The sequence below is a fragment of the Styela clava genome, chromosome 14 (assembly GCF_964204865.1).
Source record: "Styela clava chromosome 14, kaStyClav1.hap1.2, whole genome shotgun sequence".
Classification (NCBI taxonomy): Eukaryota; Metazoa; Chordata; class Ascidiacea; order Stolidobranchia; family Styelidae; genus Styela; species Styela clava.
Window position 1 is genome coordinate 9,959,295 of NC_135263.1, and position 132,925 is coordinate 10,092,219.

Consider the following 132,925-nt stretch of genomic DNA (forward strand, 5'->3'; position numbering starts at 1 on the left):
CATGGAATTTTTATTAATGAAATTCTTGTCGAAATGAAACCACAAAGTTATAACATCGTTGGCACAAGAAGAAATGATATTAGACTTAAGGTTTAATTAATTTGGACCCAAAAGTGTGAAAAGCTAAGTGAATTGAAGGTGAAAGGTTATCAGAGGGTTAATACACAAAGTAAATGATAGTTTTGAGGTTGAAAACTGGAGGAGATTTTTGATGCAAGCTGACTTAATTCCCTAACGTCAAATAGTCGGTTTAAATATATTGTAGTTGCATTTACGTAATGTCGTTTTTAATACAAGGAAGTTGTTTATGCTTGTACGACAAGCTATACTAAATTTAATTATATTTCAGGTGTATATTAGTGCAATTCCAGTCCCATAACGCGGGAATTTCATTTAGTGAGAGATTGCTATCGCGGTGTGCTCCACCGATATAACCACACCCCAGTGTTGTTACCGGTATATTTGATGAGGTTTTTCACACCATCAATCTGCTCAGTGGTACTTGAGTAGCTGGTTTTTAAAATGGATGAGGAAATTTTGAATTGGTCTGACTACTGTGATAAATCTAAGAACACGAATTTCGTACACGCTTTTGTAAAATGATTTCTTCAAGGTCATGTGCACTCACTCACTCATATTTGAGAAATGTTACAGACTCCTGAAAATTTACTCAGATTTTCTATGAAGAAATTCCCTATGGCTTCATCACGACAGAGAAGGTCGCATTCCTGGATGAGCTTATTCATAAACAAATCATTAATATCATCAATTGATTATAATGCTATTATTATTAAATAGAAAATTTCACCCGTCAGCTGTACGTCTGGAATATGTTGTTAATTCGCGTTTCAGCACTCTATCAATAGCACGCTTTGATCTTGACCACGGATTTTCCACGTCAATCTTCAGCCAACTAATATTGAAATTTTTCATCTGATCTTGTCTGTTTACGCTTGATGATTTAATAAATTTTCCAGAAGAAAGATATTTTGATTTCAATCAAGTTTGATTTTACGTGGTAATTCATAGTTTTGCATAGACCCTTTATAACATGATAGACTAACAAACTACCTCATTAATAATATTATGATTCTGTCTCCGCAAACTTTTCCCAAGAGAGAAACCTCTCACATGTCTGCAAAACAAATTAAATCTCTAAAAAACGGAAAACTCAAGTGACGTATCCACATGTTGTCAGTCAGAAAATTAAATCCTATTCAACAGTGACAATGTTTCAAATAAAACGTAATTTCAGATTGAGGTTTTTAAAAATGGCGTCGTACCCGATATTTTAAATTTGTTTTTGATTATTGAAAAGTGTAATGCCAAATTAAAAGTTAAAGTGGGAATACACACACGTTGAATTTCGTTTCTAGTATTAAATTGTAAAAAAAAAACTCAAAATTTACTGACCACCTCAAATTTTAACAAAATATCCCTTTTTAACTTCCTATAACTCATTTCTTTATTCTTTGTGGTTCTTACATTAGAATGCCTTCTTTTAATAATGTTTACACGTTACTAGGTTATTACAGTAAGACGAATATATAAGCCACTAGCATTCTAGAGTAAGACGAAAGATGGCCAATCCATTTTTAATGAATTCATAGTTACCGGCCAATGTAGCAACATCAGAACGTTTTTGCACTCCGAAATACAAACATTTTGGTCATAGCTGACGACAAAAAATTTATCTTGGCGGGTTTGGCGCTTCAATTTCCGAATCATCGATAAATTATTGGTTAAGGTATAATCTAATTGTATCGGCTCTTAATATAATAAAGTTAAATTTAAACGATATTTATATGGAATGTAATAATATTCAATAAATTCATAAATAAGTTTATCCATGATAAACAAAAAAGTAGAAACGACCGATTCGAAATCGAGTACAATAATAAGGTTTTATCTTGATTTTGGGAGTTTGTGCCACAGAAGCAAAGTTCGAAGAGTGTTGCTTATATGATGACATACGCGTCCTTCGTTAAAAACTTCTTATTCTGCCTCTTATTTATTGTTTGTATATACTTATAAAATTGTTACATAAATATGACTTAGCTTCAGTATTTCAAGCCTCGCCCTACTAAAACAATGTCAAACAAGACGATCTGACAATTGTAAGTGGCTTGAGACTACCCGAATTCAGTGTAACTATACGTTTTTTTGTAAATAAATATCTTTTTACATATATGTCTTGTATATTTTAGTTTATGTAAGGTTTCAAAATGTCACAAATATTCCAAAAATGAATATACATTGTGACATGACAATAATATGACGAATGTACACAACAATCCACTTAAATAATGAAATGAAGTTCATTTTGCATAATATGGTAAGCGCAAAATTCCCCTGTCATTTTTGAAACAAATATAACTACAAATGAAAACATTTTAGCAAAAGTGACTTGGCCTGATATATAAGTAGAAAATGTAGAATGAACGTATATTAAGGAGTTAGGAATCTGAAACAAACAAAATTATTGAAAGTAATATTAGAACTGCGGAGTTAAAAATTCAAAAACGAATAAACTCGTTTCAAAAATAATCACGGATCACAAATAATTCGTTAAACACAGAAATATTTTTTGATTACAGTTATCATAATTGTCAAGCGTGAGGAAAACATTTACAAAAAAGATGTTTTTTGTTTTGTGTGAAAATAACAACCCCGTTAAATAGAGTCTATTCTTACATCAAATACAAACTAAACAAGTGAAAATTATACCTATGTTTTCAGTATCACATGTCTGTTTTATTCTATTCTTGAGATTTATATAAAAAATTACCTCATTAAAAACAGCGTCCTGTGTTATTCAAACAATTAAAAACATTTTTGTATTTGGTTGATGAATTCAAAACAGTCTATTCGAAACATACAAAACCGAATCATAATGTTTTTAAACTCAAAACAGGTTGAATTCAATTTTAACGTGACTTGACTATTATTTTCATTTCAAGAGAGTCAAATATTTATTCTTCATCCATTCCAGAAAGACTAATTGGAATTTATTTATAACATACGAATATAGACAAAACATGGCAATGTCGAAATTTATTTACAATAATTAGAACCGATCGCTCAATTTCATGTCATATCATTAGAATTTTAATCGAATCATCATGTTTTTAAAGAAACGTGTGGCACGTGTGTACGAACGACGCTTCCAAAATTAATTAATATAGAGCAATATGTAAGGCACGCGACAAATAAAATTCAAAATGTAATGGAATACACTTTAATTGGTTTAAGATGAATAAAATCCAATTAATATTTCATTTTAATGTGAATCGACTTTAATTTGTGGTATCGAGGCGTGCGACTCTTGTCACTACAGCTGCACCAGCTTGTCGGCGATTCGAAGGAAAATTATAACGCACAAGGAAAATATAATAAGATGAGAAATTTTATCTTGCTTTTTCTAGTACGTCAGACAGCGGATTCGGAAAAATTTTATTTTTTTCAGGATTAAAGTTTGAACCATGGATAGCGTTATTTGTAGTTTAGACTTGGTACAGCAAAGAGATATCATATACCATTACTTACAATGGACATCTCATACCACTGAATTCGAGTGATATTTCATTTTTTTATCTGCAACTCTGAACCTTGGATTTGAATAGAAAATGTACAGGTAAATTTTCATCATGAAATAAACATTGGCCAACGATATAGGAATGATAAAATGTGGTCTCAATGTTTGAAATATTGAATTGTTTATTCAATGTTTATTTTAACAAGATCAAATTCGGAATGAAACTATATGTTTCGTACATCCAAACCGAATTCCATTCATCAGACTAAGTACAAACGTTTTATTAATGTATTCCTAGCTTATGCAACTATTTTTGCACAAATGTATGAGGCACACACAAACTATTTTATATAAGCATCCATGGTTTTTGTGTTCACAATCGTTATATTTGAAAATGCAATAGACCAAAATTTTAGGTTAAAAAATTTTATGTTATGTAAATGCATTTTTTTTAGTTTTATTAAGTTAAATTTCCGATACCGATAACACGAAAATGTCTTTTCTATACCAAAACATCTACTCAAGTAATGTTACTGGTTAGCAATATTTCAGTTTATCAATCAATAAACTATACAGCCTCAAATTATTGAAACTTTAATCAATTATGAATATGTTTTGTTAGGATTTCAAGTGTCTTTTACAAATAATGTTGGTATATTAAAAATTTTCAATGCTAATAACATTAGTAAGAGCAATTACTGTACATTTCAATTGTAATATCAAACAATCAGAATAAGTATATAAGACTTAGAGTAAGCTGACAAGCTTTTTTCTTTGTGATATAAGCTTTAGTAAAATGTTTAAAATGGGATTAAATTCGTGACAGTAGGAGAAAACGTATCAGATATCAGTTGGAAAGATTTATTCTGACACTAGCATTGCCATTTGCTTGATTTGATCGTTCAGAAGTTTATGACAATAATGATTTTTCGTGTTGACTTTGAAGGCAAAATGGGTCTAAATGGAAAACCCTTGTCTTGACATCGATTGCTTTTTTGACAGAATATATCCGACTCTGAAAATTGATATAGTCGACCAAGTATGCGTTTTTAGTAAACCACGCCCTGAAAGAACGAATTATTCTCTCATCATGCTTGATTGAACACAACCACGTGATCAGTCGTAGAATTCAAGTAAATCTGAATGATATTTATTGCCTTGAATTAATCCAACACAAAAGGTGACCGCACTTTTCAAATGATTAAAATGGAGTAAAAAACAACAGAACAAAATTGTTGGTAAAAGTAGAGAAACGCATCTAGCATGCTTATAATTTCTCTTTTAAAAATCGTAGAATCCACTTAATTAGAATAAAAGCCTCTCACGTGAGGTAAAATTGACGAAAAATCTTGCGGACAACTGACAGACGTAGAATAAAAGTGACAGACGAGTTAAACAATTTGATATTTTGTTTCCCACTTAAGTCGTCCGATCGAAATATCCAACCCGAAATAATACAAATAATTTTGTTTTGCTTTTAATTTCTACATGCTAGACGTAAAGTCATTTCGCATTTTTACTTCACTTTCCGTGGCAAATGAAATACGCATTAGTTATCGATGTCGTTCATTGAGAGAATCACAAATATTTAACGACATTCAAGACAGCAAGAAGAATTTGAAGTCGAGTTTTCAACAAAATTGCAACAATCAAAGCCCAGAAGATTTCAGGTAAGTGTTACAGATATACGAAAGTATATGATATTTTGTTTTCTATTATAAAAATGTCTATATATATATTAATAATATGTGTAATCCATGTTTCACATTGCATAGCCAGGTTTGCAGTATAGGCCTATTGAAAAGATTTTCGGATTTTTTTAAATTGCGCCATATTTTCGTAAAGTAAATGAGTGAAGAAATGAACAATACAAAAAAGAATTATTGTATATACAAGATCGGATGTGGAAGTATTTATTGTATAAAATGTTTGGTACTCCCGAAGTATGTGAACCAAGATGGCGGACACCGGAACGTAGTATGTATACCAGGTTGGGGTTAGGCCATAATGTTCGGGACTAGCCAAGTGACTCCCGTAGTATTTGTACCTGAAATTATGGCCTAACCTATCTGGTACACATACTACGTTCCGGTGTCCGCCATCTTGGTTCACATACTTCGGGAGCACCAAATGTTTTGCATATATGTTTAGAAAAATCACGAATCAATGAATATTAGGTTTAATATTTTATATATTAATGGTTGAGCGTAAAACCATCAGCGATCGGTAAAATGATTCAAGTTCAATATATATTTTATTATGACGTTTCTCTTCAGCGAGGCATGTGTTATAAGTCGCTACTATACCCAGTAGTTCACACGGCATAAATCTCATAAAAATTCCATAAAGTTTGAAATTATATTAAACATTTTAAAAAAAGTAAAAGTTTAGATAAACTGTCACGTAGGGAGATGATTCACAATCAAAATTTAATACTTATACAATAACATTCACGGTCGAAGCTAAAGATTTTTATTCTTGTTGAAAATTATGTCGCAGTCGCATGAACGACGTGGTTATAGATACTATTCTTCATCAGAAATATACGACAACATGTCATCTGTTATCCTCGACAAATTGCCTGTTTTCCTAATTAAGACGAATATTTATATATGCTAAGCGAGCACGAATACAAGTTATAACATTAAACAAAACAAGAAATGTATATTTTTCAAAAATTACATTGCATAGTGTTATGAACTACCATGCTCGAAAATTATGTGTGAATCAAGCATAAATTAGAGATATATTGTTTGTTTTTACTGTTTTTCATACCTAATCATTCGTGATCAAGAGTTTACAGAGTAATACATTGTTTTGGTGACCCCTGATTGGGTGCAAGTCACAACATTAGAAGGGGGTTCTATTAGGCAGATGCTTGCACTTGAATAACGATAACAATAAATATGATTATATTCATAACAACACACGGTGGAATGCAGATATCTGCAAATATTACTTTAGTTCAACAAAATATATTTAGTAAATAGGAGTTTGGCTGAAAATTTTTATTGCTTTATGTACTGAAATTTTAATATTTTACAATTTCTGCGATAAACGTGCGTAAGAATTCCGACGACTAGTAGAAAAAACGATATTTTTATATTTTTAGGAATTCAATATTCATCTCATATATATACCAAGCACGTGTAATTTACTAGTATATCAACTGTACCAAAAATCTTCCACACTTTCTCCATAAAAGCAGGATTTGCATTCCATAGTCCTTTCAGCGCAACAAAGCGACCCATTAGGGTGCTGGGGTCAGTGCCAACATAGTCGCGGGTGATTTACGTCGTGTCAATATTGCTATCGAGATTTGGCGAAAAGGGAAATAACAACAAGTCTAACACGCTTCGCCCTCTTTTCAATGTTTTGTTGAACTTTGAGGATTTGGGGGTCTAGGGGCGGCGTTGTTTGTTGTTTTTTGTCTTTTAGCGCGACAAATTGTCATGTTTTCATCGGTTTTGACGCGAATCGACCCTTGAAAATATGGGGAGTGTCAATTTTGTAGGCTGGACGAATTATCCGTTTTTGACCAGTAAGCGATGAGAGAATATTCGCTTATTTCACATAATGTTGATTATAGGTATTTGTAACAATTTTTACTGCACTAAAATTAAAATTCCTGAAACTTTGATTCATTTTTCAAATTTTCATTTTCTGACAGGAGTCATGATAAAATGGTCGCATTGATCGGGAGCATAATCGAATATTCATTTTGCAATAATCCACCTGCGTTATATTTTATCTTATATATTTTGATGTAGCGGTACCTATAAGTGACATAATGAAATTTACCTAGCGTATTGTTGTCTATACGTTAATACGATAACATGTTGGTTTATAGCTGTTTCTGATGGTTAAGGCTTTATAATTTGTATTCAATGATTCGATGTTGTACTGACATTGAAATGACTAGACCGGGCGCAATTTACTTCATACTTTTTCTACCGGAAAATTTTTTTTATGTTTTGATGCGGACGGTCGCTTACAATCTGTCAAAACTAACATAGGGCGTTGGGAGAGTGACATGGATACCGTTTATCACACAATGGTAAACATGCCAAATTTGGGAAATTGTTGCTTTTTGAATTGGTTATGAGCATTCGGCTCTAGAGAGGGGTGTGATATATCGTCGTCAAAATTCGAACATTTTTCAATGATTTTTCCGCCTATTATCAAATGTTTGATCAAATGGAAAAAAATTAACATTAAATCCAGCATTGTTTGAATAATATACTATAACTACGCTGCCTGAATTTTTTCCCTTTAATTAAAACTATATTTGCTGAATAGGTTATATCTTTAATCTTACGAAATTTTCTATTTTGTGGAAAAAGATTATGTTATTCCTATTGAAATTAATTCACTTCCGAAATGTTATGCCACATGCAAAAGCTTAGCACGTTGCCAAACTACCTTTGTTTGCTTTTTTGAGTGTTGACATGATATATAGAGATTTTTTTAAAAGTTATTTGCTTATTCAAAATCGTGCGACCTCGGTAAGAAACCGCTAAAAATATACTACCGAACCGTTTATAAATATAGCGGTTCAGAACATTCTTTCGGTATTCAAGCATTACAAGAAATTATATTATAGAGAATCTACCTGGTCGTAAATAACTATAAAATAAATATATAAATAAGATATGTAATAAAATAATAACAAAAACTGAGAAACTAAGGAGAAAGAGTTTTCTAATTTTTTCGTAAGTAAGTGTTATTTAATGATAAACGACTTTAGCTATAGACTAGAAAAAAATAAAGTTTTTGAACAAAAGTTTTATATACTGAACTATTCTATAAAATTTGTAAATCAAAGTAACAATGTAATTGTAAGTTTAGCTACCAGACATTATCAGCTGCATTGAAATATTTTTGGGGAAACTGCGTATTCTTTATCCTTTCATTTCCTCGAAATGTTGAAAATAAATAAATAAAATTTGAATAAACTAGAAAAATAGGCTTTTGAAGCTGGTTAGTATCTCAGTACAATGTTGGAGGAGGCATAAATTAAAAATATATGTTTTCTCTATTTTCTCATGATATTTGATGCGCTATGCAACAAAATAATAATTTTCTTTCGTGAAACTTCTCTAATGTGTATAATCGCGAAGCAATTTTTCAGGCATTAATTCTCGAAATGATTAGTAAATAATAGATCAAAAGAGGACAGGCAATAGAAATATCCACAATATTATATGTTACGATTTGCACAAAAATTTGAACAACAACATTAGCGCAACATGCACTCTTATGCCAGCTGTAAAAATTAATTTACGTGATCATAAGGCAAATAAATTCCGTACCTCACTTCCCAGAAATACAATGTTAATTCATCACTAATTTACGATATAATTCAATTTCAAATTTGAACTTGTGGAAGTCATTCGTGACTATTGGATAAACATACTAATATATCATGTTATGGGAAATTGTAAAATTTAACCACATAATAAGAATTTATAAATAAATCAAAATTTAAAAAACTATAGGTCAAGGAAAATGCAATCATTGATTTGATTTCCAATATTTAGGTTTTAAAATCCCCCAAAAAGAATCAATAAACCTTTTTATGTTGCAGAAATAGAAACATCAAGATTTGGGATTTTAGATAAAAAATGACAGTTCTTTCTTTATATTCAGTACGCTATGTTGTGTTCATTATTAAAAAACTCAAAACATATGATGGCGAATTACATTAGGATTATCGGTTCGGAGCCTCTGTATGTACCGCCATAATTATCATAAGGCATATTTCCTATTAGTCGCCAAAACATCCCACTGTCGTCTGTCAATACCAATTACCAATGTTAGTTTACGAAATTTGGCGAAATAATATTTTGTCAACCGTATGGAGAAGCATAAGGCGTAACCATACTGACAAGAGTCGCCCATTACCAGAAGAGATCACCATGTCCAAATATTATGTCTGCTTCCAATTAGTTTACTTATTATATATCAGATCAAACATGTTCAGTACAACAAAATGTGACGATTCGACTTTTCTCAACCTCGTGCCAAAGAACCCCCAAAGATAGAAGTGAGTATTTATGAGTTTCAAGCATGATTATATATTGGAATGTGACATTATGATTTGATTCCTCGTGTCAATCAACGTATTCTGAACGACCAAATTATAATGAAAGGCCGGAAAAGTTTTTTAACGGAATTCCGATATCTGTCGCAAAAATTTCGTTGATGAAATCCCAAAAGTTGAGTTCCATCAGCTGCCGAAAAGCGATGTTTTGTAAGCCCATTGGTATTTTGTATAACAAGCATTCTTAGTCCTATTGTGATTTTAGTACAATTTTCAGAATATTAACTCTCTACTTCACTACCTGTGTAAATACAAACAAAACTGTGACGGTTTTTTGGTACAAGTGTTAAAGTAAAGAGACAACATCAAAATAATGGGAAGCACTAAATAACGCAGTGAACTATTACTGATTTTCCTCCCAAAGACAAAGTCTGTTGGCCAAATACAAGGGCGATAGTTAAGGTCAAGAGATCTTCTTTCCAAACTGTTAAATCAATGACACCTATTTGTTATGGCTCATGTCTCCGAAACACTAGAGATGGCTCCGTCGTCTTGTTCCTGATTGCTGTCTAAACAATTTTTGGGCCACCGAGACAGAAATTTGTGAAAATACAACTTAATTATACAAAATAATTAAGATTTGCCAACTTCGGGAAAATATTTTTGCTGCAAATGGTTAAAAAAAATAAACGCTTCATTTGACAAAAATCTCGCAAATTTGTCAAACACTTAATTTGTGAATGATGCGGAATAGAACGTGGCAGACATATGTCGCCAAAAGTTTTATAACTCTGTTACGTGAAAATTAAAAATGATTTGAAAATTAGATTTGGAGTGGAAATTTATTTGAGCACATGTATGTCTAACAAAACATGCAGATTCTTCCGAGTATTTTCAGTTATTTCGCAGGCGGAACATATAGAACGCTGCCGAAGGAGAAAATTAAATTCCAAACCCAGCTTGAAAAATTATGTATCTGAGGTAAGCTGTAAAGCTGAAACAACAAAAATGCAAGAATTGCATTTGTGCTTGCTGGCAACGAAAGTGAAATTATTGCCTTAAAAAAAATTTTTGATTTGAAAATTCTCGGAGAGTCCTACATACTATTTTTTTTTATTTTACAGTAATACAATATTAGAGTTTCGCAATTTTTGGTCTATACTTATTATTATAAAAATTACGTACGTTGAAATTGATATTCAAATATTGGGGTACAAAGTTCTATAAAAAACTACAATGAAATATGGTGACATTTTGACCCGATACACGCGAATATTGCATGCTGCTCAACCACCTGGCGTAGTTCATAAATATCATATTAGATCATATCCAAATAAACATAGACCAAAGGTAAATGATGATCAAGTAGGTGTCCTTTTTATACGACCATAGCTGATCAACCTTGATATAAATCATGACATATTTTCATGTTTTTTATCCTTATTGTGATGTTCCAACATATCACACACGTTGTTTTCAAATCTTGATTGAATTTTCTTCAATTTGACGACACGACAAGCTGTTTACATGCTGTTTTCACTATCAACAAAGCCCATTTTAGTCAGAGAAAAGCGACGAAACCAACACCGATGCGTCCATTGTTTGTCCATGTTTTTCCCAAAGGTACATCAATCTTTCCAATACACTTAATTAAAATTACAAGCTACCGATAAAACACACAATGGCTACCTAAGTTAGGTACATGATGTCAACCAAAGAATTAAGTAACAGTATATGTTGGGTGAATTTTCAAACGAAAGAGACCGTTCATGTTAATCCCTTTGTTTGAATTTATTAAGGTTCTTTCGGCGTTTCATGGTGAAATAATATGAATTGCTTACCGTGCATTTTTGATACCAGTAAAAGAACAGAGGCATAAAAGAGAGTATAACAAAATAATGATATTTATTACAAGTTTGTTATGGTCAATGTTATCAAATTATCACGAGGCGCTACTTCTCGAACTTTTTGACAAAAAAAAACGAATTTCAGACAATATTGTTCTCGTTGCCAAAGATATCTTATAAATAACCATTTTCCGTGAAGAAACCTTTCATTTGATATTTTTGCTATGGGTAACCTGGAAATATGGTGGACATATTCATTTATAACATTCCTTCATAATTTTGTCAGACGCGATTCAAATTCTTACTGCATTATAAGATAAGTATGGTATTGGTGCCAAAATTAATAAAATGATGCCTTCTGAAAATTAGATTAAAAAATTTGCTCCAAAATCAGAATCAGCCGTTGAAAATTGATAAAAATTAGAAACGCGTTTTGGGGAATTGAGAGTTAATTTTTGTAAAATGTACAGGGGGATTTATATACGAGATCCGGTGGTAACCATAGAGAAGAAACACCGCAGCGTTATATTTGTATAACTCTTTTATTGCACTCACTCATCTATATAAAATAAATAAAAATTAAAAAAGTAGGCGGGATCTGCGGTAAAGTAGATACATGAGAATTCTTCACGCCGAGAAAAAAATTCTTCTTCATAGTGGCGACCGTTTAATTTCTGGAAACGCGACACGCTTGTCATTGTACAGCCGTTTGTAATCCTGGAACCGGTAAAGAACACACAGCTTTGGATATAGATAGATTTACCACCCTTTACAAGGCAAACAAGCATTTTTTAATTCTCGTCGACAAATCACCGCCATTGTGCGGGCTGTATCTCATCCTGGTAAGAAGTGAAACATTTACAATCTCGGGATCAGATTGCATCGCCTTTTAGCCTATCTTTTGTTAAGAAACCACACTTTGTCTCCCGAGTCTTGTAAGATGCTTGTCTCGGTGCGTACTTACAACGAAAATTCGACATTAAACACCAGGCGGGCATTGTTCTAAATCGTGTCATCTGCGGAACAAACAACGCATCAAGCAAGGATTTTCTCATTCAAAAATCGATTCATCGTCGAATTTTTAACCAAGCCAGGGCGAATGGTGGCGGTAATGAACACGCATACGACCAGGCAAGAATGGAACCTAAAATACACTACATAATTTAAGACGTATTAGATTCCAGTTATTGAAAACACCGAAGTAACATCTTCGTGTACCTATTATATTCATTCTTTTGTTTTCCACTCAAAACATTAATCGAAGCAATTCCGATTTCAATAAGGCGGGGTCCGATCCCACTCGCTACATATCCGTCATTACAAAGCGTTGTTTTGTGAAAAGTATCACACGATATATAAAGAATGAATCGAACATCTTTGCTTCGTTGATAATCAATAGATTTCTGCTATTGAGCAGTGAATGATTACTGTTATGGGAAAACATATCGGTTAAATGAGAAACTAAGAAAAAATACGAATGCTTGGTCACACAGAGGGCTCACAACACTACTTTTGTATAATAACGGTTTCATAATTATGATAAATACCTATCAATTACGACGCCTGGAATATTTGTAATAAAACCGCGTATTAAATCTTTCACTTTTCAAAAATACTCGAAATAAGCAGTACCATTACAACTGATATTCTCAGAAATATGATCAACACTTGACTCTATCATCGCTATCATTCAGTGCATACAGATCCACTAACACAAAAGCCATAGAATGGAGCGATATAGTTGCTTTTATTGAGCATCCTTCTTTTTAAATGAGAAATCAAACTTGTTAAAAATAGGACACAGATATAAACAACCTACTACAACAATTTATTGGGTGTTTATTGCGATTTACCTTTTACCCTTGCAATCAAGTTATTACGATCTACAGTAACAATACTTTAGAAAAGTGTCATTTTTATCTTCAAAGAATAAAATGAAACTAAATTTAAAACATCTGTTCCGTCGTGTGAAATTTTATATAAAATTAGACTTAGAAAACTTCATTATGAAACTTTGAATATATTAACCAATAAAGTACTGCAATTTTATAAAATGTAAACGTGTATAGGTAAACACAATTAAAAGAAACAAAATGTACACACGTAAAACATATAGAAATTGAACTAAACCGTTGGATCTTCGCGGTAAAACTTTCTTACGTTCAATGATAAACCTTGGTTTTTGGCAAAGATTGAAAATATACAATACGGTATATCTAAAGACCACCACGGAACAAAAATCCCATTTGTTACTGGTATATTTTTTCAACACATTTAGAGCTTAACGATTGAAAATTCGGTTTCTTGAGCAATTATTAATGCTGAATGAATGTGAATAAATAAGATATCAAATTGTCGTTGACGATTACAATCGATGACAGTCAGTTATCGTTACCATGACAACGATCACGCCAAGTGCAAAACAAAAGGAAACGAGAAATAAGTAGAAAAAAATCATATATGAAACGTCATAGATCTTAACCTTGGCTAAGTATGGTGACGCGACAATATATTTTTATTTGTATTAATCCTTGCTATTTCTGCGTCGTTGACATCGAAGCTTCGTTTTCATCGCTTTACACGAACCCAGGATAAGACTCATTTTATTTTCAACAGCACGCCGGTGGAACGTGATTATTTGAGATGTCAAACATAAAAATCGAATGTAGAATCCATTAAGAACGCGTGTCTCTGTTGGGCGCATTTCAGCCGTGTAGGCGAGAAGAAATATAATCTACCTGTTAGCGGAAATTTGACATGTTTTTCAACATATTTATATTTTATAGGATTTGGTGAAGATGATATATTTTTAAACATAGGATTCGAATATTTCCTGTTAGCTGGAAGAATTAATAGGGATAATACGCTTTTGGTGGTGAGCGTCTGAGCCAATAGCAGGCATAATCGATTCTCTTGGTACATAAACAGTGACATTATATGTACGCTTATACGACACGAATGAGGTATTTCGATATTAGAAAATGGGGGCCAATTTATAGTGTAAGATTTATCCATAACTTTTCTGAAATTTCCGACGCAAATTGAATTAAATTAAAATGTTTAATCACAAACTGGATAATCGTGGATTAAAAAATTTTCACACTCCAATATACGGACAACAAAATTGCGACTAAGAACATAGGATCCGCTTTCCGATGAAGTAATATCAGTGCAGTACATCTATGCTAAATTATGCACAATAATGCGGTTTTTCATATATCAGCGTACATATTCTCCATTCGCACCTGCTTCATGCGTGAAGTTTTCTGTTCCGTTCAATCCATCTGTCTGATATCGGACGTTTTAGCACAAACGAGAAGTGAGATTGAGCTCACGAAATTGGCCAACAAATAACACCGTTATAAAACGCGATGACGGAGACAATTACGCCCGATTCTTATGTGACAAGATTACACAAAGTGGGTGAGTTTATCCCCCTTTTGGTACGTTACGCATCATTTAGATACAAGTCGTCATTTTACCGAGCCGAAAAAGGTAACCCGGTCAAAATAGTTGAGCAATTAATCTTAGAAAAACCACAGATGTTTTATGGTCAAAAATATTTCGTCATAACTTTTTATGTATAAAAAGATTTGATAATATTTATATCATCAATACAGAAAGTCAGGTGTATTTCACAGTTTTACTTTCAATTTCGAAATGAAAGGAAATTCATGAAGAAAGTAAAACTTTTTGAAGGTGCATTCCGAAAATGAATAAATGGGGAAATCACGGACGGATATTACCGCTGAGTTTTCGTATTTGAGTTTAAAATCGAAATAAAATTATCAAATAATCAACCAAGAAGATTGTCATAATTTATTTGATTCAGTTGTTTCAACTTTTAAATGAAACAAAAACAATACTTTTAGGAGGTTTGATTGAAAAAAGTTTGTCAGATCATGCAAATACCGTTTAGTATTATACAAACATTCACCTGTATTTTAAATATAGTTTCATAGTCAAGTGACTACTATAGGATCCAGGGTGGTAATTTTTCAGAAATATATCATACACAAAGCAAATGAAACGTCATAGCACCAAAATGACGTAATATAATACTGACTTAACGATCGATAAGCTCGGGCATAGAAAACCAAAAGTTTAAATTCTGGCTTTCTCATGACAGCGTTTTTTTTTTCTGGTATAGCTGTAATGGACCATTCCCATCAAGTTTGTGATCGGTTTTCATTCCTGAGAAAAGTCATTTTTAAGTGTTTACTTTTGGGTTCAGTTTCTTGTCTACGTTCTTACCACAAACTTTATATCTGCGGGTAAATGTGGGAAGGTCGCAACGAGAGCGTGCGCGTGCAACCCGACCCTTTTATGCACGAGGCCACCGGTACAGCAAATCCTAGTAAACTGTCATTCGCGGCTTAATGGGGCATTACAAGTCAAATAAAGCTTAGAAGGCATAATACACCGGTTACGACAACAGCTCCTGTTTTCGCTGGTAGAGAGGCAAACAATAAATAAGATCATCACAGGACACCGCTAATGGTTCACACTTCATCAAAGTGAGAAATATCAGAATTTGGAATTTACTAAGCGTTTCCGCCTTCTCGAATCATAAATATTTGAGTTCTAATTACTGTCCTAAACTAAGGAAAAGAACACATTTTTTACATTTGACTGACCACACGAAAAGGTTATAAAGATTTTATATATCTCGCAGTGACATGCATGTAACTATCAAAAAGAAGCAAAAATCATGAATATTGTTTCAAAAATGTAGTAAAGTTGATACCGAACAAAATCTGTTAGTTCCTTTAAAAATTATATGATACAGGAGATACAGTTCCAATTTATTAGAAAACGAATGGACGATGTTGAATTGATGTTCAAAATTAAAATTGTTGTGGCATTCATGTCTGCTAGCTTGCAAATCACGTTTTGCGCACAAAATATATCGTTGAATTATAAGGTTAGTGCAAAATTAACTGAAAATATGTAATGATTTCAAACCTTTTTGAAAAATACATAAGCGTAGATTGTGAAAACATTTACAGAGTGACATATACCACCAATAGTATATTTTTTTACATCAGTATTACGTACATGATTTACTCTATAAGGTTGAGGCGCGCTCACTGACGATTCGAATTGCCAAAGGAATTTTTGACATTCTTTTAGAAATAATGTTACAAAAAGCACATATCACTACGGACATCTAGCGACGAAAAGTAGTGAGTGCATCATCAATTTAAGAAGTTGGCAGTTTTGTTGTCAGCAAGGGTGTATCTTTCGTAAACTAAAGCGAGGCAGATTCCCACGACAACACATTACTAATGCAGTTGAAATAGAATTTTCGCGCATCATACAACAGCGCGGTAAAAAGATCGTCGGTTATTTTATCACCTCAACTGAGACGACAGTATATATTCAACTGCATGCCTGTCATCCGTCATCACTGCATGCCACGTACACGGTCAATTTGCACGAAAATTTGATATTATTTATTATATTGAACGAATGTAACTGTCAAATTATCGCAAAATAATATCAGAGGAATAGTGTACATACGGAGGAGTCTATCATAACATTTAAGGTAGTCGCAAGCAATTTAGAGTTAGTAATGTTAATTGAATGAAACGGAAAAGATTGAAATCGAATCAATCACTGTTAATAAATCAAAAAACGAATAGAACATGGAATACTAAAGATATGAGAGATTACTTTAAAAATGAGCTGACAAGTATTATTGGCTCAACACTATGCGCATCATTGCTGGTTTCTCTCAGTCGTGGGGTGGTCACTCCTCGTCCACCATTAAATCCAGAATAACTGGTCAACTATTCCCACACAAGAACGGATAACCGGGTGAAACGTTATTGAATCAGACCGCCTAATTCTTTTCCTCTCCGCCGGGTTATTGTGAAATCATATCATATATGCTGATTGTATTTAACAATATATTTTCAATACAGTAATAGTAAAACAAAATGTAAAGTAAACAATCTTGCACGCGCGAAAACACTCTCAAAATTTTGCCGTTGTAAAGTATAGAAAGATTTTCGAGGGCCAAAGGTCGGGGAAACATCCATTCAACCGGTATTAATTCAGTGACTTCCTGAAACGCCATTTTATCGTCACTCATTGATTGAAACCTGGAAATAAATTCTAATTGACGTCCGTAGAATCGGATTAGCTTCAGGGTCTTGTACTTATACATTTCGTTTTTTAATACGAATATGAGGTCGTTTCTGTCCGACATCCAATCTTTTCGAAAAAATTATGGCTACCACGGCATGGGGAAAACCGCGATAGTTCATAACCGAAAGAGGTGTTTCCAAAGTATTTATAGATAGTGTTCGTTGCATAAGCTGGATTGTCTTCAATACAACCTGTTTCCCTTCAAAACGATACTTTCTAATATTAGCCTCGATATTACAAAGATACCAAACAAAGCGCGAAGACGATTATCCTGTTATATGACCGATTGAAGCTAAAATTACGAAGAAAGTCCCGTGCACATTCCCGAGAGGAAACTTAGCGTCGTATCACAGTGTTAAAAATGCATGCGTACTTCATATAGCAAGCAAAGATTCATATACGATTATAAATTTCCAGCAAACGATTCAAGCTTATAACGTAATGAGATATATCGGAAATTTAAGTCTCTTTTTGCAGCTTCAAAATGCAATTGAATAGAGGCTCAAATCATAAAAATTCCCTAGTAAGACCAGTACCCATGCGTCATATTTACATCAAGTTACACAAAGGGGTAAAAAGCGACATAAACTTTGCGAGATCCTTATATTTCGGGTACATGTACTTGGATCTAATAACAGCCGTAGTGATATAGAATTTACTTGAACTGGCTTAGGAGAACATAGAAATACACATTTTCTAATTTTCTGTTAAACATGTCGAAATTAGCGGAATTTACTATACATAATTGTGATTTTTAGAAATAAAAAATCACCAACCGACTCCTGAGACTGGTTAAAAAATTACACATTTTCTCGTTATTTTTAGTGAGCACCAACAAACTAACAAATATATTGGTAAATATAGAGACCTTTACCTGATTTTATTTATTTCTCCATGTGTAATTCCCAGTGCGTAATACCCGTGAACCACAATCGTTTTCAAGTCATTTTATATAACATATAAAATATAACATAACATAAAACATAGGGGAATGACGAGTGGCATTTCATCAAAACTACATGAATTAAAACGTTTTTCAACAATTTGCGTTTTTGGGCGCAATGTGTACCTATGGATAGTTCTGTATTTAAAGGACCTATTGATTAGTAATTTTCTGCAGTTGAGGATTGTATTTTTTTCTAGAATGCTATTACTTCTATTTATTATAAAAACTTCCTCTGTGATCTATTAGATTCGTTCTTTTTTGTGTGCGATGACGACATCAAAATTAAAAATTGCGCACCTTGTGGAGGTTCCGCTTTGCGATCTGAAGGTCAGGCGAAGTTGTGAAGACTGAGGTATGGATAGTCGATTGTGACAGGTTGCATACCCGTACTACTTTTCTTGGTCTTTGTGTCCATGTATTTGAGTATTGCTCTTTGTTGCAATTCCTATGATAAAGCTTTTCAAGAATTTGATAATCGAACTGAACAGACATGATGTCAATCACTCTAGGAAACGAGAAGGAAGCAAACTGAATCCGGCAAATCAACTGTCATAAAACACTTGCTTTCGTGTAATTAAATTGCATTCAAGGAAATGCCTATATTTCATTTCGCACGCTATACCAAATATGTACCGGAAGTCAAATTCAAAATAATTATGCACGTTCCATGTATAAGAGAAGGATAAAAAATACTGATCCGAAGTATCGGATACTGCTGCGGAAACAGATATTAGAAATTAGGAAATACGCTTGTCACAACCCTTGAAAACATTAACAAATACGCCATTTTAAAAACTCCGCAGTGAATGAGAGAGTTCAGTCAAATTTGGGTTGGGGCATTAAGATCGCTGTTTTCTGTGTATTGTTTTGCGATAAGTTTTAAAAATGGTCATAAAAATCAAATCAAAGGTATGTTTGCACATGTAGTATTAGTAAGAAAGATGCCTGTCTGAGGGAGTCAGAAATACATTTGTATTATTAGTGTGTAGCAAGACGGTGTATTGGTGTGTCGTCAAATTAGCACATTCGAGGCAGTATAATTTTCTATTTATTTACATGAGAAAATAGATAAATCTCAATCGAAAAACGCTAGAAGCACTGTACTATATCACAGTATCTTCCGATATGTTGTTGATTGCAAGATCCTTGTATTGTTGTAATTGCGCGGGACTGTGCTTTTTGAAATTTGATTAACGCGTGCCTGATATTTTCTGAGACTTACCATCAGGCATATGTTTCGAAATAATTGCACTTCCTGGAATTATTAGGATCATGATGAATGTCATAATCTCTGCGAAGATCAATTACAAAGACTTCGAATAGAGAGAGAGAGTATTGCGAGCCGTTTATCAGTTGACACCACAAAGGATGCACTAAAATCACATATTTTATTAAATTCCTCGATTTTCTATTTCGTAACAGCAAGCATAATTAGGTTTCAAGTTCAAATAGAGTAATACTTATCCCTTTGCGTGTGTTACATACGCTTGTGCCGGATACCAAAGCGACATAATCAATGTAGACCATACCATGGATGGCAGAACTTGTAACATGTAATATTGGACATAACCTCAAATATCAGTAGATCTGCCAGACATATTCTGACCAAGCATGTATATGTATAAAATATTACTATTATAGAACTATCATGCTTGGTATGAAACCATATCTAACATATCTGCCAATACAATGTTGTTGATATGTTTCATTACATACAATTGTTTTGAATAACGATCAATGTGGCTCGTTTTTTAGAGTTAGATATGTACGAAGAATTTTAGGTTATTTGTTGACATTGTAGTGACGTTTGCGCAGTATTTAAAAAAGTATAAAGCAAAGGTGATAGAAACGAGATCAAATTCCTCCATGCGCTAGATGCAAAAATATCATTTTGGTAATGTATGCATTGCACAAGATTACTAGTCGAGATCTCATCGTCGATAATTAATTGAACCTCTTGATATGAAAATTATTTTAGAAATTTTTATATTAATCTAATTTAGGTAATTAATCTAGTTTATTCACATTTATCAATTTAAAGTTTAATAGAGTGTATCGGGTTTGCTAGCGAGATATTCCACAGGCATAAAATGCGCCGCGATGACTGTTCCGATATTCTCAAACTTGACTCAGAATTTGAATTAGTAATGAATAGCAGCGGCAGTCAGGATAATAAACTTTCTGAGTAAAAGTTAGTCGTACTCCAACAGCATTAAGCACATCTCACTTTTCCTTCCGGTTTGCAAAAGCCGTCTGACATAGCTTGTTTACCTCATGTTTTACATGACTAATGTATGCACGTAAAGTTATACGATTGCATGATACGGAAAGAAAGGCCAGAATGCGGAATTCCAGGTAATAAGCAATCGATTAGGCGTTTATGGTGAGTTCTCGCCTGAAAAGAATGCGAAAATTTGGGGTGAGGGAAAAAGAGATTCTCTCTCGATTGCCTAAATTGTGAGAGTGAGAAAAGTGGCAAAATTAATCCAACGTCCAATGCACACGATCGCCATCAACGATTAGGCGACAGCTTGAAAGTTGTATGAATATAGAGCTCGAGTATTTAGGAAGTAAGTTGCGGTTTTTCCGCGTCGCCAACAGGAATATTTATGAAGTTTTGCGGTAAAACTCATTGTCGTGTGTTGTTAAATTAAATAATTTGCCAGGTATTGTATAGAAAGCCCTTCAACCCAAAATGCATACATGGGTTAGCAAATATGCAGAATGCAACTGGTTCTGTGTATGATGCATGAATTTTTTTTTTAATTCCTATAACGAACTAATAACCTAAAAAATATCTACAGGGTACGGGAGGAGAAATTTACTAAATTAACATTTGGACACCTGGCGAAGAAACAGCGTTAAATTCTCTCATAACGCTACATACACAGGTTAACAAGCTATGGAAGAAATATGCAGTGTCTAATGGATAGTTAAAAACCACCATCTTCTATTTACAGTTAGTTACTTGCTCTCCTATCTATCTTAAGGCGGTATTTTTTCCTTTTGTCGTCATATACGCCTCATTGTTCCCGATTATTATTAAGTATGACCAATTGCTGTCATTGCGCATATTGTTATAAGCTTTGATATAATTTTAGATGCCGTACAAGGATAGCTTAATCAGTATGTACCAGGGATTCGAGGTAGTCGTAACATGGATGAAAAAAGACTCTCAATAAATCTAGCGTATTCTTTTAATATAGCGGAAGGAGATTGAATATAAAAACACCAGTTATTATAAGTTACATGTTAGAAGAGCTTAACTATATCACTTTCTTATTGAGTTTCTGTTATGTTACATTTGTTTCATGCAATTTTTTGTTATTTCAGATTTATAGTAGTTACATTTTATTAAGAATATCGGTATAAATTTTGAATGTCGTACGGCACGTTATCTGCACCTTCTGAAATGTTCGGCATAAGTTCGTCGATACGTTCAGTAAGATATATATTTTCTCTATTATTTGTAACTTTATGTAAAGTAGAAGTAATGGGTAAACATGGAGGAGTGCAGTGAAAATCGTAGACACTCTTGTGTGTCGGGGTCAAAACCATTCACTAAAAGTATTATGACAACCCAATATAAAGCACAATTTGAAAACAAGACAAATACTTGAAAATAACTTTTTATTAAACTCATTTAACACATTTGAACCTGACGTGTGCCATTTTTAGCCATTTTGTTTACTGTATTGAATACTTCGAATTTTATTTTCAGCATCGATATCCTCTGAGTGGAGAGCCAAGACGCGATAGCGACTCGCACAGCCCGATGTCCGAACCTCGTTCTCCGCTGTTTAGCAGACCATCCATGGCGGCAGATTTACCGGCTCACCTCGCTTCGCTTTACAACTCTCCATATGCCGCGGCTGCGGTCGCGGCGGCCGTGGCGGGACAAGGGGCTACGGGAGTTCCACCACCAACATTTTCACCCTACGGTAGAGCACCAGGAGCAGCAATGTTTTATCCAGGAATGGTAAGAACATACGTGAATACATAAAAAATGCATATGCTTTGAACGATAATTGAATATTATATAAATGGTACGTGTATAATGGACTTTACTCACAGAATTGACGCATCGTGGTGTACATACATAAATGACTCTATTTTGTATTCTATAACGCTGTACTCAATTAACATTTGCAACTGTTTAAATAAATAAGTTCTTTTGTTAATCGCAAAAAAAAATTAAACGCATATGATTAGTGATATATGATTGGTGTAAAAGTTTTCTCATAAATGGAAGTTTTAATATTTCACCTACTGCCATTCATCTAAACGCATGTCGCACTAAATTGAGCTAGTTTCACTAACGCAATATATTATTATTGTTACTTATCTTCCTAACAAAATTGCATTCAAATTTTTATTTCCAAAAAAATAATATTTTAAATGTCAACTAGCAGTCGTTATCTAGTATATATGTGTAAAATAATATTGTGCAATATTTGATTCCACACAAGGAAATAGCAAATTAAGATACAGACCTTGTTTGACAAAATATATAATAGGCATATTCGATTTTAAAACGGGAAACCAATGCAAATTTATATCAAATATCGTTAACATCGTGTTGAAAATCATCACAGAACTTCCTCGTAGAAACCACTAAAACAATAGGTGTATCTGTTACTAATTTACATAGCATGTGATGCAGTCAAAATGGGATTTTATCATCAACATGATTAACTAACACGTCGACTCAGTAACTATAAAGCCGGAACAAAAAAAATGAAAAAAAAAAAATGAAATTTTGACTTTATTTTTAAAGTTAAAAATTTGAAAAAATCAATAATGACATAATATGGCACTTATACATGGATGATTCACGGTTGAAAATCGACGATTTTTAGTCTTTACTACGTCTAGTTTTTAAGAAGGTCAATCCGTAAGTCAACAAAGCGAGCATTTGTATATAAATTGTAGTTTAACTTCGAGTGATATGAGTATTATCATCGGTTGATATTGGTATATTTATGTGAAACAAAAACACACTAGGAATACTGTATGGGGTATTTTCAAATTCATGGATTTGATTTTTGTTTTGCTTCGAAATATTAGGTCGCCAGTTAATTATTGTCCACATATGGTGTTTATTGTATTTATATAAAAACCTGCTACAATCTTTGTATACAAATACACCAAATGTGTAATAAATCGGTAAGGTAATGGGGAACCGTAAAAATTCCGGTACCGCCAAAGTAGCAGTAGCTACTTTAATGGATGTTTATACAGAGCCTTATTTGTAGCGAAAAAAGAAACGTATAAGAAAATCTAATCAAACAAAATTGAAATCCAATGTTCCCTTATAATATTGCCTCATCTGTTGTTTATTGTTCTCACAAAATCTCCATTTTTAAATATGGCGAAAGTTTATACCAAATGTATATCCAATAAAATGATGTTATTTTCTGTCTTGAACACGAGAAAGCTGATATTTGGCACAAAAATTTGATCAATTTGTAATCGTGTTTTTGAAACAATTTCTCAGATATTGGATCGCATTTAACACGCTAATGAAACTGTTCAAAACCTCCATAGCTTGTTTTAAAGCAGATACATGCGGATTTGCATGTTGATGTTCTTGTTCTCGCATATAATTTGTAATTTGGCTGAGTCAAAGACGCGATGTGGCGTCGGATTTCCCGTTCAATGGTTCTGCAGTCAATAACATATAGTCAAGTTTATACGATGTAGTACAGTAATATGGGGCCAGGGGCTTGCGTTATGTGCCAGTAACGCACAAAATTCATGGTGTTTGGGACAAAATTGTAGACGTTTTGTGCGAGTTAAGTCCTATGTGACATAAATACAACCATATAAAAAATTTAGACTCACTGGCACAACATGACAATACTGTAAAACATACGGAAAAATTTGCATATATCTTTGTGAGCATCGCATATAGTTCAGAATAGATGAGAGTTTTTTTTAATTCTATAAAAATTTTGTTTGATCTAGTTTCATGTAACACTCATATGCTAATTTCACAATAACATGTAAATCTTTCAAAAATATATTCGAAACAACAGAACCAGGAATAAGGAATGATATGTATTGAGCTGATATAAATGCTTTATTTTCATGTATTATGTTTGGTCACTTGTTAATTCGTATTTATTGAAAATATGTAAATTCGATGATTCCTTCCGCAAAACGACATCGTTTAATACCTCAAATATATGAAAAATATTGAAATTAAAAGTATGCTTACAAACAGAATTAAAAAAGTACAAACTCGTTGCTGTTGTTTGGGATAACGATTATTAATATTTTATTTATGTAGGTGGGCGGAGAAGCCTGGAGAAGATCGCCGTATCTATCACAATTGGATTTTTGTTGGCCACAGTAAGTTCTATTTACTTGTGTAATCGAATTACTACTCATCAATTACTTTAAGTTAAACAGCAATCAGCTCAAATTAATTTCATCACATCTTATCAGATTCATCGTTTTGTTATTGTATTAAAGTCCATGCATCTGAAATAATTGGTTAACAATCCATATAACCATCATGGACTGGTAATCGGACCAGGGGCCGTGGCTCGCCATATGATTAAATCGTCTTATCGGCTTTTCTTTCCCAAGGTAAATATAAAATTCCTATCACATTCTAAACGTTTTATTTCAATCAATCAGAGTTTTTAGCTTGTTTGCGCTAATATTTCACGATACGATGGTGCCTTTTATTAGTACACCCTAACCAAGATATTCAAAAGCATGATAAATTTGATAAAATTGTTGGCAATATTTAACCATTTAAGAATGATATGTATTCGGATTAAGGGTAAAGAAAGGGCAAACGCATAACGATAATGACGTTGTACGAAGATGTTAACATAAAGCACAATATTAAAAAAATCGGAGATTGATGTATGATGTGGTCCCAACGCAAACATAGTGATCTATTATAACGAAAGTGTGTATACATCTGTAATGTCCTCCTAAGTGGTGGGCAAACCCGTCAATCCCCGCCCTCCATAACAGTAATAGTCCGACGAATATCAGTTTTTATCATATTTGAGCATGATCAAATTGATTTTAATATGAAATACTCAACACCGTTTGTGGCAATAAGGGTTAAGCTACACGCGCTTATTGTAATACAGCTATTGTTCGTTTTAACTTCTAGATGAAGTATCGAAATTGTGTTACTGAATTGAGCAGGATTAGATGTTTAATCACGACATTAGTACCGTTGTGTTTGACTAGGGTAAAAACTCGTCTAGTCACCACAATAACAAAGAACATCCCTAATCCCTTTGCAAGTCATTGTCATTATGAAACACCTGAATATGCACTGTACCGACCTAAAATCAAACAATAATCGTGCACAATGTACGAAGCTTCCCGTTACCTATTATTTAGATTTCATTATTGAAGCCCCGACCCAACCGCACCTATATCTTCAACTAATTTGGTGATCAGTTATATTGAAAGACGTTTGAAAGCGTAAAATTTTCATAAAATAAACTCTGGCCGATGATGGCCCAAAATCGTGATAATCCATTATGTGAGCATAATATTAAAAATCAAAATTCATTAAATTGATATCGGCCAGGGATAATCTATGCGTTTAAGGTAACATTTATGTACAGATAATGTTCGAAAATGGTATACAAAATACAGTTTTCATTTTATTACGCACAGAAGTGTTAAACCAGAGTAACAATAGTATTTAACATTTGCTTAGTATAAACTTTTCACGGCCTGCCTATGATACATTGACGTTAGTCATGTACATACAAGCTGAAAATCGAAAAAATAAAGAAAGAATGTTGACATTGATTTTTTTTTGTTTCCGTGATAATCCGTCATTTCGACGGTTGCGACACAAAAGAATCGTGTAACACAGTATAATACAATATGAATTCGTTATATGTTACTCTTTGTTATTCGCTAATTCATTACATTTGGATACATTTTGTTACTATGGACGCTTACTATATTAGTCAATATGGTTTGTAATAGACGAGGGGGTAAACCAAACATTGGTAGTAACAATTCTCTTAACACTGGTTAACGGCGAGGGGATATTCATTACTTTCATCGGAAAATGTATTTCAACTTGGTTTTAAAAGTTATGCGTACCATTTCACCATGTTCAAATCACAAATAAGGGTAGTTTAGCTTTACAATACCCTGCAAACTCTATTAGTTTTCGAACCACTAACAATAAAAACCCTATACATGCCATTGTAATCACGACAGATTGTGACCAGTTATTTTTTACAAAGATCGATGAAATTGGGAGAAATCGTGGGATTGAAATGACCGTTTTTAATCGAAATTGGTTTCATTCAAAGACACGGCAAATAAGAAGCTGCATCGTTAAATGGAGCGTATTGAAAGGAAAAAAACGCTTAGCGGCTTTTTTAGGAGGCGGATAATCACCATTACATGAATCCACAAGAAAGTGGTATAATTCCCGCCTTTCCCTTTTAACGTGAAGATGAATTTAGTTCTGACGACTTAAATACAATACGCTGTCATTATTCAGGCATAAGAATTCGATATTCATTTATAACAAGGTTATTACTGAGGTTTTAATGCGTTTAGATATGAAATGATATTTTCCTTATTCGTCATTAAAATTTAAACGACGCACAAGAGCGTAATGACGCAGGGATGGTTAACAAAAGTATTACCTTATTCCAAAATTGATTTTAACTAGAAATCAAAAATATGGATGAGATGGATGTGCCGCTGTTCACGTACAAGTTTCCACAACATCTTGTACATCCATTAATCTCGAATATCGTTGTAAAATACCTAGCATATGGGATCGACATGCGTGTTGAGGAAAAGGAAGTTTCATATATGTGGAAGTTTAATGTTATATCACGGGGTCATAAATGTACGTTTACTCAGAACACGACTAGTACACAGACAAACCTAGCACGTTTTGATCATAACGTAAGACTAACTTCACTTCAGAACTCAGGTTGCGGGATGTCGCCGACAGAACAAAGGGATGCGATTAATGAAAGCATGTCGTGATTAATCCGACAACATAACAGTGAACAATCGATGATTTTCACTGATAAGTTTTCCTCGAGAAGCTCGTGACACCACACGTTCATACAACTGTAAATGTTGTCATCAACAATACGGAATATATACGAGTATATTTATATCCAATATTATGACAAAATAGTTATAAAAACCTCCATGAATTCCGTATATGTAAAACAAAAAATTAACACAAATATTAAAAATTTTGATATTTATTACTAAATCAATGTTGTAGTATTATAAAAGGCTCAATGCAATTGGTAGATTTGCATGCCTACCGTCGGAAATTTGAACGGGTGCGAATAAGCTCAGGGAAATGAAGATGGGAGTAAATATATGATTGTAAATGGGTAACCAAGGGGAAGAGTTTTGTCTTCATGTTTTATGTATCCATATACATATGGGTTGTATGCAAATTTGTATGGGTGTAAATAGGTTATTGCAAACAGAAGTATGTCACCAAAGCGTCCATTTTATTAGTCGCTTCAGCATAACAATGTGTAAAATAGTCGAACGTTATCATTAGACCGATGAGGAAGGATGAAGTCATGGTAGGATCAAAAATGACATTACCACGACCTCATACCATATGTTAAATCAATGTAAAACTCAGGTTAGAATTTGTAACTAGATACGTTATTCATGCAGTTCATGTAAACTATGTTGCGAGTCGTGCAACACAATTTCCGTGATGTGGAATGATGCAACGTGATTTGACAGCAATACCTGGTTAAATATTCTTTTCCGCTTAGTAATGTGCTTTGTGTTAGCCATTAAATTTTTTGCAAAAAATTGTATTTAATTACGAAACTCTACATTGCTACCATACATATGGTGGGATTGCATTCTACATCATAGCTCAAAATCTTCTGTAGATAATCCAAAATGGAAGACAGAGACAAAGATTTGAAACGAATATATTATTGTTCGATGATTTCAACTGATCATACACAAATGCAGTTATTCAATAGGATTATATACCAATGTTATCTGCGCATGTATAATTAATATTAAATAATGTTCACGATAAGCTGGAGAAAATCACTCCCGTCATACGCATGTCTTTGTGAAATATAACTTTAAGTTTATCTAAGTGTATTTGCAAATATGCAATTGTGCCAAGTTCTCGGATGTCAATGGTATAGATTTTGGGAAGTTTGCCCGATTAGTAAAAACAAGGTCGTTTCTAAGTATGATTTTGTGAGTTAATCCTTATTCATGTCGCCTTCGTGCGAATGATTGCGTCTGAGTGCGATACAGGAAGCAATAACCATGTTCCAAAAAGACCTTGCCAACAATAAAGTTGTTTCCAAAAACAAGTATTATTAATAAATTAGCAATTCAAATTTATTTAGGCCAAAAAAAAAAAAAAAATCCGTAATTTCAAATATCATTATTATCACTAAAATTTAAAATGTGTGTGAAATTTTTCGTATTTTCAGGGGATTCAGATCTCTTGAAGCTGTAGTTGGACCACGAACAAAAGCACCAAGAGAAGCGACCAGTATTTTAAAATCATGGTTAAACGATCACAAAGACAATCCATACCCGACAAAAAGTGAAAAAATGACTTTATCTATTGTAACCCACATGACATTGACACAGGTATGCATAGCAAATAGAGATTAAATGCGAGGACTTTCGATCGAATTCCAACGCAAATGTATGGAATGTTCTATTCTATTTTTATTAGTTTAGGATTTTTAACGTAGTGTGCTCCCTATACCGAGTCTGCTTCCATAATATTTAAGCGCATATTAGGTGAAAAGTTCAGCAGTACATCTTGCTAGCATTTGAAGAATGGTAGAAAAGTCGGGCTCCAATAGACTTTTGAAAAGTTTTTGGCATGATTTTGAACACAATGATGTATAATAGATCGTAGTACATGAAAACAAAACTCCCTATACAGAGTCTGCTTCCATAATATTTAAGCGCACATTAGGTGAAAAGTTCAGCAGTACATCTTGCTAGCATCTGAAGAATGGCAGAAAAGTCGGGCTTCAATATACTTTCGAAAAGTTTTCGGCACGATTTTGAACACAATGCTGTATAGATTGTAGTACATGAAAACAAAACGAATCATGTAATGTTGTTGCCCAGTTCTTTAGACTCACTTGTGATATTGTTTACATTATGAAACGAAATACAATGAACATTGAAGTACATTTATCAATACTTGCGATAAATTATAAGTTTGTTCATCGTATTAAGTTTGAAAGATACCTTGCTGGCAAAACGTTATCAAATAAATTTTATGAAGGTTCTTAACGCGATTCAAAATTGAAAAATAATGTAAGGATGCAGGTTTCAAAATGCGGTATTTATTTATATCACGATTTATGAGTATAACATGTTTATTCTGATGTTTCTTCTTCAACAACAGGTTTCGACTTGGTTTGCGAATGCACGAAGAAGAATCAAAAAAGAGAACAAAATGACTTGGACTCCCAAAACTAGATGTGGAGATAGAGACGGGAACAGCAGTAATGATGAAGATAATGAAAAAGGTAGACTGCTGTTACATTAATTCTGAAATGGCGTCAACCATACGCATAGTCTTTTCGTGCTGTCAGGCGTATTTCAGGCATAAATGTGATTAATATAACATTGCTTATTCAGTCAGAAATTGTCATTAGAATCGCCTACTCAATTGATCTAATACCACGTCTCGCGGAAAACAGTTTCTGATACAGAAAGTGTATTGTGAAAGCATAAACAAGAACTTCTCAGCAGGGTTTCCGCTGTCAAGCCACGACGCCTACATTAATCCTGCTATTAGATTCCACGCCCAAATGTGCGATTTCTCACGTCCATTCGATAAAAAACGTTCTATATTAAAAAAATTGTTTGTATTATCATTGTCAGGGACTGTCATGTCAATTTGGACTTTGTCTTCCCTGGGGTACACCGTGCGTGACTGCAAATCGAGGCGAGGCAACATAAGTGCGCAACACTTTACGTATTCTGTTGGGTTCACGTGATTGACTTTTAGCTATCGCAAAGTGAACAAGGCATTTGAGACGAATATTAAGCATTTGAAATGAAATATACCTCATTCAAGTGTCCAATAGGTTTATATTACACAGAAGTACTCTGCTCATAATTGTTCTCTTGATTTGACACGCACCCATACGACGTCATTTTTCGACAAATGAGAAATATTTTGGTAGATATTGTCCCAATATGAGTTTTGCTGATTTCCTATTTTCATCGAATTGACCCTTTGCAGAACAAAAGTACTGATGTTCCTAGTATTTCGTGCGAGTAAAAAGAAGAAAATGGCGCCAAAAGTTAATAAATTTACATGCCCATTTCATGTCTCAAATGTAGTTCTCATATCGTGACAAGAATTTGAATGACATCTAGATAGAATCTAGGACAGATTGGTTTCGGATGGAAGCGATCACAAACACTTTTTAAATACACCAAAATCCGCACTCCGTGATATTATTTATATGAAAGATTTGAGTTATTTGAGTTCGTATAGTTGATTGCCATAGATTACATTTTAGCCTTTTTTTCGAAATTCTGTTTAGATTACGATGGACGACCGTCTTCGCCATTTACTTTGACACCCGGAATGCACCAAAATGCTATCAGAAAGGAATCCATAGAATACGGCATAACCAATAGACGCCACTCCCTGAGCGACGCTGGGTCTTCATCATCTCATTCGATCAGTCCAAACTCGCAAGCTTTACGATCCAATCCAGTTTTCAGAGATATTTCCAGAATGCGATCTTCATACTACAATGCGAATCCGGCAGCATCTTTTGAAGAAGCATTACGACAGCAAATGCTCTCAAAGCATCAAATCATGCTGACACAAAATCTAGCTCAACGCGAGCAAGGCATCGATCTTGCAAAGTCTACTAAATCCAAGGAAATGGAACTTGAAGTCAATGAGAAACGACCCTCGCCACCAGCTCTGGCGAGAAAAAGGTTTGTGAAACAAGAAGAATTTGTCCACAGCGAACCAGACGAACCGTTATCACCGGATCGCAAACCATTTGTCAACTTAGAAGGCATGAAAGACATTGACAAATCGAAAAATCACGAAGATACACCTCCATTCGATAAAGGCGATCGGGGATGTGAAAATAATGAAAAAACTCCCAACTACAGAGCAGATAGCAGCAATGGACCTTCCCACATGCCCCACAATACTACGCCGAACAGTAATGAAGATATGAGTCCTAAAGAAGAAAAGAATTACACTCGACCATCTTCAATTGATAGCGGATTTGAGAGAAAAACGCCAGAAGCATCGGCATCAGATAGAATACCGACCGATTCAACTACACGGGACCCTGTTTCACTTGCAACCAACTTAATAACAAAATCCGCCGTGGATGGAAAACAAGACGCTCTATCATGCTGGATTCGAGATTTCCAACAACTGGTTGCATCAGGACAAGAACTGAAAGCAAAACAAGCTTTGGCGACGGCGCTTGCGGTGGCAGCTAAAGCAGGAGCGTACTCCAACACGGGCAGACCACACCGATTTGCTCCATACTACCGACCTACACATTTGCCTCCTCAAGAGAGATCGCAAAAAGAACTATTTTATCCTCGCTGTGTAGGATTATCTCCTCAAGTTGATCGCAGTAGATTGCAATACCAAACCCCCGAGAAGCAATGCGAACAAAGGTCTATGTCATCAACTTCAACTGACGACGCAATAACATCTTCAGATTCCAGTCAAAGACGCGGTTCTTCACCGGAGACGCCACCCATGAGCGCAGTCAGAATCCGTTCACCTTATCGAAGCTTGAGCGCTTCTCCAGATAACATGCGTAAGTGAAATTTTCTTCCTACAATTACACCATGGTACCAGCGTTTGGTATAATAATTTTCGCCAATAATGAATTACTAATAATAAATGGGTAATCAAGGGGTGTGACAACGCTATAATAGTGCATTCGTACTCTAAAACGAAGCGGATAAATATTGAACAGCAGTTATCTAAAAACTTCATTTCAACAGCTACATGTTCAACATAAGCATTAGATGAATAACAGTGCTAAAGCAAATTTTTTTTTCATTTTTTTTTTCATCTTTCTCATCGGTTCATTGCAGTACATTTAGAGGAAATGTTTGTGATTTTTGTTGAATAGGATGTAGTGGGTTCTATCCCATTAAATTAATATTAACTTGAGGTTTTTGTTTGAAATCCAGAAATGCTTGTTTGTTTTGTCAGACTAAAAATAATAGTTGGAAATCAACAAGGAAGTAACTAAAAAGACTCACTTCGACAGGCCCACGCCCGCGCGATATAAAATGCGTTTTGGCTTCGCAATCATAGAAAATAAAATATCATACTTATACTTTATTTACTTACAATCTAACATACCAAATGGGCAATTGTTAAATATAAGTCATCTGTCATAGTATTAAAATATTTTAATAAAAGGGGGGATAATCCAAAATTAAACATGTTACAGGAAGAAATCTCAAACAGGTATTTCAACAAAAATTACAATCCGACATTTTGATTTGATTGCAGAAAATTGATGCCATCGCATAGAGAGTGAAGATGTATTGCTTACTATGGCTTTGAAACATTTCAGAGTTATCATTTTAGGCTGTAGATTAAATTCACATTTGCTGGGGTTTTCGTGTTATAAAATTTATTCTTCATTCATAATCCGCTCCAATTTTACAATTAGGTTGATATTTGACCAAATAAAACAACAAATGAGCAATGAAAATTTCAGTTCAAGCAATTTATACTGAATAAATAATTTGTCTATTATACTCAGCGATTCTGCTTTTGATCATGTCCGATTTAGCAACATTTTCTCACAAATTTTTTGCGAAGGAAGTTATTGTTTCGTTGAGACTTCCCATAATAAAAGTGAGCTAAATATATATTATAGTTTATTTCTATACCACGGCACATATGTGGGATGCCTACTTGCATGTCGTGGGCTGTAGATCATTATTCTGATTATGTTACTAACAAAACATCGCAAAATACAGTAATCATCATTATACTACAATAATATTGCAAAATAAAATATGAAATCGATTTGCTAAAAATAAATGACATATAAAATGTAGGTGTTAATCAGTGTATACTAACTCTTTATGATAGCTATTATTTATGTCAATCAACGCTTTAACGCATACGTTAATCAGACATATACGTAACGGATAACTTGAAACTTAGAATTTAGGAAGGACATATTTACTGATAAATTTAAGTGCTTTCATCAAGAACTTATAGACATCAGAGAGTATTATGGTGTAAATGAAATTTAATAAAGATTAGAGTACTTCGGCATTACGGTGTTACTTATGCGCTATATTGTTGCGAAATAAAGAAAAATATTGGGCAGAGACGTTGTGTTTTATCAAATCGTGCATAATCTGCTCCTAGTAAGTTAGACATAAGAAGAATTGGGCAACAAAATAGAAAATTTTATCGGCTCGACGTAACCTATCTGGTTTTTTACTCATTTAAAGTAAACGCATAATATAGTTTCTATCTATATAATTATTATGCATTCATCTTTGCACAGCGATGAACCTGACTAAATCGTCGGCACCAAGCAAGGACTGGAAACACGGGCATATGTTGGCAACTGACGATACCCTCATTGAAGTGTGATGACAAATGGCAACAAGATAACAACTTGGTAAGTAAGTGGTTAATTAAAGCAAAATCATAAAATTATATAGTCAAAATGTTCCGTCGTCAGCAAAATCGGTTAGGTGATTATTTCAGTAAGAAACCCGAACGCTTTACGTTCACTTTATACTTCGGGGAGCAGCAAAACAGTTTTGAATGTAATATTAGTTGTACAAAATGTATAAATTGCATCACACTCATCAAACTTTCCAAACAATAACAAAAGGTAAACGAGAATCTTTACACGGTAAAATACCACGCAATGTAGCGACGTGAACGGATTCCGGAAATGTAGTCACTCGTGTATAAGTTGTTAGTCAGCCTGTATTCGCTACTTCACATTCAATACTTGATGACATCATGGAATATAAAAGTCATGCCATTTCACCGCATTGTTTATAAGAGATAAACTTTGGAAGTTTCGCTTCTCGTCGTCTTTTTATATAAAATTTGCATAGAAAATTTGCTGATATACCAGAGCTAAGCAATTTCGGAATTCCACAACTTACAACATATTATCAGCCCCGATATCGCAAAATCTAAAATTCTGAATTATGCATTGGCGTTAAAAGTTGATCAATTCAAACGATGGCTATAAAATAACCAACAGTATTGGATTGGTATTAGATACCCTCATACTAAACAAGCGCAGAGTCGTGCAGTCGGAATTTGACGTTTTTGCATGCATCGTAGTCAAAGTCACATTTCCAAATTACCGAAGTCTAAATTTAAAACTCGCAGGAAATCTGATATCACTATATTCGAATTGCTAACTGGAAATATTCAAGCTACCACGTGTCAAACTTTTTGTTGTCATAATTTCTTTTTCACGAGGTCGAGAGCCGTAGTCGAATTTTCTAGCCCAGACTAAAACGGGACTCGTTTTTTATTACCCCCGTGTCGCATAAAACATATCTTCGAATCGAAAGCAGAGAGAATTTATGAATTCGAATGTACAAATAACAACTAGAATATAATACGAAAATCCCAATAATATAATGTTGATTCATGTCTAACACTATTATATCTCAAATTCACGCAAAAATTTTGAAAGCTATTTCAGCGTGAAAAAAGTATTTTGAATGTTATAATACATTTCAGAATGAGGTTTCTCATAAAAGAGAATTACAATGCTTATATTACGAAAAATTAAAATTTAATCATTTTCGTCTATTCCATAAAATATGACAGTTATATGTTGTTTACTTCTACAGGCGCATAACCTAACTGTTCCCACCCATGCCGACACGCAGGTAAACGCTTGCGGTCTGCCAAGAACAATTCCATAAAGCTGTAGCTTGTTATTTTAGCACTGATATTGTATTATACCAATATTAATTGTTGTACTCTGACCCTAATAAGTGGCAAATAAGTTTTGAATTGACATCGTATTGGCTGTAACAACATAAATCACCCATTGTGGTTGCATGGGAACAATAACATGGCATATTTTTCTAATCGACCAAAGAGAGGAAAATAATACTGGTGGCCGCGCTTTGTGATTTGTGTACATTATACTAAGTTTTTGTTTGATTTACCAATGGATTTTTTTTAATGTAGAACACGTTTTTCTGATACACTTTTAACGTTAGTGAACTATGTAAATAACGCCGTAGAAACGCCACCCTCACACGCAATCCTTGTTTTCATATTCGTCCGTTAATACTCGACAAAGCACAGACGCTAAATGATTTGCTTTTATCCAAGATCCACGATTGACAGCTACTATGTAGTATTACCTGCATATTATTACAACCCATGTCATAACAAAAGAAAATCTTTTTGTTAACATTTTTCCATAACCAAACGCGGCTTCATGAAGCAGTATTCACGAATGAGGGCAGGTCCGTTACTATAAATAAATAAACAATCTTTTGAAATGCAAAAAGACACAAACGCATCCATGGGGACGATAACTTAATATCATGTTTACGACAACGCAAAAATGATAATCTCAAACCTAATATTATTTTTGACTTTTGGAATTGAGGGATTGTAGGATAAAAGGACTATGTGTTATATTAGAGTTTGAGTTCATAATTTTATTTTAAAAATGTATGCCATTTAGAAGAAAAAAATTTATTACTGATTTCAACAATAGGAATCCATGTGAGTTAGGCGATTTCATTTACGTGCTGCATTCCCTTACTCGCAAAGACTGATTTTGACAAAATTACAGTTAATGAAACCGATATTTGGTAATTCTGTTTTAGATTCTGAATTGGAATAGAGAAAATCTCCCTAGAAGATCCGTCATCGAGTTTATTATGAAAATTCTCAATTCTTCTCATCGAGACCTTGTCTTTTTCACGAACTAAAATTCTCAAAAGTATGTTCCTCAAACACCGACTATTTACTGTTGCTATTAGTTCCTTTATTGTGTCATTTTTCGTTTATTGTTATTATATTTTTTTCCTTTGGCTATATTCTTCAATCAATAATAAACGTAAGTCGAATCACTCCTATTTTGGAACTATGCATTGAGTAAAATGCTTTTTTATCGAATCTTAATTAATAAGAGCAACAACAAAAATTACAATTTTTGTATTTGGTAATCTAAAATACAATAAGAAATAATAATTCTTCAAGTGAAAACGGTTTCTTTTTTCAATCTTTTGTATTACTATACTGCTCCATTTTCGCAAGCCTGAGCTGCTTGAAAGTTATTATGACATATTGATAGTGATTCGATAATTTTTTGTGCAGTTTTCGTCGAAATATATTTATGTGTAAAATACAAATTTGCGTCAATTATGGAACAGGGAGAGCCACCAGCAAAGTCATTCGTTAAACATAGAGTCCTCAGGAATCATATTAATAAAACAGCAGGTTCAACTCTCGCGTAAACGCCTATGTGTTCAAATAGAGTTTTATCGGACAACTAAAATGAATTCTATATATTTATATAGATATATATAAAAAATTCCATTGGCCACATCCACCTTCCAGATGCGAGGATTTCCATGCAATCATTATGATATACGAGTATGAAGGCAATTTAGGTTTACTCGGATATTCAATTCTCGACTCAAAGTAAATTGGTACATGTTTCGCTCAGTGTACACGTGACCACCGATGACCTCAAAGTTGGCGCCCTTGTTTTTATTGCTAGCAACATTGTTCAGACGTGTTTATGCAAGTTTACATATGTAGAACTGTACTGAGTGATGTCAAGTGCTATTGAAACACTCATGCAAGGCGTCGGTAAGCCTTTGAAATAAGTTTGGAACCGGAACTACTATAATACAGTACAGATGATTCGCGTGGTGAGAACAACCCTGGTCCCGGGATCAGCAATTACCGGGTAAAGTAGATTATTGGTTAGGGGAATCACAAAATCAGATGCATCACATAAGTATATCCATCCCAATATTGTGGAAATCCGCAAATAAAATTAATTACTTACTACTACGAAAATAATAAAATTTAATTCAAATTTATTTTTGTGTATAATTGACAATTGTACCCAAATGTTTCAATAATCTAGGACGCTTCGCACAAAGGTTATGTTGCCTCTAGAATATGTCACAAATTACCTTTGTTTTTATTTTCGAGTCACCATATAACAGTAAGAAATATATTCCAAATGCGATTCCGATATTAGGAAGACAAGTAAGATCCTACTGCATCACATGGCTGTTTTTATCTTGTGTGTAAACTGTAACCCTCTAGCGCTTCTGTTGAGGGAGTGCCGGTAAGTAAATATTATCAGATGTGTGTTTGACGGGATAGAAGAAGCGATGGTGACATACTGCCGAATAGTAGATTGAGGACATAAAGCTTAACATAGTCTTGTATTATTGATTTCGTAAAGATATCAGAGGCACATATATTTCTCAAATATGATTATTAGTGTGGTAATCGCCAGTATAAATTGTAATTCAAAATTATCGTTTCTTTGGCGAAGAACAAACAAAGAAAATACCAATACAAATGTAAGGGCCTTCTGTCACAACGTTCTCCGAGGTACGCCAGAAAATCTATAAAATTTGATCAAAACCCGTAATTGTGAAGTATATCCCCGATTTATGAAACAAAAACAAATGCGTTGAAGATTTTGGAACAATTACGTAGTCTAAATCGACGAAGATCCTCATAATAAGCTTACCCAAACAATTCTTTGAAAAGCCAACAATCCACTTAGCTTGTCGAGCTGCTACCATAACACAACGGTTCTTGAAAAGAAAGGTTTGCTTAGACATCTGGCACTTGGTAACTGGCTTTTTCAACAAATGTTACGGATGCCGCACACAAGTCGACACTCTTGGTTTGTTTTCAAAAACAATTCCAATTTTTGGGAGATTATTATACTGCTTTTATAGAGTCCTTGCGCCTCTAGTGTTGAAATTATAAATTGGCCGCATCATAAGTATTGCGAGAAATATCATTCAACTTATTTCGTGATAAATTTAAAAATAATATCGGTATATACGTCAACAAAGCAGCAAATTAAAAATTCCGATAAATTATGTTTATCAAATTAGATATTATAAACTCAAGTCTGATGTCCGACATTCGAATTTATTGCAACGAAATTAACAAAAGTATGCTTATTTTGACTTCATTTTGTACTCGAATATAATTTTAAATCAAGATCTATCTTTAACTTCAAGTTTTGATTTGGAGTGTTTAATTGGAAACTAAGTTTTAAAAGCTTCACAAATAAATTCGTAATTTTACTATGCATTTTACCTTTGATCTCTGGCTTCCATGTATGCCAGTTGGACGACACTACATTAGAATGTTACAATATTGTAACTTATATTTATCACACAAAATGACATGCATTTTTTTTTTCAAATATAAACTATTATAAACTGCGAATAATTATTTTACAAATTCGCGAACAATATTTCATTTGAAATGGTTGTTCTCTTATTAACGATATGTTTGAAAACACAGCGTTCGATATATATTGTCTGCATACTTATACCACACAGATTGAAATTTTGGTCTGTTATATGTCGCCACTTTGTTAGTTTATCTAGTTCAAAAGTTAGCACAAAATGGAATACTTTACAAATTTTAAAGCAGCTTTCTCTCATGAAAAACCGCGTGCTATAATTAAATCTATATCGAAGCTTGAGTTGGAATAATCACATTATACTTATTCCCTATCTTCGCCAGGTCGAAGGTTGCAACGAAAAACAGAAGTGGAACTCCTGTTTTGTGATTTCAATGAAATAAAACACTCTAATTCGTCTATTGAGGGATATTTTTTCAGGATTATAACCGACCTGGTAAGTAGTATGGATAAATGATCGAATTCTCAAGCGGTTTAGATGCATACCATACCTGATCCAATTACGTTAAATTCGAGATTCAATAAATGTGTGCAGCACATATCGCGCAAAATAATTGCATTAAATATGGCAAGATATCCGAATGGGCATAAGGCGATGAGCATATAAAATGGAATAAATATGTTTTACTGGATTACGCAGACTTTAAGGCGGACGGTAGCCACCGATTTCCAATTTGATAAGTTTTATAAAAGAATGAAAACGCGCTATACAACTAATAATAAAATTTGATAAGTCATTTTTCTCTGACAAAAGATTATTGTAACACTGATATCTTCTCGCAGTGGGACGGGCGCGTGACCTCACACGAAGCGGGGTCGAAGGTTACCTGAAGAAAAGCTTCACGGAGATATAATTAGCTAGTTATGAGGTATATATAATTCTCTTTTTATATAATTACCACAAATATACTTGTTCAGACATTAACCGAAGATAAAAGTTTAATTTTCAAACATCGAGCCATATGTGAACTATGATTTTAATTGATGCAATGTCAAAATACACCATGTCAAGGATGATCTACAGTCATAATAGATAATTTTGGCACGGCCTAACTGTGATCGTATGAAAAGGAAACCAACACGATATCTTCGATTCGTCAAGAAGGATATATCATGGTGTTAGTATTTGGAACCATATTAGTTATCATATTAATTTATTCAACAGCCGCGACAAAAGTTGAAACAAAACACTATTTTCAATAATAAAACTAAGAAAGTGAAAAGTATATGAGTATAAACTGTCCGTCACCTGTTGTATCATATTTATACCGATCAAGTGACACACACACGTGGCAAAAATCGCAGGTGAATAGTTATGGTGCAATGTACATCCCGCAGGGAAATAAAAATGGCGTCGATGTCTATAATCCGCTACACTATCCCAAAAGTCTTGATTACGGGCGACGGCACTCATTCTGCACAACTCTTATTATGTGCGATGCAATATTATTTTGTATATATAACTCATTTTATATAATAAAGTACGGATTGAACCATATTTGCCATTCTTTTTATAGCATGCCGATTGTGATCCAATTTAGGGCTAGCGAAAGACATCATTCATTACCTCCGATTAACACAGGACCGTTTCAGAGTACGAATGTTTCAGTATTGTGACGACAACCGTTAGAGTTCATTGCGTAATCTTGTTAAAGACGATGCGTATGGCCCTGGAAAAGTGTTTGGAATTTACCAACCTAAATTGGTCTCACTCCAATATGTCCCCAAACACATTTATACAATAAAAAACGTTGAAAAACATTGTCCGTTATGAAATCCTGTTTTGTGTTACCCCCGTGGTATTAAAAAGGTTGACTATTTCTCAATGTACTTACTAAGACATAAGAAAAACATATATATATATATATATATAAAGAGAGATAGTAGATCTTTTTAATGTCTAAGTATATTTAATTATGAATGAAAATATTTGTAACAGAACTGATTTCATTGAATTATACACTAAGCCTGATTGCAGATAAATCATGTTTGGGAATAGCACGATACATCGTCGATTTTATTTGATCAAGAATATGCCAAAATAAGGTATTAAGAACATCTAGGAAGTCAGTAATGGCTTCTGGGTAACAAGATAAAATTTCGTAAGAATTTGGATTAGCTAAAACGTCCCGTTAATAAGCGGAAAACGCAATTTTCGACGCGTTTTCCTGTATTTCCAGAACAAAACAGTGTTATATCTCGTTTAATTGACACCAGAAAAAGCTTTTTAGGATGCAAAACACATTCTTTCATGCATAAAACCATAAAACACGGAAAAACGCGTAAACAAAGCCAAAATAAGCTCTGAAAAGCGAGAAATCGAATTATTAATTACTCATCCGGGCAGAACGAGATTTCAAAATATGGCACATTCTCTTCTGAAACGATAATTGGAGAACGAAACATCTGACGTAATTTGTTTGAATATGGATTCTGGATCCCATCAAGTTTTTACATTCGTTTGTTCATGACTGTATACTATACTAATATTCGTATATATTTGGCTTTTTCAATTTCATTGTTATCATCTCTACCTTTCTTGCGAGCAGTTTTAAAGGGATATTTCTATATTACTGCGTTAAGATTGGTTTATTAAGACTAATAGTAGATCGTTTTAATCAGTTTGTTAAATTTTCGACATAGGATAATATCGTGGGGAAAGCGCTTGACAGTTTGAAAAGTTAGACAAATACCAAAAAAAAATTTTCCAAAATATGAAATAAAAATTTGATGTTTTATCCAAATTTACAGAAAAATAATCTCGATTGCTCAAGCCCCCACCGAATCAATTTTACACGACTTCTGATTTTATTTTATGGCATTTAGTCGAATGGACATTGAAGTTTTAAACTTTGCAGTCGAATAGATGAAATCTATTTTTTGGCGAACCTATGCAGTCGGAAAAAATTCATATTCTTCTCCGGCTCCGGGTTAGGAAAAATTTTGAATCCGACTCAGACCCTCGACTCCGGGTTGTAAGAAACTTTGACTCAGAATTCTGCTCCGAACTCCGGAAAAAATTTGATAACAAACTAAAAAGTTTGCATATGCAAGCATTTTTAGAGTTTTATAGAAAGTTTTGACTTATTCTATGAACATTGAATGTATGCAATTCCGACTATGTGGAATTCTGAATTTCTACTCTGACTTCAGTGAAAACATGCCAACCTCCGACTCCTCAGACAAAGTTTTGACCCCTATTAATAGAGCGAGCCTGATAAAAATAAGACCCATCCGCATTCCCCATAGAAGTGTGCAACTCATCAGTTCAACAAACCCATCAACAAGAGTATAATCAATATAGAAATTCATGCATTTGAAATTTGAATTATGCCGGTAATTTAAACCGGCGTCCCCAATTAGAGCGTAAGTTCGTGTCAAAAACACCTCAACTTTACTCCAGTTCATAGACTGCTGATATTATTACTGTGGCGTCTAGATACGTCATAGATTGCCTTTGATCACAAACCATAATATAATTACCTTCCACCGCGGTTGAAATTGTAGATATTTAAAGAATCAATCTACTGCCGTCTCGTGCATGTCGATTGGACAAGAATTCCCAAGGTTCAAATGCAGGGTACGATTACGAGCTGACGTGAACGTCAAATGCGCCATTGTGTATACTTGTCACCGTGATAAATGGCGCCAAATTTGCATACCGTTACATTCTAAATGTGGTTCGTGATTGCAATTAGTAAAATACACGCATCGCGTCGAAAGAAAAAGCGAAATGGAAAGTGTAGTTCGTTTTTTTTACTATTCAATTCACAATGAGGTATCTGTGTCACATATGTCCAGTATGCTAGCCAGATTTTCTATTTAGGGGGTTAGGGGGTGTTTCCAAATTTAGGGGTGTGGTAAATATTTCGATATTAGCGATATAACTATTTTAACCCATAAAACTGAGTTATGTATTGGGCCGACCAATATGCACCATTTCTGTATTTATTCATATATAATTATTCAATTATACAATTAAAGTTAGGAATTAGAAGAGTGATGTCACACCTCAAAATTAGGGTTGGTGTTTGAAATTTTAAAAGAGGGTTGTTCACCCTCTACTTTTGTGTGGGGAAATCACTGCATATGTTTAACTAAACCGAAAAGATGTCATCCTATCAGTTTCGAATTGATCCAAGATAATTTTTTTCTGTAAATAAACTTTTTACCATAAAGACTGATCATATATATATATACAAATCGTTGTGTCAGTGAAAATTTCAATTTCAACTATGGTTTCCATAGTCAGAGAGATTCATTTACATACTATAAACTTTAATTTGCAATGAAGCTGTCATCAAATGTCCCGATAACGTGAAATTGCCCTCTCAACGTCTCTATTGTATAGCATTATTAATAAGATCACAGGCGTTCTTGGTTAATTAAATGAATTAACAACGAAGTTAATCTGGGTAAGCGTTGACGCGATGTCGAGTCGCGATGCTGAATATAACCAAAAAAAACATAATCTATTTTATTTTTTAATAGTGCACCGTGTTTCTCTTAGTGATTTGCGCATTTTGTGAAAATGGATTTCATTCTGAAGCGAAAATAATCCACCATCAAAATGAAATTTTTCTGATAAACCTATTTGACATTTTAGAAATGCAAGGGTTTGTGTAACTCGTACTTTAATATAATATAACATAGAGAGACATGGTTGAATATAGTTGTTCAATCTGCTTTCGTGATTATTGAGATATATGCTAGGTATCGGACTCTATCGCATTGAAATACAATAAATCAAAGCATAATAATCACATAAATTTACCGTATTTTGTGAGCATGTCACTTGTGTCAAAAAATAATTACATGGATTTTACGTAATACATATCAGTTATACTAATCACAACCGAATAAAACAATTCCCGTCATCTAAGAAACTGTCAGCGATCAGCATTTGCCGCCATACCGTTTAATATTATTGAATTAACTAATTATTAGTAGATGTAATAATGATTACAAGCATACAAACGACAATGGAGAACAAAGTTTCTCGTTGTAGTCGACCAGTTTTACATAACAAAGTGATTTGACAGATCCATCGTTTCTTTTTACGCACAATTTCTCGGGCCCAACCATAGTCATACATGATTTTGGGTAAAAAGTTAGTAACAGGTTCTTCGACAGAAAAGGGAGGGAGACAATGGTATAATGAGCCGGATCTTTGCTGCGTTACTGCCTATTAAATTATTATTACTATTAATAATATAACAACACTAGGAGGTGAGCGTTCTCAGATGTCTGACTCTCTCAAGGGATCGACCCCGAATGCGACACAAAAGAGCAGGAAATGTCGATTAATTTGAACAATGCCATCATGATGAGCCTGCCAATCATTCTCTAAATTGCTACTCGCCATTGTTTCAATTCAAAATTTGCCATGAACAACATGATTTTTTTTATTATGCGCAACTGAGTTATTATTGAATTCTTGCTGGAGCAATGAATTGAGCATGACTATGCAGAAAGATCCCAAACATTGGTAAAGTGCCCATAAACAAGAATCATAAACATACTTGTCCGACTCGAAGAGATGAGAATAAAAAAAAACTTTACAGAAAGGTCTTTCAAGTAACATACTTCGAAATGGATAGAAGTCGACCCTGATCGCATAAGTAATCGTGCTTTTGGTGTCAAAATAGAATTTGAACTGAAAGATTTTTCCCAGGTATGTACGACACGAATGCTATAGCCCCCATTAATTTGGTATTTCCAAATTCATGCATTCACACATTACACATCATAACAAATAAATATCAACACGAAAAAGACTGAAGTAAAATCGTTGTCAGGTATGAATCTCTATCGTTAAATGGGTGCGGTCAACCACCGAACGTGGTTGATCGAATGATATTATGCCTGAATCGAATCCATTTTACATTACACGTTTAATAAATAATTATGTATAAACATATGACTAAATTATTCGTTCTGTTCCATGGTTCCTCCTAGAAATTGTGATCACGCAAAGTTATTTTGATAAATCCCTTTTAAAACTTTTGCAGTGCTGATGTGTTACAAATACACAATCAAATTTTCTGATTTGTAAAATTCGATACAGTTAATTTACTGATGCAAGCACATAATAGAATTGAAACTGGACGTCTTATACAAGAATACAAAAATTCGACACCTTGTTGTCAAAAAAAATTGATGAAAATACCCCGCTTTCCTGATTTAATTTTCGATGTTTGTCATATCATTATGACACCAGTGTAGAACAATAAACAAGACATCGAAACAAGAGACATACTAATAAAAAATTGAGAATTATACTCGAATAATAGAGTAAAGAAGATCTTAAAATGCGACAATTTATCACCACTACATAAAAACAGATGGAGATAGAATACGAATTACAAATAAAATCGCAACGTGGGCGGGCAGCGTCAATGAAAAAGTATTTACATGAAAATTTTATATTATGCAACTGATATTCACAACAGGGAAGATATGAAACGATCATGCTAGTGCCTTACAAAAAACAGAATTTCAAATCAAAAAATATATTTAGATCTTGATTGGTATAATGCACTTTTATCGAGTGAAATTAGATGACATATTAGAATCTTATTATAGTAATTTCGAAGACTAATTTTCGATATCACTCGCTTCCTTTGATGGGGCATTGTTTCATATTTTACATAGTTAAACGCTATTGTTTGCATGAACAATTTTAAAAGCAATACTAGTGGGCGAAATTATAAAATGAAATGGTTTGATCACAACACAATGAATAATTTGTTTTCATAATATAAACTGATATAATGAGAAGGAAATTTCTGTACTGTTATTACTTGAATTGTTTATGTATATCGATTCAATTCAACGCGAAAATTTGATTCAAAATGGTTTCTGTAAAATGATCCCATCACTCCGCGCTAAAACATATTTCTATTAATATAGTTGAATTTGATTGTTAAATTGAAGATCATTATTGTATATATGGTAAAGGGTTACTACTTCTTCAGTGCGAAATGTGAGAACGTCTTACTATTTTGACTTTGATTGAAGATTAACCCATTTTAAATTGTGAAATTTCATTTTTGAAAAGCAGTTTTCTGCAAAAATAGAAATTACATCAGCCTTGTTTTTTCGTATTGCAAATATTTGCGATTGCAGGATAATACGAGGTATGGATGAGACAAGTCTGTATCACGGGCTGTACAATCTGATGGTGATTTCTACAGCTTCAGTGGTAGAATTCCATGGGATCGGACCGAAAAACAAAGTCCAATGGCGCCCACTGGTGGTTAAATTGATAGTTGACTCAGTGTTGAAAAATAACTTGACTTCACCTCCGAAATCAAATTTTGATCACGGAAGTATTAGCGTATACAAAGGCCTCATTTAATAGACTGTCAAGATCGCATAGTTAAATTATTTATTTTGAGTTGTAGTATATTACAATCATCGTGAGCGTCTATCTGTAATTCCGACAACGGATTCCGGTAATTTCAGAATTTCAATTCCGCCCACTTCAAAGTTTGAAAATGCGAGTCCGGTTCCGATTCCAGTGAGGATATGCCAAACTCCCACTCCTTGCTCCTTCCACCAATATAATCAAACAAGGATTATATTTTTAAATTTGATAGAAGTAGAGTCTCATATTGAAACCAATAATGCTGGTGAAATGGCTCGTGGTGCAATGTTTTCATTTCAATTTCAAAACAATTGATCATTTAAAAACCACCTTCCTCCACGTTGGCTTCATTACCCAAATACACCACAACAAAGATATATGAATTCCTATTTGGCAAGAGATTTAATGATCAATTTGTAGCCAATACAACTGAAGCACTTCGATATCGTATATGACCTCCCCAGGGTGTCCTAACGATATGATATTCAATAACAACATGATCCAGTACTTCCGATAGTGGTAGGCGCGATATTGTCCCAAAAGACAAGCGACAAATCGCCGTTCGCGACCCTTGGCAGCTGTACAAAGATAAGAATTATCGCAACAAGTGCCAGCTAAACAACTCGGGTTACTATACGTATATTGTTAGTTTTTTCTTGTGAAGTAAGGCCTTATGCGCGATAAATTTTAATCGTGAGTTACTATGATAATGCTACAGAAAAGTTATAAAACGAGTTTTTTTTTTAATTATAAACAATATTGCTTCTATGCTGTAGCAGGCCCTATCAGTAACGAAAAAAATACGCCGATCGCCTTGCACTAATTTAATACTTACTCGCGGGTAGAAGTACCTAATAATCGCTGGTAGAAATTCCACCTTACGTAGTAAGAAAAGTCAGAGCAGAATGGTAAACAACATATAACGTTATACAGCAGTGGTGGCCAACACGTCGATCGCCACGCCTCGGGAGGTCGATCGTATCTGATTTTGAGTGAACTTAACATGCCGAAAAGGAATTTGCGTCAAACGAATATTTAAACATAAACATTACCTGTCAAAACTGAATCCACCCTATTTAACAGTATTTTTATTTGTATGTGCTATCCAGCGTGGGCTTTTCAAGTAAGTTCGAAGCACTACTCCAACTAAAACATCTCTGGGAGCGGTATTGTCAAAAAGTTCCGACACAATCCGGTAATGCAAAATATGACAAATCCTATCAGGAAATCGTACCCTACGTTTCATGGTCACCACATTTATTTCCTAGTTATAAATAAATATTTAGTTCCACAACCTGGAATCTAGGGCAGTGGTTCCCAACCTCTTTTTCAAGTGACCCGAATGTTTCAAAAAATAAATTTTGTTGAATCTCGCGACTTAAGAATATGCTCAAATATGTAGAGATGTAGCACCTTCATGGTCATGGTCAAAAATGATTAATGTAAAACAAATCATTTTTACGTAACATTTATTTCCTCAGAAATTACCTCAAAGTGAGAAAGCTGCACTTGTTTGCTATCAGCAAGTTTTGAAATGGTGGCGTGGCTTTAAGCAAAGTAGATTCGTTCAAGTTTTTACACTGTGATACTTCACACATATACAATTACTATTGAGCAACACTTCAATACCAAGTATTGATTAGAATAAAATTATTTTATTAAAAAATAAAATTAGTAACTTTCAGGTAAATGTTGAAAACAAGCGACCCAAGAAAATTAAAGAGGGAACCTTTTTGACGCTCAGTCTAAAACTTTTACTCATACATTTTGTGTGTGACAATATTATCGATCAGTCGATTGCTAGATATTTGATAAAAATTTAGTCGATTTCAACCCAATACAGGTTGACCACATCTGTTATACAGTATACCAAAATGGAACAGATTGTGTCACAAAGTTTCAACAAATCAAGTACAATGCAAATTAAGTTCCATATGGAAGAGATCAGTATATCATAAATTTATTATTTTCACAAATAAGAAAGTCTTGTAAATAGTGTATATAATGAATAAACGAGAGATATTGTATTTCCTTACACCGTACCTGATGATTTATTGTATGGGTGGCAACAGACTCTGATGACCTCAAAAGATCGTATCGTTGTCTCCCAGTCTTATACCAAAGCAGCTGTTTTCTTATTATTTATATATTCATGCATGTATTGTGTGTTTTATGGTTTGACAAATAAAAATAAACTCTCTCTCTCTATTCATATTATTTTTTTGATACCGTGTTTTCCCGAAAATAGAACCTAGCCTGAAAATAGGACCTAGCTTAAATTTTAAAAGTGATTTCAAAATAAGCCTTCTTCTTAAAATGAGACCCAGTTGATAGCACGAATTTCTTTTTTGACCTAGTCGATAGCAAGAAATTTCTCCTACACGTTTTAATCGCTATTGAAGTTAATGAATCTGGTGACGTTGCAAGACAATCCAGAGTATGATTTTTGAGTAAGCTATATGTTCAGTATTTTTTTTTTAAAGTAAAACGTGTTATTCATAAGTAAATGAATATCGGTTTCCATATTTTGTATATTTGAAAATTTCGCATTTCTGTACTTTGTAATTTTGTTTTTGAAAAAAAGAAAATATAAGACATCCCCCAAAATGAGCACTAGTGTTATTTTTCGAAAGAAAATTGAAATAAGACCCTGTCTTATTTTCGGTGAAACAAGGTACACCCGTTGAAGATATCTTATAAAGGAGCCGATAAAGGCATGTCTGTTTATTCGTTTGTTTTGGGCATAGATTACATACATTTCAAATGAAGTGCATCAATGGATTTTGGTATTCTATGCCACGACTCCAGATATCAATATCAATTTTTCATCGTTTTATTGGGTATCCGATATTTATTGGCGCTGACGATATTACACGAGAAATGAATCACTACTGACGCCGCCGTCATAGCCTCGAGTAAGGGAGGGAGAAAAACAATACGCAACTGAGTGCGAGCCATACAGAAAAACACTTCATTGTTCTATAGTGTGATGTCATAATTAGTTATTACATCATAAACAAAAAGAGCAGCCTCGAGGTGGCGCTGCGGGCGTTGTAACGGATGTAAACTTTTGTTTATCCACAGTTCAGCCCTTAGCAACTGTGGAGCTCGTAACAAAACACAAAGCCCACTTGTAATCGGGTTATCGTGGGAAGCGTTGGTGTAAATGTCTTTTATCGTCGGCTCGATTACTCATTCAAACGTCGCCAAGTCTGATTGAATTCAGTAGAACGGATTTATCTGTTCGTAAAAGCATTTAAAGTGAAGTTTTTAAGACAGTTGGGGGTGAAATAACGACAGTTTAAAATGAGCAACGATATTGATCCCCATATTACTGAGAAATATGAAATTAAACGAAGACTTGGAAAGGGCGCATACGGGATTGTGTGGAAAGCATTGGATAAACGCACAGGACAAACTGTCGCACTGAAAAAGATTTTTGATGCCTTCAGAAATAGCACAGATGCTCAAAGGACGTTCCGTGAAATAATGTTCCTTCAGGAATTTGGAGACCACGACAACATCATAAAACTGTTGAATGTATTAAAAGCCGATAATGATCGTGATATATACCTCGTTTTTGAGTTCATGGACACTGATTTACATCATGTGATTAAAAAAGGCAATATTTTGAAAGACATTCATAAGCAATATATTATGTATCAATTGTTAAAAGCCACCATGTATCTGCATTCTGGAAATGTCATTCACAGAGATCATAAGCCTTCAAATATCCTACTTGATAGTGACTGCTTTGTAAAAATATGTGATTTTGGCCTGGCCCGATCCCTAACCCAACTTAAACAGGAGGAGCAAGGCAATCCTGCCCTCACAGAATATGTCGCTACAAGGTGGTATCGTGCCCCAGAAATTTTGCTTGCATCCCCGAGATACACTAAAGGTGTTGATATGTGGTCAGTGGGGTGCATTTTAGGGGAACTACTATTGGGAAAACCTCTTTTCCCAGGTACATCCACATTAAATCAAATCGAACGAATAATGAGCAGCATTCCAAAGCCATCTCGAATAGAAATTGATTCTATCAAATCAGAGTATGGCCATTCCATACTGGAAAGGGCAAGTCTTAGGCCGAAAAGGCCGCTTGAAGACATGCTGCCAGGTATTTCAAATGATGCAATGGATCTTTTAAAAAGTTTATTAGTATTCGATCCAGAGAAAAGGCCTTCTGCTAGGGAGTGCTTGAAACATCCATATGTTTCAAGGTTTCACAACGCGAAGTCAGAAATCAGCCTGGATTATGATGTCATTCCCCCAGTGGACGATGACACTCAGCTGACCGTTGCTGCCTACAGAAATAAACTGTACGAAATGATCACCCAGAAAAAAGCAGAAATGCGAAGACAAAAAAGATCGGTATTGCTGGAAAAACAACAGATACAAGTAGATAAACAGCAACGTGATGTTCGTAGTGCTGGTGATGGGAAGATGGTGGTGCAACAGCAAGAATACGAAAAAGAACAAAACAGAAAAAACAGTCACCACAAAAATATCAAATCGAGAGAACAGACATCCCAGCCACCAGCTGAGCCAAATAATGTCTATACGCAAAAGACTGTGCAGTATGAGGTAACTCCTGAAAAACCACCATCTCACGTTCAACACCATCAAATTGAAGCCACGTCTGCCCCAGAAAAGCAATATCATTACCCCTCACATCAAAATCATTCTGCTGAAAAGACACAACAGTACCAACGAGCTCAGTATGGTGTTGCTTTTGGACGAACTGTTAAAATATCATCCCCTCAAAACCAAAATCATCGAGTTTCAAGCATGCAATCAAGGGTACATTCAGCTGGAAAACCTGTTCACAGACAGAATAGTTTTGAAGGATCATACGGTCGAGCGAGACAAAATTCTGCACCACTTAATGGAGGGCATCGCCCAAGATCACTAACCCAACAGTTTAATGCCAACCACAACCATCAGGTTTTGACAAGGCAAGATAACCCAACACTCAACGTAGGCAGCACAAGATTGAACCAAAGACCATCTTCTGCAACTCCACCAAGAGCTGGTCGGAAGCCAATTAATGGGATGTATAAAAATGCCTCGTCAACGGGAAGTCCCAAGCAAAAACTTAACAGTTATTCACAAGGGTATGGGGTGATTAACCACTCTGCTATGCAAATGGTGCATGCACGAAAGTGAGTTACACGAAAAACTCAATAAAATGTGAATAAAAAGCAATGCTACTATCATGAACTACAGCAAACTGACATGTTGTTATCTTGAAAATCATATGGCAAACTGTGCTCTTATGACGTATAGTACATTTAAGGTAAAGAGCATAGTTAACGTGTTATTTTAAAGTGCTTTTCTTCAATATTTAAATATATACTTATATGCCCTTCTACTTCATATTTTGAATATGTTATGAATTGATTTGAGAATGCACTTTGCTTTATATTACAGTTTAATATGAACTCTTGAACCAAGCTTCTTCAAATCTGAAATATTACTTTTGATGTGTATTTTTATATTTTTTTCAAAATTTCATTACTGAAACTTTCAAGTGTTTCGTACCTCTCCAAATAAAGGTTTTTCAGTCAAATCTGTACAACATTTGTACATTGGCCATTTAGTATCGGATTACCTATAAATTTTTACACATTACATTATTTTTATCATTAATAATAATCGCTTACTGAAGATCAAGAATTTGGCACTCACAACTCAGGGGTGCTTTGTACTTAGACTCAGTGAGAAAATGTATCAGTGTAACGAATATATAATACTCCTTGTTGTTTAAAATACAACAACTAGTCTCTAAAAGCTGCTTTTTTATATATTTACTCTTGATGATATTTCCTATATCAAACATATCCCATATAGAGATGCTTTTAAGTTCTTGTTTCAGCTCAAAATTTACTGTAGGTTGGCATATCCACACAGTAGCTGGAACTATTCTCAATTCAATGAATTGTCATTTTTAAGAGTAAGAAACTTATTCTAACCTCTCTATTCCAAAATGTTACTGGTCCCTCCATTGATATAAAATGCCTATAATGACCAGTATTGTCCTTGTTTTGTGTGCCTTAGATATGTCTGGATCTTATGAATTTCTTTATAATATATGAACTTAAAAGATGTTGGCCCATTACGATTTTCAGGGGGAATAAGGGAATAATATAAAGCAGCGGCTATGCCAGGATTACCAAAGCTTTGACACGCCGTGGTTAAAGTTAAGAATTCTCTTGTCATCACACTGCGTCACTGCTAATTGCCCTTGGGTTTGGGGCGAGGGAAAAATGTTTCTATCTGCTTTTAAACTCATACATCCAAAGCGTGATAAGATGTGTGCATTGTGCATTCCAATTCTTAATGAGAGACAAAATTGATAGGATTAAATTACATACCAAGAGGTGGCGATCCCTAACAACTCACAAAAGCCCCATATAGAAATTTCGAACTGTTTGAAATGTGTGGCCTGGAGATGGAGGTAAAACTACTATCATTTCGGATCGGTGTCAGGGATATTATGATTGCACACAAATACAAAATGATTGTCTGCTATAGGTAATATCAAGTTTCCTTGCAATAAAAAAACAGATAGAAAATAAGCATGAGAGCTAGTGATAAATCAAAAATTCTGGATGAGAGCATAACGCTTCAGCTATTACAAAGTATATATACACATCATCTAGAAATAATAGAACAGATGCTCCCAAGATCTCAACAAAATTTGAAGAAGTATTGATAAGAAAACAGAAGTGAAGTATCAATATAAGTATATTTTATCTGGTGATTAGGATTTCAAACACTATATTGAGATATGATAATTCTAAGACTTGGTTTGATCCCATAACTCTAGAATGCCCAATATAAATTTGAAGCCAACATATGCACAATAATAGAAGGACAAAATTCAAGTACAGTTAACTTAAGGAAGAATGTCAATTTAAAAGGGAGAATTCATCCCAAGTTTTGTCCCAAAATCAAGGCGTGCACGTTTCTGTCCTCTATTCCACATATTTATCTCTCTTGATTTCCAGAGCTCATTGAAACCGAGACAAAGAACTGGCCACACAGCAAGAAGAGTCCAAGTTGCGATCTAAATGCAAAGTAACATGTAATAATTTGCAAACAATTGATTCATATAAAATCAATTCTCAATACATAGTACACACCTATATTCAACATTATATTGTAGCTGCTTTCTCAGATAAGATGATATGCAGGGCATATGCAATAACATTTGCGTAAATTTTTCTCGTCTGAGTTTACTAATCCATTCAATTCACTACCATTATTTACATCACGATGATAACTTTTCATGGAAATATTACGGACGTTATCTTACCTGGTATCGACCAAAATCCAAGGCCAACCAACTTGAAGAAAAATTATAAAGTTTTTGATGAAAAATTTTGTTGTTTGAACTACTCTTGTTGTTGAATACAGAATAGGCAACAAAACCACCTACAATTTGACAAAGCAATCTGAAACAGAAGTGAAGTTCAATTGGATGGAATTAGGAGTAAATACTAATACCAAGCCTCATAATTGTATCATGTTAAATACTGAACCATCTTTAAGCTTATAATGATATTATATTATGATATTATGAGTAAAAAAACAAAATTCTCCCTGAGGTATGCTTTCGATTACAAATCATTCATACTTGTCAAAAAAGAATGTGCAAAGTTGTCAAAAAGCAAACAGTACAATTATGCAAAGAACAGTTAGTCAATTTTTTTGCTCATTTTAGGTTTACTGCTGGTTAAGATCAAATTGAAACTTGTTCAAATCATAATAGAAAAATTTAATGATCAAAATTTTCAAAAGAAATTTTACATCTATTCAGACTTACAATATCGGAACCGTTATGCACCATAGTTTGTTCAAATACAGAGAAGTCTGCGTAAGTCTTTTCCACCGATGTACGTACGATGTTGACACAATACCTTAGCGAAAAATAAATATTTACATAACGTCTGATTGAACCGTACAATGTGACCAGACGCAAATGTAAGGATTTTATTCACACATTTTTCCATTCAATAAAAATAGTTTAATTTATTTTGAAAGGAAGATTTATGAAAGCAAATATTACATTCCAGTGGAAAGAATGCTTCAGAAAATAGAAAACTTGTTGCAGTCCATGCATAGCATGATAAATATGCTAGTGTTACTCTTTACAATTCAACATACATCGCATAATACATAGTTATACACAGTATTGCTTTAAAGGTACATTAAGAGTTTATAAGTATACCATGAAAGAAGACTCAAAATAATCTGTAAAACTTCTCAAGCAAATGCTTGAATTGAAGATAAAGTTTGAATAATACATGCTAAGATTAGACCTACTCTTTTTCTGCTAGTTTCTTCACACATAGAAATAACTAACGGCCCCAAAGTCAAGCCGATAAAAAATCTTATTTGTAGAAATGTTAGTCTATATTTTAAATGAAAGGCAATATGACAAATACTCACATAAATAAAGAACAAAGAAGCTCAAGACAACCAACTGTATTGCTCTCCTTTTACGTTGCAAATCAGCCATGGAATCCCACAATGAAATACGGACAATAGTTGAACTTTCAATACTATTATTCGGAGTAACAGTGATAATAAAATATGGAAAACATTTCATTGTAATCGAAGAATCTCTGAAATGGACAAGAAATTACTTTTCACCCACACAAATTTGAATGAAATCCATAGATCATCTATGTAATAGACAGTATATGGTAGCTTAGTAACATGATAGAATTTGTTGTACAGATTTCACCTATTGCACAATTTTCACATACAGATACAGTATATTTAATTAATTGTAATTTATTATTGCACATTATTTTTTAATATATCTGATTGGTTATAACTCTATATATAGTAATCTTCTACCAATAAACAATGACAATAGTGGTACTATATGCTGCACAGTGCACATATTTCACCTATTACACATTTTTATGTACGTACCGGTATATATAATTAGCTATAATGAAATATATAATAATCTTCTATCAATAACCAATAATGATACAATATGTTGTAAAAATTTCACCTATTCATATATATTCATACATATCTAATTTTTACTATATAGGGTAATCTTGTACCAATAACCAATAATGGTACAATATGATGAATAGATTCCACCTATTACACATATATATATATATATATTCAATCACCAATAATTTACTATATGGCATATAGTTAGCACTTAGCATTACGTTAACAATCCAAATGAACTTCATGAATAAAACACATATATTGCCACTAAATAAACATTCATAAATTCTCAAATTTATCAATTTTGCAGGTATTCAACTACTTGCCAACTTCATTCCTTCCTCCTCTGAGATAATTTACAGCAACATTTTTTATCCTGAATAATTACCTTTCCGTAAGCAGATATGAAACAACGCTCCACTCCTTTTTGCTTTCTTGCTGCATGCCTTAGCTCTTATTAACCTATTCCTTATTCTGTTTGTTTAAAAGCTTATGCCTATTTTATGCATGTCACTGACATAGTTAATTCATCATTTAGCGAATAAATCTAACAAGTGACTATTGACTTGCTTGTCCATGACAAGAATGTTCTCATCCTCTCTTTTTTATGCCTTGAATATTTTGTAGACTAAAAATTATGATCTTTTTGTATAAGTGTATTTCAAATTTGTGTGTTTGTTCCTATTTTCATAATGTTTTAATTTCAACGAGGCTCTAGGAAAGCAACCTATGACACTCCAACAACTCGAATCTTACCGTTTGGGCATCTGAATACTCCGAGGAAGATTAACCTACAACCTTCAGCGTCAACATGATTGAAACATCTGTCATGGGCTATCCCACACACATTTATGGGTACTCCTAAGTATGCGCACCAAGATGTCGCATAACCTGAACCCTTACCTGGTACACAACCTGTGTTCAGGTTGTGCGCCATCTTGGTTCGCATACTTCAGGAGGTCCCATTTATGAATCATTCTTAATTTCACATTCACAATATTGATTCTGTAATGACTGTATTTTCCCCTTTAGACAGATCTATTATACTAAATTTTTGCATGCTGTTCTTAAACTTAGTGTATTGCAATATAGTATTGATTTGACTTCCTGTGAATTACTAATAGATAGAAAGCGAGCCTAGCCCTTAGGCCCCTCACCCTCAATTCTGATGTATTATATTAGACAATTTATGAAAAGTCTGGTTAAGTACATCATCAATTGAAATGCTAAGTCTACCTGCATGTACTACCTGTCATTATCTGCTTTGCAATAGCAACATTAACTGAGAAAGAAGCAATTTCTATTTTAAAATTACCAAGTTAGACTGTAAAACCCTAGCATATAATTAATATTAATCACTTACCCAGCAGGAATGTTCAATTCTGAAGAATTAGGTGTTTGAATGCTGTCATCAGGTGACTAAAATCAACAAAACAAAAAAAGGATAACTAGAATTCCAAGTATAACATTGTGTAAATATCTATGATTTTGCACATTTAGTTTAAATTTTATATGATATTGTTTTCATTAATTATAGTACCAGATATATGAATTAAAAACCTAATTTATGGTACTTTTAAAACAAATTAGCTTCAGGCAGATGATGACCAATACAGCACCATCAAAAAGGTTGGCTGAATGTGTGAAAATCATGACAGATTAAATTAACGAAAAACATATTCTGAAATTTATTTCCAGTTTTATTAATATTCACTCACCAAAATATCTTTCACAGAAAGACAGCAGGACTGTAAACACAGGGTATAACATAAAATCAGAAGAAAAATGCTCGGTAGAAACTTGACCAAAAATCTCTTTGTACTTTGTCGTAACATAAACCTGGTAACAGGACAATCTTTTGGCAATGTCTTCTGGTTAGCCCATGTCATCAAATCTTGATCTGGAGGAGACCCAAGTAACGATAAACTGGAAGTTTAAAAATATGAATGATTTTTAGTTACCGTATATTGAAAAAAAAAATGATAGACGAGCTGTATATGATGGAATTTTCAAACATAACTAGTTTCGGCGTTTGGCTAATCGTGCTAAGCATTAGGAATGTGATTGCCATCCCATCTCCGATTTTTACTTTGTACACATTGGCAGGTTCAAAAACCGGAGAGGATATTTATGTTGCTGGACTTCCCGCCACTTCCCTAGACACATTTTTCATCGATGCAGACTCAATAATTATCTATGTCCCATTGTCTTCGTTTCCAAAAAATAAAAAATAAATATTTGCCCATTCAATAAAAAAAGGTTTGCCATCCCCGGTACAAGAGATTATAAAGAATGATTAACAATATCAAGTGTCGCTTTAGTAAACAAACTTGAAAAATTACAATAATATGTCTTTCATTGATTAACTAAACTTGAGTCTTGTTTACAAATCAATTGAAATTTTCAAATATCTAGTCATATAGAAAACATTATACCTAAGACATGGTGAGATAACAAATGCAATCCAAAAGACGTCCATTGGTAAAAACGGTGATGGTAGTAACATGGTATGTGTAAATAATTGAAACAAAGATAATGCAATCTGACATTTCATCATAAATATGAAACATATCCTCATAAGGAATAGAAAATGACGAGCCTGATAAGAAAAAAAATATATGATAATATAGAATTATACGTATTAGGATTTTTCCAGTGTCAAGATGGCTAGTCTGTTTTGATTCGGCTCACTGACAAACACCATGTCCATGATCTGTAACAATTGACTAATTGATGATAACCAGTAGCTGGTGATTAAATTACCGCCCTACCAGCTGTACATGCTATCTTGCTTTTCAGCAAATCAACATTGCATAAGGAATTAAAAACTAAATTGAGAGAATGTTTCAAGGAATGTTTTTACACATGCCAGCAATTCCTTAATAAGCCAAGTGATTTAAAGACAAACATATTTTGTATCACATAAATGTATTTCAGAAAATATTATGTTCAATTTGCCTGCCAGTTAGGTGCATAATATCTGGTGTTAGAAGGACGCTTGCTATTACACCTCTTGACTGAAATTGTGTTCACAATTACAGGCTTGAATCCAGTGCGGGTTTGAACCCTGTGGAGGATGATTGTGTACACAAGGTTTGCTGGGCTTTGCTTCTTCAATTCAAACCATATCCGGTCTAGACCGGTAGATTTAGCAGCCTTTGATCAAATTTCATGGAAAAATATTCTTATAAATGAATACATATAGATTTCCAAACCTGAGTTATCATTGTTGATATTATATTCAAGCTATTATCACCAGATAGCAGTAAAGAGCATGGAAAACAATGAAGTTGTCTTGCTGTTCTCATGGCAACACAGTTTGAAATTGACAACTGCTGTGCATCCTGTTATTACGATAATTCATGTGAACAAATCAACTGAAAGTCTTTTCACATTTTTTAAAGGACAACACAGTTTGGCTCATAATGTGGGGCTGTACATGTAATCAGGAATCCTTTGAAATAGGAGTTTCATAGATTTGCCAAGAATAAGGATCCAGACAAACAACCCATAGCTGTATTTTTATTAAAAGCACCAGAATTTTTCCAGATTCCCTAACATATTACACTTTGGGTAAGGTGCCTTAGACTAAACAGGGCTTCAGGCCCGAAGCTCTGGCCAACAATTGAGACACAGATTTCACAAAGTTTATTTATAAACGAACAAAATACAATAAAGTGGTAATAGTGATAAATACAAGCTGTAGAAAAGTAACTTACTGGTGACACATATCCATAGGATTCACTGTTTATGCTGTTACTGTCTGAACTTGAAAGTGAAGAAGACTTGCTACATTTCATAGGATGTACCAATGGTTCAATTGCTAAGCTGAAAATAAATAATATAAATAAGATAGGCATGATTGGATGGAGGGAGAATAAGAAATTTAATTGAGGAAATCAGCTCCTGTTCTGTAATCAACTCCTGTTCTGTAATTATCATTACCATGCTCTTAATAGTTCTTGAAATATCCCAGTTACTTTCTGGAAAATAAAAAATAATATACACTTTCGACCTACCTGACATGAGCTTTATGAAATACGGACATATTTCTGATGCAATCTGAACTTCCAATGCAACAAACGACTTCACCGTAATCTTGCATAATTTCTAGCATTTCACTTGCAGCTGTGAGTAACATGAACATGATTATAACTTTACTTTATTTAATGATTTTGATACATAATTTAGGAGTCACTCACTTTCAGGTGTTGCATCAGTAAACAGAGGAACAAGTAGTGGAACATTATCAACATTTTCAATATGTGGAACAATATTTTTGATTCCTCTTGGTAGCTTGGCCTGAACAAAAAATTTCTCAGCTTACAATACTTCACCATTGAAGTGCAGGCCAGTATACACAATAGCCAATAGCGAAAATTTACGATCCGACTCCGAGGTGAAACAATTTTGGCGCCAACTCAAGAGTTTGGAAAATTTTAACTCAGACGCGGTCTATACACTGTGAAAATCATATTTTTATACCAAAAACTTTGGGCTATGAAAACCCTTTATATGACCTGATCAGGACACTTTAATAAGAGGATTTAATACTGTTGAGTGCTTGTAGAACATTTTAACCTCCTTCCACCTCGACTGAATTCTACAATTCTAACTCCAGCCTCCAGAATTCTGAATTTTGAAATCCGGCTTCAAATCCAGTTAAAAATTGCTAAACTCAATACTTCACAGCCCTGATAGTGGAATAGTAACTCTTCTATGTGAAAAGTATAAAATTGATATAGATGGGGTAAATTTATACCAATTATGGAGAAAAGTCGACAAAGCCTTTCATCTGGTTATTAATCCAGTAAATCAGTCAGCCAGGTAAATATTGCATGGGTGAGGTTGGCAGAGGAAGACATATCTGACTCTGCTCCGGTTCAAACACCAGTAAACCATGCCTAAATCCAACTTTCACTCCACAGCCCTGCCATGGATGGTGTTTTCAACATAAGGTCTCCAATTTTTTTCAACTACATTCTACATGGTAACATAGATGACAACATTGTTATTCAATTCTATGCAATCAAATGTAGGAATACATTAATTACCCTGTTTGAAACATTGAAGATAGAATCTGATGCACTTGATTCACTCTGCGTCCTTGGCGACATTCTATCGAGCAGATGACTCGAAGGACTATCATCTTCTTCTACTGGGAAATTGATATTAAATACAAAAAAAAATTGTAAAATTGACACAAGATTTCAATGCCCCACGTGCAGGGATGAAAGAAAAATTAAAAGCTTAATTAAAATTTATTAACAAGCTTCATCTATAAAATTAGTTGTCGAAGACTTACTTAAAATAGTTAGGTATATGGATCGAACAATATGTGACTATTCTAAAAATCACGACATAATTAATCTTGTACCAACATCATAGCCGTACTTGGTTAAACACCAAACAATGGTGAACAAATTACTCAACAACAGTAAACATGGATAAGTCTAAGATAACATTGTGAAAGGAAGTTGTTTGTCTATTGTACAGAAAATATACATATAGATCATTTTGCTAAATTGTTGTTGTTGCGAAAAAACACTTTACTCTGCTACTAATGGACCAGTCGATTCCAAATTTTCAATACCATCAAAGCGGGAAGTAGTCACCAGTAATTTATTAGGCCTACTTGTCAGGACTCAATATTTCAACTCAACCATATTTTTTTTAATTTATTTTTAATAATATATGGGACTGTACCTTCATGTCTGTATATGTGAACATAATTTTACTGTTTTATACATTAACTAAATTAAATCACTTCATTAACCCCTTCCGTGCGGTGGGCACGTATACGTACCCACGACAAAACTCGCTAGATTGCGGCGGGTACGTTGATGTACTCCACTGTTTTATTTAGCAATCGGTCGCAAACTGTTGGTCTAGTTTTTCCGGGTTTTAGTCTATTAATAAGAAATCTTCTTCGAGATTTACATAAGCGACGGTAAATCTCGCTTTCGTTTACCATGGGAATTTTATTCGCGGCGGAACGAGGGAGTGTTTTTGAAATTTATGCAAATTTCGGTGTTTTTTGGGCGGTAATAGAAGACATATTATCCCTTCCATCTACCAAAGTATTTTGAGTTAGATAACGAAATTGCTACAGCAATATTATGCTATTGTTTGCCAACCAAGAAGCGGTAACAGTAAAGGATTTAGCGAATATTTCTATTTTTTATCACGGTTTGAAGTTTCAACACCCAAGAAAAAAAAATGCCTTTTTTCTATCCGGTTTGTGACCACCCCTTTCGACCCCTTTCGGTTTGTGACCACCTTTTTTTTAATCGCCAATTGCAAGCTCTTTAAATAAGCTTTCCAACGAGCCGTCAGTGGGCAGCAGAGGATCATTACTTTTTCGTTAGTCGATCGATTAGTTGTGGGGGTACAAATGCATAAAGTCGGCGTAGCAAATACGATTATTTAATAAAAAATAAAAATCGCATGGAAAGGGTTAATATTATTCAAATAACCACATTTATTGTAAAATGTCCACCTCTACATAACCCATACTAATCGTTTAAATAATATCAAACACACAAAGATGCAAAAAACTAGTTTATGAAATTATGATCACCACCAAAATCACACTTACCATCATCCTGAACTTGCTTTTGCTTAGAATTCCCTTCAGAACTCGATCTGCTTTTAGATGACTCACTTCTGTTTTGAATCTGAGTGAATCTTCCTTCCTGTACAATTGTATTGTTGGGTGAATCTGACAATGATATATGACAATTCCAGCCTGTTTCCAAACCCATTTTCTCCGCAAATGCCTGTTGAAAATGACAAAAGGAGTCCGTCATAAAGATAAGTATCTGAATAGATATGTATCCTATAACTATGTATTGATTTGATAATAATTTCAGTTTCGAGTAACCGAAATTGGTTTTTATTTTGGAGATCATGATATCTTCTAAATTTGATACATATAATCATAAAATATATGGTTTCACAGATAAAATGAAAATCTTGATCATATGATTTTTCAAAACACTTTATTGAATGACATTTTCTTTAAACAAAATTCAATGCGATTTCCTCCTCAGTGTAAAATTGTAAAAATGTGAGGCATGTTGAAAGAGCATTGGTAAGACTGCTCCAGTTGTGTTTTTGCCCAGTCAAGATTATTGCGAACGTCTTTTCCTATATGACACCTATCCACCCCTTACATTCCAAGGACTTGTACAAATGGCTACTGATATCTGACAATATGTGAGGAGCTAATACTTTTTCGGAAAAACTGGAATCTTTTTGGTTCTGCATTGCCTACCTGATTTCTTACGCCCTGGCTTGGGTTGTGGGCATAGGATTTGAGATGTGTAACCATAGATACCAACACAGTTATGCTTTAACAGCTAGACTATCGCTGCCGACACAGAACACCGAAATAATGAATATGGGAGAGACAATTGAAATACAGCATCTGAAACACCAGATCGAAAAATACCCGAACATTCCTAAATTCAGTTATAAAAAGTATACATACCCTAGATCTGACTTCATTGTCAGCAGAAAAATAAACAAATCTGATGCAAGCTCTATCTAGCATATCAACCATTTGACAAACAGTAAATCTGGCTTGGTGTTGAAGTCCAGTCATTCCCAAAAATATCATGTTGCTTAATATTTCTTTGTGATTTGGTCCGATATTACTTCTCTTCCTGGAAATATCAAAAGTATAGACTAGTTTCACTATCCAGAACAAGCAATACATTCAAATATTACCAGTAAAGGACTTGAGATAAATACAATTTAGGTAATAAAAAAAATTGCAGATAAATCGTCCTAAAAATAATAGAATATCTTTTTTTTGCATATATTTTATTCCAATTTTCCTTATTTTAATTTTATTATGAGTTCGGGGACTAGCCAAGTGACTCCCGTAGTATTTGTACCTGAAATTATGGCCTATCCCTAACCTGGTACACATACTACATTCCGGTGTCCGCCAACTTGGTTCACATACTTTGGGAGTCCGATTTTTCATGGTAGTGGTCATACAAAAAAACATCGATGGAACATCAGACAGCAAAAAACTGTAGTAACGTAATTCGCTCTTAAAATATATATATTTAAAAAATATATAAATTCAATCAACCTAAACTCACTTTTCTTTAGTTTTGGACAAATTAATCAAAACAGAATTATCATTTTCTGCATCCATTTTTTTATCTTCCAAACTTTCAGGAATCACAGGCATGAAAGCAAATGCAATACACAGTCCTGTTGCGGAACTTCTCTGGTAAAAATCGACAGCCTTTTTTCTGTCCAATACAGAATTAGGTCGAGTTTCTTTCCCGTCCCAAATGTATTTACATTGCTCTGCGATGAGGTCACCAGTTCCGTAAACAAGACCATGTTCATCACCTGTAGTAACAAACATTGGCTATATATGCAAATAAGAGACCACGCTAAAGAGTTTATTAAATTTGTGGTAAGCTGATTGAAAAATAGTTTATACGTAAAGTACAGTAGAAAATATTATTTAACCGGTTGATTTTATGTTAAGTTCACATTGTGAAAATATAGTTGTAAAGGGGGTTCAATTATATCGGGGTTAGAGATATGAGGATATGGGGTAATACGTTGAAATTACTTACCCAATTCCTTACACCCTGGGCATGGGATTTAAACTTGGTTATTATAACATGCAACATTTTCAACTTTGAAAAAAATTGTATTTAAAATCTAAATTATCCGATCTCACCAAATGCATCTTGTAGCACAACACCATGCATGTGAGGCAGATATTGTTTCCATTTATTTCTTTTTAGTACAGTTTCAATGTTTCCAACCAAAGACAAATCTGCGTGTTCTTGAGATGAAACACTGATATCGAGCTTAGCAAGATGATGTTGCGATAAAGCGCATATGGGTCTCTTGAACGCTGAGAAACTTTGCTAGAAAAAGACAAGGAACCAATAGTCTTACATGTATATATCAAAACATAGTGTCAATAATAACAGCGCGAAAAGATTTACAAAAGATAACCTCATTGTGCTACAAGTTTTCTCAATCTGAACAAAAACATCAGAATGTTCAGAGGAGAAATTAAAAAATTATAAATCTCCCAGGATTAGTATAAATTCAATAATTTAAAATGAGGAATTTTAATCTTTATTGTTAAGTACAGGATTCTCCAAACTAGGGGTCCGGACTCCCCAGTGGGTCGTGTAGGGACTCAATTGCGGTCATGGTCAAATCTTTTTCAACATTACCTAATGTTAAACACAAACCGTCAATCAAATTTGAAAGAGTTGGAACCAGTACGGAGATCCACCATCAGCAAAATAAAGCCAAGATTTGATCTTCTGTGCGAGAATATGGAAGCTCATCGGGCTCATTAAAGGTATTGACAACTTGACCTTCCTTTTTTTTAATATTTTCCTCATTCACAAATTTATTTTTTTTTTATTTGAGTTCCTGGGGATCACGTTTGGCCGTGCTAAGTGGTTCGTGGTAAAAAAAAGTTTCAGAACACTGAAATATAAAATTTACGAATACCAATTAACTATAAAAGCCAAAAGCACAAGACAAACCTTGCATGTGTATGCCAATCTTACATCTTGAGCAAAACCAATAAGTTCAGCAAAGGAACAAAGACCCTTTGTAGCAATTCTATTACCTGAACACAAAATTGAACAAAATGTATACGCAGGATAAAAACAGCAATAAGTTGTGAATTTGTCTTGTACAATAGAATCCATAGCCTTCTATAGCCTTAAATTTAAACAATTATGAATTTCCTATGCTGTACCAATGCCTGGTGAATCCTATTGAAGTTATAGAGAACGGAGCAAATAAGTGTAAGCAATATATATACTTATTTTTAATATACCAGTTGTGTACTATATCTCCTAAACCTGAATATACCTGAAGGCATGCCTGACTCATAGAACTAAAAGATGTTTCTATCTATACCAAGGGTTCTCAACCAGGGGTACGTGTGTTCATGTGTTGCTATTTTTTAATATCCTTTACTACCAGAGGAAAATGTGTGTCGATTAAAACACAGCGTAGATTTCCCGAGATCTTGCGTTGTTGTGATGCGACAATTTGAAATCCACAGCTTTGCAGTCAAACTGTGAAATCTCAAAAGACAATGTGCTGCAAGCAATGCAGGAAGTGATATGAAAATTGAAACTTGAGAGCGAGATTTTGAGAATTCATTAGTTAGGCGGAGGACAATGGCAATAACATCAACACAAAAATTTAATTTGTTACAGCAGTTGGTCAATAAATTGTTGTTGCAGCAAATTGTTAGTCGATATCGATATACTACAACTTTGTTTGGTGTCTGATTACTGGGGGTTCGGGTCGATTGTTTCATGACTTAGGGGTACCTAACAGGACAAAGGGTTGAGAACCCCTGATTTATACGTTGGGCAAGATAAAAAAAGTTTCATATTAATTTGAACGAATTCCTATTGAAATAGCAATGAAGGTCAAAATTAGTTCCAAATAGCAGCAAACCAGTAACAGTTCCGGTAGTGACATGCTATATAGTAAATAGTTGACTTCAGAAAGAATTCAGAATATCATAATTTTATTCGCAAAAAGTTAATTTGGAATGCAATCGAAATAGAAAAATTATTTGACTTCAGCCCTTCCTGGCAGAGAAGTATTAATAGTATTAATTTGAACTTGCAGTAGAATGCTACTTATTTGTTAATTTAAATAAACATTTTCCTACAACAACAAGGGGCTTACCTGGTGTTAAACAGTCAGAATTACAAGCAATTGTAGAAAGTTCTTGTTCATGCATTTGAAAATGTGGAGATGAATTATCTGAACATTTATTTCTTTGACCATTTGAAAAATCTTTCTGAAAGATTCAAGTCAGTATAACGTTTTAGATTATTTATGTATAGTTTGTAAAGAACAAACTATAAATAAATTATGTAAACAATTATGGTAGAAGAATTCTTATAAAAACAGAAAAACAGAGTCAGAATAGAATCCCAGAGGTTTCATGACAAGTGAGTGAACGTGCAAATTCGAATAGTTTTCATTTGAAATTATCACAAAGATATGGGTATTTAAGCTGGTAGTTAATCATAGCTTGAAACAACAATATAAACAAAGAGTATTTCAATGAAAAATACAAGAGTTTAAAAATTAAAAATATACTTTTGCCCATTTTCTTATTTCAGATTTTTAAAGATTCACCCTTTTGGCTTAAAGCCCTCGAATATTAAAAGTACGGTACTATCAGAGACACAATAGTGTAATAAATCAGTATCATCTGTGAAGAAATAAAATTAGCATCGTTCAACTAAAAAAAGATGAGAAACCAATTTTGTGAATCGATCCCCTTGTAAAGATTGCATGACAGAAGAACCAACAAACGCCAACAGAAATATTAATGAAGTTGTTTCTCCTTGGAATCTACTATACTATGTTTTAGAATGAAGTAGAGCAAAAATTTTGCATTGAAAATGTAAACACTAAAAGGGTGATTTCAAGTCAATCAAATCCTATTTCATTGTCTAATTCAAAAATAATATACATTCCATCTTATAGAAACGAAATTTTTTCAACTTTATGTCTATTGCCTACCTGATTCAACATTTCCAATATTTCTGCCTGAAAAGAGCCGTTGGAATCCTTCAATTGAAGATTATTCTTATCTATGGGGCAGCAACACAAACTCAAAACAATATTTAAACCAATAGGCTTCAAGGATGAAAGCTGGTTTTCCCATGTAACATCATCGAATTGAATCTGCATTTCAAAAACAGAAAGTAGAAATAATATTGAATTTCCAAAGTATTTTCAATCATCAGAACAAAATGGGAGACCATCAAATTGCCAAGAGCCAGAGATTTTCCAGGGGAGGGTTGCCAAGTATGACCATAACAGCTAGCAGATCCGGCCGAGACTGAAAAACATTGGTTTTTACTTAAGGAGTCTTGATGTACATTTAAAAAGGGTGAAAGGGGGTTCTGAACCTAATCCCCTCTCCCTGGCTACGAGTTACGACCCAACCAAGACTTACTGGAACTACTATTAGGGTATTACATTGCACTTTAAAAAAATGCTGATTAACAAGAGTCATGAAGCAATTCAGGTCGATGCAATGAAAAAAAATTCTCATGTAGTAAAATGCAAAATAATTTGTTTAATCACTAACATTCTTAATTCATTTTCTTAATATGGCGTTATTTGACAATGTAGTGCAAATATGGATCAATTTTTTTTTGAAGCTACCAGATCAATCGATTCAACATATCAAAGATGGAAGAAGTCGCTAATGAGCTATTATTTTTCACATTGTTTCTGAGGGCCACAGGGGTCAATATTTTATTTTTATTCATGTGAGTACTGTTTTGATATCTTCATATCAATTTACATTACAAACAAATTACATGAACTGCTTTCCTGCTTGGTGATTTTATCAACATGAGGATAAAATAAAAACTCACATGTGATGGATCTCGAGAATCTTGAGACAATGTCAATGTTTCTGTTGTTACTTTCTGTTCATCGGAACCAGGGCTCGTTACATCCTTCAAATAAAGCAAAAATTTTGAGTAAATGATTATAGCATAAAAATGATATATCAGTATATACTGAAGTGAATATGAAAAAAAAAATACAAAATAACTCAAAATTATGAAAGCCTACTCAACTGGCAAATCGGGGCAATGTTACATCACTTCTTCTATCTGCGTGATTAATTTAAAAAAAGACATAAAACGATTTTAGATTTGCATTTATCGTATACCTATTTTTTCAGACTGCAAAGTATAAAATCGAGAGAAAATTCGACTTCAAATGATCAAAAACTCCAGCTCTGACTCCTGGTTGCCAAAATTTTGATGCTGGCTCAAGTCTGGTGGAAATTTTGACCTATCTTGAGCTTCTAACTCAAGAAAACACGCAAAAAGACAAAAAAATCGTTGTGATATGCAAACCCTTCTTTAATTGTCTATTGAGAATGCCCAATCAGCTTAATTATTTTTTAGTTTTTGTTGAAAAATTCGACTTCAAAATTCCAACATCAAAAGTGTAAAAAACCTTGGATTAGACTAAGAATTATTCAAAAAATTTTCCAGCTTCGACTCCAATATCATTAGAATCGCTCTCCGATCCGACCGCACAGACCTGGAATCACACTCTTGATAGTCAAATCTGGTATTCTGAAACAAAAATTAAACCAGAAAAAAAAATTGGTTAAATATGTTCACTTACATTTTTCCCAAACAGGCTTCCATTCAACTCCTCCTCGTCATTTTCTCTCAATACAGGTAACATGTTTACCTCAGGTGAATCTTTAAAAATATCCTGTAAATCTTTATTTTGAGATTTATCGTTTATAGCTTCATTTGATGCTTCATGTTTGAAGAAGAAAACTTTTTCTGCGATGGGATTGAACCAAGACAGTATACCTTCTTTGTCAACACAGCATAAAATCTGAATAAAAACATTTGATCGATCAGAAAATTAGATGATTATTCTTCTTTCATTTAATTTCTCTCAAATCAAATTCTGTAAGTTCTGTGAGTGCAGTGGTTCTCGAACGGAGGGGCGCACCCCACAAGGGGGGTTTGAGAACCACTGACCTAGCGGTTAAAGCGTTGAACTTGATTTTTGTTGGCCCTACACATTTTGGGTTCAAATATCATGCCCTCCACCTCACCCAGTGTGAATCGGCTGGATAATGCCATACTGGAAAGACTCCGCTATAAAATAACGGCTGTAAAAAATAATCGAAAATAAAAAAAATCCTAATAAAAACTGATCCCAACCTATCAACAACCATGTATATACAAGGCAAACAAAGTTGAGGTATAGTAACAAAATCTTCTTTTGTTAAATGTTAGCCTATATTCTAGATTTGTTTATCAGTATTCGTCTTATTTAACTATATGTTGATAGTATTATCTTACTGTTAATGATCCTAGTGGCATAAATAAACCAGCATTTCTGTGGAATAAACTGCCATCTTTTCCTAGAAGTAACTTTAAGAACAAATTTTGCCATTTTTCTTGCTGTGCTGCCTTAAAAAATATAAACAATTAGATTAATGAATTTATTAATCTTCTCGCACATATGCATTCATCATAGGTGGTCAACTGTGAAGCATAGCCAGAGCTAAGATTTTAAACAACATCACAATGTAATTTTTGAAAACCAAAATATTAGTCGTGAATGAAAACTAACAGCACTGATTTCATTTGCAATTTGAAGATAACATGTTACATTTTACAATGATATACTCAACATTCAATAATTCAATTACCTTCGATTTGAAAAAAACAGCTTGTGAACTCAGTGTATTTGTTGTTGTGACCATTTGATCCAGCTAAAAAGATATAAAAAAAACTTTTAAGCGATTGTTTTCATTTCGGCCAAGGATATAAACAAGCAGGTATTTGGCTAGTACAATTGAAATATTAACCAATGCCACAAATTGAAGAGAATGGTGCTGAAACCTGCGATTCCAACATAATTGAGTCCTAACCTAACTACTACGCTAAGTTTTCTCAAAATGAGCTTTAAGGCACAAAGGAGCGATTCTTTGGGGCCCATGAGAAAAAGATTTCACGGGGCACCATTTGCGTTACCCACATTAAATTGAATTAATTAAACATTAAATTAACTGTAACTTATTTAATTCTTTGACCGTAGTGTATTTTTCTTTTTCGTTCAGTTTCTGGCTTTCTATCATTAACGTGGCAAATAGAATGGCTGATGAAAATCTGCTTGAGAATAAAATTAGGTTTGTTTCATGAAGAGCAGGGAGCCATTGAGTGTACAGTCTCTGTAAAGGGGGCCACAGATCATAAAAGTTTGAGAACCAATATACTAGGCCAGAGCTCTTCGGTGTGGTGTGTGTAAGGGCTCAATGGGAGTCTCGGTAAAATCTTTTTCGACACCAACTTACGTTAAAACAAAATATCAGCAAAATTGAAAGATTCGGACCCAGTACTAAGACCCACCATCACAAAAAAAGAGCCATGATTCAATTTTTAATGTGACAATTCACTTCGGTCTCATTGAAGATTTTTATTATGCCATTTCATTATTTTCTGTATTATTAAATTTCACTTTATATTTATTTTAGTTCCTTTATTTCGTGAAAAAAATTGGCCGTTCCAAGTGCATCGTGATGACAAAAGAACACTGTACTAGTTCACACGCCCTATCATGTTGAGAAAAATTCATCAATTTAAATTGTGCATAACCAAAAAATTTCTTATTCATATATTCATGATACTGAAAATAACATATAACTTACTGTAATAGGTTTTGTTATCTGACAAACTGCCAATGTTTTTGCTTCTCCAATCGTTGTCAAAAGTATTAAGAGCCCAGGTAACAACAATGGCATTAACGGAATGCATAGTAGTATCGGAATTTCTATGAGCAAATAATACCATGATGAATTTGTGTCGTCATTTACTGCAGAAATATTCACTTTGAAATCTTTGTTTGAATTTATAAGGTTGATGTTGTTATTTACTGGCTGAGGCAATACCAGTAATCGAACAATGCTTACGATGTAAGCAACTACCTGAAACAGACATTTATTTGATTAGAACGTTGCCTAAAAATTTATAGCAAAAACGGACTGAATCGAGGCCAAAGATACAGAGCTTGCGGTAATATTGAAATCGAACTTCCAAAATCTACAGAAATATAATCAATACTTGTTAATATTTGCTTTATCATGCAATAAAAACTATGTGTCTGATATTATGATAAAATATCTATGGTAAAATAATATATTTTCAAGCAGCAATTTTGATTTTTTATAAAGAGCGTCAATCTGGTCAATCGCAATGTCCAAAGTGGTCGATCGCCTATTATTTTAAGCCAACTTTATTAGGCTTCCCGCTGCTTGTCAGCAGGGAACCTATTGTATTCCTGTGTTTTATTATTATTATTTATTATTATTATTATTATTATTATTATTATTATTATTATTATTATTTTTTTTTTTTCAAATTGTTCCTACAAACTTGAAATTCACCTCAAATGTGCAGAAGTTCTCAGCTAGCAATAAAATGCAAATTTTATGCATGACTGACCATGCTTTCACGCTCCAGTGAGCAAAACGCGTTTTCAGTATTTTTGCGATTTCTCAAAATTGATACATGCTATTGGGTTGAAATTCATAACAATGATTAATGGACATGTTCCGGATACGATATGTCAAGGATACGCATGAGTGACCTCGGCGATACGCTCCAGTGATCAATATAGGATTTTACATTTTCATCTTCTTCTTGAGAACGACACTACTTAGAGACTTGAAATTTACATCACATGCAGATAATAAGTCCCCCATCACAAATTGCAAATTTTATGCATGAGTGACCAAGCTTTCACGCTCCAGTGAACAAAACGCGTTTTCAGTTTTTTTGCGATTTCTCAAAATTGATACATGCTATTGGGTTGAAATTCATACCAATGATTAATGGACATGTTCCGGATGCGATATGTCAAGGATCCGCATGAGTGACCTCGGCGATACGCTCCAGTGAGCAATATAGGATTTCACATTTTCATCTTCTTCTCGAGAACGACACTACTTAGAGACTTGAAATTTATATCACATGCAGATAATAAGTCCCCCATCATAAATTGCAAATTTTATGCATGACCGACCACGCTTTCACGCTCCAGTGAGCAAAACGCGTCTTCAGTTTTTTTTTACGCGGGAAGCCTGTTAAAGCTGCACGCAGCTCTAGTTGAAAGTTGTCCTCAACTACAATTCACAAAGCGACTGTGTTTTAAGAGGAATACGTACTGTATCATACATGCCCAAAATACGATATGTCTGGGGACAAGCCTGATGAAGCACACTAAAACACTTAGTGAGCCAGATATTGTTAGTACTAGTTAATTCTTTTGTGTGACTTTTTTTATATCAAATGTATGTATTTATGTGTATTCAAATATAAGATTTATTTTGGGTTTATTTTATTTTCATAAAAATGAATTCCAATATATTAAAACAATAAAGCCCCACAATAGTATGCTGCAATGGTTCCAGTCTGTGCTGCAAATGTTTTTTTCATTTTAAATTCAGAAACTAAAAATGATGAATTCGAAAATTAATGTCAGTGTAAACAGCTTACTATGCACATAAAATTCTGGCTTCTAAGACAAATGGTAAACACTCACTGCTGGAGATTTAATGATTTAGGTTAAAGAGTCAGCAATAACATAATCAGCAAATACTTAATGTAAATAAAACTTTTAAAGAGCTGGTATTGCCCTAAATAAATATTCACACTGTGACAACATAATTAGGGTTAATGGTCACTGAAAGGACAAATTTTGTGTTGTTATTTGTGTCAGCACGAAATGAATCATCTCTACACAAATTAGGGAATGATTTACATTTTTGTAATATGTCATAATTTTCAAATAAAACCTAATTTAGGTAAATGACTTTTAAAGTAAAGCCAGTAGAATCCGATGGTCTACAAATAACTAGAATTAGAAACTGGGTACATAAGGTAACAACAACTGTCTTTACTGAGCAAATATTCTACAGTTTCATTAGCTTTCAGCACTGAAGTAACTTCACTCCAAGATCAGTCTCATTTACTTCTGAGTGAGTGTGCACAACTTTGCTTTGAGAAAAATCTCTTTGTAAAAATTGTATTCCACAATCGCCACAGTGAAAAAAATTAGAAAATTACTCCGATTCTGGATTGAACAATTTTGACTCCAACTCTAGGGTGATATGAAGTTGATAAAACTTTTGAAGTATAATTAACGCTCTTTTTAGGTTCAGTTACAATTTTGAAAAATTCTTTTGAAACCATTAGATGTCTAAAATGATAAAAATCACTCTGCTCTTACTCACTCACTCACACTCAGAAATTACCAATAATGCTGGAATGACAAACTTCAGGAACCAACTTAAAAAATATCTTCTTTGTCTCTCAAACAATATGGGAGGTTTCGTTTCATGTTTTATAGATTCTTGATTCATTGAAGAAAATATTTTTTTGAATTCAGCTGAAATTGGTGATTCCAATACCCTGAATCTAAAAATAATCAAAGATTTGCCATGATGCATAAATATGTATGCAGAATATAGGATTGGAATAGTGAACCAGTTATTTTTGTTTCAGATACCAATTACGACCACAGGTTAGAGGCTATGTGAATGGTGAACCAACGCCTACAGCTAGAAACCCAGCAATCCTCGATCGTAATTATTCCCCATAAGATTTGAACTTGCACAAGGTAATATTTATTTATAGTTGAAAAGTTTTTAAAAAAAAAAATTTTGTCGACTTGGGTGACAAACTTGGGTGTTATGATTACTAACAATGTTGTTTGACACAACTCAGAACAAATCAAATTCTCCAACTCAATTGCATATTGCACTCGTGATAAAAAAAGAGGCATTTTCAGAGCCATTATTTTGCTTATATTTAGACTATTGTAATATAGCAATGACAAAATGTTGAAGATTTTTCATCTCAAATTGAAAAACTGAAATTTTAATATGATATTATTATTAAAGTTAAGTGTTATCAGGTATACTGTCGAAAAATCTATAAAATTAACTCACAAACCTGTGACTACTAGGATTATCTTCATCATCTGTACCTACACTGCATCCCTGCAAATGACTAAGTTGAAATATTTCCCCACATTCCAAAACAAAACATTCATCCTGGAAAAATAATGGGATTTGATAGGATTTTTCCTTTACTACGGCGTACTACGGCCTCTCATCTGATTACCAGTCCAAAGTTGGGTACGCCAGTATATATATATATATATGCATATATCATTGTAAGCTTGGCTACAGCCTCGGCTGCATCAAAACATCATGGCTGTCTCAATAAATCATACATTTTCTCACCTGAGCGCATTCTACTTTTGCTGGGCTTTCTTGTCCGGGCCAAAGTGAAATGAAATCACCTGTGGCTAAAAGTGCTGTCGGGATAGGCAACGGAGTTTCAGAATTTCCAACGTCTTTTCTATATACACAGGAAATACTGTGTGATGGACTACTACTTATTGCAGAAGTATCGCAATTGTTGAGTAGCGAACTGAATTCATTTAATTCAAGGCAATCTGTAGTAGTTGAGTCCTTATAAACATCTAAAGAAAATAATTTTAATTGACAATAGTAGATTGCGCAGAACAACGTGCTTAAGCAAGCTCCACTTATTATGATAGACTACTCATTGCATAGAGCGATGAACCGTAAAAATTTTGACATGGTGATATATGCCACAAAAAACAAATTACTATATTTTCTGGCCAATTCAGCACCTCGGCCGTTGCGTGCACCAATGTGTGCTCTATATTTCATCGATACTATTTTACTAATTTTTTCCTCAGTTAATTGACAGGATGGTACACGGACAGGAAGACTAGCTTAAAATTATTAGTATTAAATAAAAATAAAAAAACATAGTTTCGAACATGTGAGCCAGTTTGTAAGTGCCAACTCTCCAAAGCACTCTCAAAATCAGCGTCAAAAAATTGTGCAATGATAAAGTATATGGAGAATATTTCAGGGGTCAAGGGTCGGAGAAAAAGCCATTGTCCCCCTTTTCCCATTGGTAAATTTGGATATCGATAAAATAAATTGTGGAATAACGAAAACCTTGTCTGTGACCATCAGGCAAACTTTCACCAAATAAAATTGAATATATATAATATATATTTATAAAAAAAATTTGAATGTAAGGAACACAATATTTACCGCTTAGGCTATTACAGCACCACATAGTTCTGAATAAAATTTCTTTCCTCTTTTTTTTGGTCTCCCATAATGACACAATGATGTTAAGAATCAGTATTGATAATAGAAGGAATGCACAGACCTCAGAACTTCTGCAAGATAAATCGAACACATTAACACAACTAGGCCTATTATTTTCTTATTTTTATTAAAAAAGATGCAAGTCCATTAGATTTGGACCTCAAAAGGAACAAATTACCAAAAAAAAATACGGTACATGGATGGATGGATTTCTTATATTAGTATGATTTGAATTGAATAAAACTTTGCGGTAAAATGACTCCATCAGAATTCTATTATTCAATTACATATTTACATCTGGTTAAACCTTCCTTTCATCCAGACTAGCAAAATAATAAATGTTTCAAATGCAAAAAAAGTGAAAATGTTGAAAATATAAATTGACTGGGGAAGGACAAATCATACAAAACCATTATACCCAACAGTAGTAATAGTAGACAGCAATCCGACAATACCGAGTAAAGTGAGAAGAATGTAAGGCCATGGCAGGAGAGATGACAGAGAAAATGAGTTCACAACATCCTAGAAAAAAAACACAAATAGTAATGAACAATATAAAAAAGTACACTGAATAGTATATATGTCTTGGTCAAGATGCATCGGATCGACGGTATGGTGCACTGTCCCAAGCTTTAAGGGCAATTACATCTCTGATTATCCTGTGTGGGTTCACAGGTTCGAATCATGTGGTGGATAATTATGTGTGAGAGGATCTGGAAATAAATAACTGGCTGACCAAGCCCATATCAGACATGAAACGCTGTGACAAGTCATATAATTAAGCCATCTCATTGACTTTCCTTTCCCTGGAATAAATAGGAAAATCTTATCCTTTTAAATCATCCATGCACCAGAAATTCTCACTGCTCACTGCAAAATGTCCAAATGTACATACTTTTTTGATTGATTCTGAAGTCTGGTAGTGGCTAAATATTTGTAGAAGTTCTGATCCTATTTGATTCAGTGCAAAATCTGATGTCAAAAATTCAACTTCGTGCTTGACTGGCATTATATAATGACAATACAGGGTTAGAAATGTATTATAAATTTAATCCCTATGACATCTATTAAAACAAAAACAGTGCTTGAAATGAAATAATACAGAATTGATAACAAGAAATGAACAGTGATTTGTGAAAAAAAATCAATAAAACCCAAAACACAGTGGAAATGAAATTTCACCTGGTAAAAAAACATAAAAATTTAAAAAAAAATATTGTTTCGAGTGTGGGTGAGTATTATATTCTTCAAATGCTGAAATAATCCCAAATATGCGCTAAAAAATTTTGATACAAACTGAATATCTAAAAAAAGGCAGTGATGCAAAATAATCAAAAAAGGCAATTTTTGGCAGCTGTACAAAAAAACTAATATATGAAGAACTGCAAGAGGCATGCCTATGTACAAAAAATAGGATTCAGGAAAAACTTAATTACACCAAGTTATTACAAATAATCCCAATTTAACACAAAAAAAATAGCAAAGACTAAAAAAGTAATGCAAAAATGTCCTTCCTAATTATATACATTCGACGTAAACAATCCTAAAGTCGTGACAAGTCTATATTTTCCCCCGAACAAAAATTGAAATCTACAGGATGTCAATAATAGACTGCATATTTATATCAGAAGACTTCTCAAGGCATAATTTTACAACGTCTTCAAAAACAGCATCTCCTTCTGTTTTTTCCTCAAGAACTTTAGCAAGCATACCAAATTTGTACACATCATTGGCAAGAGATGCAGCAATACTTTCCTGTGTGTTTTCCTGGTTCATCTGACTTCTAATCATGAAATTAGGAACAGCTAAACAAGCTTGATGAGGAGATTGCTCTGCCACAAGCACTGAACTAGGAGTTACTTGCCCATGATAAATTCCATTTTCATGTAACATGTTTAGAGCGGAAGCAATATTTTTCAGAATTCCTTTTGCCATTGGTTTGTCAAGTCCCTTTTTTCGAGGTAAAAGAACACTCGGATACTGCGGCACAGTGAGCATCACATAGATTGCATCTTTATCGATGAAAACACCCATCGGCGCAATGACATTCTGACCTTCAATATTAGTGTATATTGCAATTTCAGTTAGAATTTTATCCCAAGCAGGTTCGGACATCAAACGCGAATCGTATTTGGTCAGCATTATTGGTTGGCCTCGGTATTCAGTTAATTGATATTCCAACTTCAAAACTTCGTTTCGTTCAATGCCTTTTATATCGAAATGATCCAGTTCCATATCACTCATCATAACACCTTTTCCGTCAATGTACTCCTTGATTCCTAGTTCTGGGTGTTCAGTTTGTAACTCAGGACTAAAATTTTCAACCATATCAGCTAAACTCTCCATAAGAATCCACTTGTTTTCAAAGCATTCGTGAATTTCTTCTCTGAGAAGAGATAATTCGTTTTCAATTTGATTTTTCTCCAAATTCAAAGCTTCTTTTTCAGGAGGAGAAGCATCGTTTTCGTCCTCTTCCAAATTTTTTAAAGTGGCGATATGAAGTCGAATCTTCTGTTTTTTCTTTTTTATACTTTTCATCTCATCAACCACATCCTTGATAATTTTTTCTTGAGCTTGTAAGGAAGCAATACTATCCTGTATCGGTTTAACTTTAGCGAGAAACTCTCCCGCTGTAAAAATCTTTTTGCTTTGATTAGAAAGGCATGTCATGAGAGTGCGAACTATATTTGAAATATCACTGAAATTTTCTTTGTTTAATTTCCATTCTTGAATCGCGTCATTGACGTCGGAAACTCCAATATCTCCATCCAAATTCTCCATTTCGCAATCCTCAACTAGTTTTTTCAAAGGAACCATAAAAATATGTACTCTTTCTTTTAGAAGCTCATCCTCCGGAAGAGAAATCAGAGGCAAAGTAGAACGAATGGTCTGTTGTAAATCTAGCAAAACTGTGTTCCTCATTGCCACCAAAGACAAAAAGCCGTCAGAATTTTGATTTACCTTGTTATCAATTTGAAGTTTAATATTCGCTACTATTTCTCTCAAATTTTCATAATACTTGCGACAATCATCAATAATTTTACAAGATGAAGCAAGCTTTTTTGTAAAGTCAAAAGTCGGCAGAATCACTTTTTTCATGATGGTATTTGCATCCATGACAAACTCATTGGCTGATTTCTTCATTGGTGAAACTTTTGTTGGGTTAATAACAGCGGAATTATCAACTTCATCACTTGAACAAGATGTCACAACTTGTTTCGAAGGTGAAGCAATATCTGATTTCTGGTCAGGAATTTCTAGATTTTCCAATTTCTTTTGTTCTTCAGAAACATGATTTTGTTTTTCTTCGGTTTGTGTTTCCTTTCCTATCTGTTTTACCTCAATTTCTGAGTACTTTTTCTTCCAAATTGCTTCCTTTTCTTCAAGCTCGGAAATTTTTTGCCCATTATCCGCTAGTTCTTGCTGCATTTTTAGCATTAAAAGCCTCATCTTCTGCAGTTCATCCTTATTCTCTTGGCAAAACTCACATTGCACTTTGGTATTCATCTTTTTTTTTCTTCCACCATCACCTTTCGAAAATGAATCAAATTCCCCTTCCGTCATGCTATCAAATCCACTACTTTGACTTGTAATTTTTACTTTAGTGGGAGAATATTTGCGGAATATATTGTTGTTATAGTCGTCACCACTGTCGTCAGAAGACGATATCAAAAGAGGATTGCGATATTTTTGGGCCTTGGAAACAAGTGGTGGAGACATTATAACATTCGCTTTTGCTTCCACAAGAGAAGCTGATTTTGCCAAGCCTGTTTTGAGTAGGAGATCGCAAATGCTTCGTCCTTCATCATTATATAGAACGACTTCAGTCGGTGGACTTTCCAGTGCTGTTTTCAAATGAGCTTTAACAAAACAATCATTGCACATACTTTCGACACATTTTTGGACCATTTCAACTTTGTCATGATCTACGAAGATGTCGTGAAGACGGAATCTGTGAGCCATTGCAGGCATACTAGATTCCTGAAGATCAATTGGAACGTTTAACAAACTACCTTGTATTGTTTCCTCACAATTTCCATAATCTATGTACTGCACGAGGTATTTGGTTTTTGAAATTGAAAACAAAAGCTTGCATCTGTACCAAGAGTCGTCAATGAACTTGCATCCATACACCCTACCCTTTATCGGATCATCAATCATACAGGGATTGGATGATGCGATTTTTTCCATGCGACTTGTCATGTGCTCCAAATCCAATTTGATCGTTGGCGAATGTTGCTGCGCCCAAAATGTGCAACCGTCATCTTCCATGTGGGTTAAAATAAGAAACACAAAATCACTCTCACTACAAGCCATAATGTCTAATATAGTTTGCAATTGCGACTAATGAACTACTAAAGAGCACAACGCCTTCGAGAAATTTTAAATACGTTGTAACAATGCAGATGGAGGGAAAACTATCACCGCACCAGCCAATAGCTTGCAAAGAAAGGGATTTCCCCGGAGAATTAAATCATTATGTTTGAGCGACGCCATGCGGCAATGGAAGTGATTTCGAATTTCCCGCAATGTCATTACAGTAGTTTACATAAAAACAAAGAGTAACTGACCCAGTCTGGAATGTTGATTAAAAATACTATATTTAAAATAAGAATTCAAGCAAAATATTCTGATTCTGACTCGACAAAATGGAGCAACGTGGTGTATGATTGGTTCGGTTCACTGTCTCCGTCTGCTGACTTCAAAACTCGATTTGACCGTAAATATATACTACTACGGATTTGACTGCGACACGTTGTTGTATCACGTGAATGCTTGGGTGAATTAATATATTCTATTCAGTCCAGGGCCGTACGCCAAAAGTTCAGAGTTCAGCTTATTTCCATTTGAGTCATAGTCGGGGTCGTATATGGGTGTACTGGGGGGTAGAGTGATTACGGCGTTCCCCATCAAGTCCATGCTCCCGAAAACAAATAACTGGCTAACTAACCCCATACCCGACATGGACTGGTGACCGGACGAGAGGCCGTGGCTCGCCATGTGATTAAGCCGTCTTATCGGCTTTTTCCTCCCCCGGGATAAATATGTAAAATCCTATTCTGTTTGTATTGTAAACTCTACCTAGTCTAGTCGGATTGTAATTTTGAATTCCCGGAGTCGGGATCCGATTTCAGACTTTTATTGGGATATTTCTAAAGTAAAAAATTTTACAGAAAAAAGAATTATGAAATTGACGGAGTGGAGTTGTGAGCAATTTGCAAATTTCTACGACTCATACACGGAGTCGCATGCTTTTTTCCCGACTCCACAGTCTTCATACAATCTGTATAAAACGTAGAAAAACAAAAAATATTATGCGGCCAATTTTATAAGCCGGCAGTATCGCAAAAATATCAGAGCCATAACAGCCATTATATAATGACTACGGTGAAAATACGGTGTGGATAACCGCGAGTTGTCGCTATCGATCGAACAAACTCGCGGTTTCCATAGTGACGATGAAGCAACTTGAAAGACACTCTGCTTAAATGTCCATGCCCGCTCGTTTTCTTTCATTTCAGTCTAAAGACAGAAAGACGAGGTCTCTACGACGTGCCTCGAATTTAGGTAATATAGATCATGTAATAAATATTGCCGTTAAGGTATATTGTCATTTTAAATCTTTGCTTTCAGTCAACAGTTGGTAAAAAAAGAAAGCGAGACAAACAAAGGCTGGCACTAATTCATCTTTGTCTTTTTTTATTTTTGACACTTTTGGGGACTTTAATATTTCAGTTGCTTGGTTTTCCATTAAAGCATTTTATTTCAATAAAGTGAATTTGATATTGTTACATACCGACATACCTTCATTTTGCAGATAACATTATTTGCAAAACATAGATTTAATTAGATCCAATTCAAGATGTCTCGAGCACAAGCTGAAAGTGTGATAAAGAATATAATACGAGAAATTGTGCAGGAATGTGCCAGCAAAGGCCACAGTCTTTCTGAGACTCTTGTCGCATTTATGGTGAAAGCTGTTGTTCTCGATCCTCACAATCAGTTCAATGTTGATCGAACTTTAACAAAAGAAGATGTACAAAAACTTATCAAACTTTGTGTTGACAGGCTTGTCGATTTACGATCCCCGAGTCTCGACACAATTAAAATGCAAGTTTATTTTGACATGAATTACACTACAAGGCAAGAATTTTTAGATGAACACAGAAGAGTACTTGAAGCGAGACTTGCTCCAGTCACAAGAGAAATTACTGACAGTCGAGCGAGAACACGAGAAGAATTGGAAAGTCTGTATCGAAAGATTGTTTCTTATGTGCTTTTGCGATCAGGACTGGGATCACCCACTGATATTGCTGTTGTACGTGAAGCGACCGCTGCTCTTCAGAGTGTATTTCCGCAAACGGAGCTGGGTACTTTTATGTCATTGACTAAAAGAGATAAGGAAAGACAGCTTCATGAATTAACTCTCATTGTATCTGGAATACGACTTTTTAACAAAGAATGTGGAAAAGGTGGTGAAGGAATTGACGATCTTCCTGGTATCCTGAATGAAGCGATTCCTGCTACGACACAAAATCTAGATGCGGAAATACAAAACAGCCAGCATTCATCGTTTCGATACACAACATTGATCGAAAAATTTCAAAGCGACTCTTCAGGGGGATTAAGCGAAATCCCCTCTCAGCTATTAAAAGATGCTCTTATAAACGTCCGGCAACATGAGACGTTTCTTCGAATACTTCTGAACGATGTGATTGGTTGTGCACAGCAAGTTGAAATGCTGGTGAATCAACTAAGCACAAGAATGGATCAGTTACAACAAACTGTTCAATCTAAAACAGCAGTACCGACAGCCCAGGTCTACCCACAATTTATAAGTTTATCGCATTTGTGGACATGCTTTCAGGATGAGATGGTTCTTCTAAGTGTGCTTAGCAACATCCTTGCTAGTATTGAGCCTTTCACTCGGACTCAGCGTGAACTTTTCCCAGATGATGTATTAAGTCCACATCTCCAAAATGTCGCAATCAAATCAGATGAACAGAGAATTCAAGAAACTACTGGACAAAGAGTTAATCCTGAGGACTTTGAGGATGATCCAAAAGTCCAGTGGTTGTTTCCAGAGACAACAAAAAATTACAACCAGCTCTTGCTACAATATCGAGGATACTGTGGATTTTCAATAGTGAGGAATGATCGACTTTTACTACCAGGGAATCCAGATATTGGCATTTTACAATATCAAGACAAACTCTATGTCTTTAGTTCTAATGCAGCTGCTGTTGAATTTGCTAAAAATCCTCCAACTTTTATTAATGGAGTTGCAGAAGCTGCAAAGGCTTCACCGGAATTGATCCAGCTTTTGGAATTGCATCAGCAGTTTGCCAGTATTACTCCTTATCCGCAAGCAGGAGAGGGTGGAAAAATGTTTGAAAAACCTGTCACAAAATCCGATTCTGGAACTCAAACAGACACTCACATACTCGAACACAACATAGTTAAAGATTATGAGTGGAACGAGTGGGAATTGAGAAGAAAAGCAATCAAACTTGCAAACCTGCGTACTAAGCTTACAAAAACAGTACAGACAAATCTCAGTAATCTCCGTAGAGACAACGTGAGTCAAGTATATTTGCCAAAAGAACAAGGTGCACAAACCAAGAAAGAAAGTTCAAGCAATGTTCCAAAGCCGCAAGTTTTCATGGCTGGACTTCGAGGAATCAGAGGAATTAGAACTATGGTCAGAGTTGATTTAACAAAAGATGTCAATGACGCTTAATATTTAGTTTTCATATTGTTTACATGTTACTTCTAATAAAGATATTTCTAATCCTTTATTATAGGAAAAGTTCTATTATAAATCCTGTTTGTATTTTTATAATAACATGCATATAGGAATCTAGTTCATTAATGTGTGTTCAGGTATTCGGGAATACCAAATTCTACTTTATTTGAAAAAATTATCATTTTTTTCAACCCATCTCAATATAAACAAAAATCTGCATTGTTCAGCTTTAGTTTATTGAGAACATCAAAATTTAGGCACTGGTTGGGTCAGTCATCTTGTGGGGTATTTATACCTCTAATTCATATTTAAATGGGGCTTTGCTTGGGCGCCAAACTTGTATGTGGATGTCCGCTGAATTGATTTGTCCTCCGGTAGCCAGTAGAAATTCTTCATGACATCTTGTGATAGGGCTGTCTGTTGCGACAAATGACAGTATAGGATGATAGGATAGGATAGGATTTACATATTTATCCCGGGGGAGAGGAAAGCCGATAAGACGGCTTATCCATATGGCGAACCACGGCCTCTCGTCCGGTTACCATTCCAAGTCGGGTATGGGATTAGTTTTTACTGTATTGTTTGTTTTCGGAAGCATGGACTTGGTGGTGGAGGAAGCCGTAACCGACCAGCGGTTACGTGAACCACCCAACGACGGCGAGGAGTCCAGCAATCCTCTCGCACATAACCATCCCTACATGGGATTCGAACCTGCGAACCCACGCAGAGTAATTAGAGGTGCGGTGGCGAGCGTATTCCTAACGCTTAGCCCGTTGAGCCACACCACCATGCATGTATCCTTACGCCTTTTCTGTTCTCGTAAAGTCCTCTTATATGTTGAGTGTAACTCCGTCTGGGTCTTGCTTGTGATTAGGGTGACCATACGTCCTCCTTTTTCGTTGAAAATTTTGTGTCCTCCAAGGACGCAATAAAAAGTCAAAATGTCCTCCTTTTTCGCGGGATTAATTATTCAAAATTCTCTCATGATATACTCAACAGTTTTTGATGTGTTAAAAAAAATTTCAAAGTGAGTAGAAACTTGGAGGAGCTGTTCCAGAGGTTCGCCGAAGGTTCTCTACAATAGTTATATATAATAAAATCTTTCTAGTACCCAGCTTACTAATTAAGAAAAAATATTAAAATTGCGATAGTCCATCGAAGATATACAATCTTACACGTTTAAACAACTCGTGAAATGGCTCAGGTGTGTCAGGCTCAGGTGTGCCGGGTGTAGCTTCGCGCAGATATATGTTTTACTGGACATGTCAATGACCGTTACATCTTGAATTCAGTACATTTCATTAAAACTCATATCAAAATTGCGCTAGTTCATAATGTAGGCTATGTCAATTTCGGCAAAAATCCGTGAAAAAAAAAAGTTTCAATCCTCATTCGGATGCAGTTTAAAGTTTTGGATACGGATGACTCGTGCTACCTACATTTTTGAGGTATTATATCATCTTTCTAATCTCCAGAATGCAACTTTTATACAACAAAAGATGGTTGCTGCGACACCATTGTGACACAACAATCACTATTTACACACACATCGTATTAGTTAGTATCTAATTCTAAGGTTACACCACAATGATCATTTTATATAACCTTGCAGAAAATTAGCTTCCCCTTTGTGAAGTTCTGATTGAGATCCTAGTTTCAACCTTTGACGGGAGCTTGCACAATAGTGGAGAAGTTCGGCAGAGCACTGCCCTAGGTTAAATGCATACTTGTAATGCATAGCCGTTTATCACGAAAAATCGTGTTGTTCTGCAATTATTTTACGTCATTTTATTTGTATTTCGCAATTTAGTAAAGTTTCGATTTTGGCAAAAAAATTCGTCAGCAGACCCGGTAAAAACCCATTTTACACATGAATTAAAGCAGAAGTATCCATGCCTCAAAAAAGATAAAACTCAAAGTGACTATGAAAACTAATAGAGAAGCGGAGTGAATTACTTGCGGATACGATACTTCCGTTTCTGAGGTGAATGAAGGCAAGATTAGCTTACAGTTGCATGTTGACAAGACAAAAACAGGATTTATTGTGATACACGTGTAGTCTAAATTATATTATAATCTAACAAGTATAAAATTCACAATTACTTGTTCAAAATGAGCCTTTAATTAATAATTATAGTTAAACAAAACGCAGAAAAGTTAATGCTAAGCGCAAAGGGTTCATAGCGCCGAAAATATTCAAATGGAATTTTTTGAGATGCAATGCAATGCGGAAATAAATCTATATTCTATTCGAGAGATGTATCACTGCTTGATTTTTATTATAAAAAGTATCATCCGTTCGGTCTTCAACTTTCTAAAAATATGTGCGGCCGCCAATGACTTGCAACCCTTAATTTTGGCCCGCGAGAGACAAAAGGTTGCCGACCCCTGATTTAGAGAAATAAGACAAACGGGCCAGTCAGTAGTTTATTCTATCACATGCCGAAAGTACACAGTAGACAAACATAATTACGATAAAAAAACGAAGAAATACGTTTCAGTGTGAAAGAAGATAAACTAGTGATAATTATCGAGCAGGGTCACCGATGAGGGAGTGAGTCTAACATTAAATCATTTCGAGAAAAAGTCAAACATAAAATACTAAAAAGCCAGGGTCGAAGTTAGAAGGATTGGTGAGATAGGCATACATTTTTTGTGTTGAAAAGTAAAGGATAAGGACAAATTTTCAGGAGCCAAAGTTCGGGGAAACGTCCGTACCTTATCATTATAATGTTTCGATGCCTATTTTGAAAAGGATTTTCAAGTTCCAGCATGTGCCGAGAGGCCAAACGCTGCAAAAAACACCATTTTATTTAAAATTAATCAAACAAATCTGTCTGAGTGAGAAAAAAAATGTGTCTGCTTTGCTGGATAAATTTCAATTAGTACATGACGACCAGTTTTATGAAAACCTGCCATTTTTAGAGAAAAACAAAACTCGGGTAGAGCGTCGGTTGACCACTGGACGTGTTGTAAATATGATACATTTTCACGAATTAGTTGCTTTCTGGTTGTTACGATTTTTCCAGCTCATCACTGGACATATACGTAGACAAACGCTAAATTGGAACGTCAAAAGACGTACGAATAAGAGCGATGAATTTTCGACATCATAATGTTGCAATAAATACATACCTTCGTCGAGATGTCATTTTATATTTTCCGCTTTAACGTATCGATGCAACGTCGACAACGGGGCATGTCGTGGGCGGATGTGGAGAGAAAAACAGCCGATTATTATTTAAGATAAGTTGTTGCAGAGCCGGCCGGATCAGTCGCGATTCGCTGCCGTGCGGCGTTGGTCTGCGCTGTAGTATTTGTAAAGTGCGGTTGTGATTTAGGTCCTGATTCAGAGTTGCGCATTGACTGACTTTTTCATATTCATTATGAACTTTAGGTATTCAAAAATGCTAGTTCCCCAATCATACACTAATACAGTAATAATACTTTCTGGCAGAAATTTTGCAAAATTGAAGGTTCTACTGACTGTCCAGAAGCTTACAAACGAACTATATTAGTTATAAAACATGGGGTTACATGGTTTATATTTATCAATTATAACTTTAAAAATATATAAAAATAAATTGACATGTAATCTAGACTCTGCAGTGTAGTAGTGATGGACTTATACTAGTGTATTCAGGTATTACTGTATTATAGTAATGCAGTGTTATTACAGTATTAATAGAAAGTCTTGTACTCTACTGGTCTATGTAGTTATACTACAGTCACATTATTGATAGATTTTCAAATAAACTACTGAAATACAACTAACATAGTCATGTCAGCCAAAGCAATTTCTGAAGCTGATGGAAAACTTCTTTTATCAAAACATCTGAAAGATTCGTCCAACCTCAAAAACCGATTCAAATTTGCAACTGTCAATGGATACAGTGATTGGAATGCAACTGTAGCATCAAATACATGGATGAATTCTGAGGTAACAATTTATAATTCCTCAGTTGTGTGACTTTATTCTACTTTCTGACTTTTATATTTGACAGTTTTGAGAAATATGCAGAGCTTAACCAAAATGGTACCAAATCTTGATGGTGCATTTTTCACTATCATACTGTCCTAAGCAACATAAAAATAAAATTTTTATATAATTTAAAAATAGCACTTTCATGCAGTTCTCTGATTCCAAGATGTACCGACATTTGGTACAATAAAACAAACTCACCATTTGTCTCTGAAATACGGGCATCTGGCACAACGGCAGATGCGGCACAACATGCCATGCTTGTTTCAGTAATAATTTAAATCAATTGCGACGTGCGTTGGCCGTCATCTGACCGAAATCGTGTTTTTTTGCTAAAAAAAATCTGGAAAATCAAGTTTAATTTCATCAATTTCTTTAAAAATTTGCAGAAACTAATTGTGAAGCCTGATCAGCTGATAAAACGAAGAGGAAAACTTGGTTTGATAAAGCTGAACACAGACGTCGAAGGTGTGAAAGGATGGGTCAAAGAAAGAGCTCAAAAGGAAATAGTTGTCGGATCAACAAAAGGAATTCTGAAAAATTTCATCATTGAGCCTTTTGTTCCTCACAAACAGGTAAACAAATAAATCAAATTGTCACTGTTGTTGTTATTTCTGTAGCAAAGAAGATTTATAGATTAAGAAGACACTGCTATTTAAATCTTCATCTTCTCAGTGTGCTTTCTGATGTATTGAAGAATGGTAAATATGAATCCAAGAAGCAAAAGTCTTCTTCCGAAATCATTCAAGTCTAGAATTATCATACAAATTCAAGTTTCATACAATTCAGTTTTCACGTTGTAAACTAAAATCAAAAAAGTATCAGATTGAAGATTGCTTTGTCTGTGATAAAATTAACTCTTTTTTTTTTGAGAATTAAAAACACAAAGTTCTGAAACTTTCATAAATATGATAGAAAAATGGTTTAATAATCGTTACTTAATACAAATTTGATTTTCAAGCATTTTCAAGCTACAAAAATACATTTCAAAACACAATATCTTGCCATGTATCGATCTACTTATTCAAAGCTTCATTCGAGGGAAGATATGAAATAACCCATGGAATATTTGAATTTGTCAATAATAAAAAGCTTGTCAACGGAAGTCTAGGTCATGTAAAACTGAGATAGTCGTAATTTTAATTAGATTTTTTTGCGAATGGGTTCTTTTATTGTGATTGATTTACAAGTCTGTGTTGAAATTCATACGGTAACTTCCAAAGTTTTATCAATATATAATATCTAAAATGTATCATATCATCAACACAAGAACCATGGTATTGATTTTGCTGTCAAACATTTTTTTTTCTAGATTTCATTAATTAAAGCAGAAGATTTATTGATTTTATCTTGGCAAAACAACACCTTTTGTCAAAATGTTTGAATTGATTTGGCCTTGAAAGCATAAATACATCAATAAACTGAAATCATAAAATTGGATTTTTAAACTTGTTCGAATATAAAATGTCTTGTCCGAAAACCAATAAATCAATTCTAATTAGGACTGTACTAATTTGAAGATCTTCAGATCGAAATTCGTAAATTTCCATTTTGGCACTGAGAGTTTGCCATACTATTTATTAATGCTTTTATATTGCTTTAAGGAATCATTTTTTGAAATTGGACAGTGCACTGTAGTATGTTCTCTTGCGGCCTAAAAGTATTTTGATTTCATTCGTGTTTAATGATTACAAGCACGAGATGTGTTTTGATTTTCATTTCAATAGATATTACTCATTTTCCTGTTTTACATTCACAGGAAGAAGAATATTATGTTTGTATCTATGGTACAAGAACAGGTGATGCGATCCTATTCTATCATGAAGGTGGTGTTGATATTGGTGATGTTGATTCAAAAGCAAAGAAAATAGAGGTATGAAAATACACTGAAATCCCGAATCTCAAATTTTCCATGCTGGTCAATATATTCTCGAGCGTGTGAAACTAGTGTTTGACTTAGCGATAGATTGAGGTTTCTGGTCGAAACTTGACAATACAAAAATGCAACACAATCACATTAGTTTTTTGTTTTAAAATTGATTAATTGAATAAAAAAAATATGGCGATTCAAATGTCTTTCTGGTGACTATTTTCAACTGGCCGCTTATATAGGCCCTTTTTCTAACTAAAAGTACCAAATGGCTCCTGAAAACTGTTAGTTTGAATACTTAATAGTAACAAAATGGGTACAGGGTTAAGTTTGTACATTATGTTTGAATTTTTGGAGATTTTTTCCTTGTGAATTTGCATGTAGTTTTGGTACATTGAATACAGTTTTTATCATAAAATCTTGTCATATTTTCATATATTTTCACAGATTGATGTTGAGGAGGACGTTACTGTATCAAACATTTGTGAGAATCTACTCGGAGAAGTTTCGAAAAATGCTCATGAGTAAGTATTGTGATCTTAATTGAAAATAGCATTTTTTTTTGTCACAATGTTTGTTGTCTAAAGTAAACGCCTATACACTTTCTACTCTTTTTGCAAATGTTTCATTCTCTTCATTAACCTGCCTTTTTATCATCTGTCCAGAACACTTGGGACTTTCATCAAAGATCTTTTCAACATGTACAGATATCTTCATTTTACATATTTGGAGATAAACCCACTAGGTAAACTTTTGTATATGGTGTGTTTTTGTTCATTCAAATTATTGAATCGGTGAACTCGTTCCCAAAGTTCATTTGTAATTTCAATCATTAATAACAGATCCTTGTATCATTTCTGTTTACAGTTATGTGTGGCACAGATATCTATGTCATTGACATGGCTGCTAAATTAGACCAGGTAAATATAATTTCTTGATGTTTTTTATTATTTTCCTGAATTTTTTCTCTCAATCTCTTCTCACAAACTTAGAATCATTTCATAATTGTCTGTCATTTGTAGGTTAAACATTGCAGGTTTGGAGCCTGATTATTCTTTGGTCCTTTTGTTTTATTCAATTATATGCCACACATGTTGTGAGCAATGACATGGACTATGGCAATTTGCGAAGATCACATCCATTCCTAATTTTGACAATCTGAGTGCCTAGTTATGAAGTGACTATATTTTAAAGTCTTGAGATCTATTGTCTAGTGTGTAAAAAGGTTAATAATACATCATATTTAGTGTGCTGAATTCCTCTGCTCTCGAGAATGGGGTACGATAGAATTTCCACCTCCATTTGGGAGAGAAGCATACCCAGAGGAAGCCTACATTGCAGATCTTGATGCAAAGAGTGGAGCTTCACTCAAATTGACAATCTTGAATCCAAAAGGAAGAATTTGGACGATGGTAGCTGGTGGAGGTGCATCAGTGGTTTATAGGTATATTTTTCATAAATTATGGTAATTTAAATTAAGCTTTATTTCGATATTTATAGAATTTGTATATCATATCTTAATTCATGCATATGAGGTAGTACACATCTTAGCCTGTTAGTAAACAACTGTGTGTTAAATTCAGTAGTCTAAATTAACTCCATTCTTCAGCATTTTTCCTATTCTCACATAGAATATAATTGTACCATTTATTCAGTGATACGATTTGCGACCTTGGTGGCGCGTCAGAACTTGCAAATTATGGTGAATACAGTGGTGCACCAAGTGAACAACAAACTTATGATTACGCAAGAACTGTGTTATCGTTGATGACAAGAGAACAAAGAGAAGATGGAAAAGTTCTTATCATTGGCGGAGGAATCGCGAACTTCACAAATGTTGCTGCAACATTCAAGGTAAAGATAAAGATGACTCTGTCACATATGGACATCTAAAATGAATCGAATATACAAAGTGGGAATACGTTAAAAACTTGTACCAAACTTTTTCAAAAAAAATAAAAAAAAGATGTTTTTTATCAACTTGTGCGGCTAAAATTTGCTTCAGAAATTAGACAAATCGGGTTTTGCTCAGGAGAAATCTAGCCAAAGCAAATATCTTTTTAGTGTGTCATCAACTGGGGGGTGTGCAATTGACCTAAAAAACTATTGCTCACATTTTTATGACCCCTGTCTTGAGGTCTCCATGAAAAATAGCGTACTAAAGTCTAGAAGTTGAGAAACTAAGTGTAAAGAAACAAATTTTCTTCTGGATGGACTGATCGCAAAAAATATAATTTTAAACCAACTCAGTTTTTATTTTTTAAAAGGGAATTGTTCGTGCTCTCAAAGAATATCAGACCCAACTTCGTCAGACAAAAGTTTCTATATTTGTACGAAGAGGTGGTCCTAATTATCAAGAAGGATTAAGAGTAATGCGTGAAGTTGGTATGTGATATTGTTGTTCCAGTAATTTTACTGTAAGAGTTTTCTAAACACTTCGTTCAATTTTTTTTTCAAATACAGTATCATGAATAAAATATTACATTGTTATTTGTCATCTAAGTGTTGTTTACTGCTTTATTATGTTCTAACCATTGTAAAAATGTCAGATAATTATTTTGTAATATTTCTGAATGATCATTGTCATCATAACATATACTTGCTTGTTATGGCTATTGGCTAATATGTTATACAAATTTCTTACAAGAACAACTTGCGTGCTATAACTACAGCAATGACATGGACTAGTGACATATGTGTGAAGTGTAGCATCCACTCGTTATATTTCATACATTTAATTTGTCAAACATCTTTGATTTCTGCTCTACACTGTGTGGAGTCTGCTTGTGTAAAGCCTGGTTATATCAAAAGCGTGTAATTGAATTTATATTGATGCCACTTTGGCATGCGATCTCAGTATCGTAAAACTACTTTGGAATGTGGTCACACATGCTTAATGTGTGATCTCAATCGCAGCACCCACTAATCAAGGTGCCACCTTGGTATGTGGGTAATCTCATAAAAACATTCTCACAGAATTCAGTTTCTAACCCTATCATTATTTTAGAGTTGGGTTTATAACGAAATCCTTGAGATCACAATACTCGCGGTACTCTCGTGTAGTATATCTACCAGGTTAGAGTCAGGCCCTAATTTTATTCCGATTTTCCTTATTTTAGTTCTATTACGAGTTCGGGGACTGTCTGTGTTAGCTAACTGAATTTACCCCCTGCCCATAGGTTTCAGTCCCTTTACACAACTTGATGTAAGATAGGCGAACAAAACTAGTCACCTCCATATTGGTACACATACTCTGGAGCGCCAAACTCTCATCACATATCAAAGTGAAACCTTTATATCTTATATTCAGGTCAGAGTCTCGGTGTACCGGTCCACGTTTTCGGAACAGAAACGCACATGACTGCTATTGTTGGTATGGCATTGGGTACTTCACCCATACCAGACAAACCTCCAACAGATCCAGGACATACAGCAAATTTTCTTCTCGGAGCCACCACTCAGTACAATGTACGTGTTATTGTTGTAGTAAATGATCTTTAAATATTTGTATAAAGCCCTATGCTCGGCACATGGCTCTATAGAATCAGCCAGTCATTTCAATGTTCAAGACCGCTGGATTGAGGCAATAGCAATACTGGAATATTTTTGATCTATTTTCCTGAAATGAAAGTAATAGTGTTTTAATGAACACAGAAATTTTGCAATATGACTTTATGATAGTAATATGAGGGAATCTATTTTTAGCTAAAATCAGCATTTTCTAAATTCAAAAGAAGATTCATATATTTTTATATCAAAAGGTTGTGTTTTTAATGCTACACTGCCCATATTAAAGAAATCTTGATTTCTCTAATTTGATCATAAGATTTCCACCTCATGTTTCTTTATTTATACATAAAAATTTTTAAAGGAATTTTTGACCGGATGTCTAAGGTTGCATTTTCCTCACATGACCATTGTCACCCCTCACAGACAATATCAACTTCCTGAAGTGTAAATAATTCACCGAGATCAGAGTTTTTGAATTAAAAATTAGGACCTGTACATTACCAAGGTTTTAAAAGCGCAAATCACAAAAATAAAATTTTTATATTATTTTTTTTCAAGGCCGATTCACCTCGGGTATTTAGTTTTCGTAGTTGTGTGGTTTGTTTCAGACTAGAACATGTTTGGGATAATGATAAATCCAAGACTTAATAATTTTTCATCGTTTTATACTTGATTTGAGCATTGTTTGAATAATGAGTCTCCATAACTTTTTGATAATTCGCTTTAAATAATTTATGAATAAATTGAACAATATTATTTTAAATAAGAAAATATAAATTGAAAATGATCTTATTATCTGACTAATTTTTCACGAAACCAATCCTAATACAGGTATGACTGCACTCGTAAATGAATGAAAAAATTAATTACAATTAGTTATCGTATGTGTTTAGTAATCAAAAAAATCCATTTTATGATCATCCAACCTTACTTAGTGCAATCTATCCAGTCACAGTGGGTCCCTTTTTTCATAGACTCGGCACTTATTACAGAAGTAAATCATTATATTTATCCATTGTTGATAATATAATATGTGAACTTAAACTCAAAGTTTTGTTAAGTGACGCAAAATTATTTTGATTGTGATTTCAGACTTTGTCAAAGGGCAGTAAAAATAGTAAAGACGAATTAATTTCCTATGACAAAATCTTAAATTTCCACCTACATCCTTTTCTTAATCCAGACTGGCCCCCATGCAATTCGTTTTGTCCAGATCCCAGATGTCGTTATTGGTCTATTGTTAGTTTAAAAGTACATTCATTTAACTAAAATCAATTTATGGTGTACTTTTACAATTGAAGCAGAAGACATTTATAATCTTCTCTTTGCCATACTCCATTCCTTTGCTTTAATTTAAATTAAAAACAAGCTTGTACTGGTTATAAATCCTGTTCTATTTCTGAATGATTTCTTCAGGTCGTTGAATCCCAAAATCTTGACAGTTGACACCATTATAATCTTACTAATTGACAAGTCTAATTTGCAACTGATGTTTGAAACATTTTTCTTCTTAATTATGTACAGCATTTGAGATTTGGCAATTGGCACACTCGTTTAAATTCTGTAAATTATGTAAACTCGTTTAAATTCTGAATAGTACTATATTATTGTTTTATTTGTGTTTTCATTGATCTGTTAATAATCTAGAGATATGTTTGTTGACCTAATACAACGATTGACACTGCTTTGTGATTGTGACATTTGAATCAGCAGTTCATTAATTTATCGCCATGGTGATTTTATTTATTAGTTATGGTAGTTTACTAACTGGTTCCCAACCTCCTTCGATACATTCATCCTTCCCTTTGCCTATTTTTCATGTCTTTATTCTTTCCCTACTATGTATAAAAAGTAATTTTTCATTTTTTTTCTGAAGGATCCTTATTTAGTGACATACTCAACTGTCATATAATTCTCATAATGTGTGTAAAAATATGTATAACGCTTAATTACTAAACAATATTAGTTGGATACATAGTACAACTGCAACTACAAAGTATGTACTGCATAGTACAACAAATTTTTTCTATCTGAGGAGGAATTCTTTTCCCGACTGGAAAATAAGGTTTACTTCATCATACATAATATTATAGGCCCGATATGTGTTAGCAATTAGAGATGAGAGGTCGTGGTACACCATGACCATATCATCAGCTGTCTTATCGGCTTCTCCCTCTTTCAATGGTATTTTAGATAAATGCAAATTTTGTTGATGTTTATGCAGAATATTGTATTAATATTTAATTACTTTCTCCTTCAGAATGGAACACCACGTTGTAGTCGCACAAGTTCATTTGCTGATGCCGATCATGTACCAAAGGAAAACGGCGATGGTGTAACATCTGTAATCAGACAGGCAGCTAAAAAATCTGCTCTTGGAAAACCTATGTTCTCAAGTATGTTTTTGATTAGATACCAGTATTCTAGGTATCCCAAATGTGTTTACTATTTCTCCTACACTCTGAAATTATATTTTTGATTGTGAATATAGAATATATTCTAAATGTAGTCATGGGATTTGGACCCAAGATTTTAGCCTGCAGTGCCATCATAGTAAAATCTCGGTACTCCTGAGGTATGCGCACCAAGATGTCGCATAACCTGAACCCTAACTTGGTACACAATCTGAGTTCAGGTTGTGCGCCATCTTGGTGCGCATACTTCGGGAGGTCCAAAATCTCTAGTAATAGAATATAATGGTATTTCAACATTTGAATATTTCTAATTTTAGCCAAAACTCGTTCTATCATTTGGGGCTTGCAATCCAGAGCTGTTCAAGGAATGTTGGATTTTGATTTTGTTTGTTCAAGGAAAGAACCATCTGTTGCTGCAATGGTCTATCCATTCATGTATGTTTCTTTATTAATGGTTTATTTATTAAAATGATCAATGATAAGATCAGTATAAATGTTTTATATATCGATATTTATGGAAGTACATTTTTTTGTACAACGCATGTGACATGGGATTTGAGCATGAGATGTGTAATCTGCAATGACAACACAATTGGATCTAATGCTTTAACCAATAAGCAAATTGAAACAAAATTTCAAATAAAAAAAAAGGTGACAAATTCTTTTTTTGAAGAATGGTTTAGCAAAATTAATGAATTCCACAAACTAGATTTATGAAAGCTCCAATTGGGTGTGACGGTTCTGACAACCCATTGTCACATTGATCTTCTGAATTTGAGGAGTAGATATTCAAAAATCTATTTTTTGTTTAATTTCAGTGGGGATCACAAACTGAAATTTTATTGGGGACACAAAGAAATTCTGATTCCAGCTTATAAAAACATGAGCGATGCAATGGAACGACACCCCGAGGTTGACACGCTGGTTAATTTTGCTTCTTTACGGTCGGCCGAAGAAAGCACAATAGAAGCAATGCAATATAAACAAATTAGAACAATTGCAATCATAGCTGAAGGTTCGTAATCATAGATTTATTCTATTGTTAATTAATTTATTGTTAATTTATTATTATTAATATTTTAATATGACTATCGCAATCGTAGATATGCACTGATATATCATCATAAGCCATTTAAGCCAATCATCAGGTTGGACAGGTCAGCAATTTTGAGTAATCGTATTTCTGTTTGCAAAAATAAATAAAATCTTCACCAAAAACTGATTTGCATGGATAAAAGTATCCTGTTTTGTGTTACATTTTCTTATTTCTTTGTCTTCTAGGTCTTGTTAGATTTTTAAGAAGTAAAGCTGGCATCAATATTATGTCATGCCCAAGGATGGCCAAAACTCAATAATCTACCTTTTCAAATATATTTTATATTGGGTCAATTATCATCAATGCCACCTTGTTACTAGTTAGTGTCTATAGTTTTGAGAGCAAACATCATAAAAATACTTACCGATGCGTTAGTTAGTAAGTTTCTAACTTACTACAATGCTTTTCTCATTAGGCAAAGTTGCGTCTACGCAAATAAAATGTATAAGCTGACTCACTAAACAATCGGATATGTATACTTTCAATTACGTAATTCACCTCTTATCTTTCATCTTCAGTACTTTCCTAGGAAATTGTAAAATATTAACCAAAATATCATGACTGTTATCACGTTTAACATCGTTTCATAAGATCTTTATTCATATTATGGAATTTATGGCTCAGATTTCAATCTATATAATTCAAATTATCCAATCTGTATATCTATATTTATGTTAGATAAGATGAAAAATAAAACCATCTAATCATGGCTTATTGACAAATTTGTATAACAGTAGTTCCTTGAAGTGTATAAAATGGGACGTATTATTTCTGACTATAGTTATACCAGGGACGTTGCCAGGAATTTTCAAATGGGGGGGGGATTTTTTTTTACATTTTAAAAGGGGGATATGGGGTATGATATGAAAGTATTTGTTGATTAGTATTATTTCTGACTATAGTTATACCAGGGACGTTGCCAGGAATTTTCAAATGGGGGGGGGATTTTTTTTTACATTTTAAAAGGGGGATATGGGGTATGATATGAAAGTTTTTGTTGATTATATATAATCAGGTTATTGAAACCATACAAACCATACATTCAATTTCCCTAATTTACATTTGCCTCTTCTTTACAGGTATACCTGAAGCAAAAACTAAGAAATTGATCAAGCTTGCAAACGAGAAAAATGTTTCGATCATTGGTCCAGCAACAGTAAGATGATGTTTTACATTCTTTTCATATCATTTTATTATGTATTTTACGACCATCCTTACGGCTTTGTACATACAAGGTGCACTGGACTATAAGACGAAGTGGTTTTTAAGGTGTATTGGGTTACCGTACAAAGCCCTTTAACCAAAAAACAACGCTTTATGGTTATTGTGTTTTATTGGAATTGTAAAACAGCGGTTTGTTTTTAAAACAATAGTACCGGAACTCGTTTTTGAATGTAGTCAATAAAGCAGAAAGCACTATCTGATCCAAACATTAGGTGCACTGGCTTATAGGACGCAAAATCGATTTTTGAATAAAAAAAAAGGAATTAAAGTGTGGTCTGTAAAATAAGGAGGTTTAGTTTTTGATAAGAATTCGCTCAAAGTAATAGCCTAAATAACCAGATCTAGAGTGACTGTCGAGCAAAGTCTAAAATACCAAAACAAATCTACTTCCTGACCACAAGTCATAATTATCATTCGGGCTGCTTTTTTGTAATTGTCAATAATTATATCCCCACTTCCGCTTGTTGGATATCAATGACTAAATTTGAGAATATTTATTTACTGTTAAATAACAGTAACCTAGACAAATTCTGTACGCTTTAGATGGTGAGGATTTCTAGAAAAAAAATTTGTGAATCTGCCATGTTATGAAATTAACTTTATTTTGCCTCAAATCTGCACTTCGCCACAATTTTTTTGTGCTCTCGCTTGGGTTTTTTGCAGCACCAATTACTTATTTTACTTCTACTTTTTTGTGCTGGAAGGTTTGTATGCATATCATGCAAAGGTGCTGTAGCAAGAGTGAGAAGAACTATTCCGAGAGATTCAAGAATCTTGCTGCACAGCACACTAACACAAATATATTTCTGTAACTTTTCCTCTGACGTAGTCATACTTATATACTTAATATAATTCAACAGCAACAAGAAAAGCAATTGAGTGCATATTTTATCTTAAATGCAGTGCGACATGACTCTTAAATCACTTACCTGTAATTACTTTTTGATTGTTTCGTAATTTTGATGCATTTATCCTAGGTTGGTGGGGTAAAGCCTGGTTGCTTCAAGATTGGGAACACTGGTGGAATGATGGATAACATACTGGCGTCGAAATTATATCGACCTGGTAGTGTGGCGTATGTATCCAGAAGTGGTGGAATGTCAAATGAACTGAACAATATTATATCTCGTAATACTGATGGCGTGTATGAAGGCGTGGCTATAGGAGGAGACAAGTATGTGATTTGATTCTCATTTCTCAATTTGTGTGTTGCTAACTTTGGTAGAGATATAGGTTATGCAACAAATCCAATTTTGCCCATATATAATCAAGTTTTGTATACCGGTATACCAGTTATTTTTCAGTGAAAGAAAAAGGGTAACAAAGTTGCAGTCAAAATCAGGGACATGATTTCGGCCTGAAAAAAATTTGACTTCTGAATTTGAGTTCAGAAAAGTTTTGACTCTGACTCCCTTCTTCTGGGTTGTTACATCAAATTTTAATTGGAAAAATTGTGACTTATGAAAGCTTTCTTCAATAAATTTGATAGAGAAATATGAGCTAACCACTAACAAAGCTGGACTAAAAGAATCACCAGTAATGCTATTACCGGTATATCTTATATTCAAATCACTTTTTGTCTTCGATTTGCAAAGACACATCAAAGCTTCGGTAAAAGTGAACACTTAATAAAAATAAAATCCCATTTTTCTTCAGATACCCTGGCACAACATTTATGGATCATATCATGAGATATGAAAAAAATCCTGATATTAAAATGATGGTCATGCTGGGAGAGGTAGGCAGAAATGATAATTGAATATTTAAATGATCGCTTGGATGCGCTAAGAGGATTTGTAGACATGTTATGAGAATACTTCGAGAATGAAAATGCAATTAACTGTTAACTTGTTATTCGTGCATTATAAAATTTGAGAAATGGTAAGATTTTAAGAAATAATATTTAAATATAAATTAAACAGAACTGGAAAAATATCTTATAGAAATCGAATGGTCACACGCACATAGATTGCCAGGCTTCTTAAAAAGCAAAACTTCTTACTTATCATAATCTGTAGCATATGAAATAAAAAGAAATTGTCTTATTTGGCTCAGAACGTCTCTTATGAAATTAATTTCTATAATTTTTTTTTATAGGTTGGTGGCACAGAAGAATACAAAATCTGTGAAGGAATCAAATCTGGAGTGATCAGTAAACCTATTGTTGCATGGTGCATTGGTGGGTATTTCCACTGTAATGTTTCACCAGCTGTCTTATTATTCATTTGTATGCTGCTCTGCTTCAGATTGATAGAGCAATGACTATTAATTTACAGTACAATAAGAATAGTACAATACAATGGCCATGTTAAACAAAGGTGCATGTATAAAATTATTACTTATTAGTGAAATCTCTCTCTCCAAACTTATCTACCGGTACTTCATACATTTTTAAGAGAATTCACATTAATCGGGGTCATTCCCACTCACTCTGAAGTAAAGAAGGTTCATCTTTGAGTAAGGTTATGAGGGACCCCAGAAACACTGATACCATATAGAATAATGGGGGTAAATCACTCGCCAGAAAAACGCAGATTGATGAGAGAGTTGAATCCAATACTAAAAGAAAAATATCCATCAGATAATGAATCTCACATAACTGGAGTTTTAAAAAAAATTTTTGGCATAAACATTTCTTCATGCACTTATCAAAACAGTATCTTGAATTACTGGTAAAGTTATTCGGATTCGATGGTTCATTAAAATACTGAAAATTTTACATCCTGTCGTTGCAAAAAATAATGTAATTTTGTATTTTCTCAGGTACTTGTGCTACAATGTTTACATCAGAAGTACAATTTGGTCATGCTGGTGCTTGTGCTAATCAACAATCTGAAACTGCTGTTGTGAAGAATGAGGCATTAGCAACTGCTGGAGCTCATGTTCCGAAAAGCTTCAATGAACTGAATGTTAAAATCAAGTATGTATAAAAATAGGGGTTATGGCATCACATTAGACTTGTTTGAAAACATTACACTTATCTCTTTTAAGAGTTAATGCTTAAGCCCTGGTCAAAAGCTGAAAAAAAATCCAAATTTTCTGTAAATACCCAAACTCAAATAAAAATTCCCAGAATATTTATGTAATTTAACCTGAAAAAGAATTGAGCTATGAAAAATGTGAACTGTTCAGCTGAAAGAGCACATCACCTATTTCTTCGCTACATCTCCAAAAAAATTTTTTAACATTTCAATATTTGCCCTTTTTTCTTTTTGACTCTCGCCTCATAGAATATCAACAATGGCCGCTATTGCATACTATATCTTATCAACCATTTACGGCTTTCTCCAACACCATGCATAGATTTGAGACTAGTTACCTATTATCATACTTGTAACATGACGAGAGCTTGTGGTTCACCAGTCACCACATAATAGAGTTACCTTATGAGTTTTATTTCATGAAAATAAAATCTTCGACTTGATCAATGTCTTGTTTTTAGGGAGGTTTATGATGACCTGGTATCTCGAGGTGTGATACTTGCTGCAGAAGAAGTTCCCCCTCCTACTGTACCTATGGATTACTCATGGGCAAGGGTATGTTCCATATTAATTAACAGAAATATGGATAAAAGTTTCAAACACCACATTAGCTATAATAAATAATAAAATTGTGAAGAACTTGTGAAAATGAATCGAGCGTGAAGAAAGTGAAAATGAATCGAGCGTTAGACAGGAAACATTGCTAAGTACGTCCCAGGGTTGGGGACCTGGGGACGTTTTGTAAGAGCTGGGATCAAGCTTACAATAATAGGAGCTGGAGCTACCAAAAATTTCAGTGGCTCTTCTCCTATCCATCTAAATATTTTTCACATTTATAGTTTTCATAATAATAATATAATTTATCTTTTTCAATTTATCATCATTTCACTTCAATTTCTAATAATAATTTTCAAGTGAAATTTGTATATTTAAAAGTTCAGTTTCAAAATTCGAAATATTACAGCATGGTTTTGAGTATCACTTCGACAAAACTGCATTCGGACTGATATTTCATGGTGTAGCGGTCACATCCGAAAACTTAAATGGCCATGGAGCCGGCGTTGAATTTGAATATACTGTTAAGCTCGAGCCGGAGCCAATGTGATTTCATCGTTTTCATCATTACTTATGCTTATCCAAATTGCTAACTAATGTTTTACTGATTCAAGGAACTGGGACTGATTCGTAAACCAGCTTCATTTATGACAAGTATATCTGATGAACGAGGACAGGAGTTGTTGTATGCTGGAATGCCTATATCAAGAGTTTTCAAGGATGATATTGGAATTGGAGGTGTCTTAGGACTCTTGTGGTTCCAGAAAAGGTGATTGATTATAGGATATATAAAAAATGATGTAAACCTGATAGGCTTTATCACATTGGAAACAATTCAGATTATTAACACTAACAATTGACTATCTTGAAACATATATTTTTCTGGAAATTATTATACTATATATATTGAGGCAGAATATGCTGCATAGTCGACTATGTCCTGTATTTTAAGTATCCATCTCTGTACTTTAGAAAAGCCATTTATTTATTTTTAAATCCAAGCATCTAAAACAGATAACACCTCTTCTAGCCAGATAAGAAGCGATCTTCACCATATTTGTCGCCTTTACCCTCCCTCCTCTGGGATGAATTATATGAAAAATCCTATTCCATCCTAGTTAATGTTGCATAAACTTCTTTATATTTTCAAATTGAAATTGCCTGTTTTAGACTTCCAATGTATGCATGCAAGTTTTTGGAACACTGTCTGATGGTAACTGCTGATCATGGACCTGCTGTATCAGGTAAGGATATAATGACAAGCTTCTTATTTTATTTCACCTACTCACTTTTATATATACCGTAGTTTAAATTCAATGGATAAGGGTACGGCATGGTGAACCAAGAGAGGGACAGTCATTACAAATCTATCAGTAATCTAATTCCATGTGGGCTCGTGAAGTCCCTGGATAAGAGACCAATTTAGCGGACAACATTGGGAGTAGAATTTTCCCCAATTGTTTTTGGATAAATGTTATTATTGGGAGTAGAATTTTCCCCAATTGTTTTTGGATAAATGTTATTATATTTATTTTAAAAAGTCTTAAATTAAATCAGATATTTAAATTTCAGGAGCCCATAATACAATTGTATGTGCAAGAGCTGGAAAAGATTTGATATCTTCATTGACTTCTGGTCTCCTGACAATTGTAAGTACAGACACTTTCAAACTTAATATGTTTTAAATTATATTTCGTACACCCACTTCATCAGTCCTTAATCAGGGTTTCTCACCCTGGGCCTTCCGCTCTCTAGAGGGCCACGGGGCGGTTCTCTGGGTGGGGGGGGGGTCTTTCTGAAGGCACAAGAAATGGCATTCACTAGGTAGCTTTGTGTTGACTTTATTAGCGTAAAATATTTTGACTGCAATTGGAATAATCCCTTGACTGTAATGTATTTTCCATTTTGCCTAATACTGTTTCTATTTTTGATCAAATTTGTTGAATTTTTAGTTCTGAAATGTTCTTTGTTGAATTTATTTTAATATTCGATTGTCACGAAGCTCTGGAAATAACCAAGATTTTGTCATTGCAGGGTGATAGGTTTGGTGGAGCTCTTGATGGAGCAGCAAAGCAGTTTAGTGAAGCATATGATCGAGGTTTGTTACCGATGGAATTTGTTAACGAAATGAGGAAGAAGCATAAACTAATCATGGGAATAGGACATAGAGTCAAATCTGTGAGTTTCCCTTTTTTTTTTTTTTTTTTCTTTTTATATTGCTGATAGTCTAAAAGTAACCAATCAAGATTTTTCATTGACTATATGTGACTTCACTCAAAACCTTGTTTTGTCAGAACTTGATGTGATATTTTCCCACAGAATTTTTTTTTGGAATTTCATATTCTCATTTGTACACTAGAGGTGTCTGCTGCACCTAATTTTTGAATTTATCTAAATATGATATTTTTATTCCAGATCAATAACCCAGATCAGAGAGTTGTCATCTTGCAAGAATTTGTTAAAGCAAATTTTCCATCAACTCCATTACTGGATTATGCAAGAGAAGTTGAAAAAGTAACTACAGCTAAGGTAATATAATTTAACACTGCAGTTAATTGATTATCTTTATTTTTATACGCAGACCGCAGTATTGATAATTTGTGGACAAAATTGAATAAAGCACTATAAAGTTAAAGTTACATGCGAATTCCTGGAGTATGTAGTTTTTGTCTGAAATGGCATGTTTAAACCAACTTTAATCATAGTTGAAATTTACTAATGCCAACCACAAAATTATGATATTTCTGTGTTAACCATTTTCATCGCAATATAGGTTGTGAATAATAATTTTACAACATCAAGCACAAGCTGCCTGTATTCGAACATACAAAATTGAATAGAACAATATCCAAAAAAATTCCAATGTTTTTGTTTCATTTCATTTCAGACTTTTGCACATTTCTATTGATATTGGTATCTGAGTCGAGGGTGTTAAAATTTTGAATTTCGAACTTTTCACAGAAACCAAACTTGATTCTCAATGTTGACGGTTTTATCGGCGTCGCATTTGTTGACCTGTTGCGAAATTGTGGATGTTTCACTCCTGAGGAATCTGCAGAATATGTCGAAATCGGAGCACTCAATGGAATCTTTGTACTTGGCCGCTCAATGGGATTCATCGGCCATTACCTTGATCAAAGAAGACTCAAGCAAGGTCTCTATCGCCATCCATGGGATGACATCAGCTACGTCCTTCCAGAAACTTATTCAGCTTAAACTTTTTTGTTTAAACGGAAAATGTTTTTTTTTTTCCTATTCAGTTTGGTATTTGATACATATTCACTCTTTGCAGTACGTTTTAATCATTTCCAAAAACCTTAACGCAGTTTAGAAAATATTTTAGATGAAACAAAATCAATATGTAGATCTTAAGCTCCTTTTCTGTGCTACTATTTTACAGCTCAGTTTAAAAAAAAATCTGATTTTTTAGATTTTAAAATTTGGCTTTTGCGGTATCATTTCAAATTGCTGCTACATTAATTCGATACATCCAATACTTATCGTAATTCATATTTTTGTATTTGTTCTTACTTTTTCATAGCAATGATATTAAAGCAATCACAGCTCATATACACAGTAAATATATCATTTTGCACTGTTGTATTACCTATAAGACTAGAAATAAAATAAGAAAAAATATGCATGCTGCTTTGTAATTAATCAAATGATGTAGTACTATACATACAATGTACTTTTACATTTTTGCTCTTTTTTTGAAAGGTATATCTATTTTTTTCATGGGATCTCCAGAAGTATGTGCACCAAGATGGCGCACAACCTGAACATAGAATGTGTACCACGCTGGGGTTCAGGTTGTGCGCCATCTTGGTGCACATACTCCGGGAGCGCCTGTTCATGTGTATAACTAGCAGTGATGAATTAAATAGGAAGCCTATTTTAGAAAGTCTTTGTTTATGTGAAAAATATATTCTTTTCGCAATGCATCCAGTTACTGATTTTTCAAGTATGTCCATAGTATTTTTGCTTGATAAGTACAACGAATCCTTTTTGTTGATGAGTTGGAAATATAAAGTTCTCTGACATTAATGTGTTGTTTTCTTTCGTTGGTTAGTTATATCATCTGTGAATATGATATTATAGCATTTGTGTACTCTGTTTTCATATTACATTTTTCGTCCATGATATATTATTCGTCATTGATATATTACCGAAAACAGTTTTTTGCAGCCTGCTCTCCTAAAATCTAGTCGTCCGTAACATACCTTACATTTTATTGGCTCATACTATCTTACACTGTATGCTTTCATTGCATCTTCGTGTTTTATATTTATACTGAGTTTTACTAGATTCATAGTTTTGTATTGTGTCTTATTTTAGAAGAAAGTAATGCCACAAAATTTACTGATATGTTGCTAATCTAATTGTCATCAAATATACGAGTCATTAGGAGATGTGACATGGTTAGCAGAAGAGACGTGTAGTAACTATGTTTGCATAGTTGAACCTCTGGTATTCTTCACATCACCATGGTATATTGAACAGCTCTGACAACTTGAATTATTCGAAGTTTTTCTTTCTACTCTGTGTTTATAATCTAGCTATTTACACTTTCCAATTATTATACGGTACATTATAATCATCTATAAACCATTTTCCACAGGTAAATTTATTTTTTGTTCCATCGAATTCATAATCAACTCAGTTTGTCCTTTGGATTTTTATATAAAGAGGCAACAGTTTTTCAGTATTTTTCTGGCCTATATGACCTAGCATGGCTGAGATGCTTCTCTTTGCACAGTGGTTACTATTGGGCCAGTGTGAGAAATAGGTTGACTGTATTACAGCATATGAACACCAATTTTAAACCTTAGCCTCTTGGCTATTTAGAGCTTAATACAAAAAACTTGTGATGTGCCATGTTAATTGCCACAAATTATATAAATTTCAGTTTGTGTAGTAAAAATAGGCATATTCGTACTATTATTACTGCTTGGTGCCCTGCTTTTTCTGCGATGTTAAGTACTCCGAAATTGTAATAGTTGAGGCCACTGTATATAGTACCTGCATAATAAGGTTTGGTAGTCGACCAGCAAGTTCCATGCAGTTTTGTGGTATAATTCCATCCTTGTATTATTATTTTCTAATTTTGTTGTGTGTGCTTTATGTATATATTCAACAAAGATATAGAGATGCGTAAAAGAACTTCATTATTTTCTTGTCATATGCGTGGGCATCATTCAGCTAACAATTCTTTTGTTTTTCAATTGATGACTTGGTCATTAGCAAGTTTAGAAACTGGAAAACAGATAAATTAGATTGTCAATTTAGAAATTCGTTTTATTGTAAAAATCTGTGGAGCCTACAATTTGGACTGAAAGTATAGTTTGTTCAACTTAGCCAGGCTTAAACTTTTTTAGACTGTATCAAAAATGGTGACAGCATATTTGCACCCACAAACTTCTACTTCATTCATTTGCATTTCGCCGGACCGTGTGTTAAATGAGTATCATCTAGAAATGTCTATCTGCAAAGAAAGCGACTTGGCCTAGTGGCCTATTTATTACCTAAATTATTCGCGTCAACTTGAAATTCACTGATTTAAACTTGCTTTCGTTCGACCCTTTTCAATGGACAAAACCTTTTGTTTAATGCCAGATAGTGTTACACTTTTATTCGCAATGTTCTGCTTGATAATCATCATTTTAGATGAGATTTTAGCTCAATCTTTCCTATCCGAAGTAACGATCAATAAATGTAGGAAACGCGCTATTCTAGAGTGCAAATATCATGAGGAATATAACATATTCGTAAGTTTTCTAGAATGGCATTTGTTATGATATTCATACAGAACAAATTTTAGATGAAGCATCTGCGTCATTTGAGGACTCAATGTGAACTAAATATTCTGCTGCGTCTTTCCGACTCGTGCTCTTCCGCATCGTAATTTCATTTTTCAATAATAATCTATGACCGCTTAGGCCAGGGGTCGGCAACCTTTTGCTAGTCGCGGGAAACAGTCAAATTTACACCTTTTTGACGTGTTGTAATTGAAAATCCCTTTTCTTTTCGCGTTGTTAGAGCGCTGAATATCATATAATTTTGTCAAATCATTTTAGATAAACATTAACATACGTACTGAATAACTAGGGGTGAGAATATTCGAATATTTTTATCGAATAATTCGAACGTTTTTAACGAATATAATTTGAATTAAAATGTTTTAATATGTTATTCGGATATAACTATAAGACCGAAAAAGTCGGCTGATTTTGTTATATATATTCGCTTATAATGTTCCTGTCAGCGTGAATATATTCGGCCGACACCCTCTTGTTGGTGAACTGTCTTTCTGCAAAGTCTTCTTTGTTCAAGTATCAATACTTGTCGAGCGCGGGACGTCGGAGTTTAGTTTCAATATGTTTCTTGTAGAACTGTGCATTCAACTCAAAAACCGAGAATGTTACAATAAATAATAGAGCGACAGACGTTAAAGCAGTGGTGTTTGTGTGAAGCTGCTCTACGAATGTCGTGATTATCAGCAAGCCGGATCTTGGAGTGGAGCGATTATCAGCAATAATTTTGTCAGTTCGATCTTGTCTTTAGAGCTATAAGTTTGGCATGGTTTCCTGAAATGAGGTAACCAGTTGTTAGTGAATTCCATACAAAAAGAAAACCCATTCTTAGAATTTTGAATCCCATCACTGGTGAAAAGTAATTAAAAAAGTTAATTCACAACCCAGATTTTCAAATTAATTTATTGACTGATCTTATCTTTAGTATTAGCTTTGATCGTCTCTATCACCGTTCGTAAAAGCAGACGGGTAATTTTGTCTTTTCTCGTTTGGCCTGTACTTAGAAAACTTAGTCTTGAGTCATAATGCCGTTTAATATTGAAATGACCAGATAATGTTGCCAGCACCTTTCCTAATTACCGATACTACATAATTATGTGGCGCTTTCGAGGGATTTGTTCGAAGAGAATTGTTTTAAATCAAGTTTTTTTGCTTGTTTTGTTTAAAATGGCTGTACTATTTGATTTTTTTGTATTAAATAGGTTGAAAAAAAATGAATGTAAAAACTTGCCAAGCGCTTCTTATTTGCAATTAATCTTTCAAAACGCCACAAATATCGATAAGGGCTCATGCACACCTTCTCAAGCTGTAGTTCAGTGGTTGGCGCAGTAAGACGCAACCGATAAGCCATTACGTGAACGACCCTGCTGCGATGAAACCACGTTGCGAAAATTGAAATGCGATCGAATAAATGAGTTTGTTTAACCTTGAAAACTCACTTCAACATTAAAAAACAAAGTATTCTGACGATAGATTAACCGAACAGTATTAACCGTAGCAATGACTTCATTTTATGAGAAAAATGTCAATACATGACCTCGAAATCTATATTATGGCGTCATAACAGATTAGTTGTGGCGTCTTTGCATCAGAGGACTCTTACAATTAACATAGGCTAGACCAGTGGTTCCCAAACTAGGGTCCGCGGACCTTTTGGGGTCCGTGAAGTACTTTCCGAGGGTCCGCGAAAGAAATCTGTTGGGTGGCTCAAAGTTTGATAATGCAAAAATTAACTGCTTAAATTTGGAAAGACACATTTATCGCATTATGATGCTTTACATACAATCTCTGCTAAGGACACTGATTCTTCACTTTCTGTTTCGATTAGGTTTTCCCGATTGTGACGTCACAAAGCTATGGCAGCTCCTGCCACGAACAAACCGCGGCGTCTCATGCCATGTTAATGGCGCTATAATTTAGTAATCAGTATTATCGACATATTAACAAAGTCATGTGCCGTATTTTTGTTTAATATACAGAATTATATCTACTTAAATCTGGAACCAAACATCAAATCCATTAAAACTGTATCTATAAAAAAAAAGTACCAACCTACTCATTGTTTGTCACCAACAGGGGCAGCCCTGCCAATACATTCGACATGCCTTGGTTACGGGCTTACGGCATCAAAATTTTACCCGACATGATTTTTTATTTTGCTGCCGTGGTACCGGTTTGGGGCAGCTAAAAAGTCAGTCGCCGTGGTTTGACCGGAGCTCCAGAGGTAATCTATGTGCACCAAGATGGCGCACAACCTGAACATGGTATTGTGTACCGGTTAGGGTTCAGGTCGTGCGTTATCTTGGTACATATGCTTCTGGAGCGCCGTTCAGCCATAGCGGACATTGTTTGGAAATCCCGCTAAATACTTAAAACTGCACTGGGAGGTGTAGACGACGCTGCCTTTTTGCATGCTTGTTGTTATAGGAGAGAATTACAGTAGGTAGTTGATAAAGTATGCCACTCCGTTTCTATATGCTGTTTTACGCTTTTGATTTGAAAGGTAGATAGCGTTAAGTATAGCGCAGTCAGAAAGGCACTACGTTTTGGTTTTTAGATGTCAAATTTAGTCTTTGACACACGGTAACGGTAGGCATATATTTTTTTGTTTTCAACTCTGTATTATCAATTTCAAAATGTCTTCTAAAATTTAAATTGAGATAATCGTATGTAATTTTATCATGATAAACGCAGGTGAAGATATGTTTTGCACTACACCGTGTGGAGCATTTATTTTTGTTGTGACCTTGTTTTATGTGATATCTTTCTGTCTTTCTTCGATAATGTTTTATTTTAGTCAACTAGTGCACAGGGCCGCGAAACAAAAACAAAATTGCAAGGGGTCCGTCGGACAATTTTTTTGAAAAAGTTTGGGAACCACTGGGCTAGACTATGGTGTCTCATCGTTCATATCAGTAGATTACCGCCGATATAAGCATATTCTTCATTATCGCAACCCACTCGTTTTGCCGAAGGGCTGCACTTGATCGAATTGCTTTTGTAGTAGGCTCGTGAGCTAATTTTCATGATTTTTCTTACTCAAAACGTCTCTCTGATATCTCGGCTAAACATTCCGGGTAAAATCTTATGACTTTGGTGGAGATATAAAGTGGCGATAAATGTACGCAATAGAAGTAAAAGTCAAAATAAAAAATTTTACCCACATTTTTGAAATTATAATTCCGACTGCGTGTGCAGCTTCCAGAATGCAACGTTTTGGCGTAGTTTCGCGGCGATGCAAGGGGTATTTCAATGAAAAATAGAGAAATATTTTTATTTAAAACAAGCCCTTGTTTTAAAACACGAGTTTTTTTTTAGAATTGATAAAAAACAAAACCCTAGGCCTTTCGTTCGCATATCTCTTTGTTTCTGTCACAAAATAATTGGTAACACTACAGTTTTATCGCGACAGAGATTGTTTTATAGCAGGCGTAGCCAACACGTCAATCGCGATCGTAGCTGATATTGAGTGAATTTAATAAAATACCCCAAAAAATTGTCTCGCAGTTTCATGTAGCGACTGTTGTGTGTTTTAAAACAGGAAGAATGCAGTGCTGTACATGCGCAAAATACAATATACACATACACTAGTTGAGTTAGGGCAAGTCCAATATAGCATATTATTACGTACCAATTACAAGTTTCGACGATGCCAAGGTTTAGGAATGAACGTGCCGAATATTGCGTGTCTTGGCTGGCAAACTAGATAGCTTATTATTACGTGCAAAATGCAAGTTTCGCCGTTGCCAAGGTTTAGGAATGAACGTGCCGAAAATCGCGTGTATTGGCTGACAAACGATCCTACAATACCTTCTGCAGTATGCGAAAGTTATAGTCTCACTCCAAGAATAGCGAGATATATTTTATTCGCAGCCGTAGCAGTGACAACTGACTCAGATGGCCGTATCGCTCCCTCCAGTCTTTACCAATAAACTACGAATATTTCTTGTATGTATGCTTTTCATTTATGTGTTTTTGGTTGACAAATGGATATATCTATTTCTCTATCAACAGAATGCACATTTTTTTCTAAATCAATGCCAGCGTAGAATCGGACTCGGAGAAACTATAAATTGAAAATTAGATACTGAAGTTAGATTAACATTTATGGTTTGAGAATATTTATTTTCCGCTGTTTAGATAAAGAATTTTCAGGTCTTACAACTAACATGTAAGCAGGCCTTATATTTGAATTGTATTATTTGAATAAATGATGAAACATTTACTCCGGGTACAATTACATAATCAAATTAAATGGAACATAGTAAAAAAAACAATTTTTTTGGCGATTTCATTAGGAATGCGCCGACAGATTCCGCTTATTGGCAGCGAAGGAATTTTGTATGCGTGGGTGCAGTTATATGCATACTGTATTAAGTTTTGTGTATGACCTTATCACCGATCGCGAGCTATTTTGACCACCCCTGTTTTATAGCATAATAAATAATAATACGACAATATTTTAGTGGTGATTTAGGACGCTCCACTACAGTATGAAACTAAAAAAAACGGCGGGCCGTATTGATGTAATAACTAATTAATAGGTCGCGTGCCGGATGATTTTTCTTTGTGGGTCGAATCGATTCTATCTCATTTCCAGTATGTACAACAGAGTGAACTCGCCAATCAGATAACATAGTCAGATTTTATATTCTTCATAACGATCTGATGATAAGCTTACGTTTCCCTATATAACTAAACTATTATAAATTAACTCCGTAATTATTGTTTATCCTCTTCTGACGCTAGCAGTCACTGGGTAACATGTGTAAACCTTAATTATTGCACGCACTTCAGTCCGATCGCTCTATGGCCACACTTGGCCATCGTGTAATCCTTAAATATTGCACGCACTTCAGTCCGATCGCTCTATGGCCACATTTGCCCATCATTTTATAATTACACTACTTTTGATGTAACATTATCCGGTTATTCTCTAACAGCATACGTACGGTAAACCCTCCGGGCTATTTTGTGCCATAAGTCCAAAATAAAATAATTTCGGTGTAGACTCGTGGACTAGCGCCGTTATTTTTATCATTGTAAGAATATTAAAATACTGTGATTCATCTCAGCAAGTTTTCAGTTTCGCAATTTTAAAAATGAATAAATAACTTGAAGAGTAATTGCCGTCACTGCAATGCACCTTCATATTAACACGCCTTAATTTCTGACAGTATAAAGCTCGACTCTGCCAGTGTTCAGAAAGAAAGTTTTACGCCCAGCAAGCAAGTAGGCCTACACTACTGAGTTCAACCAAACCTAAGTATATAAGCTTCTCCAGTTGAAGCAACATTTCTTAGTGAACAAAGCACTGCGCTCTAGCTTATTAAAGACTTGAATTAAGATAGATATATGCAAAGAATTGTCGGTATTGTGAGAAGAAGACGGATTCATGTAAAACGATTGTTCGCTTGGTCGCAACGTGTCTTTTTCGGGCTTTGGCCATATTAATGACATTTCTGCTTCACATACCTATATTCAATACAAAAGATTTAACAAATTATTGTATAATAATAATGAAGGGACTCAAACTGAATTATGGATTTATATTTCTTGCCTGTTTCTGCGGATTCTTTCTTGGAAGCACAATTGCAGCTAACAATCCATGTGAGTTTTTTTTTTTGTACATTATACATATTCTTATTGAGCAAGCGATTGAAAATGTTGGTTGAACCTTCTCTTTTTATCCTCACATAAATAAATAAAAAAAAACGATGATTAAAATATTTGTTACAGACTGCTCATATCCGAAAGACAGAGGTCCGTGCAAGGCAGCGATAGATCGATATTATTTCAATTTCGTAACGAAAAAATGCGAAATGTTTCCATACGGTGGATGCAAAGGGAATGGTAACAACTTCAGGAGTATTGGAGAATGCCAGCAAGAATGTATCGAAGGTTTGGGGCCTTTTATTCACTTTCTTCATAATTTATTTGACAACTGCATTATTCGTCACGCTAATAACCGAATTGCGTAAGTCATTTTTAGCAGTTTTGAGAAAAACGTAAAAAACTTCCTAATGATATTGTTATGCCATTGAGAGTCAATAATTTGCCATGGTTAAATTTTTTGATCCTAGCCGGATTTAAGTTAATTTGTATGACGCAGTTAAGTGACGTCATAATGGCGCACTGTGAATTAGGCAGAAATGTGGTATGACTTGGGGACATACGCAATTTTGCAACTTTACTATATGCACCAGTCCTGAAAACTAAACATTCCAAAAACGAATGTAATTCTCGGTATCTACAATGTGTAATCCCGAAAATAGATAATCAGTTCCAATTACATTATTTTTTATGTTTAAAAATATATATTTCATCAATATAACACGTTCTGCACACCCACCGAAATAAGACCAAGATTAAATATAAATAATAAAACAGCAATGCACCCAATATAAAAGCCAACCAAGGTGAATTGGACTCGGACAGTGAATATCACAAGTGCACGTCTTCCTATACTGTAGTATAAATTCAAATTAATACGCGCTAAGCTAGAATCCGAAATGCGAAAACTCGGAAATACTTCGCCGAGGTTATTTTGCCTTTATGACGTCACAATAGCCCTGCGGTAACAATGATAATTCATTATGACGAAATAATTGCACAAATGTGCATGTCATACTAAATCTCCATTTTAATGGGTTTCGGAATTCCTAAAATGAAATCTGAGTTAACAGACAGGTGCGCAGCATTACATAAATACCTATTTTATAAAAAACTCAAAATCGCCAAAAATGACTTACGCAATTCGGTTATTAGCGTGACGATATTCTGTTTCTTTCAATAAATCTGAATTTGAAACTATTTTAAAATTCAATTCTTTATGAAGTCTATGCAGTCTTCTTTGCGAGCACGGCTACATAATTTATATTGTCTACCTAATTATATTCAGTTTGTGAACAGCCAAAGGAACAGGGACCATGCGAAGCAGCAATACAACGATATTTTTACAATACTAATACCAGAATGTGCGAACTGTTCCGTTACGGTGGATGTCAAGGGAATGATAACAATTTCGCAAGCGCACTGGAATGCGAACGAAAATGCACCAACAGTACGCTTTTTTAATTAGTTGCGCAAGAGGAATGTTAGTAATAGGGGGAATAAGTAACTTTTATTTGATTAGTTACATAGGCAAATACCCCGCTAAATAAAATTCCTCCTCACTTGGCAAATGAGCTGATCTGTATAACTTTATAACACCTGATTCTCTGAGATTGCGTGGTGGACATTGCACATTTAGTTTGCTAAGCTTTAATGAATGTAGCTATATATCAAGCGGTATAATTCAAAGTGCTTCAAGCATTGATAAGTATTGCGATATTTTGTCGATTCAGTAAGTTTAGGTAGCCAAAAACCTTCATTTGACCGGCCATATTCATTAAACCTATTTGGCGTTTAAACTATCGACCATGGTTAACTATATATTATTCTTTTATTTTTAGTTTGTTTATTACCTGCTGATAAGGGGCCATGCGAGGGTCTAGAAAAGAGGTATTTCTTCGATAAGGCCAGAGGAATGTGCTCTATTTTTACGTATGGAGGATGCGAAGGAAACTCGAACAATTTTATGTCATTGAAAGACTGTAGAAAAACATGTCGTGACAGTAAGTATATATCGAATTTAAGGTCATTATAACTCCACATTAACGTAATTAAAAACAACCACTTACTGTTGACTCTAGCTTGGGCACAAACCCTTTTAGCATTAAAAGCTAAAGTAGCCTACAACTCAACATCCCTTCCATGGCTGGTCGCTAGACTCGTGAGTCTTTCTCAATAAGCGTGGCTTCATTAGGGCTGGACATTTCGAATCGAATAGTATATTATTCGAATTGGTTCAGACGGGAATTTCGAATCGCCGCCATCATGTTTTTGTCTCGCCCGCTCACAGATCGAGGTGAATCCCTCATTTTTTTTTTCACTTTTGAAATGCAATTCTGACATCATCGAACTGACTGAGTGATAGATTACGTGTTTTACTAATTTATGTATTTGGAGGACCCGTTACAATAAAACAGTCAATACAACTTTCAACGAGTTTCAATTCTGAAATCATCAAATATTCGAAAATGAATTTGCCCTGATTGTGCATTGTACCACCATTACTCCAATTTATTTCAGTGAATCCGCACTGTTTGGAGCCCAAAGGGAGGGGCGAGAAAGTGGACAAATATGAAGTAAGATGGATGTACGAGAGCGCGGAAAGAAAATGTGTTCCCTTTGTTTACGGAGGAAAAGGCGGCAATAACAATAATTATATGACCAACAAAGAATGCAAAGAAAAATGTCCAATCGATGGTAAATCTTAATCAATGAATATATTTTTAAATACTACAGTAAATGTGAAATATCCTACCCATGTTGGTTGATTACATCAGGTTAGAATTGTTTTCCTATCCCATTCCCATATCCTATCTTCTGGATAAACATGAAAACCCCATTCCAGATCGTTTTTGTATTTTCGTACATTGCAATGTTGAGTAGAATAAACTTTTCATGTGAATTTACAGACATGTGCAAAATGGAAATGGAGGTTGGTTCTTGTGATAGAAATCTGGAAAGATGGTATTACGATTATATTGATGAAAAATGCAAGCAATTTGCTTATGGTGGATGCTTTGGAAATAGTAATAATTTCAAGTCTAAATTGGAATGTGAAAGAAAATGTCCTCTAAAAACAGAGTCTGGTAAGTACTAAAATGCAAAGCGGGGTTCGAAACCAACTTAAATAAATATCTTAATTAATTGAGATATGACTATCCAGGACCGAAACATTTTCAATTGTTATCAAATATATTGCAACTCCAAATGTATCATTGTCTACCTGTCTCCATCCTTTTTCTGAAAATGTGAGAGAAATCCTTAAAAATTGTTGCGATTAACTAGATATCTAATGCATAAAAATATAATTTTATATGACTCGGTTGTAAATACACAATATTTTATTTTGAGAAAAAGTAAAACAACGTGATAAAACATGATGTGCAATATTTCCTTATGCCATAACGTCACGCTAATAACCGAATTGCGTAAGTCATTTTTGACAGTTTTGAGAAAAACGTAAAAAACTTCCTAATGATATTGTTATGCCATTGAGAGTCAATAATTTGCCATGGTTAAATTTTTTGATCCTAGCCGGATTCAAGTTAATTTGTATGACGCAGTCAAGTGACGTCATAATGGCGCACTGTGACTTATGCAGAAATGTGTCTATGACTTGGGGACATACGCAATTTTGCAACTTTACTATATGCACCAGTCCTGAAAACTAAACATTCCAAAAACGAGTGTAATTCTCAGTATCTTTAATGTTCAATCCCCAAAATAGCTAATCAGTTTCAATTACATTATTTTTTATGTTTAAAAATATATATTTCATCAATATAACACGTTCTGCACACCCACCGAAATAAGACTAAGATTAAATATAAAGAATAAAACAGCAATGCATCCAATATAAAAGCCAACCAAGGTGAATTGGACTCGGACAGTGAATATCGCAAGTGCACGCCTTCCTATACTGTAGTATAAATTCAAATTAATACGCGCTAAGCTAGAATCCGAGATGCAAAAGCTCAAAAATACTTCGCCGAGGTTATTTTGTCTTTGTGACGTCACAATAGTCATGCGGTAACAGTGATAATTCATTATGACGAAACAATTGCACAAATGTGCATGTCATACTAAATCTCCATTTTTATGGGTTTTGGCTTTCTTAATAAAATCTGAGTTAACAGACAGGTGCGCAGCATTACATAAATACCTATTTTATAAAAAACTTAAAATCGCCAAAAATGACTTACGCAATTCGGTTATTAGCGTGACGATAATGTATTTGACAAGCCTCTTAACTTATTTTCATATTTTTCTAGTTTGCTCAATGCTACCCGACGAAGGCCCCTGTGATAAATGGGAACCGAGATATTACTTTGACGATTTACTGAAAAAATGTAATCTCCTCGTATATGGAGGATGCGGAGGCAATGCTAATAACTTTTTCACAATGGACGATTGTAATGCGCGTTGTCCTGAAGAGGAAGAGGGTAAGATATATGTTTTCCTTCAACGTGAGGGGTGATGAAATCTCCGAGGCACAAGTCACGGCGTAGCCTAAAAGCCTACTTAATATGTAGTCATATAAAGATAGCTTCGTACGAAACAATTTGAATACATTTTTATTATTTGCAAATATTGATTCGTTCAGATCTCTGTGGCTTTTTGTCCGAAGATAAAACATGAAGCACATCAAGACAGAGGTCGGCAACCTTTTGTCGCTTGCGGGACAAAATTAGGGGTTGCAAGTCATTGGCGGGCCGCGCATATTTTTGAAAGTTAAAAATCGAACGGATGATAATCTTTATAATAAAAGTCAAGCAGTGATACATCTCTGAAATAAAATATAGATTTCTTTCCTCATTGAGTTGCATCTCAAAAAATCCCATCCGAATATTTTCGGCGCCTTGGAATGAACCCTTTGTACTTACATCAAATTTTCTGCGTTTTGTTGCCATTGGTCTAATTATAATTAAATTATAGGCTCATTAAACGAGTAATTGTGAAGTTGATACTTGTTATATTATAACATAATTTAGTCTACACGTGTCTCACAATAAATTCTGTTACGTAAAGAATAACCGTCCAAACAGCTGTTTCCTTACTATAATTCAGTGAAGCGTCGCGGGTCGGATTATATTACTCCGCAGGCCGGATGCGGCCCGCGGGCCGTAGGTTGCCGACACCTGCCATAGGAAGACATAAAACTTAATTGCATTAAAGCAGTCATTTTGAATCAAATATCCTCATTTATCCCAAACAAATAAATATTTTATTATTCTTATGTATGATATGGACAGATAACCGGAATGAGAGGCTCAGGTTCTTCATACGATTAAGTCGTTTAATCTGCCTTCTTCTCCCTCGTGATAAATAGTAAGATTCATTGTTTTATCTGGTCCAGTTGTGAAGCAGCTGGAAACATTGAAAAGGTTAAGGATCCCATTCATACTTTTATAAGAATATATATGCCAAAGTCATGTGTAATGCATAATTATATTCCCAATTTGGTTCCCCCGAAGTATGTGTACCAAGATGGCGCACAACCTGAACATAGTATGTGTACCAGGTTAGGGTTCAGCTTGTGCGCCATCTTGGTACAAATACTTCCGGCGCGCCCCTATTTTTATCTAAAAGCAAGCATACTAAACAGTTGATTGATATCTTTACAGATATTTGCCTGTTGCCAAAGGATCTTGGTGATGGTGGTAAAGTGAAAGACGAAAATGTCGAGCCAATGGATCGTTATTATTACGATAGTGAAAAACAAAAATGCCAATACTTTCAATACAGTGGGAGTGGAGGAAACGCTAATAATTTTCGTTCATCCAGACAATGCCAGCTGCATTGCCCCCTTAAAAGTATGTAAATGTTTAAGGAGATGTTTCACATATAGGATTTTCATAGTTCTCAACTCTATAACGAGAGAGGCATTTAGAAAAAGAGTGGCAGGACCAAACGCCATGGCGGACGAAGAAATCTTATTCTATATATAAAAAGTATTTATAAGTTTTTCTATTCATTTTAAAATTTACTGCTTTATTAGACAGTTTTAACTTTTTATTCAGGTAGATGTGCAGAGCCTTTGAAAAGAGGAAGCAATGGCAAGAGTGATTTACGGTGGTATTTCAATATTGAAACTCTTGAATGCGAATTGTTTGTTTATGAGGGTGCAGGTGGCAACAAAAATAATTTCGACAGCAAACGAGAGTGTCAGAATACTTGCTGTAAGTTATACTTTCCATCCGTATTCATTCTGGAATTTTTTTTTACTAATTTAAAACATAGGTATACTTGTAATTGTATGACTTATGGTTGGTTAGTTCAAAATAATGAATAAAATCGAATTAATTTGCATTTATTGGACCAATCGACCTAAATTTTTAGTGAAGGCAAGTATTGAAGATGAAATATGTCGATGAGTCCTCAAGTAATTTTTTCTTATTAACTTCAAATCCACACTTGACAGGAAACTCCAAATCATTTCTATGAATAATGATATTTTAAATTTTACTCATCTTCTCAGATGCATACTAACTTAATTTCAATTTAGTTTTAATCCAAACTTGAAAACTAATAAGTGAACTATATGTATAAGTTCAGTTAGGTTTTTTATTGTCTCAGTAATTAGATATATTATAATATATTTCCGCATCCGTACAAGTGTTATCCGCTACCGGAACTATAGGGCATGGCTACTCAACTGGCGGTTTTGATACTATTTACATACACGGCTATAAAGTTTGCCGCACTGGTACCGATGTGCGATATTTGTGTCCATATTTGTGAGCCAATCATTGCTCTTGTATTTAGTTTAATAATGCATTTGTTTATTTGATAAAATAATTTTGTAATGTAATTTTGAAGTTTTGTAAACGGACCTTCGATGAAAATAGTTGAGTAGCCCTGCTATAGGGGAAGGTGATTGCTATTCATTTTTTTATAACTTAGTGTGTCATTCGTAGCCGTTTGGATAGCCACCTAAAAATATTTCTCATCAGAAGCACATCTACTTCAAATAATCTAGTTGAAGAGGGGAATATCCCGTTCACCTCATGATCGAATGGTTCTTTAATATATATTATCTCTCGGGAGCGATATTGGTTGGGTAATTTGACAGAACTACACACCAACGATAACAGTAATACAAACTAAAATCTCATTTTTTATACTCTCAATTAGATATAGAATTTTGATGGCGTTGGCTATAGCTATTTGACCTTCTATTTTAATATTGCTCTTTTGTTTTCATAGGTAAAATTACACAGTGCACAAAATATAGACTTTTTCCAATCGTGCGTTATCGGGAATACAAATTGAATTTAGAACGAATATAATATCCAAGTTAGTGTGCAACTAGTCCGTCCGATGAGACTTTTCTCACAAAGCAATGCCAGGCGTCTTCATGCGTTATATTAATCCAAGATATAAAAAATATTCCATGTTTACAGGGGAATGCGACAAGGCTTCAGACTCCGGTTTTTGCAATGGACTCAACCGACGTTGGGCTTACGACGCTTCATCGAAAAAATGTAACGGTTTCATCTACGGCGGATGTGAAGGAAACGCCAACAGATTCAAGAGTTTGTCGGAGTGTGACAAAAAATGCAAATAATGAAATGTTATTGTAACTTATTGTAAAAACTGTACAGATAATGCCATCTACTCAGTCGAATCATCGGTTAACTATCCTTGATACAAATTTTGTGAACAGTTGAAATTAAGCCTTGACTTTTTGTGTGTTGTTACTCTATTCTGAAGCTATCATGCGACCAGCACAAATGTATAACTATATCAAAACTTGATCTATCGTTATCACATAAAATACACTATTTTGCTGCTTTATTGATATTACAATAACTGTAATCACTAGAATCAATATGTCATGTGTGCTGTGGTTCTATTTTACCTTCAAAAAAAAATTATTATTTTGTAGAAATAAGGTAGAATGAAGGCTTATTACTGTATTCAGTTTGAGATTAGAAATGTAACGGTAGCCACGCTTGGCGTCATTTGCGCAAAAACACTCACAATAACGTAGTCTTGTGGGCGGCAATGTATAATCGCAATTAGATTCGATTCACCGTTCCTTATCCATTCCCCAAAAATATAGACAATAAGAGTATATATACTTAAGAAAGTTGCGTTTATCATCGACGCTTAAAGAGCTATTTGTTGATTCATGTTTTCGGTAGAGATGTCAAGGAAACAGGTAGGCCAAAGGGAATTGCATATATGATCTGCTAACTCATATTATTTGTACATGACCGAAGTATGCTTCCATATACCAGTCTTGACTAAATTTTAACGTTCTTATTTGGAATTTGAGTAAATCAATTTCCAAGAAATCTGAACTCGACTAATACAAAAAATTCTTTAAACCTATTGCAACCTTTTTGCACCTAAGCGATCTCCTCAGCACCGCATTGAATTTATTTTTTAGATTTATTTTTTAAAAAAACAGTCCCAAGATAATATTTATACGTTTTTTTCGTAACAATTTGAAAATAGAAGACAAATACTACAAAAATAGTCTTAGTTAGTTAGTTTAATACAGTAGATAACTATGTAAACGAGGCGGTAAAACGAGACAAAAAATTATTTCATAATAACAGTGTGCCTATAACAGGTCGCAGTTGGATAAGCTGGCAAATTCGGATTCGACAATTTTACTAACTATCGTCTTTATATTTTTGACGTTGTGCAACCTAAGATACCTACACATCAGCTAGGCCATATAACAACATTCCCTACAAATAAATCTGGCGCTTTTTGTTTTGTCGGAAAAGGATGGTCCTCGCCAAATTTGTGCAATGAGTACGAGTCATGTGTCCACACAGATTTGCTTGCTATTTTCCAAACAACATTATTTAAAAAATTCATATCTGTCATGTAATTATTGTCCATTCGCCTCGACTCCAAAAGATCTTTCATATTTGGAATTGCATCATGGTGTCCACCCCACATTCCTCCGCTCATTGGATATCTAGAATGATTAGGGTTATCACGCATGTTGTGAAACTTTCTACCTGATGCTATCCATTCATCTACTGCTGCTTTGCCTCTCATCAGTAAGTACGAATCAATATCCCGAATGGCGTACATCTTTACCGGCTCTGAAGCAACTAGAAACCTCCATGACATTTTACTCGCAATTTGTGTCTTTGACATATCAATAAATCTGATATCGAATTCGCATAGTTCTTGCATAATTGGTGCCGGTACCGTTTCATCCGTATAAATCCATATCTTCCAGCCTGGATAAATACTGAAAACGCGACGTGCGTTTTCGCGCGCTATTTGAATGTAACGTCTTTTGTTGCCATATAAGCAATAAGAAACCACAGGCCGAGTCCAATTACGTTCTGTTAATTCAGTATTTGATATTCTGGGGTTATATCGTTCGTTAGGGTTTGTACATCTGTCAAAATAAAACTCAATTCCATTTTGTATCCAATTTGGTAATTCACAACGATTAAACCTGTAGGCAACTTCATTCTGGCCACAGTTATCTTCAGCTTGATCGACTTGTCCGATTTGCATGCTTAGTGATTTAGTAGGATATAGTAAGCTAATATTTACAGACTCGAATATTCTGCTCCAGTTGAGGTCATCAAATGGTTTCTGATGATTTTTTAGAATAATACTGGCAACTTCTTTTGTCAGTGCGACACCGTATGTACCAAATGCGTCCCCTTCGCAGAATTGACCTGTCATTTTCTGGCAATCGACGGTGTAATTATGCATCACAGAGGAATGATAAAGAGATAGAAATCCATCTGTTTCTGTAATAGATGTTTTAATAAAATCCTTGAAACCTTTCAAAACTATTGTTTCCACATTGGCAAGCAGAAGAACTTTGTAATCTGATTTAACAAAATATTCAAATAGTCTTCGGATGTTTTCACCTGTGGCCGACCTAACATAAGGCTCAATAATGCGAACATCTTTTCCATACCATCTTTTGAGATCCTCGTTTTTTATGTTTGCTGACGAGGTATCTTTAAAGAGATGAACGTGTTTTTCGGTGACATGATGATATTTGCGCCAGACAGATGCTGTGAATTCAATGTATCCAACTTTATTCGATAATGGAATACCTATCATGATCTCTGTGTCACATCCAAAACGCCCATTAAATTCACTACAGAATTCATTCTCAGTCATATTCCTGGAGCATGATAGGCATTTCTTTGTGATATCTTCACAACAATCTGACGAATTTCTATCAGCAGTTCTTAACATGAGATTTGCACCACATTGATATTGTATTGGATTCATATTACAAAAGTCTTTTACAGTCATTCCTTTCCAACAAGCAAGACATTCTTTTCTAGTTTCGTTACAGCAGTATTCAGTTGAGCAGTCGAATTGTCCAGGGTGCATAGTGCAGATTTCTGCTACTGTTGTTCTTGTTTGACATGCCAAACATTCTTTTTTATTTTCCTCGCAGCATTTTGAATAAAGTTGGTAGTATTTGGACATCGTTTTGTTGCTTAACATAATTCCACCCAAAAACAATATGAAAAGGGTTACTATACCTAAAATTGTTTTGTGCCTGCGCATTGTCATCTGGTCGGATTATAAAAGAAAAATTCGTCGATTAATAAATCATTAGTTTTTATTTAATCACGCATTAACCAGCAGATATATGGCCATGGGCATAATCAGACCAAAATTTAGAAGTAAGAATTTCTAATGTCAAGTCTAATGTAAGCCAAATAGACGCCAGAGGTCGTTTGTTTTTGCAAGTGTTTTATCGGTTCCATTACATTTGAACCCACGTACATTTGAACCCATGACAATTGCACCTGTATGCTATTGCACCTATGGAATTTTTTTTGTTTTTCGGATAGTTGAACCCATACTAACCCTAACCCATGGGTTTTCGCACCCGCATATAGATTAAACCCGTGGATATACACATGGGTTCAAATGTACGTGGGTTCAAATGTACGGTCACCGTTTTATCAACTCCAGTGTTACCATGCCACGCTTTGAGATCTTATTTACAGATTGTGGATTGAGTTGCATGAAACCTTGTACAATTGCGATAACTGCTATTTCCGTTTTTTCATTTTTACATTCAAAATTAAATTCCTTCGAGGACTAGGGCAATGTAGGACAGCCGGATGTTTCTACATAATTTATTACGGATCGGTAGACACTACACTACAGCATTGCATCGGCTGCCTCGACATATTGAAATTATGAATAATAATTATTGTAAATTCAGAACTATATATATACTGTATTTCCGATTTCCTATTTTAACATCCATTCATATTTATACAATTCAATTTTAATATTTCAGTATAACCGTTTTCCTTCCAGAACCACATTTCATATCAACCCAGCATTGACCACTTAACGGTATCAAACTTATTTTTAACTGGCATCTGTACATTTCTATTCTATTCTCTTTAAAGTCGTACAAATGTGTCCGCCGAATTACATCGATTCTCGAGGATGAGTGGCATAGCATATCTGATTCATTCGTTATCCCCTCGGGCTATATGACAATTGTCGATATAAAACAAGTCTCCATCGGAGTTTGTAGGCCGTCGATTGAAGTGCAGTAATAGCGCGAACATCCCAATTTGTAAGCGTTATTTTATTAGTAACATAACGAAATGGATCGTTATTTAAATTTGTTGAATTTTGCCGAAAATGCTCTATATAATTGTATACGTCTAATAATATCAGTAAAAAAGGTCAGGTTTCGATGTATTGAGACTCATCAAAGTCGACCATTGGTTATCCTACTAAGTAATTTGTAGTCGTTATTCAAAAAGAAGCTAAGTCCACTCCTCTCCTATATTAAAAATACATTAAAACAATAATGCTCACAATGTGACGTTATGTACAAAATATTGGAGTTTTAGCATTCTCCTTCCTAATAATTTTATAAATACTCTTGGCAATAAACACGTCAAGCAGATTGCTACTGACTCCGCAACTGCAATCAAATGCATAATTTGTTAGTTAGTTCTTATTTTGCAATCGGTCGATATCGCCTAATAGATTCGTACAGTTACTCTACACAGTTAAAACAGGATTTCTTTTGAATAATTCATCAGTACCTAAGTGTAAGCGGCAGGCGCGTGGAAAGTGCGGTTTACGATTTATATAATGATTACCAAATATATATATGTGAGGGTTATAGAGCAGTCCCTTCGGTGACCTATGACACTGAACTTTGCTCAGAAGCCGCACTGGACAATGTGTGAATCCCTTGGCCTGCAACAACCAAACCTATTGGCACAACGCGTATACCCTACAATTGTCTAGCTATCCGATGCGCGCGGAAGCTTAGCCCAGTTTCAATGCATGTTTTTAATCAATGTAACAACACGAATGCTTGTGCAATACAGCAATGTTGTGTATATGTATGAAGCTATCGCTACCGGATATTCAATCGTTGGTTTTTTGTTTTTAGACTGTGCACCAAGCAGTGTCACTTTTCTCTAATTTGAACTCAGCGAGGAAAATATTTCTGATGTTTTTTTTGTTTGTTTCGACTCGAATCTGATCTGCACAATCTTTTCATGGTCGCATTTGATTTTCAGTGTCCTAAAAAAAATTCATATTTATATTTCCATATGATTTTGTATCCAATATTACGAAAAAATGTGAAAATTGTAAATAATAAATTAAAAAAAAAAATTCATGAGTGTTTTAAATGATACTGATCAAGGTGGCAATCTATGCGATTAAATAGTCTGCTACACACTACTGCTTATTAGACTTCATAGCATCATAAGTTGTGCTTGTGATAAATGGCGCAATTGCTGCAGATAAATATTAACGATTTCAACAAATGTTTACAAAATGTCTATGACCGCAAACAAATGTTTATAAAAGTACCAGGATATTAGGGAAATTGTGAAAGAATAACTGGAAATAATACAACAAATTCATCAGCAACTCTATATAATCACACCATCTGAATGCTGGACCGCTGCTTATTGAGTAGGCCTATATAGCGTGGCTGCTTTGATAACTAACATTTTGTTTGGGCTATGCTGAAAACGCATAAATATTTTTCCGTGAGATTGTAGATAACAATATACGGTTGCCTATATAGAGTTAACAATATATGCCTATATAAAGTTAATTACCAGCATCATACAAATCACGACTTTATCTTCATGATACTTTCGATAGCTCCATATACTGAATACTATTGCAATAAAATATCTTCTTGTGCTGCCCACATTTGTTCATCTATAAAATCTACCATTTATCTACCATCCCTCTCCACAGATACCTGATTTCACCCTATGATATTCAGGATTAGACACATTTTGTTCGGTTGAATTGTCGTTACTTAATCATCAAAATAAATAGTAAAATTAGGCTAATATGTGATTAGTTAATCATCTTGGTAAACAAAACCTAGATAACGTTTAAATCTTACGTCGAAGATAAGTGAAGCACAACCGGCGTATAGCAAAACGATTTAACTTGGCGACGTTTCGAATTTCTATTCAGAAAAACTTCCACCAGGGCATGATATGATGATGAATATGAAGAAGGGTGATCGTCTGGGGGCGTTTTGGACGACCATTCGTATATTTTGGAGGGCCTTATTGCGTCACTGTGACGTCGTAATGACGTAATTTTTTGGTGGCGTGGTCAGGTGAGAGTTAGTAATGACATATGCAAAAGTTGTTGAGCCAGGCCAACTAGAAGTGCATGTGGTACTAAACTATACCAGACCCAAAAAAGGCTCGCACTCATTATAATTATAATCGGGCGTTTTAATGTGATTGGAATATAGGTAGTTTCAAATTGAAATAGACTAGATATCATTATGAAAATATGAAGCTGGCTAATTGTTATAACTTCACCACGATTGCGTCTCGCTTTTTTAGATTTCAGAATTATAGGCCAAAGCCAATGTAAAGTTTACGACTTATGGTTACCATAAAAGACTACATTTTAGTAGTACAATATAAATTGGTTGTACAATGATACCTCGGTACTCGGTAGTCATTCAAAACATGTATCGTTACGTAACAATTCCCTTTCGATGCCATTCTATTAAGTATTAGCATATCATTCTGATTCTACTATTCATATATCCAGCACATAGGCTGCTTCGCTTGGGCACGGAACCCGCGTGTCGCTAAACGGATTCCTTGAATTCCGTGAGCAATTTCCCACGGCTCTTGCTAACAGACAGAAACGACAAATTTGATGAGTCGTATTTGCGTATTGTTTCAATTCTTAGTTTTACAGATAGCGCACCAACACCGTTTCGTAAAATTAGAAATGTCAAACAAGGTCACAAATTATTGTGCTAAATATTTCCTAAATTTTACCAAGGAATTATTATTTGTCTAGTGAAATTGCCATTATTGCCGATTCATCAAATCCTCATTTGAACTCAAAATAATATTTAGGATTCACGCAAGGACTTTGAAGGGTTTTTATTCACTATTTAATACGAAAATAAAACAGAAACAAAAGAAAAGAAAAATCATAATAAGGTCAACTATCGTCTTATAAATATCCACATCCCAGCGGCAGAAATGATAATTTTATATTTTTATTAGCTTAAAATTGGCATAGTTAATTTACAAACGATAACGAGAAAGATCAAAGACGGCATAAAAAATAAAAATAAAAAGAATTCACAGCATAATAGTTGTCTTTAACATATTATTTTGCCGATATGGACGCATAATTCTCCCAGGAATGTAAAGCCAAACTTCGACGTTCGTATAAGGGCGTAACCTGGAACGGGAGTGGGCGAGCTAACCCGTAGCGCGTGATCGGTGGTGCTATCCAAGACCACGTATTACCCGTGCGGCCGCGCATCTTTTTAACAATAATGTTAGGCGCTCCTAAAGCACACTTGTGTACCTTACTGTTGTAAGAAAACAGTTGTAATATCGGTAACTATTAATCATTTGGCTTTATAAGCAGAAAATGTTCATGATTTGTGATAGGTGTGCCGCTAGGTTGGGAACCACTGCTGTATTGGAACGAAAAGTCGGATCTCGAACACCCGAACCGAAAGGAGGTCGCCGCCGAATGAGATGACGAGTGTATGCAGTTGACAGTTTCCAAATGACAATTCGTCGTTCAGATATGAATCGCTTAGTAAAGCAAAAAAGTTGAAGCAAAAATCTCACTTAGAAAAACTTGCATCTAATGTTCTATTTTATGCTGCAATATATCATCAAATAACTTCAGCTGTATGGATGCAGCTGTTCGTTTTTATTGATGAAAATTAATAGGTATCATATGACTAAAAGTTGTGAGGCCCGCTTACTCAGTGGTGACTAATAAAATGGCCCGCGATAGCAAATGGGTTTTTCACCCCTGATGTAAACAATAACAAAATAAAAATAGCACAGAGTAAACAGGTATCGGGAGTACAACCAAAAAACAATTAAAAAATGCTGATAACTCATATATATGTGACATCACAATTTTCTAAATGCGACACAATCCGTATCGTACACGATTCGTAGCAGGGATTCACTGTATTTAAAAATACCTCACATATAAGCACTTTTTAACATTTCTTCCTTACGCAAATTTCACCACTAAAATCCCGGACATGCCCGGGAAAAGCCTGACGTTTGGCAACCTTAATTTACGTTGAATCAATTTTTACCCAGAGTTTTGTTGATGTTGTTATTTTAAGACACATACCTGAGTTTTGTTTTGTTGCTATTTTATTTTGCATTTTTTTATGCGGCTCCTTACAAATTTAAAGTTTGCGATGTAGCTCTGACACTGAAAAAGATCGAGAACCACTGCTTTGATTAGATAAAATTTCTCATATTCGACTCCATTTTGTATATTGGCGTCGTAGTTTTCCTCGGAGGATTTAAATCCTCTGGAATTCTCATGCTGGTGTAAAGTTCGCATTGCAATTTGGGCGTCCTGTAAGATCTCTTCTACGATGATGAACCTGCGTTGTTTTTATCAGACAACACAGGATGGCAATACTTGTATATTGAATGAGCGTGAACAGCCTAAGTATTGCTTGATTCTGAAAACCCAAGTTGCCAACGAAACATGTGTAACGTTTCTGACACATTGATATACTGTGATCTGACGTCATATCATACTATTTACAAAAGTATCGCGTTGATATCCAAGCCACATTGTAGATATGATATGTCAAAATTGTTCTATTCAATTTATTCAAAACAATTTGGACTCCTAATCAGGCCTGGGTGAACGCTTCATGAGGGCAGTCGATGATTTTATGCCTACGTGGCGCCGGAGCACGAGTCTCGCTTGAAATAGAAAGGCAATGACCTTTACTAACTACCTTACTCTTTACATTAATGAAATCATGAGATATTTACAAAAAGTGATATCAATTTTGCATAATATCCTTCTGGCGAAAAAATCAATCTTTAACCACTAAAAATTTAAAGGCAATGGACTTTTCCCCGACCTTTGACCCCCAAAAAATTCTTCCTATACTGTACCATTGCAAAATTTTCGGGGCTATTTTAGGAATGCTTTTGCGAGTTGGCGCCTGTAAAATGGAGTATATGTTTCAAACCATCATTATGATTCATCGCATACAACAATCTGTTTTTTTAAAAGTATGGGTAAAGAATTTTAACGTAGTCTATCACAGTTATTTCTACACTAATTTTTCTATTACTGCAATTAAACTAAAACTCTTAGGAAGACAGAGTGATATTAAATTATTGGACACGTCATTGTACATAACGATCGTTTCAATATTATGTTGTTGTTATTATCATTAAAAAATGTTTTTTTTCTTCGAATACTGGACCAATTGCTTTGAAATTTTCAGTGGTTAAAGATGATTTTTTCGCCAGAAGGCTATTACTTTTACTTATTTTAAAAATTTCTGTGGACCTCAAGAGATTCGTTTTTTATGTTTCAGATTAAAAAATAGCCACACCTTGTGACGTGTCCATATACTTGAGCTTAGCTGTCAGATTAATTTTTAAGTTTCCGAAACACAACTGAAAACTAACGAATAGAGTTCAAAAACGCGAAAACGAGGTAATGTTTGCGACCACGCTTGAAAATCTGTCTGAGTGAGAAAAGTGTCTGAGCGGATGCGAAAATAGAGCATTGTTACGTCACTTTTTGCATCTTGCTGATTGGCCAATATCACGATGTAAACAAGGAAGTCGATATGTCCGGTGAAAGGTCAATTGGTCCAGTGTTCGAGGAGAAAAGCGATTTCATCATGACGAAGGAGAAGAATAACAAGAACAACAACATAATATTGAAACGATCGTTATTTACACTGACATGTCCAATAAACTTTGTAATCGCTTGTCAGATCGTCATTTGGACGACATACCGCGGGCAAGTTGGCATAAAAACATCATTCTTTAAATTAATATTAGTAAATAAAAACAATGTGTTTTTGGATAACATATTAAACAAGAGAGCTATGCTCAAATATATGGACACGTAGCGCCACCAAGTGGGAATAATTTTGATGACGTCATAGCGAAAGTCATAGCCTTCTGGAGAAAATTTTTATCTTCAACCACTGAAAATTTGAAAGCAATTGGTCCAGTATTCGAAGAGAAAAGCGATTTCTTCAAAACGTGTCAAAGAACAAGGACACTAAGAACAACAATAAGAAGAACAACAACATAATATTGAAACGATCGCTATGTCCACTACGTGTCCAAAAAGTCACATACACATCATATTGTGGCAGGCTTTTAACGCAGCAGTAGAAGGTGCAAATGCGCCATAATTTGAAGTTGAATGTGGCGATTGAAATATTGCGGCCCGCGCGCTACCGGGAATGTGTATATTCCGCCCGCGAGTACATAAAGTTCGCCGACCACTGCTCTAAGACTTCGATCAGGCTCCATTGTTATTCTAAACTCAGCTCGCGCATTTTCGTATCAAGTCGTATAAGGCGTATTTTTGGCGATATACTGTTCACCTTCCAATTGTTTTTAAGAGCCAATACGACTTCATCTGGCACAGCCCAAATAAACGAGCGAGGTAATAATGCATAAGTTAACGACTGGCGACCAGGTCAAGTCGTTGTAGTCGATCTTCATTTTGGAGCAAAATTACATCGTTTGTCTAACACAAATTTATGTAAATAGTTTTGTGCTGGTATATTCTCTAGTGGTGTTCCATGTTAAATCATAGTTCACAGTTGACATGTTTTGTCTAAAAGGGAGCATATCTTCCATCGAAATCATCAGGGGTCTATGGTACCTACACAACCTTATTACCACTGGTTTCGTGAATTTCGTTACGGAAGTTTTTTTACTTTTTCATTCGCTCCATTCTCAATAAGTTACGCCTGACTACACACGAAAATAATTAGCCCCGAATCTGTTTTCATACACCTTTTGGCTTCGACTTGAAAATTGAAAATTTGTGTTCTGATCACAGTTATGGAGCTCAGGATATAGTTTTTTCACAGTCCTTTTTTGGGGACTTTTTACACTCTAAAAGTCACCTTATCAACAACAACAAGAATAACAACAACAACAAAGGCTGCTAAGCGTTGGGAACACGTTCGCCACCGCACCTCTGATTACCCTGCGTGGGTTCGCAGGTTCGAAGCCCATGCGGGGTTATGTGCGAGAGGATTACTGAACTACTCGCCGCCGTAGGATGGTTTACGTAACCGCTGGTCAGTTACCATATGGAAACAAATAACTTTCTAACAAATCCCATAACCGACAAGGACTGGTAAATGGACGAGCGGCCATGGTTGCCACGTGGTGAAGCCGTCTTATCGAGTTTCCACTCCCCCCGTCAACCATCTATTCTAAAATGACGATTTCTGGGTAAAGGTTAAAGGTTAAGTTCGCGTCCCAGCTGACGCACGATAAACAGAACATTGAGTGTGGCGATGCAAAATTGGAACCTCGTGAAAGAGAGAGAGAGAGAGATTTATTAATGTGTCAACCAAAAAAATTGCAGTCATCAATACAGTAAAAAAGACTAGAATACTAATAAACGGTTATTTAAGTGAAAAAATCAAACCGGGAAGGGGAATTAGACAAGGTGACCCAATGAGTATTTTTATGTACATCATAGCAATAGAACCTTTGTTAATTAGTATAAACTTGAATGGAAATGTTCAAGGAATCGTGACGCCAGGAAATATGGAACTGAAAAATTTAGGATTTGCAGACGATGTTACACTATTTTTAAATAAGGAAAGTTCTATAAATGAAGCATTAAAAGTTATCGATGAACATGAATTGGCTACTAGAATGAAATTAAATAGAACTAAAACGAAACTCATGAAACTCGGAATATGGACAAAGGACCCTTCATTTCAAGACATTACCATAGCAGATAAAATAGAAATATTAAGCGTCAAATTTGCCAATAATAATACTGGAAATTGGAACTGGAATAATTGTCTGGAGAGAGTGAAGAAAATAGCAGTTGATCTTCAAAAAATACCTCTTACTTTAGAAGGAAAATGTTTAATAATAAAGCTCAAGATATTACCTCAATTTTTGTTTTTATGTAAAATATTCCCAATGCCAAAAAATATAGCCAAAAAAGTGGATGAAATTATTGAAAAATTTGTATTCAATGGAAAAAGAAAGCTCAAAATAGAGACCATTTGTAAGCCAAAATGTATGGGGGGATATGATATAATGAATATTCCAATTTTTACAATGTCTATGTATATTATGTGTGTTTTTGAATATATAGAAACTATAGAAAATAATGTGATATTTAGTGACAGAACTATCAATTTTAATTACTTAGAATATAACATAGGGCAACAATTATGTGTTTATTTAGGTCTACCATTGAATAATAGTATATTACATAGATTTAGTCCACATGAATATTATAAAAGCGTAATTGATTTTATGAAAACTTATAGTTTAAATATGAATGATATTAAAATGGGTGAACATAGAATTATATATGATAAAGTTTTAAAAAGTATTAATGGGGAAAGACTTGTAATTATCCGTAATTCAAATCTCAGTATAACTTGTAACAGTATTCATAATAAAATTTTGGCAAATTATATGAGGACCTTCAACTATAAGTTAATATAGGATATTCTACCCTTGAAAACAAAACCAGAGATCAAAAGAGTAGCAGGAAATGAATTATGTTTATTATGTAATATAGAACCTGAGTTTGTGTCACATATTTTTATGTTTTGTGAGTTTACTCAGAAAATTTATGATGAATTTGTTTCCTTAATTATATTAAAATTAATTAGAATAAATTTTGTTATAAATTATGATTCTTGTATATTATTGAATTTTAATGATCCTTTATTTAGTCATATAACAGCATTAGATTTGAATGCAATTATTCTTTTATTATCAATAGTGCGATATAAAATTTGGATAATGAGAAATTCTATAATATTTGAAAATAAAACACCTGACATTGCTCTCCTTAAAAAACAGATAAAAATGGCCCTAATGTATAGAAAAAATATAGAAAATTCCAGAGTAGACAAACCCTTTGAAAAAGAATTACAAAATTTATGTAAAGCATTAATTTAGATATTAAATCAGGTTTATAATAAGTTTTTTGTATTTACTAATTTTGTGTATTTCCTTTTATATTGTATTATATCATTGTAATTATTAAAAAAACATTATTATCGTTGGATACTTATTACTGATGAAACAAACTGGAAATACTGTGAAACTCAATTTAACAAATGGATCATGAATGGAATGTGGACTATAATTTATTTTATTTATTTATTTATTTTTTACATATTTATTGAAATCACTCAATGAGTGAACCAATTAAAAAAAAAAAAAAAAAAAAAAAAAAAAAAAAAAAAAAAAAAGTAGTAACAATAAAATTGTTTTGGTATGGACAGGAGGGAGCGATACGACCATGCGGTCATCGAGGTCAACTCCCACCTATTTCGCTTGTATGAATAAGATTCAAATTTTAAGATGACTTAATGAAAAAGTTAGACCAGTAATATTTTTACAAACTTTAGGAACAAAAAATAATATAAATGTAAACAGATTATACCTAATAATGAATTGGGACTCAAAATAAACACGATATAACCTGAACGGGTAAGAATAATAAGGTGAAAAATGAAGTCAACATGAGATA

At 34.3% G+C, this 132,925-nt stretch overlaps 7 protein-coding genes across 10 annotated transcripts; 5 read left to right on the forward strand and 2 right to left on the reverse strand.

Moving 5' to 3' along the window:
* The first annotated feature begins 21,852 nt into the window (after positions 1 to 21,852).
* Positions 21,853 to 36,914, forward strand: LOC120341644 (uncharacterized). Its single transcript, XM_078120156.1, has 8 exons — positions 21,853 to 21,966; positions 22,246 to 22,503; positions 24,817 to 24,878; positions 28,988 to 29,150; positions 29,929 to 30,052; positions 31,082 to 32,341; positions 34,070 to 34,186; positions 36,393 to 36,914. Exons 1-7 carry the CDS (start codon positions 21,904 to 21,906, stop codon positions 34,156 to 34,158), a joined length of 2,019 nt encoding a protein of 672 aa, XP_077976282.1. The 5' UTR covers positions 21,853 to 21,903; the 3' UTR covers positions 34,159 to 34,186; positions 36,393 to 36,914.
* Positions 36,915 to 49,422: 12,508 nt separating this feature from the next.
* LOC120341403 (extracellular signal-regulated kinase 2-like) lies at positions 49,423 to 52,465 on the forward strand. Its single transcript, XM_039409903.2, has one exon. The coding sequence runs from the start codon at positions 49,659 to 49,661 to the stop codon at positions 51,519 to 51,521; it is 1,863 nt and encodes a 620-aa protein (XP_039265837.2). The 5' UTR covers positions 49,423 to 49,658; the 3' UTR covers positions 51,522 to 52,465.
* A 419-nt stretch (positions 52,466 to 52,884) lies between these two features.
* LOC120341402 (transmembrane protein 94-like) lies at positions 52,885 to 76,125 on the reverse strand. Of its 3 annotated transcripts, none has more exons than XM_078120201.1 (30): positions 75,992 to 76,125; positions 75,515 to 75,618; positions 75,037 to 75,167; positions 74,185 to 74,426; positions 73,892 to 73,992; positions 73,192 to 73,354; positions 70,588 to 70,863; positions 69,589 to 69,651; positions 69,236 to 69,346; positions 68,538 to 68,759; positions 67,769 to 67,852; positions 66,903 to 67,067; positions 66,054 to 66,168; positions 64,883 to 64,968; positions 64,051 to 64,243; positions 63,452 to 63,710; positions 62,830 to 63,004; positions 61,936 to 62,116; positions 60,392 to 60,489; positions 59,540 to 59,639; positions 59,357 to 59,465; positions 59,057 to 59,165; positions 58,553 to 58,681; positions 57,773 to 57,936; positions 57,056 to 57,263; positions 56,701 to 56,756; positions 54,810 to 54,985; positions 54,184 to 54,277; positions 53,674 to 53,812; positions 52,885 to 53,424 (listed from the first exon to the last, which is right to left on the reverse strand). In XM_078120201.1, exons 1-30 carry the CDS (start codon positions 76,103 to 76,105, stop codon positions 53,272 to 53,274), a joined length of 4,320 nt encoding a protein of 1,439 aa, XP_077976327.1. In that variant the 5' UTR covers positions 76,106 to 76,125; the 3' UTR covers positions 52,885 to 53,271. The 3 variants fall into 3 exon arrangements, with proteins under 3 accessions (XP_077976327.1, XP_077976326.1, XP_077976325.1); XM_078120200.1 differs by having other exon boundaries at positions 60,392 to 60,492; XM_078120199.1 differs by having other exon boundaries at positions 60,392 to 60,495.
* A 561-nt stretch (positions 76,126 to 76,686) lies between these two features.
* On the reverse strand, positions 76,687 to 79,413 carry LOC120341338 (serine/threonine-protein kinase 31-like). The gene has a single exon (XM_039409826.2). The coding sequence runs from the start codon at positions 79,411 to 79,413 to the stop codon at positions 76,687 to 76,689; it is 2,727 nt and encodes a 908-aa protein (XP_039265760.2).
* A 1,421-nt stretch (positions 79,414 to 80,834) lies between these two features.
* Positions 80,835 to 83,064, forward strand: LOC120341622 (cilia- and flagella-associated protein 206-like). Its single transcript, XM_039410164.2, has one exon. It carries the CDS (start codon positions 80,960 to 80,962, stop codon positions 82,835 to 82,837), a length of 1,878 nt encoding a protein of 625 aa, XP_039266098.1. The 5' UTR covers positions 80,835 to 80,959; the 3' UTR covers positions 82,838 to 83,064.
* A 3,456-nt stretch (positions 83,065 to 86,520) lies between these two features.
* On the forward strand, positions 86,521 to 105,657 carry LOC120340506 (ATP-citrate synthase-like). Its single transcript, XM_078119723.1, has 25 exons — positions 86,521 to 86,783; positions 87,215 to 87,400; positions 88,585 to 88,698; positions 89,143 to 89,219; positions 89,361 to 89,440; positions 89,563 to 89,615; positions 89,943 to 90,139; positions 90,351 to 90,549; positions 90,963 to 91,080; positions 92,006 to 92,163; positions 94,466 to 94,601; positions 94,937 to 95,054; positions 95,438 to 95,634; positions 96,795 to 96,871; positions 97,917 to 98,113; positions 98,596 to 98,677; positions 99,037 to 99,118; positions 99,703 to 99,859; positions 100,382 to 100,475; positions 101,090 to 101,244; positions 101,646 to 101,719; positions 102,048 to 102,124; positions 102,510 to 102,653; positions 102,891 to 103,004; positions 103,437 to 105,657. The coding sequence occupies exons 1-25, from the start codon at positions 86,625 to 86,627 to the stop codon at positions 103,689 to 103,691; spliced, it is 3,300 nt and encodes a 1,099-aa protein (XP_077975849.1). The 5' UTR covers positions 86,521 to 86,624; the 3' UTR covers positions 103,692 to 105,657.
* Positions 105,658 to 111,426: 5,769 nt separating this feature from the next.
* Positions 111,427 to 119,739, forward strand: LOC120340663 (papilin-like). 2 transcript variants are annotated; one of them, XM_039408977.2, is made up of 10 exons: positions 111,437 to 111,898; positions 112,028 to 112,189; positions 113,190 to 113,351; positions 113,743 to 113,904; positions 114,422 to 114,598; positions 114,811 to 114,987; positions 116,173 to 116,343; positions 117,526 to 117,714; positions 117,922 to 118,080; positions 119,305 to 119,739. In XM_039408977.2, exons 1-10 carry the CDS (start codon positions 111,742 to 111,744, stop codon positions 119,466 to 119,468), a joined length of 1,680 nt encoding a protein of 559 aa, XP_039264911.2. In that variant the 5' UTR covers positions 111,437 to 111,741; the 3' UTR covers positions 119,469 to 119,739. The 2 variants fall into 2 exon arrangements, with proteins under 2 accessions (XP_039264913.2, XP_039264911.2); XM_039408979.2 differs by lacking the exon at positions 113,190 to 113,351 and having other exon boundaries at positions 111,427 to 111,898.
* The last annotated feature ends 13,186 nt before the right edge of the window (positions 119,740 to 132,925 follow it).

Coding starts and splice junctions, on each gene's coding strand:
- LOC120340506 (XM_078119723.1), top strand. CDS start 86,625: ATGTCAGCCAAAGCAATTTCTGAAGCTGATGGAAAACTTCTTTTATCA. Junction 95,635..96,794: donor AATTGCAATCATAGCTGAAG/GTTCGTAATCAT, acceptor TCTTCTTTACAG/GTATACCTGAAGCAAAAACT. Junction 103,005..103,436: donor AAAAAGTAACTACAGCTAAG/GTAATATAATTT, acceptor AACTTTTCACAG/AAACCAAACTTGATTCTCAA.
- LOC120341338 (XM_039409826.2), bottom strand. CDS start 79,413: ATGGCTTGTAGTGAGAGTGATTTTGTGTTTCTTATTTTAACCCACATG.
- LOC120341644 (XM_078120156.1), top strand. CDS start 21,904: ATGTCGTACGGCACGTTATCTGCACCTTCTGAAATGTTCGGCATAAGT. Junction 29,151..29,928: donor CCCACATGACATTGACACAG/GTATGCATAGCA, acceptor CTTCAACAACAG/GTTTCGACTTGGTTTGCGAA. Junction 32,342..34,069: donor CGCTTCTCCAGATAACATGC/GTAAGTGAAATT, acceptor ATCTTTGCACAG/CGATGAACCTGACTAAATCG.
- LOC120340663 (XM_039408977.2), top strand. CDS start 111,742: ATGACATTTCTGCTTCACATACCTATATTCAATACAAAAGATTTAACA. Junction 114,599..114,810: donor AGAAAAATGTCCAATCGATG/GTAAATCTTAAT, acceptor GTGAATTTACAG/ACATGTGCAAAATGGAAATG. Junction 118,081..119,304: donor AGAGTGTCAGAATACTTGCT/GTAAGTTATACT, acceptor CCATGTTTACAG/GGGAATGCGACAAGGCTTCA.
- LOC120341622 (XM_039410164.2), top strand. CDS start 80,960: ATGTCTCGAGCACAAGCTGAAAGTGTGATAAAGAATATAATACGAGAA.
- LOC120341403 (XM_039409903.2), top strand. CDS start 49,659: ATGAGCAACGATATTGATCCCCATATTACTGAGAAATATGAAATTAAA.
- LOC120341402 (XM_078120199.1), bottom strand. CDS start 76,105: ATGCCAGTCAAGCACGAAGTTGAATTTTTGACATCAGATTTTGCACTG. Junction 73,355..73,891: donor GATAATCCTAGTAGTCACAG/GTTTGTGAGTTA, acceptor GATTATTTTTAG/ATTCAGGGTATTGGAATCAC. Junction 56,757..57,055: donor TTTCTGTGAAAGATATTTTG/GTGAGTGAATAT, acceptor TGTTGATTTTAG/TCACCTGATGACAGCATTCA.